The sequence below is a fragment of the Nomascus leucogenys genome, chromosome 12 (genome assembly GCF_006542625.1).
Source record: "Nomascus leucogenys isolate Asia chromosome 12, Asia_NLE_v1, whole genome shotgun sequence".
NCBI lineage: Eukaryota > Metazoa > Chordata > Mammalia > Primates > Hylobatidae > Nomascus > Nomascus leucogenys.
Window position 1 is genome coordinate 42661029 of NC_044392.1, and position 126908 is coordinate 42787936.

Below are 126908 nucleotides of genomic sequence, written 5' to 3' on the forward strand. Positions count from 1 at the left end.
AAAAATAAAGTTTTTTTTTTCAGATAACTGTATTCACTTTAACTTCACTTCAGATCCTCTAAGATTATTTATCCCTTAACTTTATTTGAAAATTTACTTATTACTCAAGTTTGTAATTCTCTAATAAAAAAATAGAACTCTTTTCCAACTTTTTCTTTAAATAATCTGTCTGTAACAAACCCTAGTGTCTCCTGTAACCTCTCAGCACCAATTTATATAGCATAGCATGCAGTTTTTATTCATTTTATTTTATTTATTTTACTTTAAGTTATGGGACACATGTGCAGAACATGCAGGTTTGTTACATAGGAATACATGTGCCACGGTGGTTTGCTGCACCTAGCAACCCATCATCTAGGTTTTAAGCCCCGCATGCATTAGGTATTTGTCCTAATGCTCTCCCTCCCCTTGCCCCTCACCCCACAACAGGCCCCAATGTGTGATGTTTCCCTTCCTGGGTACATGTGTTCTCTTTGTTCAGCTCCCACTTGTGAGTGAGAACATGCAGTGTTTGGTTTTCTGTTTCTTTTAGTTTGCTGAGGATGATGATTTCCAGCTTCATCCACATTCCTGCAAAGGACATGAACTCATTCTTTTTTATGGCTGTATAGTATTCCATGGTGTATATGTGCCACGTTTTCTTTATCCAGTCTATCATTGATGGGCATTTGGGGCATGCAGTTTTATAGATTGTACTTCCTTTTATACTTCCATGGTATTTGCCATTCATTTTTTCTTTCCTGAGTCCTTTTAAATAAGGGTCTCTATGTGATCAGAGCCAATGAATATTCTCAGGAGATTGTAGAAGTAGAAGAAGAAAGTCAGAGGTCCAAGTGTTAAACCACCAAGGTATAAGACTTTTTCATCATTCCCTTCCTTCTATCTCAGTGAATGCCTTGTTATGTGGACTAATAATCATAAACAATGCTTAGAGACTGGAGAATCAATGCTAGTTTCAAGGGACTTTGAGTGCAGGCTGGGACTGAATTTTAAGTCACTAAATGCCAGAGTAGCAGCCAGAGTACTGTCAGAGCAAACTTTACCATGAATCTCTGCTGCCTACAATGACGGAAAACTCAAGGAACTCACCAGTTTTTATGTATCAAAACTTTCCCCTGAATGTCTCCTGCGTACTTCCATATTGTAGTTTTGCTCTAAAGACTATGATTCTGGCCAGGTGCGGTGGCTCACTCCTATAATCCCAGCACTTTGGGAGGCCGAGGCAGATGGATCACCTGAGGTCAGGAGTTCGAAACCAGCCTGGACAACATGATGAAACCCTGTCTCTACTAAAAGTACAAAATTAGCCGGGTATGGTGGTGCATGCCTGTAATCCCAGCTACTAAGGGGGCTGAGTCAGGAGGATCACTTGAATCTGGGAGGCGGAGGTTGCGGTGAAGTAACCACTGCACTCCAGCCTGGGCAACAGAGTGAGACTCCATCTCAAAAAAAAAAAAAAAAAAAACCAACCAACCAACCAAACAAACAAAAAAAAACTATGATTCTTATACACTTTTTTTTCTAATGTGGTGAGAAACTTAACATGAGATCTATCCTCTTAACACATTTTGAAGTGTACAATACTGTATTGTTAACACTTATGTGACATGTTGTACAGCACAGCTCTAGAATTCAATCATCTTTCACGGATAAAACTTCATACCTACTTAATACCTATTTTTCCTTCCCTCAGCCTCTGACAAGCACTATTTACTCTGTTTCTATGAGTTGGACTATTTTATATCCTTCATATAAGTAGTATCATGTAGTATTTGTCCTTCTGCGACTGGCTTATTTCACTTAGCATAATTTCATCAAGGTTCACTCGTGTTGTCATATGTGACAGGATTCCATTTGTTATTATGACTGAATTATTTCAATTGTATGTACATGCCACTTTCATCAGTCATAGACATTTCCATTGTTTCCATTTCTTGGCTTTTGTTAATAGTGCTGCGATAAACATAAAAGTGCAAAAGTGCAAATACCTCCTTACAATCCTGATTTTAATTCTTTTGGCTGTATACCCAGAAGTGGGACTGCTAGATTGTATGATGGTTCTATTTTTAGTTTTTAGGAAATGCTACACTGTTTTCCACAGTGGCTGTACCATTTTACATTTCTATCAGCAGTGTACAATTGTTCCAACTTCTTCACATTTTCAGCAATACTTATTTTTCTATTCCTTTGAGAATAGCCTTCCTAACAGATGTGAGATAGTATCTCGGTATCGCTTTGATTTGCATTTCCCTGATAATTAGTGATGTTGAGCATGTTTTCTTATACCTGTTAGCCAATTGTATATCTTCTTTGGAAAATCATCTGTTCAAGTCCTTTGCTCATTTTTTAATTTTCAATTTTGTTATAGATTTGAAGAAGCTCCTTGTATATTTTGGATTTTAACCTCTTGTTAGATGTATGCAAATATTTTCTTCCATTCCATAAGAGAACTTTTTTTTGTTGTTTATTGTTTTCTTTGCTGTGCAGAAGATGTTTGGTTTGATGTAGTCCAATTTGTCTATTTTTGCTTGTGTTGCCTTTGTTTCTGGTACCGTATCCAAGAAGTACTTGGCAAGACCAAACAGATCACTTTGCTCTGATGCCTGAGCAGTGGCTGAGGCAAGCTGTTCAGTGCTGATTAAACTACTATGTAAAGTACAAACCCTCCCTGAGGTGATAACCATGGCCAGATACAACAGCCCTCCAAATTATCCCCACCCTTTTAAAACTGTATAAAATACTAAATATATAATTCTTACTATATATGATAAAAGTCATGAAGCTTTTTCCTTGTTTTTTTTTTTTCAGGAGTTTTACAGTTTCAGGTTGTAATTTAAGTCTTTAATCCCATTTGAGTTGATTTTTGTACATAACATAAGGGTCCAATTTCATTTTTTTATGTGAATATGCAATTTTTCCAACACATATGTTGAAAAGACACTTTTATTTCCTTGTGATCAGTTCTACTGATTGGGCTATGCTATTTCTTTTTTTTAAATAAACATTATAGAATTAGTAAGCATTTTTACTTTCTTTTTATTGTGATGATTATACTTTAGTTCTGGGACACATATGCAGAACATGCAGGTTTGTTACATAGGTATACACATGCCATGGTGGTTTGCTGCACCCATCAACCCATCATCTACATTAGATATTTCTCCTAATGCTATCCCTCCCCTAGCCCACCACCCCCGCAACAGGCTTCAGGGTGTGATGTTCCCCTCCCTGTGTCCATATATTCTCATTGTTCAACTCTCACTTATGAGTGAAAACATGTGGTGTTTGGTTTTCTGTCCTTATGATAGTTTGCTGTGAATGATGGTTTTCAGCTTCATCCATATCCCTGCAAAGGACATGAACTCATCTTTTTATGGCTGTATAGTATTCCATGTTGTATGGGTACCCTATTTTCTTTATCCAGTCTTTCATTGGTAGGCATTCAGGTTGGTTCCAAGGGGCTAATATCCAGAATCTACAAGGAACTTAAACAAATTTACAAGAAAAAAACAAATGACCCCATCAAAAAGTGGGCAAAGGATATGAATAGACACTTCTCAAAAGAAGATATTTATGCAGCCAGCAAACATATGAAAAAAAGCTCATCGTCACTGGTCATTAGAGAAATGCAAATCAAAACCACAATGAGATACCATCTCACGCCAGTTAGAATGGCGGTCATTAAAAAGTCAGGAAACAGCAGATGCTGGAGACAATGTGGAGAAATAGGAATGCTTTTACACTGTTGGTGGGAGTGTAAGTTAGTTCAACCATTGTGGAAGACAGTATGGCAATTCCTCAAGGACCTAGAACCAGAAATACCATTTGACCCAGCGATCCTATTACTGGGTATATACCCAAAGGATTATAAATCATTCTACTATAAAGACACATGCACACATATGTTTATTGTGGCACTATTCACAATGGGCCATACTATTTCTTTGGTCACAATGTTATCACATGTTTGGCATTGTTGCTAAGATGATTCTGGAACAGGGAAACAGAACAAATAACATTGATGGACTAAGAGAAGATTCACTTAAAAAATGAGGAGCAGAGTGCCATGATAGTCATATTGATATGGATTTGACTATTTAAATACTTTCAAACCAAATAACCATAGAATGAAACTTTGTTTTTTAGGGACTGTTTTCTCATATAGAAATGGGTGTGATAATACCTGCCTCACAGAATTTTTAAAGATTAGAAATTAATGTAAATTGATCATGTTTATATATAAATATTTCATAGATGTTGGTTCTTTTCTCTTAAAGATAAAATTATTTCCTCTCCTTATCCCAACTTCAGACAAATGCTCCTCAGTGCATGTGTTATAATGCAGTCTCTAAAATTACGTTCCTGCCTTTACTACTACATTTGACTTGAATATAATGAAACTATATGGAAAAGTAAAGTAATCCAGACTTTCAAGAAGAGAATGTAAAGACTCTCAGGTTTTCTATGTGAGATCCAAGAACAGGGGAAACCATAAATGTAGAATCAAAATCTTCTCTTGTAGATCATAGAAGTTAGATTATTCAAGCTGTATTTACACTGGAATGAAGTTTGGCATGGATAGCCCCACTGTCTTGTAGAAAGGTCTAAGAGCACCCCACTATTTTCTTTTTGCTTGTTTGTATCATTTTTGTAAGTTAGTCTAAAATAACTATGCCTATGGAAAAAGTCTACCTCCTTTTGTTCTCCATTAAAATTAATACATACAGCAGGATGATTTATACCATATATATTAGAAGTCAGCCATATTTTCAACTTTTTTGTGACATCATTAGTTTGTCAAATAAGGCATCCTAATTTTTGTTTTACAAAATATTAATGAACACATCATATAACTTTTTTTGTTCCTTCCATTTAAATCATTAAGAGTACAACTAAATCAGATTTTAAAGACCAAATTGATGAGGTTAGAAATAAAATCTTATTTTGTGAAAGACTCTATAGAAAAAGCCAGGATAATTCGTTGACTTAAAGACTGTGAAAAATCTGCAGTTGAGTTGGATGAAGTTGTTGAGCTGTATTTCCTAGAAATATATGGGTTTTTTTTAAAATTTTTCATCTAAAATCCTTACTTTCATTTTTTAAGTCTTATTGAGTCACTTTGAAAGCCAGAGCCTCCCAAAGCTGCTGAGTCACCCAGTATCTGTAAAAGTTAGCAGTTGCCTCAATTGAGTATGTCTTCTAAAGATAATGTCGATTGTGTATGGCTGATGGGATTCTAGGACCAAGCAAGAGGTTTTTTTTTTTTCCCCACATACTTAAAGTTTCTGTATTTCTATTTGAATTCGACTAGACAGTTCCATTTGAATTATTTCTCTCTCTCTCTCTCTCTCTCTGACACATTTTATCTTGCCAGGTTCTAAACCTTTACGAAAAATGGAGCAATTCCCAAAGGAAACCGTGAGTACATATTTCTCTTCCGTGCAATTTGTCACTAATATTATTAGGAAAGATGTCTCCTTTAAACTTTCTATACTATCTTTCCCAGGAACATTAATAATTATTTTGGCTTTTAACAAGTAGATAATTTTAATTTTAACTATTTTTTGTGAACAATAACCTTGAGCTTATGTCTGTGCAGCACCAAGACCCAGTAATGACTTAAGTCGGTTCCCATACAGAATAAGTAGGGAGCTTGAAGCAAAATAACACCTAGTAACAACGTAAGTCTCCATGGAATGATCTAATTCTATAGCCATGCCAGTAATGGCAATTCACAGAGTAGCAATTATACTTAGGAGGAATAATGGGAGATTAAAATTTAAACTCTATATTAAACATTTTGGCTGAGGTAAGCTAGGGAAAATGGTATCCATATCCAGATGAATGAAGGTGAACCCTATGGTGATTTTGCTGGATATTGTCACAAACAGGTTGGCTCCCTCTCTGGGAAAATGATACTTATCTATTGTTTTACAGTAAAAGGTTTTATATTTCAAAAATCAATTGCAGACATGCTAATAATTTGAAATTTGTGATAATTGGGCAGAAGATAGCTGAACTTTTGATTTATAGTGTTTGTGAGTAAAGCAAGTAAAGAGTAAATATATTGAGATTTATTTTTAAGTATGAAGAAAACAAAATTTTCAAACTGTTGCATATATCATTAACTATATTAATTGCAAGCCATTCTTAATTATTTATTAAATTAAGTTAAAAATAATAAGCACTTCTCAACACCTTCTTAGCTCTTGAAAGCAGTAACATTACATTTCTTTTTATCTGTCTGAAATTATGTGATTTTGCTAATTTAAACTTGCTCCATGATCAGTCCAATTTAATTCTATCTATAGAACTTAAATGCTAGCATAAATTTATGTAAAAAGTGGGGAGAGTCTTCTGGATAATCAAGAATTTTTAACCTAAACAGTAGCTATGTCTGGTTAAAAATTACGTAAATATACTACAGCTCTTCTGACAATAGTCCCTACAGACTTCAGGATATCTGAATATAGGTCCAACACGAGTAAACACCTTGACACATATAAGCGGGGCAACACATTAAATATTTAAGAACTAGCAATTAACGGAATCTTTTTAACTTGCAGGTTGTGGAGAGCAGTGGGCCAAAGGTTTTGGAAACAGCAGAAGAGATCCAGGAGAGGCGTCAGGAAGTGTTGACTCGGTATCAAAGGTTCAAGGAGCGGGTCGCTGAGAGGGGTCAGAAGCTTGAGGATTCCTATCACTTACAAGTTTTCAAGCGAGATGCAGATGATCTGGGGAAGTGGATCATGGAGAAAGTCAATATTTTAACCGATAAGAGCTATGAAGACCCAACTAATATACAGGTCATTTAGTTCTCTTGATTGCCCCAGAGCAGACCTTAAGATCTCTAGAGAAGGAAATAGGTTTTTCTTTATGTTAATGTTAATGGGTATGTGTGGGTACAATTAGATTCCATTTAGAAACAAAAATAAGTCAGTGGAGTGGGAAGTTAAAGAAATGAATTAATAGAAAATCTAAAAGTGCATTTTCCCTTATGAAGTTGGAGAGGTGAGACTGAGAAAATAAGAATCAAACAAAAAGCGGCACTTTTTCAGTTATTGAAAGCACAGAACTGTTTCTTACAATGAACTTCCATTCAGAATATACATTTTTTAATCATTAACCAAGGATATTGTTTATTGATAAGGGCATAGGATACTTTACATGTTTTCATGGTGAAGCATTCACCAATGCCAAAAGTAAAAAATTACATCAATTTTTTTTCAGATCCAGCACAGACAGTATGGTAATGTAAGTGTATATCTGGTTAACTGTAGTGGGAGTGATGTAATGGAAAAATTAGACTGTCTTTTAGAAACAGTAATTCTGCCTCTAAATAGTCCATGTCTTCAGCTTCATAAACATCGGGGTGTTATTTGCAAAGGAGATTTATTCCATATAGAATTTGATGGTTACAATACTCATCTGAAATTGATCTACAGGCAAAACAGCAACTGCAAATTCAAGAAATTTCTGACAAAACGTGATTTTTCATATTTTGGGACATTAAGAAGGGAAATGGGGTGAAGAGTCATCAATGCTTCTGAAGCAACTGTTCTCCACTCTTCTCAGAAAGATGAGTTAACCAGGTTAACTAAAATCCAATTTAGTTAACCTGGTTAACTCAATTGCTATATGTTATTCATGGGTCTCAAGTTCTAATGAGAGGTTTCAGTAGAAGTTTGGTGAAAGCTCCTACCCGTTTCTGATCACCTAAAATTATAGCATGTGATACCTGTTCTCTACTCTTCTCAGAAAGATGAGTTAACCAGAGATTTTTTTCCCCCTAAATTGCTATTCATGGCTCTTAACTTCAAAAGAGAGGTTTCAGTAGAAGAAATTTGGTGAAAGCGCCTACCCCTTTCTGTTCACCTAAAATTATAGCATGTGGTGTTGTCATAATCAGAAGCAATTGATGTTGGACAGGAAACACCTAGAACAAGAGCAAAATAATGTGCTATATTGAATGGATCAATTTATAGGTTACAAGAACAGGCACAGCATGCAAAAAAAAACTCAATTTTTTTTAAAAAACCATTATTATAACTATCATCTTTCTCATTGTGCTCTACTTCCAAAAAAATCAGTTATTCCTCTTTTCTGATGAGGAAGGATACTGTGTGTTACACTCTTTTATTCCTATGGCAGTCTATTGAGCCTTTAAAATAAGGCTCGGCATAGATCATAAGGCTCAACATAGCTCAGGATAGTATTTACTGAAAACTTCCTAAAGCCAGTGGGGACGAGAAAATACTCTTTATGGCCTCTGAGTCTGGGACCCTTTGAGAACCTGTGTTTGGTGGCTCTACATAGAGTGAACATGGAGACTGTGCTTCATTAGCCAAAAACTCTGATTTCTAAACTTTAGGGGAAATATCAGAAGCATCAGTCCTTTGAAGCAGAGGTGCAAACAAAATCAAGACTCATGTCTGAACTGGAAAAAACAAGGGAAGAACGATTTACTATGGGTCATTCTGCCCACGAAGAAACGAAGGTATATGTATGGGCCCTTGAGGAAGTTTCCAATTATTGATTATGTTATCAGGGTTTTAATTGATTATATGAGATATAAACCTTGAGGTGGCTGGCTTGTACCCAGGACTCCTGCCTCTTATCTTCCCCTGGGGTTGAGGCAGAAAAAATGATGGGATATCTTTGTGTTTCTTGGGGTGAAGAGAGCTGTGATATTAAAGCTGTCATTAAATGGCATAAAATTCCTCCTATAACAGTGCAGGATAATTTGGCTCAAGATCAAGCCCACTTAAACCTGTTCCACATTACCCAGATCAATTAATTTTTTCCAATGTTCTTTCTAATTATTTCCTCTAACCTCAATGGCCTTGTCTCTTAACTTCTCCAAACAAGGAGTGCTTTCTTATTTGAATGTTTTCCAAAATATTTTTCCTTTGTCTATGATGCCTCTTTCTTTTCATACACCATACCCTATGACTACAATTGCACCTCTCCAAACTGTCCCTTCTTATCACTTCTAAAAACTCCTAAATGTCATGTATTCAGAAAATTTTCTCTGAACTTCTAGAAGTGAAGATCATCACTATTTCAATAAGCATTCATACTCTGTAACCTATTATTAATGTAACAGCTATTTTTGGACTTAATCTATGAACTCTTCCAAATGTTTGTGCTAATATTGTCAATTCAGTTTTTTTGTGAGTGAACTTTTTACTGTTTATGTATTTTTTAAATTCTCAAAACAAATTTGCATTATATATCTTAAAACTGGGTCTGGCCTTTCTATATATAGCATAAAAATTCTAGCCCATTCTGTCATCAAAATATGGTCAAGGAACACAGATTTTAGCCAGAATAGTATCTTATTTTAAAGAAGAACCCATAAAAGGAAAATTTCAAAGCTTGTTTATTTGTATAAAGTATAACTAACTTTTGTATTATGCACAGTTTTGCATGTAACCGGCATCTACATTAATTAAAATATTTGAGAAACGTTTGAAACATCTTCATTTCTGTCAGAATCACTGGGGCTATAGCAAATGGTACCATTGCAGGGTTTGAAGACTTATGTGGTCCACATGCTACCCAGAGCAATGGAGTAGTTGAAAAATATAAGATTCTTGAAGATATGACATAGGTGGCAATTTCAGTTATATAAAACAGGTAATACATAATGATCTGAGTTAATCGGGCATTCAAAGCCCTCTGTAGAGTCTCAAACTGTATAGTCCCAAAACACAGTTATTGTTTGGTGCCAATGATTTCCTTATAACTTATAAAAATTATAGCTCTCACACTTTCTGGCAGACAATTCATGCGAAGTTTCTCCTATGCCTTTGCTATTGCTGTTTGCTCTTCTTAGGACATGCTATGGTTATCACTGACCTGTCAAAAATCTTTCTGCTCCATAAGGCTCAGTTCAAATGAACACTTTTCCATTCTTTCTTCTTCCTTCCCATCTTATTGTTTGTAATTATTCCATCCTTTAAAACTGCAAAGCATTTTTACAAAATGTTCTCTTACGTAAGATCACATTTGGCTTGGCTTATTAGCTATTTCCATATATCTATCCCATTTCATCTTTTAAATATTTGTTGAGCAACTAATGCATGAGTAACTGAGAGAAGAATTTTTATCCAGGTCTCTTTCTGCACAAGCCTCTGAGTGTTTCTCTGCTCCCAATGTCTGTGGCTCAGTGGTTCTGCCCCTCTTTCCTAAAGGCCCATATAGAGGAGCTACGCCGCCTGTGGGACCTGCTGTTAGAGCTGACCCTGGAGAAGGGTGCCCTGCTGCTGCGGGCCCTGAAGTTCCAGCAGTACGTACAGGAGTGTGCTGACATCTTAGAGTGGATTGGAGACAAGGTATCGAACTTAAAACAGCAATCACATCGGGCCTCCCACTCCTCTGTTCCAGGTACCCCATAGCAAATTACTGCAGACTTTGTTCTTTGGAACAAGAGGAAATTGGGGCCAAAATTTAGGGGTGTCTGGAGGTTAACATTGTATGGAAGTAAGTTTGAACATATGGATCTGAATATGAAAAAGGCAAGACTTACACAAAGACCATGCATTGAAAGATAATTAGGCTCATCCTTCTTCCACTTCCATGATTTTTAACTCCTTCTCCTATGTTTTTGCTCTTACTCTGGGGTCTGGCCAAGAGTATTAACAGCTCTTTCTCTAATCCTTTGTGTCTCAGTGCCTATAATGATGGAGGGTTTTATCTTTCTAAATACTTAAGGAATAATTTAATAGTTAGGACTAAAGATTTAGATAAGCAAATGCCTAACAAAATACTTTCGTAGATACTGAGTTTGTTGAATTGAGTAGAAACAGGATGAATTTATCCCTCATGTTTCAAAACACAAAAGGGTACTTTCAGGGTCTCTTGCCAATAATGCCACAGACTTGCTAAAGAAATGCCCGAAAGAGCACTTTGCCTTGTGCCAAGGTGCTACCTTAACAAATATACTTCTGCTACTGGCCTTTCCCAGGATAGCTTCTCCCAGTCTCCCCCAGTATCTCCATTTGAGTTATCCTGGGAATGCAAGCAGTTTTGCGTTTTTGACCTACAGAAACTCCTAAATGTTTGCTGGCAACTGAATAAACTTATGTGTCTACAGGAGGCTATAGCAACATCAGTGGAGCTAGGTGAAGACTGGGAGCGCACAGAAGTTCTGCATAAGAAATTTGAAGACTTCCAAGTGGAGCTGGTAGCTAAAGAAGGGAGAATTGATGAAGTGAACCAATATGCCAATGAGTGTGCCGAGGTGAGGTGGGAGCAAAATATTCACTCCGTGCAAAGGGTTCTGATCCTTAAGAATAACTTCTGGCCATTAGTAGATGGATATGAAGGAGATGGGGCATTGTGAGAAAATCGAGGCTGGCATGTCCCTGGAGTAACATACTCTGAGCAGTTTCCTCTCCCCTCTGGACCCACCCCTTACAAGTCTATTGAAATGGAGGGTTGAGAGAGAAAGAGAGAGTGTGGTTTTGTGTGTTTGGAGGAATTAAATACACAATGGGCAGTGAAGCTACTGCCATTTATAATAACTCCTGTACCATGCAGTACACTGATTACTCATGTTAATGGGGCACTCTTTCTTCGTGAAAAAACACAAAAATAAAGCAGCAGAGCATATAAAATAATGTTGAGCTATCATTATTTATACATATATATGCATATGTAATATCATTATACAAGATTGTTTTGGAGGATTGAGGAAGGAAAGGAAGCAGTTTTACTTTTATTAAGAAAATACTTAGGCGGGGCACGGTGGCTCACGCTTGTAATCCCAGCACTTTGGGAGGCTGAGGCGGGCGGATCATGAGGTCAGGAGATCGAGACCACGGTGAAACCCCGTCTTTACTAAAAATACAAAAAAAAAATTAGCCGGGCGTGGTGGCGGGCGCCTGTAGTCCCAGCTACTCGGAGAGGCTGAGGCAGGAGAATGGCGTGAACCCGGGAGGCGGAGCTTGCAGTGAGCCAAGATTGCGCCACTGCACTACAGCCTGGGCGACAGAGCGAGACTCTGTCTCAAAAAAAAAAAAAAAAAAAAAAAGAAAATACTTGTTTGTGATGTATATATATATATAAGTTTACATATATATATATATATATATATAAGTTTACATGTATATGTAGGTATATATATGTAAAATAAATAAACTCCAACAGTTGTCTATATTTTGCTTTTCCATTTACAGTTTCATTATGATTGCAGCTCTATAGTGAGAATGATTGTCCTGACTTAATAAAAAGAAGACTTCAGAATGAATGAGTGCTGGAGTAGGAAAAATAACCTATGTTTTCCTATTTTTCTTTCAGGCCATATTTCCAGTAGTTTCTAAGTTTTCTATCTCTATCACTTTTCTCTTGCTGTGGAAGTTTTTCATTTATCTATTACTGTGTAACTAATCAAGAAACTTAACATCTTACTTGTTAATGACTCTGTGAGTCCGATGATTGAGCTGCTCTGCTGGGCTGTTTTCCTGATCTTATCTGGCATTTTTATGTGTCTGAAGTTATCGGGTGGCTCAGCTGGGGTGAAGGACCTAAGGTGGGCTCAATCCCACATCTGAGGCCCTGGTGAAGATGATTTGGGAGGATTGAGGAGAACTCTGGGTGACCTCTCATCATGCAGGAGACCATGCTTCTTACATACCAGTGTTGCAAGAGTGTGAGAATAGAAAATGAAAGTTTTCTTGAGGCCTAGGTGCTGGAACTCATAGAAAATTACTTCCGCTACTTTCTATCAGTAAGTAAGTTAAAGACCATCCAAGATCCAAGACTTGAGGAAACATACTCCACCTTTTGAAGGGATGAGCAGCAAAACAGCATGCCAGTTTTTCCAATCTGTCACAGAAAGAATAAATCCAACACAGCTGGATTATATTCTGTGCTCTTGAGTGGGGCCTGTACTGCTGTAATAGAAAGAACCATGTACTTGAGAAGGAGAATATAGAAAATTCTGTCTGGAGAGACTTGGGAATGGGAATGAAAATGGAGAGAAACAGGGACAGGAAGAGTAAGGAAACTTAGGCATATGGGAATGCCTCAAAATTGCAAAGTATCAAAACAGACTGATGCTTCTAGCTTAATCTTGTATTCACAGATCTCACTACTTTGGGTGGTTTGCAAAAATGCCTGAAATTTTATGCAAAATCATAAGTGAAAGCATGTGTCTATAATTCTGCGAAGAGAAAAATAGCTTTTATTGGATTCTCAAAGGTGTGAGGACCACAAAAAAGTTAAGACCCACAGTACTAGTCTTTGAGAAAATTAAGTCATATTTCATAAAAAGGAATTTCCTCTTCTTTTCCTTGGTTTCCAGGATTTCAAGGAGATTTCAAGCATTGACAAGGTAGAGCTCTAAAAATAACATCAGGGCTGGGCAACCTGTGCTAATAGGCTAGTCCACTGCTATGGGCACAGATGCAACATCTGGAAGGTGGTTTTTCTAGGTTTTGGTAATGTACATCAAGCTGGAGCTAGGGAGCAGGGCTATGATGAAGTTCAGTGACTGGCTACAATGGTCAGTTTTCACTTCTGAAAAAGTATGAACCAATGTAAAATGAAAAGTGTTTGAATAATTTTTTAAATATAATCTCTTCTCTGTATAACTCCAGTGTTGTTTTCCTTCAACAGGAAAACCATCCTGACCTACCCTTGATTCAGTTTAAGCAAGATGAGGTGAATGCTGCCTGGGAGCGCCTTCGTGGTCTGGCTCTCCAGAGACAGAAAGCTCTGTACGATGCTGCAGACTTACAGCGATTCAAAAGGTATGGATCTGGCCACTGCTTTATAGAAAACTTTGAAGTGCTTTATAAAAACTGTGTCTTTGTATTAGGCTCTTTCTACTTCTGTTAGCAATTAGTGGTCAACACTTCAAACAAAAGTGGATCATGTACTTGCCTTTGAGACAGCAAAGGAGAAGGTAAAGAAACCTGTGACCCACTCTATGGCCAAGGATGTAGAGATTGGAGATCAAAATAACTAAAAAAGTAGCACTGGTGATTTAGGAATGGAAGCACTGCAGAGGGAAGGGAAGCAGGTTAATAATTAAATGGAAGGTGGAGTTAGGAAGAAGAAATGCATTCGTAAAGAGCTGACCCAGATATGGAACATATCTCTAGAGGCTCAGCTGTCAAGAAGCCCAGGACCTTAACATCTCAATAGAAATAACCATTAAGCAAGAACATTTTATATTACTTTTTGCTAGTATGTAGGAAGAAAGGGTAATTGCTCCTGGGTCAACTAGGATGGTCCTTGCTGTGAGTTCTGTTGGACCGTTTGCCCTGTAATGCCTGCTATCTTCTTTGGTTGGAGCTCTTGTTAATGTCTGCAGGGATGTGACTGAAGCCATCCAGTGGATCAAGGAGAAGGAACCTGTACTCACCTCTGAGGACTATGGCAAAGACCTTGTTGCCTCTGAAGGACTGTTTCACAGTCACAAGGGACTTGAGAGAAATCTTGCAGTCATGAGTGACAAGGTAAGGCGCTGTTAGAGAAATGGCTAGCCCGTTGAGCTAGAAGAGGCAATTTTTGATTATCTTGCCTATTACTATGCCTCCAGAGGGCACAATAAGTTCACTGTTTTCAATGAAGAAGAAATTGTGTGCACTTGAATAGCTTCTTCATTCTAGTTCATAACTCATACATGGATACTGGATATACCTTATTTTCATTTTAATTATTTTTATTTAAATATACACATATGTTTTATATTCTCTTGTGTTTTCCTAACTTATTTCACAATTTAAAAACAAAAAAACATATACCTCCAAGATTGATTCCTAATCTCACTGAGTAAAATACACCGTGGCCAGACTCTACCCTTTCATCTAACCACATTTTGTTCTGTTGCAGCTGAATCCTGATTCTTTTTGTACTCAGTAGATCAGAAAAACATTTTCTTCCCCTTTTAAAATAAACTTCAAGACACTTAATGCTAAACCTACCTTTAGGTTTCCTTTTAAAACCTGGAAAACTTCAGGCACACTAGAACTTAGAACAAGCCTATTTTCTTAAATGATTTCCATCCTTTATTTCTTCCCCCTCACAAGTGTAGCCAGAACATAAACCAATTATCACTGAGAGTGCACAGGGGAGTCAGGCCACAGAAAGATCCACATTTGCTGTAATTTAATTTTAGGCCTATCCCTGTGTCCAGTTTCTGCAAACTTCCACCATTCTACTTTTTCTTTCATTCTTCCTTTTTGTTGTTGTTTTTGGTCTTTTTCCCTAATAATGAATAATAAAACCCATAATTTGACAAATAATGGTATTGAAATTCCAATCCCTAGACATCATCTGATTATAATTGAGTATAATGAAAGGGCTAATAACATGTGAAAAGCCACTCATATCCACATTTTGTCCTAGTAACCCTGCTCCTCAGAGGTTGTGCTGAAAATGATCCAGCATTACTGACATTTTCTTGGCCTTGTGGACAGAAATGTCTTTCTGCCTCCCACAGTAATATTTAGGGAAATGGTATAGAGGGGTGGGGAAGGAAAAACTTAGTTTGGAACCTTGTTTCTGACATTTTCTAGCTGAATGATCTTAAGCAAATAAAATACTTAATCTCTCAGTTTTCACAAAAAAGAAAAAAAAGAATAATTGCTACCTCATGGTATTATTAAATCAATAATATAAAATGAGAACATTCATATAAAGTACTTAGCATAATGAGAGACTGAAAAGTACTTAGTGAATTGTAATTATCAATATACTACATTAGTATATTAATAGAAATCTATTCATATGTCTATTTCTAAATTATTATTATTCACATGATTTTTTATACCTCTCCCACAAAGCTTTGCCAAGGGGAGTCAGAGTACTTGGATTTCCTACTAGGTTTCTTTTTCATCCCAAAGGTGAAGGAGTTATGTGCTAAAGCAGAGAAGCTGACACTTTCCCATCCTTCAGATGCACCTCAGATCCAGGAGATGAAAGAAGATCTGGTCTCCAACTGGGAGCACATTCGTGCCCTGGCCACCAGCAGATATGAAAAACTGCAGGCTACTTATTGGTGGGAAATCCCTCCCCTTTATTGCTCTACCTATCTCCACAGGGCCCAGATGTAATAGCAAGAGCAGAAATAAGAGCAAAGGGAGTCAAATAATGAGAGAATCAGCTCTCCTGCCTGCTCAGTAGAGACAAAAGATTTAAGTTGCCAAAGGAAGTCCTTTGTGACTGATATAATATAGTAGTATCCCCTTATCTGTGGTTTCAGTTACCAGCAGTCAACCACAGTTTGAAAATATTAAATGGAAAATTCCAGGAATAAATAACTTATAAGTTTTAAATTGCTTATTATTCTAAGAGGCATGATAAAATTTCTGGCTGGTCCACTTTGTCCCACCGGAAGACGAATCATTCCTTTGTCCAGCATATCCGTGCTGTATATCTACTCACTCGCTAGTCACTTAGTAGCAGTCTAAGTTATGGATTGACTGTCTTAGTATCACAGTGCTTATGTTTAAGTAATTATTATTTTATTTAATTGTTCTATTTTATCATTAGTTATTGTTGTTAATCTCTTGCTGTACCTAATTGATAAATCAAACTCTACTATAGGCATATAGGTATAAGAAAAAACATAGTGTATAGGGTGTTTGGTACTATCTGCAGTTTCTGGCATCTGCTGGGCATATTGAAATGTATCTCCCACAAATAAAGGAAGCCTACTGTGATCAGCATCACACCTCCACTCATCTGCAAATTTCCATCTTCCCCTGCTTGTATTATTGTGGGATGCTATCAAGTGGCTCAAGAAGCTGGAAAAGCAACTGAAGAAACATTTCAAAATTCTGGCTCTAGATAAGGAACTGAAGGACATGCAATACAAGCTGAAGAGCATCAAAATAACTTCAGTATTATTTACTGAATGTGGGTTATAAGCTTACAAAAACCCCTAATAACCAGGCATCATTTCAGTGTTAATTCTTATGGTTAGTCCTTAAATAACCAGAGGACAGTGCTTGTCATATGGTTATGATTTCAAAACAAAAGATGAGCATTTAACTTTTTAAAATAGGTAACTGTTTTGCAGCTCTTGTTTCTTATTAACAGGGTTAAAGATGAGCTAGATACATGAGGAATCCTAATGCTAATTCTAGTTCTTCCTTCCCACAAGGTGATTCTTATTTATATAACAACATGTATTGTTTATTGGTTGCATTGTGAGCACCTTACTCCATTTTAAGTACCTCTAGGGTAGGTGTGACCTTGAGGTGGTGGAGGTGTAATGCTCATGGGTCACATCCCACAGTGACATACCTACCCTAGAAACATAATACCTGGGGTGAGGGACTTACAACCTGCACCACTAATCTCTGACTGTAAATAACAGGAAATAATCAGGAAAAAGGGAACCTAGGATTAGAGTTAGGAGCATCTCATACATCTTACCTCACCCCAAACCTAAATCTTTGTTCAATGTCCTTTCACATCTGGTTTCTCCTTCCTGTCTTTTACCTCACTTTTCCCACAGGTATCATCGATTCTCATCTGACTTTGATGAACTCTCAGGCTGGATGAAGGAGAAGACTGCTGCGATCAATGCTGATGAGCTGCCAACAGATGTGGCTGGTGGAGAAGTTCTGCTGGACAGGCATCAGCAGCATAAGGTAGAGAAGAAAGGCTCCCCAGTAGGAGGAGGGGGCAGGTTATTTGGCTGAACGCCAGGAATGCCAGAAATGCCAGGTTTCTTGCTGCATTTTGAGACATTTTGTTTTGTGGCCACAGCATGAGATTGACTCTTACGAAGACCGATTTCAATCTGCTGCTGAGACTGGTAAAGACCTTCTGGATGCCAATCATGAAGCCTCCGATGAAGTTCAGGAAAAGGTAATCTAGTTTAATAAAGTTTGTCAAATTCCAATTATATATGTAATCATTACGTAATCTCACAATAATATGATAATCTCTGAATGGGTAAAGGATAGAAGTCATTTAAACGTGTGAATAATATGAATCAAACTTTTACACTGCTTCTTTTCATATACAGTTGTCACTTATTATCCATGGGGCATTGGTTCCAGGACCTCCCTTAGGTGCCAAAATCTGCAGATGCTCAAGAAACGGCATAATATTTGCGTACGATGCATGTACATTCTCCTGTACACTTTAAATTATCTTCAGATTACTTATAATACTTCATACAATGTAAATGCTATGTAAATAATTGTTATACTCTATTATTTAGGGAATAAGCAAAAAGTCTGTACATGTTCAGTACAGGTGGAATTTTTAAAAAATATTTTATACCCATGGTTGGTTAAATCTACAGGTGTGGAACCTACAGATATGGGGAGTTAACTCTACTGTTTTGCTAAATTGAGTCACTTGAAATTTTCAAGACATGATGTGTGCTTCCTCATCTCCGAGCCTTTATTTCATCAACCCTCTGACTTCTACCTAATTTGAAACCTCCATTCCATTTTGCCTCCTGACATATGCCCAGTTTCGTGACCTTCCCATGCTCATCTCTAGACTGTAAACTCCAGGAGGACTGCACCTTATTCATCTCTGGGTCCCCCACAGTGCCTAGTACAGCATCTGGCATGGCTGACATCTGTGCATGTTCTTCTTTCCTCTATACAACCTCAAATTAAGCTGACATTCCTGCATCTGTGATTTTCAAATTTACATTAAATAACAGGGCAATCTTAAACACCCAGCATTCCACAGAATGAAGAAATCAGTTTTACCATCATCCTAACCGCCTACATCACATGGCTTCACCTTTGCACCTTGACCCAGAGACATTTTGCACCAGTGGCAGAGTCTAGGCACACCTTGGAATGATAGTTACAGTAAGATCCGCATGCCTCTTTGCATCTCACTAGATTCCAAGCACAACCTCTAGCACTGTGCAGTGGATGAGGTTGAGACAACCAAGTTTTGAATTCTCGCAGAACTCTGTGGGGACATTATAATATAGTTTTTTTTTTTTTTTTAACAAGGCTCTGTCAAAGAAAAAGCAGAACTCAAAGTCCTTAAAAACGTAACAGTTATCCTGGGATTCTGATAGTTTATTCTGCTTTTTTGTTGTTGTTGACAGAGTATCACTCTGTTGCCCAGGCTGGAGTGCAGTGGCCAATCTCAGTTCACTGCAGCCTCTGCCTCCCGAGTTCCAGTGATTCTCCTGCCTCAGCCTCCTGAATAGCTGGGACTAGAGGTGTGCACCACCACATGCAGCCAATTTTTGTATTTTTATTTTATTTTACTTTTTTTTTTTTTTTTTGTAGAAACCGGCTTTCACAGTGTTGGCCAGGCTGATTTTGAACTCCTGACCTCAAGTGATCCAGCCACCTTGGCCTCCCAAAGTGCTGAGATTACAGGCGTGAATCACCACAGCTGGCCCTATTCTGCTTTTTTGGTGGAGATAATACAGCTGCAGGTGTAACAAGTTGGAAATTCTTGGGCATATGCTTGACCAGAAACAAAGGCTTTTTCATGTGTTTGAGAATGTCTCTTCTCTCTTTCCCTGATGGTTTTGATTTGTTTTGGGAATAAAATGCAAACTTCTCAGTGTGATGTTTTATGTGCTCTATGAACTTGGATTTCATCGACTGTCTACACTTTTTTAGACACTGCACTTTTCTCTAGCTCACATTACATTACCTAACAATTACTTGCAGTTCATTTGCTTATGGCATTAAGTCCTGATACCCATTCCCTACCTTTTAAATCTCTGTTTGGTATGAGATTTTCCATGCTTTCCCATACTTCTACTTCCTGGCTCTCTTAATTAGAATTAGTCTTTTTCATTTACTTATACATATAGTGTTTTACCTCTTTTATGGAATTTATCCCATTCTTCCTATAGTACAATCATTTGCTTAAATGTTGGAATCTTAAAAGCCCATTTGCTGTTTATTTTTGTATCCTTAAATGGCTTTGCATTTATTATATGCTCAATAAATATAGAATAAAATAAATTAATTATCTTCCATATACATTATCTCCTTCTTTCCAAAGATGGAAATACTTGCCAACAACTGGATTGCCCTGCTAGAACTGTGGGGCAAGCGTCATCATCAGTATGAGCAGTGCTTGGACTTTCATCTCTTCTACCGAGACAGTGAGCAAGTGGACAGTTGGATGAGTAGACAAGAGGTAACGGGAGGGGTCCATACCATCTTTAGAAGTCATTTCTCTCACCCTTCATTTGCCACCATGACTACCGTGAGTTCCCTCACAACCACTCCTGTGAGTCAAAGCTTGTCTTGGGAACTAGAGGGTGATCCACAAGAAAAAGAAAAGATGGGCCCTTTCTATAAGGCTCCTACAATTCCCTCATCAACAAAAGCATATATACTTAAATACATAGCAGAGAGGCTTTAACTACAATTGAAATAAGGCAAAATAAATATCAAATTGGTAAAGGGTCAGGAAGAGAAAACTGATGAGTCAGGCAGGGTACATCAGAGTGGAGGTGAGTAGGCCACTTGAGGCAGTTTTGAGAGCTCAGAATAATGTCTAGACTGGTTGAGGAATTCCATGTGGACAGACCCAGAAACATAGGTGAGAAAATTGTATGAGAGTATCAGGAAGGAGGCCTGAAGCTCCCACTGTTTAAAGTTAATCTTTACCCATTATCATAATGTGTGCTAATTCCCACCTTGTTCTCTCCTGCCTTAGTCCTTGTCTCAGAGATAGGCCAAGAGGAATGTTTCTTACCGGTCAGACACAGCTTAGGCGTGTCTTTCTGTCTTCTACAGGCCTTCCTGGAAAACGAGGATCTGGGAAACTCACTGGGCAGTGCAGAAGCCCTTCTTCAGAAGCATGATGACTTTGAGGAAGCCTTTACTGCCCAGGAAGAGAAGATCACAGTAAGAAATGGGCCCTAGTTTGGGCATTGGCTCCCTCTCTGTATACATAATTTTACACAATACCTGTCCCTAGACAACATTGCTCCTGTAACTACCAGACATAGCGAGGATTATCCATAATCAAGTTGCATCTCTTCTTTCGTTGTTGGTGTGTTTATTTGTGTGTTTTTCAAACTCTTTAATTTTATAAACATAAAATGTTTATATAGTGAGAAAGCCAAAACTTAATACTAATCTTTAGAAAAAAAGTGACAATAGCCAAAAAATACTCATACCAATTTTTATCACACAATTCTTGTTCTGCAAAGCATATTTGGAAAGTTTTTCTAGATGGTAGGCCATGTTTTTTTTTTCTGATGAAGTGTATGATTTTGTTTTATATTTTCTGCAGTGTAAATAGAAATTATGGAATTCTTATTCAGTATAGAATCATTACTTATAAATTTTATTTTTTTTCATTTCTTCCTCTCTAGCAATATCTTAATATAATTTTCTCTTCCTTGGTAACATCTAGATATCTAAGTACTGTCTACGCTTTTCCTTTACAGCATATTTTTCCTTTATAGTATATCTTTATCTATGTTTTTCATCAAATATGACTACAGAGTTTTCCTGTGAGCCTTAAGTTACAATGTCCCAGAAAGCTGGTGAATGGCAGGACTCAGAGAAGTGAAAGGAAGGCTTCATGGGTCCAATACATTGTATGTCTCTGGCTGTTCCTAGGATGATGCTGACTTTAACACCACCCTTGCCACATACACATACATACCACTACCTCCACCACCAGCAGCAGCAACAACAAAAATAACAGGCAAATTCCTAGTCTTCTCTGTTAATCTTAAATCAATATGGTGAAGAGGTGGAAGTCCAATTAATATCAAGTCCCTCATTAATTGATATGTATGTCCTTTTTGTTGATTCTCATTGGTCAAAGCTAACAGTGTAAAATAATTTATTGTTTATAAAGTGTTATCATTTATTTTAGATCATTTTCTTATTCCAATCAATTAATTCTGAGCTCTAGTAATTTGGGGGATTTCTGGTTAAACAAGGGTGAAAACTTACCTCTACAATTTCTGACTCTTCTCCTATGTAACTGAAGATAGAGATAGAGATATAGCTAGAGCTGGAGATAGAAGGAGATAGAGATAGAGGTGGAGATGAGATAGAGATAGAGATATATTTGAGAGATGAATACATGGATAGATAGATGGATGGACAGACTGGCCATAGACGTGGCTATATCATTGGTAGTGCTTCCTCTTGAAGACAAGAATAAATCAGTCATCTCATAGCGACATCTGCATTCATTTACTGTAACCTGTATTTAAAAAACATTGTGGTACAGAAAATGTAATTGACATGCCCTGAGGTATATATTTTGAAATACAATTTATAACAGAAACCTGAATAAGGACTTACATCTGCTGGCCTTCAAACTTCTCCTCCCACATTGCTATGCTTCATCTTTAAACAGCTACCCAAACTGTGGCCACTTACTCAGTGGTCACTGACGGAATAGCATTCATTTTTATTTTTATTTTTTCAGACTGTAGACAAGACTGCAACCAAATTGATTGATGATGACCATTATGATTCAAAGAACATCGCTGCTATCCGTGATGGGGTATGTCCAAGGGCCTAGAGCTTCTGTGTGCCTATGCACCAGAATCAAGAAGAGTTTTTGTGGGCATGGTGACCAGGGTGGTCAGCGAATCTCACGTGTCCATATTTGGTTTTGCTGACAGTAAGTTTACTCGTGGTTTTTGCAGCTGTTAGCCCGGCGGGATGCCCTACGTGAAAAGGCTGGCACTAGACGTAAATTGCTGATGGATTCATTGCTTCTGCAAAAACTGTATCAGGACTCAGATGACCTAAAGAACTGGATCAACAAGAAGAAAAAGTTGGCAGATGATGATTACAAGGTAGGCAGAGTTTTCAGGAGCTGGATGTAGTTATCAGGAGTTCCTTTCATTGGAAGTACAGTCTTGGAGTAAAATGAACTTTAGCGTTCAGCTGGTGATCCTCATTTTACAGATGACAAAACAGAGGCTCAGAAAAGGGCAATGACTCCCTGAAGGCTATTCATACAGTTAAATATCAAGGATCTAGATTTTGGTTTTCCTGTACTCTGATGTTCTTCACCTCTTTCCTCTGGCACAATTTCTGGTGATTCTTAGCCAAATGGGGAAAGGTAGGGAATGTTCCTTACTGAGCTGCTTGTTGCCCTTTTCTCAGCTTTTCTGCTCCCCTCTGCATCCCTATAGTAGGTAAATGTTGTGTCTAATCCCACCAATACATTTAAAGTTTGTGAAAACTACTAGGAACTCAAAAGTAACCTAACTATTTGGTATAATATAAACTTATAAAATGTTGTAGCTGGAAGAGAACAGCCCCTTATTTTATAGTTAAAGAAACTAGGAGCTAAGTTGGGAAGTGAGTTGCCCAGTTATTTAGAAGGTGGTTTAACAAAAAGTTAGAAGCATGAACTCTGGAGCAGGTAAACTTGGGCTTGGATTTTTGCTTTAGTTTGTTTATGGAAATTCCTGAATTATCTCTGTGCCATAGATTCCTCTTCCTTAGGGTTGTACTAACACATATATTGCACTCAAAAATGTTATATAATATAAACTATTATGTACACACTTGTATGTTTACAAACCTTCACATTTACCATCAGGACGAGAATTAGGCTTTTGATTTCTAGGCCAGTATCTACTGAAAGTATTTATTTTCCTGATATTATTTAGTCTTAAATGTATACTTCTGATCCTTTTGTTCTTATATCTTGATAGAGCTATGAACATCTTATCCTTGCATTTCATTTTGTGAAGCTTGTTTGTATGTGTTTGCATTCACTAGATGAGTTATGGATCCAGTATATGTTTTATAAACAGATCTCTATATGGGTCAAATGGATGGAAGGTTCATGTATGCGGTGAGGAATGGAAGATAATTTTCACCTTTCATGACAGCTCTGATTGTTAGTGCTTGAATGGGGTGTCATATTCAAAATGATCTTCAAAGCATATCTAAGTCCAGCAAAAAAAATTGCCAGATCAGTTTGCCATGTCTGCCACATGTAGAAAGAGGGATTCGTTGCATGAATTTCTCAAACGTTGGACTAGGAAAGTTTCTCCTTTTATCTTCTTGTTAGCATCATTAGATTTATAGTGAGAAATAACCTCTTATTCTCAAAATTTCTGTCCCTCATTCTTCAAGTAATGTTTTTTTTTTTTTTTTTTTCATCTTATCTCAGGACACGCAGAACTTGAAGAGCAGGGTTCAAAAGCAGCAAGTCTTTGAAAATGAATTGGCAGTTAATGAGACCCTGCTGAAAAACATACAGAAAACTGGCCAAGAGATGATTGAGGGTGGTCACTATGCCTCTGACAATGTGACCACTCGTCTGAGTGAAGTTACCAGCCTCTGGGAGGAGTTGCTGGAGGCTACAAAACAGAAAGGTAAAAAGCAGAGGTTTTGGTGAAAGGTCATCTTCTAAATTCTGAAATCTACTACATCTTTACCACTGTACATTTATCTGGTGGCCTCTGTGAGAAGGTATACTACTCATTTGCTTCCATGTGTCTTTCTTTTATTGGTAAAATTTTAAAAATCCAACCTGAATTTATAACAGTATATATTAACACAATTTTATGTTTCCTTCAAGTGTGTAGGGTTTTTAAAAAAAATTTTTTTGGCAGTGGCAGGTGAGCTGAAATTGCTTTTGTTTTCCACACTTTTTTCCTACTTTGTTGTTTTTCTTTCCCTTGAACAAGTATTTTTGAACCATGAGTTTTACATATTTTGGTTCTATAAGCTGGACAAGATATTATGACTCAGGTTATTACATTAGACATTAAAAAATTGTTGATGTCACACGTGATTTTCCTACATTTTATTCTTATAGAGCCTGATGACTTGTTGATCTTTTTTTTTTTTTTGAGACGGAGTCTCACGCTGTCGCCCAGGCTGGAGTGCAGTGGCGCAATCTCCGCTCACTGCAAGCTCCGCCTCCCAGGTTCACGCCATTCTCCTGCCTCAGCCTCTCCGAGTAGCTGGGACTACAGGCGCCCGCCACCACGCCCGGCTAATTTTTTGTATTTTTAGTAGAGACGGGGTTTCACCATGGTCTCGATCTCCTGACCTCGTGATCCGCCCGCCTCGGCCTTCCAAAGTGCTGGGATTACAAGCGTGAGCCACCGCGCCCGGCCATTGTTGATCTTTTTAAACCTATTTGAAAGTGTTTAGGCTCTGCTATAAGCTCTTAAAACAATCCCACATGTCTTCTTGGAGAGTCTTCACTTATATTTTACCCCTTACTTTGGAAAATTAATCAATTTTTAGTAATTAACACAAATAATGAGTTTTCTATTCGTGTGCCCCTTGTTATAAACATCATGTATAAACATAACTTTTCCTTGATTACAGAATAAATATGTCATACAGATTTTTTTTGGATACCATCCTTATTTTTCGTTTAGAAAAACAAAATCAAACTTGGTATGACAATATATCACTGCTACTCTTCACCATCAGGAGACAAAGCAATTCCTTTGCAGAAATAATGCAAATAATTGCAATAAGATCATAGTACAGAATCGATCTGAGCAGAGTGTGAATGAAGACATTTTCTGGAAGATAAAATTGTGGGGAACAGTTGGTGATGAAAGACAGGCACTAAGGGGGGGAAGCAAAGTTCAGTGAAATAATTTTATAAAAAGAAACTTACAAATTTCAAACTGAACCAACCTCATTATGCTTCTCCTAGAAAATATAGTGTTTGGATTTGAATTTCTTTGAAAAAGAGGTCTGGATAGAGAGTAAAAATCACATAAGGAAACACCCAAGATGGTTAAAATCTGACACAGCAGAACTATATCTTATCAGGCGATATAACTTCTTACTTGTTTTTGCTTTGAGAACATTACTATATTCAGAAACAAATATTATCAGAATTCTACAAATTTAAGATGACTTTTTGTGAGACATGTGAGACAGTTATATTTCCCTCTTTGCAATATTAAAATATTATATTGATCCTTCAACTGGAGGAAGGTATATTGTAGTGTAAAGAGGAATAGTTATGGTACCTAATGTCTTCTACCCGATGTCTTCTCCCAGGGACCCAGTTGTATGAGGCCAACCAGCAGCTGCAATTTGAAAATAATGCAGAAGATTTGCAGCGCTGGCTGGAGGAGGTGGAGTGGCAAGTCACCTCTGAGGATTATGGGAAAGGCCTGGCCGATGTGCAGAATCGACTCAGGAAACACAGCCTCCTGGAGTCGGCTGTGGCTGCTCGTCAGGTTTGTTGTTAGCTCTTTGGCCAGCCATAAGCAATGGGTGTATATGCTCTGAGCACACTCATTATTAAGTAATAAGTAATTATTACTTATTAATTGCTTAAAAAGTAATAATAAGCAATGGGTGTATATGCTCTGAGCACACTCATTATTAAGTAATAAGTAATTATTATTATTCAGAGAGCAAAAGAGCAAAGAACCAAAGGTAAAAATTCAAAATTTTTAGTAAACTAATTGCCTTTTCCCAAAATCTCCTCCAATCTAGCCAGGTGTGCTGGGTGCTCAGTGCCTTTGGTCAGAACCTCATGGTTGGTGTAAGGCTTTATTGACTTTTCTAAACATAAACTCTTCTCTCAATCTAGAAATCTGGGTTGTATATACATCCTTGTGGCTTACTAGTTACGTGATCTTTGATAGGTCATTTCACTTTTTGCATCTCAGTATCCTCACTGTCCTCACCTATAAAATAAGGGGTTGGGATAAAGTTGTCTTTTCCTGTTCAGGTATTCTGTGATTCAAAGCTTAAAAATATTTTAAATCCTACCTTTTTTTTTTTAATAAGGAAAATTGAAACCAATAGAAGTAAAGTGACTTTCCCAATGTCACAGCGAAAATTAACAACAAAGCCAGAACTAGGAACTGATGTCGAGGTTGCTAGTTTCAGAGATATTTTCTCCAACATCATACCAGACTCTTATTTAAAATGAATTTATTCCAAAAGTTCCTAGGTTGTGGACATTCTATGTGAGGTTTGGGAGATTTCAGTGGAAATCCACTTCCAGCTAACTCAATTTCTCATCCCAGGAATCCTAGTTTGTATTTAAAAATGATTCCGCCATTCCCTAGAAGATCCCACTAATCTGCCTTTTAAAAATACACTTTCATGATGCCTACTCTATGGTCACACTGAGTTAAATGGAAAAAAACAGAAGAATCTACAGAAAACAGGAAAAAAGTCATTCGTATACCTTTAGAGATGGCTCTCTGGGGCTTTAAATAAAGTAAAAGATTGGAGTAGGAAAAATCATACAAATATAGCTTTGAAATCTACCCCGAGAACAGAGTTTCAAAGGATGGAAGGGTATAATTTGTTTAATTTGTTTTTTTGTTTAAAAGCAAACAAAAAAGGACATCTTGAAGAAGATAAACTGTATGTGTAAGAGCTTAAGAAATAGGAGTGTGTGACACCATTTGGGAAAGTTAGGGTGGCTGGTCACCAGGAATTGGAACTCCTAATGTGGGTAGAGACAAAGAAATGATACTTGCAAGGGAAATTTTAGATATAGAATGTTAAAGTTGAAAAAGATCTTCAATATCTTCTAGCCCAAAGTTTTCATTATATAGTTTAAGAAACTAAGATCAAAACAGGTGAAAGAACTTTCCCCAAGATCAAATGGCAATGGACTGGCAGCCAAGTATATGAGCCAGATATCCTCTCTCCCTCGCCTGGTGCATCTTGCACTACATTAGAGGTTTTCAAAGAGTACCGTGGATCTATAGTGATGATGATAATGATTATGTTTGAAAATCCTTCCATTATGTTCTGATTTGCAAAAATGTCCTAAGAAATGAGAACAGTTGGCTACTGGGGGATTTTAATTTTATTTCCTTATAAGTTATCTGATTTTTGGTTTTAACTTATTTTACTTTAAGTTCTGGGATACATGGGCAGAAAGTGCAGGTTTGTTACATAGGTATACATGTACCATGGTGGTTTGCTGCACCTATCAACCCGTCATCTAGATTTTAAGCCCTGCATGCATTAGGTATTTAAGCCCTCGACAGGCCCCGGTGTGTGATGTTCCCCTCCCTGTGTCCATGTGTTCTCATTGTTCAACTCCTACTTATGAGTGAGAACATGCGGTGTTTGGTTTTCCAGTCCTGTGTTAGTCTGCTGAGAATGATGGCTTCCAGCTTCATCCATGTCCCTGCAAAGGACATGAACACGTTCTTTTTTATGGCTGCATAGTATTCTATGTTGTATATGTGCCACATTTTCTTTATCCAGTCTATCATAGATGGGCATCTGAGCTGCTTTTAAGTCTTTGCTATTGTAAGTAGTGTTACAGTAAACATACATGTGCATGTGTCTTTATAGTAGAATGATTTATAATCCTTTGGGTGTATACCCAGTAATGGGATTGCTGGGTCAAATGATATTTCTGGTTCTAGATCCTTGAGGAATCACCAAACTGTCTTCCACAATGGTTGAACTAATTTACACTCCTACCCACAGTGTAAAAATGTAAGGCCTCTAATTTTTTATGGAGAAGTGAGTATGTGCTTTAAGAAGTTACTGATAGTCCGTATTTTTAAACTTTTTTCCAAATTGAGGAGCCATAGATAAAACCCTTTATAGATTGAGCACTGAATGGCAAAATAGCTAAAATAAAACAAAATGCCAGATGTTTCTCTGTATCTTGAAGAACTTCTTTTTTTATTATTATACTTTAAGTTCTGGGATACATGTGCAGAATGCGCAGGTTTGTTACAGAGGCAAGTTTGCTGCACCCATCAACCTGTCATCTAGGTTTTAAGCCCTGCATGCATTAGGTGTTTGTCCTAATGCTACCTCTTACTTGTTTATGTGCCATTCTTATACCCAATGAACAAACGAGAAAAACAAGCAAAAAAAATCCTGGGTACTGTGTCTGCCAGGCCAGGTATAGTTTACCTCACTAATAAAAATGTAGTGTACCTATTGTATCTATTTCACCATATAGGTATACAACTAAAATTTGATTTCTAGGAAGAGCCTTCAAAATCCTGTTTCTGTATCCCTCCTTTCTCAGATATGGCTCAAAGGAGGACAGCTAGCTGGTGGCAAGGCATTCCGTTAAATTTATCTTTCTGAGCTTCTGACAATTTTTTATAACATCACATTTCATCTCATAGGTATTGTTTCTGCTATGCAACAAACTTAAGCCTGAGGAGTTTCCATTTATTTGCAGTTATAGCTCATTTTAAAGAGAGAGAAAGAATACAGAAGGTGAACTGAGATAGAAAAACACTTCCAGTTTTTTCCTTGGGGCCCAGTTTATCAATACTCTTAAACAATCAAACTCTGCAGTTCTAATTTTTCTGATTTCCTTGAAGCATTCTATAAATATTTTGATGTTTCTAAAGTATGTTTTGAGAGCTACTTTCATATGAATAGCCCTCACCTGATGTGGTGGTCCCCAATGTAGCAACCCCTCCAACTCCATTTCACTGATTTAATTAGAGATCAGAACACAGTGCATAAGGAAACTGATTTTCCCATGACCCCATTTCCACCATGACAAACTCCTATTGCTTCCTACTAAATGATGGGATTTCTTGGCATTCATTCTATTTCTCCCTTAGGATCAGGTGGATACCCTTACAGACCTGGCTGCATATTTTGAAGAAATAGGCCATCCTGATTCTAAGGACATAAGGGCAAGGCAGGAGTCCTTGGTATGCCGATTTGAAGCTCTGAAAGAGCCACTGGCCACCCGAAAGAAGAAGCTCTTAGACCTTCTCCGTCTGCAGCGGATTTGTAGAGACACAGAGGATGAGGAGGCCTGGATCGAAGAGACTGAACCCTCAGCTACTTCCACCTACCTTGGTTAGTACAGCCTGAGCAGGCTGAGCCATTAGGAAAGGACCAAGGTCTATAGATTGAGAGAGGTCTGGGGTACAGTAGTTGGAGTCTAGAAAGCTTGCTCTTAGCTGTTTCTTCTCACACTCATGAAAATGTGTCCAGTCCTTCATAAAAAGATTTTTAAAAATTATACTAAAAAATTACACCTCCTAAAACTAGACATGAGCAATGCCATGAATTTAGGGCCCCCGGGAAGAGCTAGAGTGCTCAGCATTTTGTTGCTTGCTCTAAAACTGTGAGGGTCTTTGAATAGTCGTGGTTAATGTCTGATATACTAAGTGTTTGTGTTTAGGTTGTAGCTAGCCCCTTCTTATAAATTGTATGAGCTTTTTCTTCTGACAATAGCAGGGGTGAAGTAGCAGATAAAGCACATGTCCTTTCCTTCAGAAGCTGCTAGTTCACCAATGTCAAAGCCAGTACACTTCTACTGAGGCAGAGAAAAAGGTGTACACAAATACAGTGCAACTTAGTATGCATGTTTTGGAAACATCTATGAAAGGCTGGACAATGAGGACAATGAAAGGGTTAGTCTGGAAAACTTCCTGGAAGATAAAAGCCTGAGGCTTATTGGAAAGGCATAGAAAGTTTCTAGAGAGTATATTTTGAATGGAAAGTAGTAAGAAAGAAAGTTTAGAGGGAAAAGAGATAAAGCACGGTTAGGATACAGGGAACATAAAGCAGACAGCAGGATTTCGGGATCTTAGAAGATGAAGGAAATTCACAGTAAGTAGTATTTATAGTTTGCTTGTTAATCCTATGCAATCAATGAGGCACTTTTTGTAAGTTATTTCTAATGATTACAAATAGATCTTGAAACCAGTTACACTCTGCCTTTTTCATGATGAGAAAACTTGCGCATAGAAGATTTAAAAACTTTCTGAAGTCCACAGAAATTAGCAAGTAGAAGTTCCTTCCTTGTACATTACAATATGCTGAAAGACAATTGTGTGCATAATATTGGACATTTGAACTTAGAAGTTACTTGCCTTCGTACCTATCTTTCAACAAAAATAATGATGTTTTCATTATCTGTTGTATAACAGTGAATTGAAATTTATTAATAAAAAGAGGCCAAGGGAAGAACAAAGATAAGTAGAGTGAATTCAGACAGATGATATAAATTTAAAGAATCTTACTCAATGGTTAGAACTTCAAAGGGAAGAACCTGTGGGTCCAAGAGTTCTAAAAAAGTGAGGTATGCTACTTCCATACACCAGGATAATCCGAAACTTTGAAATTCCTTTCCTCTGCAGGAAAGGACCTGATTGCTTCCAAAAAGCTTCTGAACAGGCACAGAGTCATCCTGGAGAACATTGCCAGCCATGAACCACGCATTCAAGAGATAACAGAAAGGGGAAACAAAATGATAGAGGAAGGTATGTATGATTGAGATTCAGTTGGCCAAAACATCACCAGGGTAGACTTCTAGGAAGAAGTTTGTACTACCCTAGGGTTTCAAGGGAATTTAAAAATATCTGACTCATTTTCCCACTTAATTCTCTTTTGTCATTTCTGACAAATGGGCATATGGTTTTGTTTGTATATTTCAATAACAGGAATATTCCAATCCTGTGAACCACTATTTGTAAAACAAAAATTATTAAAGTAAAATATCTTTATCCTAATCATTAATATGCTTCTCTGTAGAAGTTCCAGAATTCAGAATCTAATTTACAAAGCCCTATGAATTAAATCAGGTCTCTTTTCCATATGGGAGCTTCCAGATCTGTGAAGGCAGATCTTAGTTATGCAGTGTTGAACTATTTTTATAGTAAACTGTTCCATTTCTTTAGCTTCCCACTTCATACAGTTTCAATACCTCTGTTCATTCTTTTCATCCAATTCAGAAATTCCTGATGCTTAAGTATGATGTTCAGTTCTGAACACCATAAGCCAGGTATGGTATAAGCAGTGCAGATTACACTGGGATTTTCCCTCTGTTGATTGAAGAATCAGTTGATGCCAACCAATATCTAGTTTTCAAAAGCATAGGTTAAAATTCAGTTTGCTGAGCAAAACTTCAGATCCCAACTGAGTAATTCAAACCAACAACTGTAGAAATTCGCCTGTTTTTTAAATCTTCAACTATACTTGTGGATTTTATCTTCTTCTCTTTGCAGTTCTATCAGTTTTTGTTTCATATATTTTGAAGCTCTGTTATTACATGCATATACATTTAGTATTGTTACATCTTTTTGATGAAGTAAATCTTCACATTATGAAATATCAATCTTTATCCCTGGTGAAATTCTTTGTTCTGAAGCCTTTAGTAAACTTTAATAAAAGCCACATGAGCTATCTTTTGATTAGTTTTTGCATCGTGCATATTTCTCCATCTTTTTGCTTGTACTTTGTTTCTTATATTTAAAGTGGGATTCTTATAAATAGCATATAATCAGGCCTTGGTTTTATTCTATTCAATCTGGTAATTTTTATTTTTTAATTGTGATATTTAGACAATTTACACTTAGTGCAATGATCAATATGGTTTATTTTAAATCTGGCAAGTTGCTATATTTTTTCTTTTTATCTATCACTTTATCTCCTTTAGATCAATTTTGTATTTATTGTGATTCCATCTTATATTCAAATTGGCCTGTTAGCTACAATTGCTGTTTTGTGTTTGTGTGTGTATGTTTATTATAGCACAGTGATTTTGCCATTGTGATTTGGAGTCCTTTTACGGTCTCTGGCACACTTTTAGTGGATTCACAAAGTTAAAATATTTTCATAATAATGCTAAGCTATTATTTTCTTTTACAGACTTATTCTTTTATAAGCATAGAATGGAGTTTTCCAGAGCCTACAGATGGGTGATGATGTCACTGTTCTGTCTAATGGAGTATATACTTGTACATTCTTTTCTTTCAAAGCTTCTTGTTTTGATTTCTGATATGGGAACTATTAATCAGTCTAACTATATAAGCAAAAGATATTTTGCATCCTTAGTAATTTTTAAAATTGCAAAGGGATCCCAAAAGCACAATTTCAAATAATATTATGCATTTCATGTTTAATATAAGATTCTTAAATTGATACTTCCATTTGTTTTCACCCTTGTGCTATTGGTGTCACATATTTTAAATTTTTACATGTTATAAACCCTATAATTCAACATCATTATTTTTGCTTTGGTAGTCAACCGGTTTTGAATGAGATTATTAAATGAGAAAAAATTCACCCTCATATTTCCCATTTCCAGTGTTCTTCATTTCTTTCTTTAGGTTAATTTTTTCATTTGTATTATTTTTCTTCTGCTTGAAGAACTTCATCTAACATTCCTTATACTGCAGGTCTTCTATCCATACATTCTCTAGACTTTTGTTCATCTAAAGGTCTTCATTCTACCTTCCTTTTTGAAATATATTTTCACTACATATGAAATTCTCGGTTGACAACTTCTTTCTCCCAGTATTTTAAAGATGTACTGCCTTGTCTTCTGACTTTGCAAGCTTCTGATAAGAAGTCTGCTGTCATCATGATCTTTGCTCCTCTGTATGTAATATGTCTTTTTCTCCCCCTCTAATTGTTTTAAAGCTTTTCTCTTTATCACTGGTATTAAACAATTTGATTATGTTATAACTTGATGGGGTTTTCCTTGTTTCTTCAGCTCGGTGATTGTTGAGCTTCTTGGATCTGTTTTGTTGTGGTACTCCTGGGGCAGGGTTTATTTGGGGACTGATTTAGAGACGAGCATAATATTGAGATATGTTACTCTTCTGAGGACCCTATCTCATATATTACAATATTTTTCCACTTTGATGGGTGGAATGTTAACTATTTTCATTCTTAATTGAGGCCTAGAAGTTGTTTGGCCACTGCTTTTAAGTCACTCTTTTGTCACCCTCCAGGATTTCCTTATACATGTGTGCATATGAGCAATCAGACAAATACTCTAGGGAACTTCTCTGAAAAGTTCTATCTCTCTGTAACACCCTTGTCTTTGACACTCAACCTCACAAGTTCTAGTTCTCTTGTCTTTCCCAAATGTTGATCTCTGTGTCCTCAATTCAGTGTGACTGGTGGTTCTATTTGGGTTAGTTCCCCAGGCCTATAGCCCAGAAACCTCCTGAGGCATAAGCTTGGCAATTATAGAACATATCTCATTTATTTCCCTTCTCTCAGGAATCACAGTCCTCTCTCCATTGTCTGAAAATCATTTTATCTTACAGCTTTTCCTGTTTTCTAGTTGTTTAGGGTGGAAGAGCAACTCTCATAATAATAACTCCTTTATGGGAAGAAATGGAAATCAGCTGATTTTTCTGCTTCATGTAAAGAAGACATGATTTTGGAACTCTCAATCACCCACACATTAGTATTCTGTTTTCAAGTCTGTATTTGTCAGACAATACCAACCCATTCACCACCACATGCATATCTCCCATTAGTACCTTTTGTTACTTAATCTCACTTAGGATATTTCAATTCCCAGGTAACTCAAGAAAAATATAACGTTGACTAAATAAGATACCATTTTTATCACTTCCTTTCTCTTTTCCAAGGTACCAAAAGGATTAGAGTATGGTAAACACTCATGAGGATCATACTCATCTTTTCTATAATTACTCCATAGGACACTTTGCTGCAGAAGATGTGGCCTCTAGGGTCAAGAGTTTGAACCAGAATATGGAGTCTCTCCGTGCTCGAGCTGCTAGGCGACAAAATGATCTTGAAGCCAATGTCCAGTTCCAGCAGTACCTGGCTGACCTGCATGAAGCAGAAACATGGATCAAAGAGAAGGAGCCTATCGTAGATAATACTAACTATGGGGTTGATGAAGAAGTAGCTGGGGTAAGGTGGGGGTGGGTTTAACATTGTGAATCCTCAACAAATGCAACCAAATTATCAATTTAGGGTTTGCTTAGGTTGTGGGACAGCTACAGATTCTGCCAGATTATTTGGGGTTTCCAGAGTGGTCGCCTTTGGCCTTCATCTGCTGAGACTCCCTCAGAGTTGACAGGAATCCCAAAAGATGTGCTACATTTTTCTCATCTCATAGAGATTCATATATTCTTTAGAGATTATCTAAATCAAGAAAGTGTGATCAGAGTCATAGTCATAATCTCATCCTAAACTTTCCAGAGTAACCTTGAGCATATATAAATTAATCATGGTTTTAAGATAGAGACACCTTAATTACTTGATTAAAATAAAATTGGACAGATATGTTGGGGCAAGAAGAACCGCAAAGGTTATAATCACACTTTTTATCCATTTATTTGTTTTGCACATTGTCCTATAGGAAGCTGGTATAGTATTTCACAAACCTTTGGCACTAGAAATAATTGGTATGCATATTTTAAGTTACGCTAATATTTATCCTATAAAGTAACAGTATCAACAGCATCCTCTTTTCATCCCCTTTTTCAGTGTTGATAAAAACACTTTTGCAAGTTTGAATTAATTTTGATTTTAGTAAACATATTGAAATTATAATTTATTAACTCCTATTTCCTTCATGCTTGCAAATTTAGGATTAAAAAGAACTTTATAATAGATGGAAAGTAGCTTTTACCAGGATTTAAGACAAATGGCATAACCCAAAATAATAGTAGTTGAAATAATAGTGTTCCTCCTATATTCATTCTGACGATCTTCCATCAATAAATGCAGGCTCTTCTAAAGAAGCATGAGGCCTTTCTATTAGATCTCAATTCATTTGGAGACAGTATGAAAGCTCTACGGAATCAGGCAAATGCCTGCCAGGTAAGACTAACTTAGTGATGACAGGATTCACACTTCCCACCAAAGAGAAAAAGAAATTGTCTTTATTGCTGATTTTTTACTTTCTACAGCCCCAAAAACAATGACAAAGAAAACGCTAAGTTCTATGACCCTTGTATGCAGGAAATGTAGCATCCACAATTTAGTCCAAAGGAGACTTTGTCCAAAAGAAGTTTTTGATAAATGGTATCATGTCTTCACTGATGTATTTTTGGCTTTCCTCTTTCCTTCCTTTTATATTTCTACCCTTCTTTCTTTCTTACTTTTCTTCATTTATATCTCTCTTTCTTATCTTTCTTCTTTATTCCCTTCTTTTGTTTCTTAATTTTTAATGCCAAAACTTATTAAATGTCTACTATATGTAAGTATGAATAAAAAATCCTGATTTGCAGGAAAATTACAGTCTATTAGGAGGCCAGATGTTTAACAGTAAGTGCATATAATAGATGTATGAACAGGACAAAGAGTCTCAAAGAAAGAACTCTTGTGTTATCTTGAAATAACAGTACTGGAAAATAGGAAAATTTTCGTAAGCTAAGGGAAACCACCGGATCTGAATTATTAAGGAAAGACAGATGGGTAGTTTACTGTGCAGAGAAAGAGGATAAGGGTTTTTCTAGTCAATAAACCACTAGAGCAAATGCACTGAGGCACAAAACAATCAAGTTTTGTGGAAAATGCAATTGGTTAAGAATGTGAGAATGGAAGATGCAATTGGTTGAGAATATGAGAATGGCTCAGGTACAAGGCAAAACTGGGTGTCATGAAGATTAATTGAACTGGAATCAAATAAATGTTATAACAATGTCTACTGTATGTAGCGGTAGAAAAAAAGAGACACACTTCTTGCCTTCAAGGAATTCTTTCTAATGAGAGGTTGTTAATCCACACATTCAGAGTAAACAAAAGACATAGACTCAGTCTGTCAAATCAGTGTACATTTACAGAACTCCTATACTGTGCCTTCACCAGGCTCTGCACAGTGGGTGCCTAAACAAGAAAAGAAGGATTTATACATTGTGTGGTACGAGGAAACATGTTACCTAAAGGAGATGACATCAGAGGGCTCTATCGGCAGAGGTGCATATTCAACTCCAACCTGAGGAAGGGGTGGGTCATTCCTTAGGAAGAGGGGTATGTTTTGCTTGATTTCTCAGAGACATGAAATTGGCAGAAAGTAAAAATCAGAGAAAATTCTACCTTAGAATGCAGGCTGCTTACTAAACAGAGACACAAGCTATTTTTAATGATCTCAGTTAATGTTCTCAATGTTTAAAATTCTGTGGCCTTTCCTGTGCTATTGATCACTCATATCTCAAATAGAAGGTCCGGAGCTGCTGATATAGTAACTTGAAGGCCAGAAAGTGTGGGAAGAGTTATCACTGGAGGTGATGACAGACAGCGGGTCTTTTCACTTTCTCAAACAATTTTCTGAAATGTTGATGTGTATAATCCTTTTGGACCTTCTTAAGGGAGTACAATTCTTAAAATGTACTCCTCCCATTTTAAGAACTGATAGCTTAGAGCATTTAATACGTTTCTGACAAATTATGTATTTGCTTCCTTGCTTTGGGTTTATAGTTCCCAACCTGCCTGTCCCCGATAAGTGTCAGAATGGAGCAGTCTCTCTGAAGACCACATACTTTAATCTCTGCAGCCAAGTAAGAGGTTCCAGCCAGAGGCTCTTTTCTCCTGGGAAGCCTAAAGGACTGCTCACCCCTGGTAAGCTGTACAGGGAGATATTTCCAGTGTGCAACTGACACCTGCTTCCTGTTTTTGTTCAGCAACAACAGGCTGCACCAGTGGAGGGAGCTGCTGGAGAACAAAGAGTCATGGCTTTATATGACTTCCAGGCCCGCAGCCCCCGAGAAGTCACCATGAAGAAAGGTGATGTCTTAACGCTGCTCAGTTCCATCAATAAGGTGACTTTTCCTTCTAATCTTTCCATCAAAAAGTGGCTCTTTCAGAACCATCTCTCCCAATCCTGCCAGATGTTCATATTTTTACCATCTAACATTTATTTTATTATTTTATTTCTTGGATAACTATAACTGATTAAGCAGTATTTTTCCTGTAGATATTTTACAGGACCCTACACATATCTTTTGGAATTATAATCCCAGTGTTGCAGTTAAAATCATAAAGAATTGAAGTTATATAATTAGCCCAAAGATATAGAAAGTATGAGTGGAAATTCTATAATATATTTAAAGGGCTAAGCTGTCTCTTTCTTTCTTCCTCTTTGCTTGTTCCTCTTCTGTGCCAATATTTCTAGTGATAAAATAACAATGTCTGGGGTTAGAAGGAGCCTACTAAAAGATGAGTCTTTTGTCGACTTGATTTTCTTTAGATCTTGTGCCTGGGAGAACAGTGATAAAATATTGGTTGAGATTTTTAAATATATTTTTCATAAAAACTGAAGTAATTTTTTATACTCTGATACCTAATTCATCTACAAAAATTCTTAAGAAGAAAAGAAAATAGTTTGGGCTATAGTTATTCCAAAGGCAAGTAAATGTTTGGAGCGGCAGATGTTTCATTATCAAATAATGTGTGCCAGTCCCTTTTTTCTTTGTCTAGGCTCTTCATTATTTTTTGAGGAAATTAACCTCAGAGTTTTGGTAGATGTGGCAACAGTTCAAAAATAAAGAAATAAAATAACACTCAGGTATATGAATGTCAGAGCAATTCACATTTTTCAGACCTCTGCAAGAAGAGTAGGAGAGAAGACATTTTTGTGCAATATCCTCTTACACAGACGCTCCGCTACCAAGAAATCCAGCTAGATCCTGGCTCTATGTGTTTTTTGTAAATTCCTCATGAACAAAGTGCCCCATCATTAAAAGAGCTGTCTTGGGTGTTTGAAAACCTCTCCGAAGTTAAGGGTCTAACATCAGGTATCAAATTACTTGATTTCAGGGGCTTGTCTATGCAATTCTTCGTTTCATTTCTTGGTCATATATGAAAATTATGTGCCACTCATTAGACATGGTTAGCTTGTCTTTGCCATTAACCTGTGCCTGGGTCAAGAGACTTAGTGTTGAAGTCTCTCCCGTTTGTTGCTTTTCCAAGAATTAATGAAGGAGTGGGGATCTGCTCTCCCTTCAGGACTGGTGGAAGGTGGAAGCTGATGATCATCAGGGCTTTGTCCCAGCTGTCTATGTCAGAAGACTGGCCCACGATGAGTTCCCGATGCTCCCACAGCGGCGACGAGAAGAGCCAGGCAACATCACCCAGCGCCAGGAGCAGATTGAGAACCAGTAAGTTCTGGAGCCTGGAGAACTGAACAGTATTTGGCCAGACATTTTTGGCAGAAGACATTTCTTCTCATGACCCTGCATCTGTTAAATTTGAGATGCCACAGAAAATTTGAAGATTTTAAGAATTGAAAGTAAACCTAGAATCTTTTAAATGTTTCAGTTTCTTTTTGAGGAAAGGCAACCCCAGAATCATTTCATCAATTTCCTGAGGTCAGACACTGCACAGAGCCCTTCTGATTCTCTGCCCCACATTCTTTCAAGGTTATTAAAGTCTCCTGACATCTATATGAACTTTGTTTACTATGCCAGGCTTTTCATATTTAGTTGTCAGTTACCATGTAAAAATGTCACTTTTATGAAATAGGAAAGGAGTGTTGCCAGTCATCCCATTGGGTCACTGGCATTTTTACTATTTTTAAATGCAATACTATGTGTTTATCTTCTTGCCCCCAAGGCTGTTTTCCTTCTATGTTTATTTCCTCCTCTCTTCTACTATTCTTTTGCTTTTGATTTGTTTTCCCTTTCATTTTTGTTCCTTTTTTCTCTATGTTTGTCACTCAGCCTCTACTCTTCTGTATTTTCTCCTTCTTTTATTCCACTTTTCCCAATTCTCCATCCAGATACCGCTCCCTCTTGGATCGGGCAGAAGAACGCAGACGTCGTCTATTGCAACGTTATAACGAATTTTTATTGGCCTATGAGGCAGGAGACATGCTCGAATGGATTCAAGAGAAAAAGGCAGAAAACACTGGAGTGGAACTAGATGATGTTTGGGAGCTGCAGAAGAAGTTTGATGAGTTCCAAAAGGTGAGAAAGAGGAACCTTCTCCAGACACCTTTTTGAAGGTTGCCATTGTTTCCTTTTATCCCACAGCGTATCCTACATGATCTTTTAATTTATTTCACACTTGTTAAATATTCTCCCCAAAGCTATTGGCGACTCTGTGGCTGAGATTTCCATCTAGGTATTGTAGTTGTTAATAATTGGAAGGGAAATGCAGAGAAAACTAGTTACCCTAACTGCAGCCTTCAGTGCCTGCCACTCCAAAATCCTCCCTGGAGTGCTGGTCTTCCTGAATTCTTCACAACTTGCCCTATTCTATACTTTGTTTCCAGTGCCCAGGTTGGGATAAGGTATTGTTGTACCATGTGTAAAGTTTAATTATGGGGCAGAGTTTGGGGTGGAAAAAGGAAGAACCTGACTTGACAAACAATTTCTAATTTTTTGCCTACCTAAAACCCTTTCAACATTCTTTCTTCCCTTAGATTTTTTCCATTATCTTAACTAGCAGTGAGTGTACATTCCTTCTTTTCTTTCTTTTTCTTTTCATATCTTCCACACGGGATTTAACACATACACATACACACACACACACATACACAGAGAGAGAGAGAGAGAGAGAGAGCACTCGCTAGAGCTGTTTCTTACAATATCTCATAATATAGGCAGATAATAACTCAATTAAAGAAATCTTTAAAGCTGGAGTTTGTACTGGTAGAAAAGGGTGTTACACAGCTCAGGTATCAATCCCTCTAATGGTGTAACTTAATCCAGGGGAGATTTTAAGAAATCTAGAAAAATGGCTATGCTTCATACTGCAGATAAATAATAGTTATCTTGACAAATTTTGGACAGCCACTAGTTGTCAAGATCTTTAAGGATACTCTTCTCAGTGGTGGATTGCAGGAGAGGAGCCTGGTGTGTATTACGGTGATGTTAGCAATGTTTTGCTATTTAGCCAAGTAGGGGCAGAGATGGACAGGTAAGTATGGTAGATTCTTGATGAGGGGATTTACACTGCTTGGGATGAATTTTCCCATTCAGGATTTGAAGACCAATGAGCCTCGGCTAAGGGATATCAACAAGGTAGCTGATGATCTACTATTTGAAGGACTTCTAACACCAGAAGGAGCTCAAATCCGTCAGGTAACTAAGGCTCCCTCCATTCCTCCTCACTACCAAGTTGGGCTTTGGGAATCCTCATTTCACTTCAACATGGAACTTTATAGTCCGCAGATCCACTAGAACATGCAGAAGGTAACAGCAGTATGGAATTAGCTACAGGAAAGGCCAAAGACAATAGCCCAAATAGTCCCTGTATTTTTGTTGTCTAAATTAACTTAATTAAAGCAGGCTCATTTGTTAACATATATTGAGTGTCCTCCATGCCCTCACATATGTCATTTCCTGGATGGGGTGGGAAAGGAGACAAAAGTATTGGTAGGAGAAATTAAGATGTAGCTTTAAGAGGCAGAATTAGGAGGTTTAGATAATATTACACTGGACATTAGGTAAATTAGATTTATGTCATAGCTGTAGTCTTGTCTGACTGTGTGTCCTCAGACAAGTCTCTTCATTTCCAAAAACCTCAGTTTCTATATCTGAAAAGCAAATATTGGATAGCACAATATCGAAATTACAATATTCAAACCTCCTCTTAATCTTCTGTACCAGGCTATACCAAATTAAATGTAAAGTTTTTTCCTTACATGTCCACCCAGTAATATAATTGAATTTGAATTGCAATTTTGGAATATATACATTTGAACTGACCTAAAATTCTTAAATTACAACACATACTCACCTCCCTTTCACTGTCACACACACAAGAAATTCTCAATTACATGAATGCAAAGACAGTGCAGATAAAGAAGCTATGATAGTGGGAAGAGGTTGATCAAGAAAGTTTACTGGAAGACACAGGTTCTGATCAACGTGCTGAAGAAGGAGAATATAGGTCAGTAGAGATAGAGGAGAGGCCATTCTTGACCTTATTCAGATCTGGATCTATGATTCCATAAAAGATCTAATGAACATTAATAAATGTTCAGTCTAGTTCTCTGGATTGCCATAAGTCAGTGAGGATGAGTTTTCTGCCTGTTTTTGTAGTGGTTGTTATGGGATAAGAAGGTGAAGAAATACGAAAGGGAACAATGTACTTACCCCCTATAGAAAGTAGGGCTTTAAGAGGCTACCTGGTTTATTCAGTTCAGGATACAGAATTGTTTGTCTTAGAGAAATGTGATCACTTCTAACTACCAAGGCAACACTTTCCACTCATTTTTTGGAGTTTACAGTGTAGTCTTTGTAATAGCAAGTACTTATTACTGCTCCAGAGTTGATGGTTTCACCCTTTAACACCAGTTTGGGAAGAAATCACTTTCTCTGCTGCACTGGCAAAAATGAGGCCAAAGCTCAAGCTGTCCAAGAAAGAAGCAAAGCTATGCAATTTCTGAAGAAAATAACATAAAAACAACTATGGTTTAAATCTTGTCTGGTCTTCAGACGCCACTGAGCCATGTGAGTTACTTCTCTGTCTCAAGTCCGATGTTTTTGCCCTTTTAGGAATTGAATGCCCGCTGGGGTTCCTTGCAGAGGCTTGCAGATGAACAGCGGCAGCTGCTGGGCAGTGCCCATGCTGTTGAAGTGTTTCACAGGTAATAATTATAACTCTGAAAAGCAGTGCTGCTTTAAAACCCACTCACTAAACTTCTAAGTCTATTACTATGGTGGAACCATGGTATAATCTTTCTTCCTGAGATGGAGACAATGTGCCAATAGAAAATTAGGGTTTTTAGTAGTATAATTCTCACTTCGCAAACAGGATACTCCCAGACAACTAGCTTCAATTTTCTAAAGCCTAGGCTTGGGCCTTGGAACATAATTAGTAGTCTATATATGTTTCCGTGAAAATGAATAAAACTTAGGCTGAGTGCAGTGGCTCACAGCTGTAATCCCAGCACTTTGGGTGGCCGAGGCAGGAGAATTGCTTTAGGCCGAGAGTTGTAGACCAACCTGGGCAACAAAGCAAGACATTGTCTCTACAAAAAAATAAAAAATGAAAAATTAGCCCAGTGTGGTGGCACAGACCTATGGTCCCAACTACTTGGGAGGTTGAGCTGGGAGGATCACTTGAGCCAGGAGGCCGAGGCTACAGTGAGCCTTGATCACGCCATTGCACTCCAGCCTATTGTTGCAACAGAGTGAGACCCCTATCTTTAAAATCAAAACAGAAAGAAAGAAACTTGAAGTTGAAACAAGAGGTTTAAGTAATTACATTTCTGAACTAGAAGCCGACAGTACAGGGCAACAGACATCACATTGACTATCAGCTCATTCAACATTTTTCTTGTTTGATTTTCAAACTAAGAAACACAAAGACACATACAAACAAGTAAACGAACAAACAAAACAGAAACCAAACACCTTCATTGTGTATAAATGCATTTTTGATGATGCAGGGAAGGGAAAACAGACTCAGACAGGTCTGTGTGTGTAGAACGCTTAAGATAGAAAGCTATGGAAATATGATGGTTAAGCATGTGACTGCCGTCAGAAGGCCCGGTTCAAGCTTAGGCTCCACCATTCAGCAGTGGTATAATCTTGAGAAAATACTTATCCTCTTTAGTCCTCAGTTTTCTGATCTATATAATGGGAATAGTAATAGTAACTATGTTTCTTGGAGTTGTGAAGATTAAATGAGCCCAAGTTTCTAGCACATAAAAAACGATGATAATTGTTTGGGATGGGGGTGTTGGGAGGGTGGTGAGTGGTAGTGATGATAACTTTCTTGTGATCCCCACTAGACTGCCTCTGGAACATATCCTTACTTTTGAACTCTCTACTCTCTTGTGTACCAGAGATGCAGATGACACGAAGGAGCAGATTGAGAAGAAATGCCAGGCCCTCAGTGCTGCAGACCCTGGCTCAGATCTGTTCAGTGTTCAGGCTCTTCAGCGACGGCATGAGGGCTTTGAAAGGGACCTCATACCCCTGGGAGATAAGGTGAGACAGGTCCTTCAAAGCTTTTCCAACACTTTCCACCTTATATTTAGCCCTATACCAATGCCCTCTTCTTTGGTTCTCTTTTTCAGTCTTTTATTCTTATATTTCTCTTTGTCCTGTGCCATATTTATTCTTGTACACTGTCCCTAAGGCAAGACCATGAAAAGGATATGCCCCATGACCATTAACATGGGGAAAAAACTTGTTAAACTCCTGCTGTCTGAGTGAGCACCCTATATCCCCTTGCCTCTTTGGTGGGTTACAAGTGACCAGATCTTGTGGCAGCTAGGGGGAGGCCAGTAGCCCAGGAGAAATAGCAAATGTCCATACCCAGGATAATCAGGCCAATATCTGAGTATGGTGCATGTTTTTCTTAGCAAGGAATTGAATGAGTTGTTTAATTCTGTTTCAACCCAAAAGTGTACTCTGGAGCTTGTCAGATACTCTCAAGGCTTGGCATTATCATGCAGAGCAAAAAGAAGCTCCTCGCATGAAGAATCAAGACCCTTGGGGTTCCTAATTGAGGTTGCCACTAACCAGCAGAGTCACTTAACCACTCTTCCCCACAACCCTCTTATTTTTAAAAAGAAGTATGGTAATGCCGATTGTAACTACCTTAGGGAGTTATGTGGACTAAAAGGTTGATATTATTCTGTAAAGTGTTATGACATACTTGTACATCACTGATGTCTATTTGAGGAGCTGAATACTGGGACTCAGGATTCTCCTTTTGCTAAGATTCAGGTGTGTCTCTAGGCTGACTATCAGAGGTATTGTACCTCCCCAGGTGATCATACTGGGGGAGACAGCAGAGCGGCTCAGTGAGTCCCATCCAGATGCCACTGAGGACCTGCAGAGACAAAAAATGGAGCTGAATGAGGCCTGGGAAGACCTGCAGGGGCGTACAAAGGATCGTAAGGAGAGCCTAAATGAGGCCCAGAAATTCTATCTGTTCCTCAGCAAGGCCAGGTAGAGTGGGGTGGGTAATTTCCATGTCTGGCCTCTAAGTAAACTGTCTAGGAGCAGTCTGGGTACAGATGCTGTTCACTGCTGGTTTTGGAGAGCACCACTAAGTTCAAGTCTCACCTCTTGCAAGGCATAAAAAATTTCAGGTTTGAAACTAGAAGCAATAAAATACAAAGTTTGAAAGAGTATGAAGCCATCTAGGCCAATTAAGTAAGCTTCTATAATGTAGAAGCTTTTTTGTTCTACTGAAGAGACATTACTATTCAGTCTTCTACTGTATTCAGTATTCAGTCTTCTACTGTATTCAGTATTCTGTTGAATACAAATAACTATGGTAGAACATCATGAGGCCCAAAACACACATTGTAACAAACAGCAGTGCGAATTCAGAGTTGGGTAGAATAGATGATGCACTGCAGATAAAGTAACATTTTATTACACCTTATCAGTCAAACTTTTAACAGAAGAGAAAACAATTCATGTAGACTGAACTGTGCAAACAAAGACATAATCATGAGAAAGGAAGAATAAGCATAAGAACATGTTTGGGGAGGGGGTAGTAAGGAGAAGTAGTAAGAGATAAACTTAAAAATATTGGGACCAAATTCCAGAGAACTGTGAATATCTTACTAAAGTCTAGACATTATCACAATCCAAAATTCAACTCTCAAACATAGTTTGTGGAACAGTTCCCACGTTCGGCTCTATCACATCAGTCCGCTGGGAGGAGCATCAGAGTTTAGGGTCCAGGAAGTTGTAGCTCTCAGTGCAATGCTTTTCAAGAAAAAAGGAGGCAAATTTTGGCAAATGACTGTAGTTCCTCTTGGAAATCCCCTCCCCAGTTCAGCACTGGAAAGCTATAGTTTTTGACACAGTTTAAATAAATAGCACCCACACCCATTCCAATGGTGCTTCCTTCCCTTTATGAAGCTGTACTCCTCAGTATTTCAAAGTAGTGTTCCCACCCCTGAGCAACATTAATATCTTATTTTACCCCATATGATACTTTTGCTTTCAGTTTTGTTTTTTAATAGCTATTAGTGCCTATGCTCTGTTTTTTGTTTGTTTTTTGTTTTGTTTTGTTTTTTTTGCATTCTTAACCTAAAGTATGAGTTCCTAGAAGGCACAGATATGCCTTTTTCACAATGTTTGTAACTTAGTAAGCACCGAATAAAACTTAGTTGCTTGAATAAATAAATTTACAAAAGAAAAGACCTCTCTTTCCTAGAGCTAAGGGTTCCTATTGAGCAAACAAGAGTAATGACATTCTTTATGAGATGCTTAATTTATCCACCATATATGCTTTAAAGTTAATGCATGGTTAAAATTTGCCTTTTAAGAAGATAGACCTTAGTTTTGCTTGTCTAACTTCTTGACTACTAAAAGGGTAGGGAAATAGACCTTGATTTAATCAACAGTGTGGAGGCCTGTGTGTGTATGTGTATGTTGGCCAAAATATGTGCTAGATTCTCTTGAGAATAAAAGTAAGAGGAAAGACATGATTTCTTTGAGACCCTGTAATAAGATGTATCTTCAAACCCTAGAAACCACTTAAAAGGAACAGTAACCAACAGAAGTAATGAAATATATAACAGTCAAGGATTCCAGAGGTCTAGGTTCTATTGAAGATGTCTGCTTTTAGTTATATCACATAGGCAAATTAATTATCTTTTCTAAGTTGACTTCTTTATCTCCATAATGAAAACAAAAAATTCCCAGAATCTCTGCAGGATTACTGCAAGAATTGAAAAATATAATAAAAGTGAAGAGGCTTTCAAATACAAGGGATTGTTATCATTAGGTGATATAATAAAAACAGCAAACCTAAGATCTGTAAAGCATATAAAGCCAGATGAAAAATGTTATTCTGGAAATGTTTTCTAGAGAATGGAAAACTGTAGGACAAACAGCACTGTAGCAAGTTGCAAGATTTTCTTGTCAATTCCAATGTGTCTATTTATCTAGGGATCTGCAGAATTGGATCAGCAGCATTGGTGGCATGGTATCATCACAGGAGCTGGCTGAAGACTTAACTGGCATAGAGATCTTGCTGGAGAGACATCAGGTAAAACTACAAAAGCCATAGCCACTGATCACTTGACCTGAAACCTCTACTAATTTTAAAATTTCCAATGGAGTTGGCCTCGCTGATTTCCTCCCCCTTTTTCCCACAGGAGCACCGTGCTGACATGGAGGCAGAGGCTCCCACCTTCCAGGCCTTAGAGGACTTCGGTGCAGAACTTATAGATAGTGGGCACTATGCTAGCCCTGAAATTGACAAAAAGCTTCAAGCTGTCAGGCTAGAGAGAGATGATTTGGAGAAGGCTTGGGAACAACGCAAGAAGATCCTAGACCAGTGCCTGGAGTTGCAGGTACAGCAAATTTCCCAATTGTTAGGCAGGTTCAGTAGTCTGTTTCTTCTATGCAATTTTATATGGTCATTACAGGCTCAGTTCACTAGACTTTCCATGTTATAAACACAAAGGGAGCTCATCTCTTAATTACCTAGCATTGTACTATGCTTTCTATACCGATCATTGTCATATTCTCTGCTCTTTCCTGTTAGAAGAGCCAAACAAGATGGTGATCAGTCCTGAGCATGAGGTGGGTTGATTATCATTTGTTGATTGATTGAGGAATTGATTGGCTGATTTTTGTTGAGACTCTACTCTGTGGAGGCTCGGAGTGCCATGAAGATTAGTAAGATAGTTTCCTATTTCTTAAATAGTGAAATTAGACATATAGGTGGATTTTACTAGTACAGTGAGGTGATTATTAATAAAACAAAATGTACGAGTGCTTTGAGGCTAAAGAACAAGAAGTGATTAAAGCTTCTGGGGGAAGTCAGCAGTTGTGTCACAGGCTACCCTGCAGGATAACATTTCACAGAGTCTTAAGGAAATGACCAGCCAGTATTAACAAGGTTTAAGAAATAGGAAATAGCACCCCAGGAATTGGAGGTAGCTTATACATAAACATAAAGTACATGTTTGGAAAAGAGGAAAAATTCCAGTACAGCTAAGATTTGTCACATGACTGTTTCTTGGAAGATGGTAAGTACTCCTTGCAAAACTCTTTGTGTCACGATCATGAAAGAGGTGTAACATCATTTCTTCCATGCCACCTGGACTATACCATACCCCTCTCATTTAATTCCTCATAGATGTTCCAAGGGAACTGTGATCAAGTTGAGAGCTGGATGGTGGCACGTGAGAATTCCCTGAGGTCAGATGACAAAGGTTCCTTAGACAGTCTGGAGGCCTTAATGAAGAAACGGGATGATTTGGACAAAGCAATCACTGCCCAGGTAATAATGACTAGTAAAGGAGTTAAAATAATAATCCATAGTAATAATAACAGAAATCCTATACATTTGTCTGGTTTTATAATTTACAAACATTTTGATTTACTTTTTTTTTTTTTTTTTGAGATGGAGTCTCATTCTGTCACCCAGGCTGGAGTGCAGTGGCGTGATCTTGGCTGACTGCGAACTCTGCCTCCCGGGTTCAAGTGATTCTCCTGCCTCAGCCTCCTGAGTAGCTGGGATTACAGACACTCACCACCAGGCCCAGCTAATTTTTGTACTTTTAGCAGAAACGGGATTTCACCATGTTAGCCAGGCTGGTCTCGAACTCCTGACCTCAAGTGATCTACCCACCTCGGCCTCCCAAAGTGCTGAGATTACAGGAGTGAGCCACTGTGCCCAGCCCTGATTCTTGTTTGCTTCTTACAGAAAAACTGAGGCAGGCAGGGCAGCCTGACACTTGACATTGTTTCACCCAAGTCACAGGCAGAAGTGGACTCTCTTACTTTAAATCCAGCATTCTAAACTCTGACTTTTAGGATTGATGAAATAGTCATTTCATCATCTCACTCAATACAGGATTCACCCTCTACAATGGTCATGAGAAGTGTCTGTTCTTTAGGGAACTCAGTACCACACAAGTAGCCCATTATTAGATGTTTCTTCTCCTATTAAGTTGAAACCCGCCTCCCTGTAAGGCATTTATTGTTTGACCCTGAGTATATCTTCTGATTCCACAAAGAATACCTTTATTCTTTTCTAGGAGGGAGTCTGGGATTGCACCAAGGGCCTAATCTCCAGGCATCTGGGCTCTTTCCTTTTCCTTTATTTAGGAAGGGAAGATCACTGACCTAAAACATTTTGCTGAGCGCCTCATTGCCGATGAACACTATGCCAAAGAAGAGATTGCTACTCGGCTCCAACGTGTATTAGACAGGTCAGGCCTGAGTGATTGTTTTATGTGCTACAGGAAGATGTAGCAAACTGACCTCTTTGCTAGCACTGAGATGCGGGAATACTCTGACTTCCTGTCATTTCTAGGTGCCTGAAACTATCTTGACACCTATGCAGACTTTCTTAGATTTATAGAATGAAAGACATGAAAGATGAAAGATATCTTAGAAATTAACTGGCTTTAGCACTGCATTTTATAATGAAAATAATAAGACTATATGAGAAGAAAAGAGGCATGTTGGCAAATGGGAAGATTTATGGATATGGCATCAGAGCATGGGAAGGGTGGAGGAGGGCATAGAGTGATCTGGCTCCATCCTCTAGGTGGAAGGCTCTCAAAGCACAACTGATTGCTGAGCGGACAAAGCTTGGAGACTATGCCGACCTAAAACAATTCTACCGAGACCTTGAGGAGCTGGAAGAATGGATCAGCGAGATGCTGCCCACAGCCTGTGATGAATCCTACAAAGATCCCACTAACATTCAGGCAAGTCCAAAATAGGAACCTTGGAAAATTTCACCATTCTGAGCTTGTTGGTTGGATAGTCATCACCCTTGATACTTCAGCACTTTCTCACTGTTGAGGCTACCATGCCTGCTCTCAGAGGCTTCAGAGTCTGATGTGGAGCAGGTTCTTCAGAAGTCACCATCACCTCAGTTATGATAGAAATATTAGCCCTTCCTTTTAAATATAATTTATGTAATCTTGTCTCCATAAATAAAAAGATAATATAATTTCTGTTTTGTTTTCCCTTCAGAGGAAATACCTGAAACACCAGACCTTTGCAAATGAAGTCTATGGCCGAGCTGACCAGGTGGATGGCGTCATCAACCTGGGGAACTCCCTGATTGAGCGTAGCGCTTGTGATGGCAATGAAGAGGCCATGAGGGTAAAGCTCAGGATGAGTTTTGGGTTACAAAGGCACATAAAGAGGAATCATTTACTCTTTCAATGTTCCATGAGTAGAAATATAAAATATGTTCTGTGACCATATCACAGAAAAACAGTCTTCCCTCTGATTGTTGCACAAAGAAGGAGAAAAGGAGTGATGCCCAGACCTTATCACTCCCATCATACTCAGTACCTGGAACTCTTAAGAAAGCTTTAGGCTTAATTCCAAAGTCTTACTATGCTTGTTTTACATTTTCTATCCCTTCTGCCAATAGTTTTTTGGCATTTGTGTGTCAGTCTCTTTACTCAACACAGGACCCTTTTTTCAAACTTTCTCTTTTGTCCAACAACTCCTATTGTTTTCCCAGATTAAGTATAACTGGTTTGAAATGTATGATATTCAAGTATCAGCAAATTCTGGCTAGTTCCTACCTTCACAACCTTCCTACATTATTAAGTAGTCACAGGGCCCAGGATCCTAAAGACTGTAATGGCTCCTCACTATCCTTGGGTTAGGAGCAACTGGAACAGCTGAAGGAACGTTGGGATCATCTGCTTGAGAGAACAACTGACAAAGGGCAGAAGCTCAATGAGGCCAGTCGTCAACAGAGGTTCAACACAAGCATCCGGGACTTTGAGTTCTGGCTCTCAGAGGTAATTGCACCTGGAAACAGTAGAGGCACAAGAGTTTAATACACACTTGTCAGACAAATGAATTTATACATGGGCAATTTCCTTGAACCTTCCTGGGAAAAGGTTGGGGACATAGCTGCTGATCTTATTCTCCTTAAAGGCAGTTTCACCTTGCAGCTTTATTGCTTATTTCTCTATTTCCAGGCAGAGACATTGCTGGCCATGAAAGATCAGGCCAGGGACTTGGCTTCAGCAGGAAACCTACTCAAGAAGCATCAGCTATTGGAGACTGAGATGCTGGCTCGAGAGGTAAGTAGTGCTGGCATCCCTCTCCTCTGGGCAGAATAGAAATATTTCTGGCTTTTCTCCCTCCCATCTTAGGAGACCATTTGAAAACATAGCCTTGCAAAATTGTTCTTAGTGTTCTCAACCAGCAGTCATTTTAACTAGGTAAAATTAACGGGCTGTGAAGACATTAAAACTGTCACTGATAATCAATTATCACTAAACTATAGACTCTAAGATTCCAGAAAGTGGACCCTAAAACCTATCTTTTTTATCTTTTACTGATGCATACATATAAGCCAATTATCTTTAAGCTATATATTTGATCCGGTATTTGAAAGAAAGTGGAAGTTTACTTTAAAGAATTACAAACAAAAAATCAGATGGGGGCATGTGAAATGAAGTTGAACCACACATACACTTTGGAAATCCTGTCAAGGATTCCAGTTGCATCCTAATAGCAACCAAAAATTTGTCCTGAGAGCAGTGATAAAAATGCTGACAGTTGTTAATTTTATACTAAAGAATTTTATAATTATCATTTTACTTGATAATACAGATACACATAGAAAAGGCAGGAAGTCAAAGGCCTTGGGACTTGGTGATGTTTCCTGTGACATCACTAAGGGGCTGGGTTAGAATAGGAGTAGACACAGAAGAGATAGGCGTGTTCAATGAGCAGCTAAGGATGTTGCCCGTAGAGTAGTTCTTGTTGAATATTGAATCAATCAATCTGTGGCTGCCAAAGTTTGTACTATCAAATCAATCAATCTGTGGCTGTCAAAGTCAGTATAAGACAGTCTTGTATGGGAACAAATGATTGCCCACCAAGATTTTCCTTTTGTTTTTTTGGTACTGGTTCAAGCAATTCTCCTGCCTTAGCCTCCCGAGTAGCTGGGATTACAGGCACATGCCAGTATGCCCAGCTAATTTTTGTATTTTTAGTACAGACGGGGTTTCACCATGTTGGCCATGGTGGTCTTGAACTCCTGACCTCTTGATCCACCCGCCTTGGCCTCCCAAAGTGCTGGGATTGCAGGCATGAGCCACCACACCTGGCTGATTTTCTTTTTTAGTTGGGGAGAGCAGGCAAATACTGAAAACATCAGAAGGAGAAACGGGACACAGGCTAAACGTACAGTTTGAGTAATGTAGTCATGCTACCTCTGTTGTTCCCACATATGGCCCTTCTCCAACCTGAACATATGTGAACGTGTATAACACATAATTAAACTCCATATCTTTAAAAGCAATCCATTTGGCCCTATCTTTGAGCCAGACCAGCTGTTGTTAGTGTGGGATCTGAGTAATGCCTGTACTATGCTATTCACTGAGTATCTTGAGACTTTCTAGGATGCACTCAAGGACCTGAATACATTGGCTGCAGATTTGCTCTCCAGCGGGACTTTCAACGTTGATCAGATTATGGAGAAAAAAGATAGTGTCAACGAGCGTTTCCTGAATGTCCAAGACTTGGCAGCTGCACACCATGAAAAACTGAAAGAGGCCTATGCCTTGTTCCAGTTCTTCCAGGATCTAGATGATGAAGAATCCTGGATAGAGTATGTGCCACCAGCTCAATATGTGTGGATAATCCAAGCGAGTAGATAATCCACCAAACTTGTTCCAATTTATGCTGAAATGAAATGTGTAATTGTTTCTTGAAGACAGCATTACTTCATGTTTGCCTCAGCTTAAAATTAACATTGTTTTTATTTTTCCCAAATTCCCTTACTGGATGCAAGCCAGAGAAAGACAGGTGTGGAGGAAGTGAGGAGCAGTTAACATACATGAAAGGAACAAAACTAAGAAGCCATCTGCATTTGCTCTATAGTTCATAGAATGATATGCCATACTCACAGGGACACCTGGGCATTTACACAGCTGATCAGATCCTTGTCATTCTATACCCAGTATATCTTATATGACACTGAATTGGACACTCAGTAGCGAATATTACAAAGTATCTGCCATGGTTTCATTACTGATTCTATTTTTGTTGTAAAATATGATTGGGAAAATCTTAGCAAATTACAGTATTTTGCCTACTTCCCATTTAACCTGCCTCATCATGCTTCTCTTCTACAAAGCTGCTTGATTATTATGAGTAATCAATAAATTAGAGGGAAGCACAGTGCATACGGCAACAAATAACATGTTTTAAAAACCTTTTTGGATAAGACCATAAAATAGAATAATCTTGTCCATGTAGTCTTCGACTGTGCTTCATGGTGATGCTCAGACATTTTACACTTGGAAGCATCCCAACTGCCATGACTCCTATGAAATCAGCTCTTCATACCCATTCTAGCTGAATTTATTATTGACGTTAATAAATGAAAATAACAAAAGCCATGGAGGTCATATATAATTTTCACATTTTTTTGAAATAGGAAACATTAGTGTATATTCTTGAGCAAAAAAGAGAAAATACACAGGTGGACAGGCAAAGCGACTAATGGAAAGACTGTTACAGTTGTGCCTATGGTGGAGATCAGTATGTTACTTTAATTTGTATTGGCTCAGTCAGAAGTTTTGCTGCAAGCCTCTTCCACTAATTATATTTTTGGTCATTGGCAACAGGGTATTACAGAATTTACAACCACCCTCACCACTAGCCACACACATAGTCATAGAAAGCTATTGCTGTAGGATGACCTTAGATATCTAGACTCCAAACTTCCTGTTTTCTTCCTTGATTTTAGGGAGAAGTTGATACGAGTGAGCTCCCAGGACTATGGGAGAGATCTTCAGGGCGTTCAGAACTTGCTGAAGAAGCACAAACGCCTAGAGGGGGAGCTGGTGGCGCATGAGCCTGCCATCCAGGTAGGAATAGAATACCGGATCTGAAAATATAGAAATCATCTTATAGCAACCCCTCGTGTTACAGATAAATAAGAGGGTGCTACAAAATGTGAAAGTAGGATGTCAAGGTCAGAGAGAGTTAGTGAAAAAGTTTACAAATATTCTTTTCTCTTCCACATTTAGTCTCCTATAAGTAGAAGAGTTCTGAACAAAAACCCATGCTCTTCCCTGGAAGAAGCACTTTTAACACTCCTGGGGAGTGATAGACAATTGGGATGCAGGTTGGGACATCTGGGAAAACTGTACTTGAGCCAACTGGGAAGAAGGCAACTCTGGGTCTGACTTGGGAGCAGGGTCACTCTGTGACCGTGAATAGACCAAAAAGCAGATTATGGAGAGTAGACTAGTGCAAGTACTGATATATTTGCAAAATACTTGGGAAAGCTTAGCATAGCAAATCTTCTTGCAGGTTTCATCATTCTCCCTGGACTTTCAGGACCCTCACAAAGTCCCGTGGAGTTTATAAATAATCTGGAGGGTAGGATGGGCTAGATACTTTGCTCAGGAACTATGGCTAAATGGGGAGAGATTGTGGGGTAATGGAACATGAATCGGGGTTGTTCTTCAGAATGTGCTGGATATGGCAGAGAAGCTGAAAGACAAGGCTGCTGTGGGGCAAGAGGAGATCCAGTTGCGGCTGGCTCAGTTTGTTGAACACTGGGAGAAGCTCAAAGAGTTGGCCAAGGCCCGGTGAGTGGGGTACAGGAGGCCAAGTTCCCTTCCTGGATTTTGGATATTGGGCAGGTGTTGGGAGGATACTTAAGTGCCTGCTCAGCATTGTCTACTAACCCCAACTACCTATCTCCTTAAGTCCCTTCTCAAATGCCAAGTCTACCACAAAGCTTTCCTCCATATACTCCAGGCATAATGATCCCTGCCTCTGTTCTAAATCTACCTCTCCTTCTGCATTTACATGCAGCTGTCTTTTATTATTGTTTTCCTACATGTGTTATCCTTCATATCAGGTTATTAGCCAGACATCTGTTTTGCTTTATCTCCCAGTTTTCATATTATATGCAGCCCTTAGTAATGTAAGGATGAATAATTATTTTTCCCTATAGCCATATAGCCAATTTGAAGCACATACCCAATGTATCAGTCAGTTCTCACATTGATATAAAGAACTACCTGAGACTGGGTATTTATGAAGAAAAGAAGTTTAATTCACTCACAGTTTCATAGGCTGTACAGGAAGCATGATTGGGAGGCCTCAGGAAACTTACAGTCATGGCAGAACGCAAAGAAAGAAGCACATCTTAGCAAGGCAGGGAGCGGGCGGGGGCAGGGAGAGTGCTAAACACTTTTAAACCATCAGATCTTGCAAGAACTCACTCACTATCATGAAAACAGCAAGGAGGAAATCTGCCCCCATGATCCAATCACCTCCCACCAGGCCCCTCCCCTGATTCATAGGGATTATAGTTCAAGATGAGATTTGGGTGGGGAAACGGAGCCAAACCATATCACACACATAGCCAAATATAACAATTTCTGTCTGTAATTCCATTTTTCCTGGGGGGCTAAAAGGGAGATTCTGGCACTTTGTGGTGTCTTCATCATATACAAAAGAAGGCAGTGCTCAGAGTAGAAAGAGACATTGTGTCACTGCTGATATTCTCCAACACTGAAGTCATCATTTCCCTTTTTTTGGCTAGGGTGGGTTTCCTGCCTCCAACAAAGTTTCTTAAGACAGTAGATGGTGCCACAAAATGAACTTCTAAAGCAGGCGTCTCCTCTATTTCACAGCAGATCTTCACCACTCAGCAGTAGGCATGTATTATATTGTGTTGAGGCTGTGGCTGCCTTGTGAGAATAAGCTGGTCTGCCTGAATGAGATTGTGCCACCCCACTGTACTCCCACTGCTTACCAGTTTGTTCTTATTCTCACTGGGGCTTGTCACCTTGTTATAGAGGACTTAAGTTGGAAGAATCCCTAGAATACTTGCAATTCATGCAGAATGCTGAGGAAGAGGAAGCTTGGATCAATGAAAAGAATGCTATGGCTGTCCGAGGAGATTCTGGAGATACATTAGCTGCTACTCAGGTGAGGAACAGGAAGAATGAATCAATTTTCTTCTCTTCAATTTGGTTATTTTCTTGGGTAGTCAATGTTTTTACCTGTAATATTAGGACATTTTTCTGGTGAAAGAAGATGAAGGAAATACGAATAATCCTGACAGTTTTAAATACGAAAAATTAAAGTCCAAGCATGTAAGTGACTTGCCCAAGATTATGGAACCAATCAGGCATGAAGGCAGGACTCAAATCTTAATTCCATAATCTGTGATCTATGAGTCAAAGAAATAATGGTTAAAGACCTTTCCTTACGTTAGATTCCTTGTAGATTGTAGATTTTGAAAGGATTCCCTTAAATTTTCATGTTACATTGATTTGGAAAAAAATCTTCTTATGTCTGGACATTGGCTGCAGTTTCAACAAAATATAATTTTAAGAAGAAGGGCTTACTGGACAAAATAGTTCCACATTTTATAGACACCCTTTTAAATGCAGGATTGGGTTTCTCTATAAAGAAATGAACAAGTAATCAGTGTGATCTTGAGTTAGTGTAAATTTTGACAGCTTTTGAGAGTGATTACAAAACAATAATGTATTAGGAGTTTGGAAACTGTGCCTAGTAACCCTAAAAATTGGGAATTTACCAAGAACTCTTTGTAGAGATTAATTCACTTTAATGTGATGACATAAGGAAAGGCTTAGACTTGCAAAAGATAGCTTAAACCTATACAACATATAATTCAAATTATCAGCTCCTCTTGTGTGTAAGTCTTTAGGATCATGCATGTGCACCCCACTGCACATGTTCAAGCATTTTAAGGCTTCCTATCAAATGCTCTCAAAGACTTCCCTTTCTTTAAAACAGAACTTTTTCTTTTTTCTTTTCTTTTTTTTTTTTTCAGACGGAGTCTCACTCTGTCTCCCAGCCTGGAGTGCAGTGGCGTGATCTTGGCTCACTGCAAGCTCTGCCTCCCGGGTTCATGCCATTCTCCTGCCTCAGCCTCCAGAGTAGCTGGGACTACAGGTGCCTGCCACCACGCCAGGCTAATTTTTTTGTATTTTTAGTAAAGAAGGGGTTTCACCACGTTAGCCACGATGGTTTCGATCTCCTGACCTCATGATCCACCCACTTCGGCCTCCCAAAGTGCTGGGATTACAGGCATTAAAACAGAACTTTTTATTTTGAGAATTATAGATTCACATGCAGTTATAAGAAATAATACAGACAGATCTCATGTCCTTTACCAAGTTTTCTCTAATGGAAACATCCAGAAAAGCAGTATATCATAAATGGGATATTGACATTGTCAAGATTCAGTTAAGATTCAGAAAGCTACCATCATCACAAGGATCGCTGTTGTTGCTTTTTTATAGCCACCTCCTCTTCCTGCTTCTTCAAACTGTGGCAACCACTAATCTGTTCTACATTTCTATAAGTTTGTCATTTCCACGCTGCTGTACAAATGAAATCATATAGTATGTAACTTTTGAAGATTGACCTTTTCACTCAGCACCATACTCTGGTGATTAATTCTGTTTATTATGTATAACAATAGTTCATTCCTTCTTATTGCTGAGTAGTGTCGTGGTATAAGTATATCACAGTTGAACCACTCACCTGTTGAGGGGTATCTGGGCTGTTTCCACTTTTTCATGACTATGAGAAAAGCCACTATAAATATTCATGCACAGATTTTAATGCAAACATAAGTCTATTTCTCTGGGATAGATGTACAGGACCCCAATCACTGAACCACATGGTAACTGCCTATTTAGTTTTGGACCAAAAAAAAAAAAAAAAAAAAAAAAAAAGCCAAATTGCTTTCCTGTTTGTATGGCTGTAACATTTTACACTCTTAACAACAATACATACATGATGCAGTTTCTCTATATTCCTGCTAGTATTCTGTGTTGTCACTACTTTTATTTTAGCCATTCACATAGGTATATAATGATATCTCATTGTAGTTCATATGTGCATTTTCCTTAGTGGGTAATGATGTTTTACATTTTTTGTCATGTGTTTATTTGACATCTGTATATTTTCTTCAGTGAAATGTCTCTATTTTCTAATTGAATTGTTAGTTTGTTCATTTTGATTTGTTTTATTGTGACAAGACACTGAACATGAGATCTACTCTCTTAATACATTTATATGTGTATGACATATTATTGTTGACTATAGGTACAATGTTGTGGCTGTATAGAAATGCTCTCGAGTGTTTTCATCTTGCTTGACTGTAATTTATGCCTTATGATTAGTATAACTTCAATTTTTTTCTCAGCCTCTGGTAATTAGCATTCCACTCTTTGATTTTATGAATTTGTCTACCTCATATAGGTGGAATCATATAGCATGTATCTTTCTATAACTGGCTTATTTTGCTTAGCGTAATGTCCTCAAGGTTCATCTATGTTGTCATATGTTGCATAACTTTCTTATTTTTTAAGAATAAATGGTATTTTATTGCATGAATATACCACTTTTTTTCATCCATTCATCTGTTGATGGACATTTAGGTTGTGTCCATATCTTGGCTATTGTTAATAATGCTGCAATGAACATATGGATGCTAATATCTTATTGAAATCACTATTTCCTTATCCTTTTGGATAAATACCCAGAAATAGAATTGCTGGACCATAGGTAGTTTTATTTTAAATGTTCTGAAGAATATTCATGTTGTTTTCCATAACAGCTGTGCCATTTTGCATTCCCGCTAACAATGTGAAAGGGTTTCAATTTCTGCATATCCTCACTAACACTGGCCTTTTATGTTTTGTTAATAGCCATCCTGACAGGTGTGAAGTGATATCTCATTGTGGTTTTATTTGCATTTTCCTAATGGTTAATAACGTGAAGTATCTTTTCATATACCTGAGGGGCATTTACATGCCTTTTTAGGGAAATTTCTATTAAATTTCTTAGCTCATTTTTATTATTTTTAAATTTATTTATTTCAATACTTTTTTAGGTACAGGTGGTTTTGGTTATATGGATAAGTTCTTTAGTGGTGATATCTAAATTTCTGGTACACCTGTCACCTGAGCAGTGTACACTATATGCAATATGTAGTCTTTTATCCCTGACCCCTTTCCCACCCTTTCCCTCAAGTCCTCTAAGTCCATTATATCATTTTAATACCTTTTCATCCTCATAGGTTAGCTCCTATTTATAAATGAGAACGTAAGACATTTGGTTTTCCATTCCCGAGTTACCTCACTTAGAGTGGCCCCCCAAGTCCATCCAGGTCACTGCAAACGCCATTATTTTGTTTTGTTTCATGGCTGAGTACTATTCCATGATGTATATATACCACATTTTCTCTATCCACTCATTAGTTGGGCAAAAAGTTGGTTGGTCATTTTTGCAATTGCAAATTATACTGCTATAAACACAAGTATGCATGTGTCTTTTTCATAAATGATTTCTTTTCCTTTGGGTAGATACCCAGTAGTGGGATTGCTGAATTGAATGGTAGTTCTTTAAGGAATCTCCATACTGTTTTTCATAGTGGTTGTACTAGTTTACATTTTCACCAGCAGTGTAAGAGTGTCCCCTGTTTACCACATCCACACCAATATCTATTATTTTTTGACTTTTTAATATGGCCATTCTTTCAGGAGTAAGGTGATATCTCATTGTGGCTTTAATTTGCATGTCCCTGATAATTAGTGATATTGAACCTTTTTTCATGTTTGTTTTTAGCCCATTTTTAAATCAAGTTATTAGGGGTTTTTTACTTTTATTTTTATTTCTTATTTACTTTTTCGTATTGAGTTATATTAGTTCCTTATATATTTTAGAGATTAACCCCTTATTAGAGAAATCATTTATAAGTATTAACTCTCATTCAGTGGGTTGCCTTTTCACTCTGTTGATTGTTGCTGTTGCTGTGCAGAAGTTTTAGCTTTATATACTCCCATTTGTTTATTTTTTCTTTTTGTTGCCTGTGCTTTTAGTGTCATATCTATATAATCATTGCCAAGACCAGCATCATGAAGATTTTACCCTATGTTTTCTTTCAGGAGTTCTATAGTTTCAAGACTTACGTTTAAGTCTTTAAACAATTTTGAGTTGATTCTTGGGTATGGCATAAGGGTCTTATTTCATTATTCTGCAAGTGAAAAGCAGTTTTCCAAGCACTATTTGTTAAAGAAGCTGTCTATTCTCCATTGTATATTTTTGGCACCCTTGCCAAAGAACAGTTAACTACATATACATGAGTTTATTTCTGGACTCTCTATTCTGTTTCATTCATCTATGTCTGTTTTTATGCCAGTACCATACTCTTAATTATTGTAGCTTTTTAATGTATTTTAAAGTCAGGAAGTGTGATTCCTTCAGCTTTGTTCTTCTTTGTCAAGATTGATTTGTCTATTTGTGGTCTTTTCTGATTCCACATAAATTTTAGAATTGATTTTTCTATTTCTGTAAAAAATGTCATTGGGATTTTAATAGAGATTTCACTGACTTTGTACGTCACTTTGGGTAGTATTCACATTTTAACAATATTAAATCTTCTAATCCATGAACACAGAATGTTTTTCCATTTGTTTGTGGCTTCTTTAATTTCTTTTTATCAATGTTTTGTAGTTTTCAGTGTATGAGATCTCACCTCCTTGGTTACATTTATTTTTATATATTTTATTATTTTTGATGTGATTGTAAAAGGAATTATTTTCTTAATTTCTTTTTCAGATAGTTTATTGTTTACAATTTCTAAACCGACTTTTATGTTTTGAGTTTTATTCTGTAACTTTGCTGACTGGTTTACTAGTTCTAACAGTTTTTTATGGAGTGTTCAGAGTTCTCTGTATTTAAGATTATGTCACTTGCAAACAAAGAAAATTTTACTTCTTCCTTTCTTATTTAGATGCCTTTTACTAGGACTTCCAGTACTATCTTGAATAGAAATAGTGAGAGTGAGCATCTTTGCCTTGTTCATAAACCTAAAGGAAAAGCTTTTAGTTTCACCATTAAATATGATGTTAGCTGTGGGCTTTTCATACATGTACTTTATCACGTTGAAGTAATATCCTTCTGTTCTTAGTTTGTTGATGTTTTTTTATCATGAAAGAGTGCTGAATTCTGTCCATTTTTTTTTCAGAATCTACTGAGATGATGATTTGGTTCTATCTTTTATTGTGTCAATGTGTTGTATCACGTTTATTGATCTGCATATGTTGAACCATCCTTGCATCCCAGGGATATATTCCGCTTGTTTGTGGTATATAATCATTTTAATGTGCTGCTGGATTCAATATGCTAGTATTTTGTTGAGGAGTTTTGCATCTATATTCAATAAGGATATTAAGGATATTAGGCCCTCTATATTCAGATAGATAGATAAATAGATAGATAGATAGATAGATAGATAGATAGATATGAATATCTATCTATCTATCTATCTATCTATCATCTATCATCTATCTATCTATCTATCTGAATATCTATCTATCTATCTATCTGAAAATAGAAGGTGATAGATATAATATCTATCTATCTATCTGAAAATAGAAGGTGAAGGTGAAGATGTTAAAGATACTTTATTTCATGCAGTATACATATATAAAAACGTGATTCATTCAGGCATTCAGATGGATAGATATGAATATCTATCTATCTATCTATCTGTCTATCTATCTATCGAGAGAATTATTGCCTGGCTTTGGTATCAGGGTAATGCTGACTTTGCGAAGGTGTTTAGAAATGTTCCCTCCTCTTAAATTTTTTGAAACAGTTTGAGAAGAATTGGTATTAATTATTTAAATGTTTGATTTAATTCATCAGTGAAGCCATCTGGTCTTGGGATTTTCTTTGTTGAGAGGTTTATTTCTGATTCAGTCTCCACAGTAGTTATATGTCTGTTTGGACTTTCTTCATGATTTAGTCTTGGCAAGTTGTCTGTTTCTAGGAATTTATCTATTTTCTCTAGATATTCTAGTTTATTGGCATATAATTGTTTGTAATCATTTCTTGTGATCTCTTTTATTTCTTTGACATCAGTTCTAATGTTTCTTCTTTTATTTTTGAATTTATTATTTGAAAATAGAAGGTGAAGGTGAAGATGTTAAAGATACTTTATTTCATGCAGTATACATATATAAAAACGTGATTCATTCAGGCATTCAGTCACACAAAGTCAATCACCTTTCCAGTTTTCATTTACCATTTCTTCAAAAAATGAAATGTAATACAGTCATAATATATAATGTAGTCCATCTTGTTTTACAATGAGTAACCATCTTCTTTTAGTGCCTCAACACCATGAACTGAAAGTTCTTTTATCTTCAAAAGGGATTTTGGAAAAGTATAATAGTCATAGAAATTCTGTTTCTTCCTTTAACCTGAGTTACTACATTGTATAGGAAAAAAAATTGACAGAGTGCTCTTATGACAAGAGGGAGGTGAAGGCAGTAGTGGGAGCAGTGGCAGTGGTGGGTGGTCATGATGGTGGTGATTATGGGCTTATATAGATATTTCTCTGGAAGGTACAACAGAAGACAAAGTACCACTCTTCATGCTTCAGCCTCACTTCTCTTTTCATTCTGCCAGCTACACAGACATCATGTTTCCAGAAAGCAGAGAACTATTGGAGTAATTGTCCATGGCAGCTCCATGTTCCCCTTAACTTCTCTTTAGGATCAGGGCTTAGTTTAGGATGTTCTTGATACTAAATTTTTTTCTGCTAGACACATTGTTTCATTGAATTAGATAAATATCAATATGGAGGAATCTTTGTATATGACCCCAGTCAAAACCCTCATTCCAAAATCAAAATAAGATTAGTCACATAATAAATTAGAAAGAGTGTCACTTGTATATCTTTGACTCTTTTTTCCAGTAAGTTGCACTCAGTGACAAGTGAGAATTTGAGAAAGCAATTGAGTATAGTTGTTCCAGAAAAAGTGGGCATTCACCCAGTCTGCCAATTTCATTGCATCAACCCTAGGGAATAGTATCACAGTGAGTCTGAATATGAGTGAATATAGATTTTCCAGCTTTGGATATCTTGATTCTCACCGACTCATTTATGCAGAGCTTGCTAACGAAGCATGAAGCTTTGGAAAACGACTTTGCTGTCCATGAGACCCGAGTACAAAATGTGTGTGCACAAGGAGAAGACATCCTAAATAAGGTGAGCTAGTTCAGGAATTCCAGCTCAAAATTCCATTCTCCGAAAGGGACTGGCCCAAATGTAGAAATGCTAAGATCATATGCAGAGAGCAGTGCTAAGATCATATGCAGAACTTTAACAATCTCTTCTAAACTGCCTTTTGTTGTTGTTGTGGTTAGCAAATAATTATCTACTCAATTGTTGTAATTCTTTTTTCAAGTTCTTATACATACACATTTCAGTTTTCCTTAAATCCTTTGTTGACATCTTGTTGTCCTGTACAGAACATGGTGTTTATAAAAGTCTTATCACTAGCTTTGGCCATAGAATATTATAAGAATTTGAAGAAATTGCTTTCTAAGCCTCTAAGAGGAAAACAACACTGAAACCTCTTTTAAATTTGAGAATCATTTCTTTTTTTAAACGTAGTTTTTAATAAATCCTCATTGATCTAACTGCTATATAAAGACCATTAAACAGAGATGGGTCCCTACCTCCTAGAAACTTACACAAACTAAGAAGGTCACACTTACATAGACAAACATGAGAAGATCATCCAAATGCTGGAATGGAAATGACCTTCTTGGACATGAATGAATAATAAAATAATTACACTAGACCAGAGGACTGTGGTTATATATTTGAAATGAGAGAGATGAGTGCTTTCTATTGGTACTAATGGATTCACATTTCTAGCCCTGCACATTTATAAATATATTTGTCTCTCCCCTTCTCACAGGTGTTGCAGGAGGAAAGTCAGAACAAAGAGATTTCTTCGAAGATAGAGGCTCTGAATGAAAAGACCCCTTCTCTGGCCAAGGCAATAGCTGCTTGGAAGTTGCAATTGGAAGATGATTATGCCTTTCAGGAATTCAACTGGAAGGCTGATGTGGTAGAGGCTTGGATAGGTATGATGTGGCAGGTTCAGGGTCCCTTGGGTTTGAGAAATCCTAATAAATCCCATCCATGTGTAGAATGGTCTCTGGGACTTTTACTGTATGAAAAGAGGTGTTTCCATCACTACTCATTCCTATCCTTTCTGGACAGAATTACACTCACATTTGCACACGCACACACACACACACACACACACACACATAAACACACATACAAAAATTGAGAAAGAGATAGATATGATGATGCAGTTAATTATGTACCGTAACTCCAGAGAACACATTTTTGGGGATCTGGAGGTTTTGTGTGTGACATTCAGAAAGGGAAAGCCATAGCAAAATGTTCTAAGAAACAATCTAAAATGTTTGTTTGATTTACTTACAATTCATATCTAATCTACAATTTCTCTTTTTTTTTCTATGAAGTACTCAAAAGCTCTCATGACCCTAGCTCTGTTTCATTAAGTTTTATCCTGCCTAGGTAGAAAAATGATCCATTGGTCCCACTGCTCACATATTCCAATGAATCATCAACTTTGAGAGTCAAGAAGCTTTCTTGTTGTGTATTGTAAATATTCCTTTTCTGCTTCCCAGGACTCAAACAAGACCAAATGTCTTTCTCTTCTTAATTATTTTTGCCTTTTAGCTGATAAGGAAACAAGCCTAAAGACCAATGGCAATGGTGCAGACCTTGGTGACTTCCTCACTCTCCTGGCAAAACAGGTGAGATTGATAGATGTTAGGTAAGCCCAAGACTTAATTCACACAGAAGCTCATCCTCCATGATTATTTATTTCTGAATTTTGGGATTTTATTGTCTGTAGCCTCTGTAAGATTTTCCCTTCTTAATATTAATAATTTCCTAATTATTATTTTTTCCCTCTCTCTCATGAATCTTGCTACTGGGTTTTCATCAATTTTTTTTTTAGAGAACCAACATTCAGCTTTTTAATTTTTCTCTCAGTTTTTTTTTTGTGTATTCTATTCCATTAAAAGATTTTTATATTATTATCTTTTTTTACTTTATTTGGAATTACTTTAATGTTTTCTTTTAATTTCTTGAGTTGTACAATTAGATTATCAAAATTTTAGCCTTTCATCTTTTCTAACATATTGATTTTAAATATGTAAGTTTTTCCCAAAGCAAAGCTTTAGCTGCATTCTGCAAATTTTGTCATTTCTTCTATCATTCAGTTAATTTTTTTTTGAAATTTCTTATTTGGTTTATTCTATTATCTATTTATTATTTGGTAGTGTATTATTTAATTTCAAATATTTGGGACTTTTCTCATTATCTTTTTGATATTTGTATCTAGTTTAATTCCACTATATTTTACAAATATATTCTATATTTTTCAGAAAGTTGATTTATATCTAACCACAGTCTATTTATTGTATATTGTACGTACATTTGAAAAGAATGTGTATTTTGCAGTGGTTTGTATTACCAACCAGATTTTCATTTTTAATCATGTTGTTTAAATACTTCATTATTTTTATAAATTTTGAGGATAGGCTAAAAGTTGTGTTGACATTTTGAATTGTGAAATCATCTTGATAAACTGATACTTTTAATTATAAAATGTTCCTCTTTATCTTGAATTACATTTCTTGATTTAAAGTCTACTTTTTCAGATACCAGTATACTGCACCAACATTTTTTTAGTGTCTGCAGAAATATCTATTTCCACTTTTTAGGGCTTTTTAAAACATTTTTATCTCCATATTTTGTATGTGTCTTTTGTAAATATTATATAGTTGAGTATTACTTTACTTAATTTGATAATTTTAAGGAAAAAGTGAGTCTGTTTATATTTAAAGTATTATAATTAACTCATGAACTTTGGTTTAAAGCTATAACTAAACACCCTCTGCCATCCAACCCCTACTTTTTGGTCAGGGATTGAAATGATCCAGGACATAATTTCAGTTTCTTTGAAGACTCATCTTTTTCACTTTGCCCCTGTGGCCTTTCAGGCATTTCAGTGGAAGCCCTTTAACCAGGGCTGCTCCTACCTGATGGGTCCTGAAGTCAGCACTGTGTCACTACTGAAAATTCTAGTTAGGATTTTACATTTTTAGCTACCATTTCTGCTTGGCTTCTAGACTTGTGTCCTATACAGTTTTGGCATCTAAAATGCTTTGAGGGGAAAATACAATGTTGACTACTTTTCTGTAGTTTCCTTATTATAGCCCCTCAAATCCTGGCTGCCACAGTTACCCATTATGCCAAGTTATGTCTCTTTAGCTCCATGAAGTTGTCAAATGCTCTGAGCAATTCTTACTCCTCACCCTCTAATGCTTCCATGTATAAGAACTTGTACAGCTTATACTTTAAAGGGAAATGTGGAGAGACTATTATTTTGACTTCAGTGATGTTCCCTTCTGTCTGGAATTTTAGTCCCTTGAGTTGCAGCTACCTATGTTTCATTCTGATCCATTTCAAGCAGCTGATTTTTTTGTACCTTTATCTAGCTATTAATAAAGTTGTCCAATTAGCCAAATACAAGCCACTCTATCAAAACTGAAAGGGGAACTTCCCAAATTTTGTGTGATTTTGATACCAATATTTCTGCAAAAAAATGTATTTGTATAATTGGCACATGTAGGATATCTTTTGTTAGTGTACTTCCAAGGCCCCTACTAGTGCATTGCTATTAATTAGAACAAAGAATATAATAAGTAATATAAGACAGTCTTGGAAAGGGTGTGCTGTAGGAAATATTTAGTTTTCATTGTGAAAATTTAGAATGTCATATCATACTCCAATATTTCCTTAATATTAATGTATTAGTCCATTCTCAAGCTGCTAATGAAGACATATCCAAGACTGGGTAATTTATAAAGAATAGAGGTTTAATTGACTCACAGTTCAGAATGGCTGGAGAGGCCTCAGGAAAATTACAATCATGGCAGAAGGGGAAACAAACACATCTTTCTTCACATGGTGGTAGGAAGGAGAAGTGCCAGCCCAAAGGTGGAAAAGCACATTATAAAACCACTAGATCTCTTGAGAACTCACTATCATAAGAAAAGCATGAGGATAACTGCCCTCGTGATTAAATTATCTTCCACTGAGTTCCTCCTGTGATGTGTGGGGACTATGGGAACTACATTTTAAGATGAGATTTGGGTGGGGACACAGCCAAACCATATCATTCAACCCCTGGCCCCTCCAAAATCTCATGTCCTCACATTTAAAATCACAATTATGCCCTTCCAACAGTCTCCCAAAGTCTTAACTCATTCCAGCATTAACTGAAAAGTCTAAGTCCAAAGTCTCATCTGAGATAAGGCAAGTCCCTTCTGTCCATGAGTCTGTAAAATCAAAAACAAGTTAGTTACTTCCTAAATACCATGAGAGTACAGGCTTTGGGTAAATATACTAATTCCAAATGGGATAAATTGGCCAAAAGAAAGGGCTACAGGCCTCATACAAGTCTGAAATCCAATAGGACAGTCATTAAACATTAAATTTCCAAAATGATCTGTTTTGACTCCATGTCCCACATCCAGGGCACACTGGTGTAAGGAGTGGGCTCCCATGGCCTTGGGCAGCTCCAACCCTGTGGCTTTGCTGGGTACAGCCTCCCTCCTAGGTGCTTTCATGGGCTAGCATTGATTGCAGCTTTTCCAGGTCCATGTTGCAAGCTGTTGGTGGATCTACCATTCTGGAGTCTGGAGGACACTAGGCAGTACCCCAGTGAGGGCTCTGTCAGGGGCAGGTGTTCCAATCCCACATTTCCCTTCTGTGCTGCCCTAGCAGAGGTTCTCCATGAGGACTCTGCCCCTGCAGTAGACTTCTACCTGGTCTGCCCCTGCAGTAGACTTCTACCTGGACATGTAGGTGTTTCCATACATCCTCTGAAATCTATAAAGCTCCCAAACCTCAATTCTTGACTTCTGTGTACATGGAGGCTCAATGGCACATGGAAGCTGCCAAGGCTTGGGGCTTGCACCCTCTGAAGCCATGATCTGAGTTGTACCTTGGCCCCTTTTGGCTATGGTTAGAACAGCTGAATGCACAGCACCAAGTCACTAGGCTGCACAAATCAGGGAGCCCTGGTCCCAGCCCAGGAAACCATTTTCCCTCCTTAGCCTTCTGGCCTGTGATGGGAGGGGCTGCCATGAAGGTCTCTGACATGCCCTGGAGACATTCCTCCCCCCTACCCTTTGTCTTGGTGATTAACATTCAGCTACTTGTTACTTATGCAAATATCTGCAGCTGGCTTGAATTTCTCCCCAGTAAAGGGGTTTTGCTTTTCTATTGCATAATCAGGCTGCAAAATTTCCAAACTTTTATGCTCTGCTTCCTCTTGAATGCTTTGCTATTTAGAAATTTCTTCTGCCAGATACCCTAAATAATCTCACTCAAGTTCAAAGTTCCACAGATCTCTAGGGCAGGGGCAAAATGCTTCCAATCTCTTTGCTAAAGCCTAGCGGGAAAGTCCTTTATTCCAGTTCCCAACAAGTTCCTCAAATTCCATCTGAGACCACCACAGCCTGGATTTCATTGTCCATATCAGTATCAGCAATTTGGTCAAAGCCATTCAACAAGTCACTAGGAAGTTCCAAATTTTCCCACATCTCTTTGTCTTCTGAGCCCTCCATGTCGCTAGGAAGTTCCAAACCTTCACACATGTTTCTGTCTTCCTCTGAGCCCACCAAACTGTTCCAACCTCTACCTGTTACCCAGTTCCAAAGTCGCTTCCACATTTTCAGGTATCTTTATAGTAGCACTCCAGTCTCTGCTGTACCAATGTACTGTATTAGTTTGTTCTCACACTGCTAATAAAGACATACCCAAGACTGGGTAATTTATAAAGAATAGAGGTTTAATTGACACATTTTAGCATGGCTGGGGAGGCCTCAGGAAACATAATCACGGCGGAAGGGGAAACAAACACATCCTTCTTCATAAGGCAGCAGAAAGAAGTGCTGCACAAAAGGGGGAAAAGCCCCTTATAAAACCATCAGATCTTGTGAGACCTCACTCACTATCACAAGAACAGCATGAGAGTAACTGCCCACATGATTCAGTTACCTCCCACTGGCTCCCTCCCACCACATGTGGGGACTATGGGAACTACAATTTAACATGAGATTTGGGTGGGGACACAGTCAAACCAAACCATATCAATTAATTTTATATCTAACATAAAATCTAATTGTAAAATATACATAAACTTGAGCTTTCAGGCCCAAATGTTTGCTTACATCTCTAAGTTATATTTCCTTTTTCTTAATCATCATCTTAATTCTTGCCTAGCTTATCTATGATTAAAATCTGGTGGAACCCAGATGTGAATGACCCTTGCACCATTTTCCTGTTCATGGCCTCTCTCCTGATCTTTCTCAGGACACTCTGGATGCCAGTCTGCAGAGTTTCCAGCAAGAGAGACTTCCCGAGATCACTGACCTGAAGGACCAACTGATTGCTGCTCAACACAGCCAGTCTAAAGCCATTGAAGAGCGTTATGCTGCCCTGCTGAAGCGCTGGGAACAGTTGCTGGAAGCCTCGGCAGTTCACAGACAGAAATTGCTGGAAAAACAGCTGCCTCTACAGAAGGTTTAAAAAAATTATGAGGCATGATCAGTTCTCTGTTACCTGTATATGAGCCATGAAATTTGGAAACAGATATTGGAAACTCAGTTTGGATAATACAAAAACCTTTTATTGCATTGAAAGATGTCAGGAAGACATTCTTACTGAGCAAAAAGTAGATTGAAAAGAAGCTTTAAAAAAATTTTTTAGATTGATTGATTAGTTGCATAACTAACTTGAGATGGAAGCCAGGCAAATATAGTGGAAGAGGTAGATGGAACAAGAGGATGCGAGGTCTTTGTGTATGATAGAATTAAAACTGTCAGGCAAAAGTCAAAGTTGTCCCTGTGCTTTTCCTAACCCAAATAAAAGGAGCACTGGACAAGTTGTCATAAAACATGTTCTCACCTTATAGCAAGCTTTCCTAGGTTGAAGACCTTATAAAAGTCACTTAATATCTCTAAACCTTGATATCCCCATTTAGAAAATAGAGTAGCATCACCTTTCTTTTCTGCCTTTCTGTTATTACTATTAAAAAAGACAATGAATCTAAAAGTGTAATATAAACCCCTAAATTCCATATAAATATGTAATCAAAATGTTCCTTCAAATGTTGGCTGCTAAGGCATTGGATATTGATCATAAAAATATCAATAATCGAAGGAGGCCAGGCGCAGTGGCTCACGCCTATAATCCCAGCACTTTGGGAGGGCAAGGTGGGCAGATCACTAGATCAGAAGATTGAGATCATCGTGGCTAACACGGTGAAACCCCATCTCTACTAAAAATACAAAAAATTAGCCGGGCATGGTGGTGGGCGCCTGTAGTCCCAGCTACATGGGAGGCTGAGGCAGGAGAATGGCATGAACCTGTGAGACGGAGCTTGCAGTGAGCCCAGATCACGGCCACTGTACTCCAGCCTAGGTGACAGAACAAGACTCCTTCTCAAAAAATAAATAAAAGGAAATCAGAATGGTCAGTGGAATTACTGAGCACTCCTAGACCCTAAGAATCATTGTACTTGATAACTAATTAAGTCAAGGAGTTAGGGAATTTAGGAAATAACACATGAGTAAAAGTCAAGTTCTATTCTTAGTTAATTTCTACACTTTTGAAAAACATGGAGCCTACATCAAATAAATCTTAGGTGAAAAATTAAATCAATTAAGTGGGCAACTTTACACATATATGTGCATTCTACATAGGAAGCTCCTTCATATTTTTAATCTTCTTTTTAAAAAAATTTCAAACTGCAACGAATTTTGTTATTTTATTTTCTGATTACAAAATATTTCTAAAATATTCACTCAATCTATAATATTATGAAAAAGATATTAAATATTTTATAGGTTTCTGTGTCCTTTCTGTGTAGAGGTCATGTTAATTTTCTCTGCATTGATCTATTTTGGCATATAGATTGCTGAAATGAGTACAGGGTCAGATGTAATGGTTTAATACCTTTGAAATCCTCCCTCCATTTGGGCCAGTTTTCTTCTTTTTAATTCTTGTATTTGGGAATGAAAAATTCATTTTTATGTTTGCTCAAGACAAACCTCTTTAGAAGTACAATCTGCTGACCCAAAATCTGTGATGTATTTTAAGTATAAAATTATCGTTGATCACTTGCTGTTTGAAAAAATTCAGGCTTTTTCTGTCATTCAGTAATACAGAAAATTCAGAGCTATTCAGAGCACTTGGATAACGCCAGACAGTAATACAACTATACATATATTTGTGCTAAGGATACAGGTTAGAGGGTAGAAAATAACTTTAAGCAGTGGTTTGAAAAGCTTTGGACATTAAATGAGGCCTGAACAAGGTTTAAAAGGAAGGTAGGAAAATGACGTAGCCTTGTCAAAGAGAAGTCAGTTGGGTGTGGTCTATAGAAGCTTGTCGGATAATAAGATAAAGGAGATAACAGATTTTCTTGGTTTGTTTATTCAATCATTATTTCATCCATTCATTCAATGCCTTTTTTTTCATGTTTACTACCTGCCAGGTAGAACTGGAGCATAGACTTCAGAATAAGAAATCACATAATTGAAACCTACCTTTGCTACTTTTGGAATTTTAAAACTGAAATAATTTTAGAAATAATTTGACATCCCTCATTTGTAAATGGTGGAAGACTTAAACAATTTCACACAATGAGAAAGTGCCAGAACCAGGGTTCATACCGCTAACTCACATGTTCAACCATCAGAGTACACAGTCCCTACTGGTTTTAGTTCTGCCCTTTTAGATTGGTGGCCCTGCAGATATTTAAAGATAGGCATTATTTTTATCCTCAATCTTCTCTTCTGCTGAGAGGCTTTATCAGGAAAGATGGTAGTGTCTTTTTTTTCTCTCTGCAGGCTGAGGACCTGTTCATGGAATTTGCACATAAGGCTTCAGCTTTCAACAACTGGTGTGAAAAGGCGGAAGAAAACTTGTCAGAGCCTGTGCACTGTGTCTCCCTGAATGAAATTCGGCAGCTGCAGAAAGACCATGAGGACTTCTTGGCCTCCTTGGCTGGGGTTCAAGCAGACTTTAAATGTTTACTGGAGCTAGACCAGCAGATTAAGGCCTTAGGTGTGCCTTCTAGCCCTTATACCTGGTTAACAGTGGAGGTGCTGGAAAGGACCTGGAAGCACCTATCTGACATCATTGAGGTAACCTGGAACACGGCAGAAAATTCCTTTCGCTACAGTGAACATAACCACTTTATTATCCAAGTAAATAGACTTTTGAGATAGAAGGAACACTATTAATAATTATACTGGGACAGCAGTCGTGAAACATGACTGTCTAAGAAAAACTGGAAAATATGTTTATAATAGGTATACCCTATGCCCCATAATTTGGGCAGTTTCCTGTTTCTGAGTATTGAACAATGATTCTGAGAAGCAAAAAGAAGCCCCAAGACGTGGTTCTAATGATGAGCTATGAATAGTTCATGAGGCTTATACATGTATTCATTGTCTGCGTATCCCCCTCATTCAAGGCATTTTCTTTTTTATATACACCTCCAAAAGTGCCTTGCTTTGTATGTATTTTTAACTTTTGTCTGTGTTAATAATGTTCATTATTGAAACTATGAAACATAAAATAGTGCAATAGAAAACTAACCACAATGTCACCATTTTTAGATAGTAACTATTGTTTCTAAGGGTAGCAAGCCCTTTAAGGCTGCTTTTGTGTTCATTTAAATTAAATTTCCCCAAAAGAAATTATAAAGAGGGGAGGTTTGCTTTTATTACTAGCTTACTTGTTATGGGACTTGGTCTTAGAGGACCCTGCAAGTACTCTTGGGAAATATACAAGCTATCTTTACATTTTAGAGGTGAGAGAGGTTGACTGCATGAAATGTGAGCACACAGGCACATACCTGTGGAAGATAGGTTAGACTTGAGAGAGGAAAGATATGCAGCTGAGCCTAGAAACCAATTCTCTTATGGCAAAGAAAGGCCTTCAATGTCAGTCACGTTGTCTGTGATTTGGGGTTTTAGGAACGGGAGCAGGAGCTGCAAAAGGAAGAGGCAAGACAGGTCAAGAACTTTGAGATGTGTCAGGAGTTTGAACAGAATGCCAGTACCTTCCTTCAGTGGATCCTGGAAACCAGGTGTGCTATGCTACATCCCAAACCATGACCCCTATGCCACCACCATTTGCCATAGGGATGAAATACATGTTTGAAGGGAAGAGGAGAGACTCCGACAGCATGTATTCTGCCCTAAAATCACCATATCTTGCCTATGCTTTATATTTGGAGTTGACTGTTTTCTGAATCAATTCTTGGAAAACCAAGAAATGACAATTTCATCTTCCTGCTTATTATGTACACTTCTATATTCTCTCCTTGATACTCTCACCTTTCTTTCTGTTGCCTGTAATTTCAGTCCAAAATAATAACAATTTCTTATGTTTGCATGCCACATTGCACTTTACAGAGTACTTCCATATCCATTACCTCACTTAACTGTCAGAGCAACCTTGAAAAGCATACAGAGCAGCTCTTATTAGCTCTGTTTCCAAGTGTGGAAAGTTCAAGTAGATAAATTTCCTTGCTCAAGGTCACATATGTATTTACTGGCACAACCAGAAGCAGAATCTTCTATGAATACCTCATATGAAGCTATTCTGTTGTGTACCTACTAAAGTTCTAATGAGAATCAAGTGAGATAATTATGTTAATTGTGCTTATTAATAGCAAACTGTTCTGTACTGGAAGATAACATATGTCACATCTTCTGGGGTAAATGACCTAGAAAAAGGAGACTTAGAAGATGTAATATGTTAGAATACATGGTCAAAGTTGTATCCAGTAGGTGGGTCAAAACTGTGGTGTTTTGAGGGTTATTGTGGTGGTTTAGACAATTCATGATATATACTTTTCTACATACTCACTGACAACGATAAATGAACAAAAAGAAATCCTATACCATGTCTAAACCATCTGACAGAAGGTAGAGAAGACACAGAACACCCTTCTCTTCCTCTTTTCTTGGTGACTTCATCACATCCTGGCGGTGTGTGTCCAACACCAAGCATATTCCTTGACATTGGTGCTCCTTGTCCTGAAGCAAGGAGCTTTATGGGAGACTCTGATCTTCTCAGAATGGGAGAGGCCTTGGGAACCAGTGGGTGGACAGATTCATGTTTTGCGGCAACAAAAGATTTAAAATGTTTCATAAGTCTGAGGAAATGAGATCTTTAAAGTAATCCGTTTTAACATATCATCTCCCTTTTCTCTCATGTGATTCCTGTTCCGGACCTCCATGTCCAGGGCTTACTTTCTGGATGGGTCAGTATTTTATGTTATCATCATGTTTGTTTTATTATATTATTCTGGAAGAATTTGTTAAGAAAGACTTAGTGCTGAGGCATCTTCATTCCATTGTAATCTGGTAGTATGTAAATAAAAATGTGGAGTGAGAAGGAAAAGCTCATCATATTTCATTCGGCCCTTATACTTCACTAGATGGAATCTTGCCTACATTGCTTAAGTGTGTATTTAAGAAGAATAATCAAGAGGGGTACATGAAAGCCTTCTCCTAGTCAGAGAAGAACTGGGGAAAGTCTTCCCTTCTCATCAGTCTGGCAAGGTTGTGAAAATTTGGCTCTGTGAAATTTTGCTTCATGGAAGCCACCTAACCTTGAGAAGCTGAAACAGAGGAGCTTCGAGTTGGTATGCATGTGTGAAATATTGACATGTGATGTGATGCATAATGATTTCCTTCGGTTCTTAACTAGATCATTGCTCAAAGAAACAGGAACTCTGGAATCCCAGCTGGAAGCAAATAAAGTAAGTATTGTTTTTTCATTAGCTGAAGATATTGCCAAAATTATAAGGAGTGTAAAAATAATCACTAAAGGGAAACCCAGGTGATACTTTTAGGTATGTATCACCTAAAGTCCATTTTAACCATAGGCCATCACATATGAATATAAACCTCAGTCTACTTAAATCTCTGAATTTCAATTTCTGCATCTTCACAATAGAGTTAGTACCCATTGTAGAGTCGCTGTTTGCCCTGAAGAAAGAATTTCATGGGAGACTCTGATCTGCCCAGAGTGGGAGAGGCTTTGGGAACAGTGGGTGAGTGGTTTCATGTTTTGTGGCTACAAAGGATTTAGAACCTGATGATGAAGTAAAGGAGCAAATGTAAAAGTGCCTAACACTGGCAAATTTCTGTTATTATATGATGTAGTAAGATGAAACAATTGAATCTAATCATCTCTTGACAATTGAGCGAAGTAATGGGTTAGAACAGTGTTTCTCAACTTTTTTTTTTACTATTATTCTTGCAGGAGAAAAAAATTAAGTAATTACATTTAATTTTTTTCTAACAAAAAAATGAAATACTAAAGAATACGATGTCGGGTAGTTTTGACTGTCATCTCACTTGAGTTAAAGTGGCTTTTATCAAAAAAACAAGGAATAATGGATGCTGGTGAAGATGTAGAGAAAGTGGAAATAGTACAGCCACTATGGAAACCAGTATGGAAATTCCTCAAAAAATTAAAAGGAGAAAGACCATGTGATTCAGCAATCCCATTACTGGGTATATATCTAAAAGAAGGGAAATTAATATATCAAAGAAATATCTGCACTCCCATGTTTATGACAGGAGGTAACAGGGAAACTATTCACAATAGCCAAAATATGGAATCAACCTAACTGCTCATCAATGGATTAATTGATAAAGAAATCATGGTATACACAATGGAATATTATTTGTCCATTAAAAAATGAAATTCTGACATTTTCAGTAACATGGATGGAAATGAATGTCATTATAATAAGTGAAATAAACCAAGCACAGTAAGGCAAATATTGCATGTTCTCACTCGTAGGTGGGAGCAAAATAAAATGGATCTCATGAAGATGGAGAGTATATTGGAGGTTACTAGAGGATAGGAATGGTAGGGGGAGATAGAGGAATGAAGAGAGGTTGATTATTGGGTATAAATATACAGTTTGATAGAAGAAATAAGACTAGTAATTGATAGATCAGTAGGGTGACCATAGTTTACAATAATATCTTGTATATTTTAAAATAGCTGGAAGAAAATACTGTGAATGTTTCTAGCATGAAGAAAAGACAAATATTTAAGGTAATAGACATCCCACATATACTGATTTGATCTTTACAAATTATATGAATGTATTAAATTGTCTTGTATACCCTGAAATATGTACATCTATTATATATAAATAAAACTTAAAAAAAGATGTCAGGCAAATTTGACGTTTGAAGGGCTACAAGCTTTGTTATATACCACGTTTTTTTCACTGCACTCCACAATCATCAGAATCAATTCACACTTACCCTTATGAGCAATATTCCCTCACTGAGAAAGCATGGGCAAGATGCAGAAATTTGGCATAAAACACGTCTGCGTGGCAGGAGCAGCACATGAACATCATCCCAAGTTGATGAAAGCGGCCCAGGAGTGAACACTGTGGAGCTTCAGTGAGCCTGAGAACTCAGCCACAATCAGTGTTGCAGATAAGTCCTAGTGCAGATCACTGTGAGCCAATGATGATGCATGGACTCTGGAAATTTTATTTTTATTTATTGGCTCTCTTGACAGATGACAGATGATAGACAGACAGACAGATAGATGATAGATAGAAAGAATATATAGATATAGATGTATGTGTGTGTGTGTATAACTACTAACTCTTAGATTTATATATTAAAGAATACCAGAATGACAAGTTTTATTCACCTAAACTTCCCATTATTTTATAAATGAGGACTACAGAAGTGAAGTGGTTTTCCCGAGTAGTTCATCTTTTCACAGAGAACAAGAAGATCCCTGAAAATAAAATCAGCCTGTTACCTCCTCTTCCACTTCTAGGTTTTGAGCTGGTAACCTGGGCGACTGACTGTCTCTCTTCTCTGTCATTTTTCCAGAGAAAACAGAAGGAGATCCAGGCGATGAAGCGTCAACTAACCAAGATTGAGGACCTGGGGGACAACTTGGAAGATGCTCTCATCCTTGATATCAAATACAGCACCATTGGATTAGCCCAGCAATGGGACCAGCTCTACCAGCTTGGGTTGCGGATGCAACACAACCTGGAGCAACAGATCCAGGCCAAGTATTGAGGGCGTGCGGCCAGAGCAGGGAGGGGTGCAGGTGGTGTTAGGTGATAGGACCTTAACTAAGAGCGAGAGTTTGGTGCACTAGATAAAAGAGTTGCTTCAGAGAACCAATATTCTGGGTCTTTACTGCCCCACGGAATGACTATTTCTCTTTATACTGAAATCCATCATGAAATAAAAGACAGTGCGCTCCATCCACCTGAGCCTACTCATCACCCATTTGGACAACAACTGACTTTTATACCCAATTTCTCAGAGTTCTTTCACCATCTTATGTGATCTCTTAGGAAACCATTCCCTTTCATAGAATTTTATCTAAAATATAATGTCTAAAATAAAAGAAACATTTAAAGTGTGGCCAAATAGAGCAGAAGGGCAGAAACTCATTTTCTAGATAAATTCACTATATCAAAGCAGCTCTAGGTCTCAATGGCATTTTGGCAACATTTTTATCTAGATTAGGATTGGCAAACTTTTTCTGTAAATGGTCTGATAATAAATAATTTAACTTTGTAAGGCACATATATTTTCTGCTGTAACTCCTTGATTCTGCTGTTGTAGTGAAAAAAGCAGCTATGATAAGTGAATGACCATGGCCATGTTCCAATAAATCTTTATATATGGACATTGAAATTTAAATTTTATGTAATTTTCATGTTTCAAAAAATTTTCTTTTGATTATCTTCAACCATATGAAAATGTAAAATCTACTCTGGGCTCATGGACTGTACAAAAGCAGGTGGCAGCCTAGATTTGGCCTATGGACTATAGTTTGCCAGCTCTTGAACTAGATGACTCAAATAGCAAATTGTCCATTAAAATTCCTCTCTCTTCCATGTGGCTTTTGTTCTGCTAACCTGTGTTTTATTTACAGGGTAAATTCATGTTTTTTTTTTTTTCTTTCAGGGACACCATAGGTGTGAGTGAAGAGACTCTAAAGGAGTTTAGCACAATCTATAAGTGAGTATAATTTCATAGTTAACTGCTTCTTTGTTTTTCAGACTATTCAGAATGAGTCTACAAATAATGTTTCTCTCACTCTATGAGGCTTGGTGGAATCTTAAATGAAGATCTAGATATGCTCATTAGCTCCAGTCATGGCTTTCTGTGAGATTTTCAGACTTCAAAAATTACATTTCTTCATTCTCAGTGATTTATGCTTTTCTCTCTATCCATTAGGTTAAAAAAAATGTACATGACACAGACAGGCTTTCTATTCAGTCCTCTGATAGTTTTATGACAGGTCAATAAAGCTTCAGCTGGCACAATAAGACATATTCCTTTCTGTTCTCACTTGGTTTTTCTATTGAACTTGACAATTTTTTTTCTTTTTTTATTCTTTAGACACTTTGATGAGAATTTGACAGGGCGCCTGACTCACAAAGAGTTCCGGTCCTGCCTGAGAGGACTCAATTACTACTTGCCCATGGTGGAGGAGGATGAACGTGAGCCCAAGTTTGAGAAGTTCCTGGATGCTGTGGATCCAGGGAGGTAGGAACAAGACTAAGGGTCAGACCGCAGCAGGGATGGGAGTTTGGAGGGAGAAGCACAGAGAGTAAAATGATCCATAAAACATGAAATTAACTCATCTGAAAATAGGAAGAAATAGGCAACCATAAATGAATTAGGCAGCTCTTGGTGCCCTTTCAAGATTAGCTCAGCAGTGAATGGTGCTAACTTAAACTCATAGCTTTACAATTTCTCCAATTCATGATTTATGTTCAATCTATGAATTTCAGCTACTTCTGAGGATGAGACTAGAGAGAAGAATCCCTTCATGTATGTGAGATTTTAAGGAGACATAGGTGATTCAGAGACCAACACATGGGGTTGGGGTTGTTATGTGCTTATGGGAGTGTGTTAGAATCATCAAGAGATTAAGTTACTGTTAGGGAATAATTCTTGCTAATACTAAAAACCAAAGAAGACCAGAAATTATTTGAGGACTGGTGCTGATGGGAAATTTCAAAATTCACCGAGAATCAGGCTGAATGACCCATGTTGAAACAGTCTGGAGCTTAGTAATATTTAGTAATATTTGGCTTAGTAATGTTTGTCTGTAAGAGGGTGATGAAGGGGAGCCAAAATGGAGAGCATAACCCATCTCATCCCAGAAAGCTTAGTTGGAAGAGGCACTTGGAGAATCTGGCTTTCCTCTGTTTCTGAGACACTGAATAGGATAAAAAAGGGGCCTTCCTTCTCTGCCTTGAGAAGGCTCAGCTCCTGATCCATTTCTCCCACAGGAAGGGCTATGTCTCACTGGAGGACTATACCGCTTTCCTGATTGACAAGGAGTCAGAAAACATCAAGTCCAGTGATGAAATAGAGAATGCCTTCCAAGCCCTGGCAGAGGGCAAATCATATATTACCAAAGAAGACATGAAGCAGGTCCGATTCTGGTTGCTTCCCCTACTACACTGTCATTCTAATTTGAATTTTGGTCATCTCAGGCCCAGTGGCCTACTTTGAAAAAACCCACTCACTTTTTTTTTTTCAGACCTCCCCTTTCACAAAATGTCATTTGCTTTGGTAACCACTTCATTTTGTCTTGACCCAACTCAAAAACGTACTGTGGTACTCTATTGAATGTGAGAATCAGTTCAAAATCTGCAACTCAGTTTTTAAGGCTACTTCTTTTTTTTTTCTCATTAATTCAAAGAGCATTTATTGAGTGCTTACTATGTTCCAGGCACGAGGAGTGCAAACTTTAGTAAGACACAATCCCTAAATTCAGGTGTAGTGGAGAAGACAGAACTTTACAAGTTAAAAACACTGTAACAGAAGCAAACACATCTGTCATGGGAACAAAGATGTGGGGAATTTTATTACAACCAGAAGTAATCTCTCTTCTCTCTGATTCCAAGAGCTTTCTTCATTCCTCTCCTTAAAATACTTGCATCAGGGAAGGTATCATCTATGATTAACACAGGGTGAGTGTTGAAGGACGTGTAGGAACTCATCAAGTCACCAAAGGAGAGCCCAAGTGTTTCAGGCAAAGTCAAGTGTGTGTGCAAAGGAACTTGAAAAAACAGATTTTCCTAATACCTAAAGCATAAAGTAAGAAGATAGTAACAGGAAGTGAAAGGGAAAACAATTAAGCAGAAACCAGATTACAAAGGGTCGCATACATGATGGTATCATTTTGCACAAACTCATCCAGTTGTCTAAACTCATCAAACTGTATATGTTAAAGGTGCAATTCTTTATCAATCATACCTCAACAAAGCTGTTACAAAAAGAAAATGATGTGGTCTTCCAGACACTATCTGGAGCCCACCATCCACCCACCCACATGCTCTTATTGGATTCTTTAGGGATCCACTTGGTAGTCAAACAGCACAGTGAATAGAGGAACTCTTTGGCTTAAGAGGATCATAGGTTCAAGTCCCAGCTCTGCCACTTTCTGGCAGTGTGACCACTGGTGAGTTATTCTACCGTCTTGAGTATTTTACCTTACTCATAAAACATGCTAGTCCCCACATCTCAAAGCAGCCAGGAAGATGAACTAGATCAAGTGGACAACAAATGTTGTTAGGCATATAATTCCTTCTATTTAATAAAACAACTTTAGGGAATGAGATTTACAGAATAATCAAAGTGAGTAAGCTCTCTTTTTCAAGAAAGGGCTGAGATTAAAAGTTAAGTTACTCATTAGAAATTATAAATTTATGAGAAAAAAATTGTGTGTAATAGAAATAGGGCTTGCGTCTTCCAGAGACTATCCATTTCCTGCATTTAAGGCGTAATATGGAGAGCCCCAAGGAACCAGCTATTCTGAATCCCTATAACTGTATTTTTCTCTTTTTATACTTTTCAGGCCCTTACCCCAGAGCAAGTGTCATTCTGTGCCACACATATGCAGCAATATATGGACCCACGGGGTCGAAGCCATCTCTCTGGCTATGACTATGTTGGCTTCACCAATTCCTACTTCGGCAACTAATAAGCAGCTCCTCGTGGATCATAGAATATCTTAGTGTCGTGGGAAATTTACTGAGGGGTAAAGAGTAAAGGCAAATGTGGAAGATAAAGATGGCCTCGTGTGTGTGTGTGTGTGTGCGTGTGTGTGTGTGCTTGTGTTTGTGTGCATATTACATTTATTGTAGGATCTTAAAAAATCTCAAGGGTGGGAGATAGAAAGGTTAATAGAGTTGGAGGAGTGGAAGCTATTTTGTATGCAACTAGTCACTGCTGATGGGTGTCAAAGTTTCTGTTTTTATTTTTTCTGTTTTGCATGTCTTTATCATTTGGCTTTATTCCGATTACAGAATAAAGTAATTCTTTTTAAAAATATTTTTTTGGGCAAAGTTAAGTAAAATGTTTAGCTTCTATATTTCTGAGAACTGTACTTATATAAGAGTGGGCAAATTTTACTGTAAAGAAGGGCCATGGTTTTGTAGATAAATAAAATCCAAGGCAATTTTCAAACAATTTTTTTAAACTTTGGAATGTGTTTAAATTTAAATTTGAAAATAAAGATATTTGATTTTCTGGGAAACATGAATATTTTAGTTTGTACAATGAAACAACACACAGATCAGCATAACACCTGTTTTCTTCTTGTTTTTTTTCCATACTTCAAAATTATTGTAGATGTTATTACTCTCAGAATGACAAAATTCCAGCATAGCAGGGCTTTCTCTTGTCCTCCAAGCTCCCGTATTTTCTCTTAAGTTTTAATGTAATAAAAATAATACTTCAATATCCTATTAAAGTAACAGTTAATAGAATTATTTATAAAATTAAGAATTATTTTTAAAAAAATAAGAGGTGATACTATCTTCAAAAATTTTCAGGCCAGGTTTATTCTGAACAGGTTTACATGCTGACATTCTGATTTGATTTATAAAAGGTAATGGTGTCATTTGCTGGTGAGAATTCTTAGATCTCTTAATTGCTGTGTATAAAACTGCCAGCATTCTGCACAAATAGTCCCCACTTACCAATCCATTCGTGTTGCCACTCGATTACCATCTTAAGTCCCAGTCCCTTCCTCTGCATAGAAATGAATCTGTGCAGGACAAATCCTGTCATAGGAGCCTTTTTTAAACAAAAAATTGGTTAAAGCTAAAAAGTTATCATTGATACTAACAACATACAGGTATTTTAGTGATTCTTTTCTTAAATAGTCAAATACTATAGAATATAACAAGCAGAAAGTATTTTCAAAATTAATGTTCACAAATGTCTAAATTGTCTGATTATAAGTTACCAAAAATAGTACAGTTAGGAAAGATATAGGCCATCGAAAATTAGCATTGTTTAATATCACACTTACCACGTATGGATAGTCTAAAACTATTTGTGCTGAAAATAATCACAAGCAAAGGTGGATGTGATTCCATTCCCCTAATGCTAACCCTGCCAAAAATTTTCAAGGCCTAAATCAAATTATTAGTCATTTAGTGGGTTTAGAAGAGTTTGCCCTTTTTAAGCACATAGTCACATACTTAATCAAGAGAGGAAATTTGAATCACCAAATGAGATTTTGAAGACTATTATGTTGTCCCTATCCCAAATCAATTGTTTCAAGGTAGAAACAAATAGAGATAGATTCCAGAAACACCTATTTGGAAAAATCCCTCCAAGTGATTTTATACCCTTCCATACTTAAGACTACTACATGTGGAAGTTAGACCTTTAAGTATTACTTAGCAATACTTGAAACGTCTTTACTAACCATTGGTCACTGGGCATTTAGGCAATGTTATTCTGGGCAGACTGAATGAATTGGTGAAATGAATTTGCTCACATGGCCTCAGTTCAATGAGGGATTACTTCTCCCAATATTGAGAACTCTAGAGTAGATGGCCTTTCTCCCCTGATGAGGCCCTTTTGGCTATCTGACTAACTCATCTACTTGTCTTCATCCTGTTCTCTGAGCTCTAGCTTCCTTCCTCTCAAATTCAGTTTTCATCAAATTCCAATTAGAGGATGTGTTTTTTTCCTGAGAGCATGAAAAAATGTGGATTTCTGTCTGAAAAATATCTTCTTGGCCTAAGGTCTTTCCTTGTCTCTCAAGCCATGCCCCACTTCTATCTCACTGCCAAATCCTATGAATTCTACCTTCTCAAAATCTCATGTTTGTGATTTCCTTCAGTCTCTGAATGTCACTATCCATATTCAAGCCTCTTTGCCTTTCTTTAAGCTGATATCCATGGGTTTCTTGCTGATCTCCTTGCCTCTGGTTTCTCTCTGCTGAAATCATCATCCCCTTTGCTGCTGGATTAATCTTCCTGAATCCCTTCCCAGATGCCTCTCTCTGTTCAACGTTTTACTGTGCCTTATCTCCTATAGACAAAAGGACCATGTCTGAGGCAAGGTATTCAAATTCTTTCAACAAGTAAGTCTTGACTCAAACTAACTTCTCAGCATCATTTGTGAGGTGTTTCCAGCCCCTCTGAATAACTCACACACTCTGAAACAGGCCTATGTTGTCTTACCATCAAGCCTTTGGCTATTACGTTCTCTCTTCTGAGAATGTACTTTCTCCCCAGTCACCCATCCTTTAGGAACAAGTTCAAATACTATTTAAGATATGAAGTCTTCTCTGATCCTCCACCTACAGTAAACTCTACCTAAACTAAAAGCCAGTATCTTTTTCCTTCACACATTTTAATAGCAACTGGAATTTATTGGAAGATCACTATGATCCAAGGGTTGTGCTAAATTCTTTGTATGCATGATCCTGTTTAGTCACCAACACAAAACTGAAGTTACAACCACTGTAAAAATAAGAATTCGGAAGCTGAAAAAATGTTAAATAACTTACCTAGAGTCACACAGCTAGTAAGTTGAAGAGTTTGGATTCAAACTCCTGCCTGACGGTCTTGTGAGTTCATTACACTTTCTCTAATAATGTCTGCCACTATATATAACCACATTATATGTGGAAAGTGAAATAGGCAGAATAGATAGTTCTGCAATAGATTCAAAAGAACAGTATCCAGTTTGGTGAGTGACCTAAATGAGAAGGGTCTTTGACACTCAAGATTCTGAAGTTACCAGAGAACATTAACAATTATAAAAAAAAAAAGGAAGTAAATATATTTTCTGAAATAGAATCCACCCAGCTTGGAAAATCAATTAAAACAAAAAGGGCAAAGTAACAGAGTCAGAGATAGTGAGGACAACTATATAAAACGATGATTCCATGTTTTTGCTACTGTCAATAGCACAGTGAGGAACCTATAAGCACATGTGCCCCACTGTATATGAAATAAAAGTTGAAATTAAAAAAATAATAAAAACATAAAAAGATGAAAGACACCCAGTGGGAATAAAAATGACCCACCTGTTCATTTAACAAAGCTTTAAACTAACCTGTCAAGCTGATATTCCCCAGGTGTCAAATCTTGGAAGAACATTACAGGTCAAATAGTCTAATTATGTAATGATTTTGGAAATCTCTACAGTATCCCTGATGGGCTCCTGCCAGCCCTGCCTTGAACTTGAACACTCCAAACTTCCCTCATTTTGTTCAGCTCAATTAAAAAATTCTTGATTATCTTAATTAAATTTTTAATTCTTAATGGGTTTCAGTAACTAGGGGTGGCATCTAGGAGGCTGAAAGTTAAAATTCAGATTTTGGGCTCATTTTGAGTTGTGCACAGTGAGCAGAGCAGGAAGCCCCACCTCCGAATTCCAAGCAGTAGGGGGTGAGGGGGGAAGGGCAAAAGGCAGGATAAGACTCTTCCAGAAGACTGGGGGTAGGACAGCTTTGGCCTGAGGCCTTGAATACCTGGCCCTTTGGCTTGGGTTCTTGGTCTATGCCCAGCCTACACAGAAGAAAGTGTCCTATTGGGGTAACCTTCATCCTTTACCCAGCAATCTACCTCTGAAAGCATTCCTCAGAGCTGTCTGTACAGCCCTATTCCTTAGACTATAAACAATGGGGTTAAGGAGGGGGGTCACTACAATATAGGTCATGGCAATAAGCTGATCTCTCTCAAGAGAGTAGCTGGCTTTCGGCCTCAGGTACATGAAGGAGGCACAGCCGTAATGAATAATAACCACTGTGAGGTGTGAGGCACAAGTGGAGAAGGCCTTCTTCTGCCCCTCAGCAGAGGGGATCCTCAGTATCACTGCCAAGATGTAGGCGTAGGAGATGGTGATGAAGAAGAAGGAGACCAAGAGGACCAAAAGACTGAGGATAATGATCCTCAGCTCACTGGGGCCTGTATCCCCACAGGCTAGGCTCAGCACTGGCGGCATGTCACAAAAAAAGTGCTGGATTTCATGGGAGCTGCAGAATGAGAGGTGGAAAATAACTAGTGTCATTCCCAGTCCAAAGAGGTATCCAATCAGGAAGGAAGTAACAACCAACTGGGCACAGAGGGTAGGATTCATGCGGCTGGCATAATGCAGTGGAGCACAGATGGCCACATATCTGTCAAAGCCCATGGCAGCCAGAAGGAAGCAGTTAGTACAGGCCCATGAGGCAGAAAAGAACATCTGAGCAGCACAGCCCACATAGGAGATAGCCTGGTCCCCCATAGCTAGGCCAGAGAGCATCCTAGGGATGATGCCCAAAGTGTAGCAGGTCTCAGAGAAGGATAGAAAGGAAAGGAAGAGGTACATGGGGGTGTGCAGATGGCTATCCAGCCTGATGGCTATGATAATGAAGGCATTGCTGGTCAGAGTGACGAGATACAGAGAGAGGAACAAGACAAAGAGAAGGAGTTGCAACTCCCCAAAACTGGAGAAGCCCAGGAAGACAAAATCCCTCCAGGAGGTTACATTGGTCTGCCCCATTCTGAGAGATATATCCCTGATAGATTTGTTGATTTCTTCCAGCTTGCCAGTAGATGCCTAGCTTCTTTAAAAGGTGAATGATATGGATTCCTTTTCTCTTGTTCCTGTTGTAACTTAAAAAGGAAGCTCTGATTTAGAGTCTACTCAAACTTCAAAAAAGTATTTGTTAAATTAGACACAAATGTATGGGTCCATTCTCATTTGACTGTATGTTCATATACACATACACAGATGCAAAATCACAGACATTCATATGCACATACTTGCACACGAACATATATATGACTACATACATGCAGGTGTATATATGCTTTATAGCATTCACACATAATTATGCATATCTTACACATTCAAAACTATAAATTGTACATTTGCTAGTAACGGCCATATGCACAAATATATCAGGCATGCACATACATTACAAACACATATGTATTTAGATAGCATGCAAATTCGTAGATACATCACATATAAAGATACACACACCACATATACGTTTATATTGTCTCTATACATACGCAATCACATAAGAATACACATATGGACACACTCATATTGCTTGTTAGAACTTTGGGGGGAGGTAGGGAAACTTGATCTTGACGGATTTTGTTTTATAGATCAGGTAACAAAGATCAAGAGAGGTGAAGTGACTTTCTTGAAGTCACACAGAACCAGGATTAGAGAACAAGTATGGTGAGTCTTAATCTATCCTTATTTTCCCCTTACAATGATGACTCTCTTTAGAGACTATGGAACACACGATAATATGAATATGAAATAAGAAATAGTTTGTTCAACAATAATCTCTATATCTATACAACCCCTCTTCCAAGCCATTTTACCCTTTCCAAATTCCTTCGGCAGAGTAGGGCAGGCTCCTTTTACCTGTGAATCTATGTTCAGCACTGAAGAAAAAGCCAGGGCTCAAGGCAGGTTGTGCAGCAGGCATCTCTCAGACCAAAATCAGGTACTGCTGCCTCCAAAAACTCTACTCGAAGCCAAAGCATAAGTCAAGGGAGGATTCTCCACTCACCTGAACAGACTCACACTGACCTGAAGAGGCTCAAAAAGCAAGTCCTGCCTTTTAGCTCCCATGCACTAGACTGCCTCCCAGCAGGCTAGCCCACAGGAGAAAGACCTGAGATGCATCTTGAAATCTCCCATTCTGAGCAGTGTGATGTCTCCAAATGATACCAAGAAACCGTCTTCCACACCCCTAGTTCCAGGTGGTAAATAATATCTTCTTCCATCCAAACAGCTTCTTTCTCAGAGGATTCTCTAGTCCCAATGGGTGCTGTCTCAGGAAGCACGTCTAATTGTGTTTTTTTTGTCATTAGTTGGGAATATCCTTTTGGGGAAAGCAGAAAGGGGAATGTGAACAAGAGATACTAGAATCATGATTTAAATAATAAGTATGGTATCAGGTGCTAAGTATTACATTAATTTTTTTCACAAGATAAATCTCTTAAAATTTACAGCAGCCGAGTGAGAGAGTGTTAATAGTTACACTTTATAGAAGTGTAACTGAGCCTAATAGACTTTAAATAACTGGTCCAAAATTATAGAACTAAGGACTTATGCTTATAAATTTATACCATAAGATGTATAATTTAAAAATGAAACAAGAATTCAGCTGTTCCCCACTGTTGTCTCAAGAGCTTGATATAACTACTTTGGATATGTGTCTGGTTTCAAAGTCATTCTGAAGAAAATTCTGATCTCTTTCAGGGTTAATTTATTCCTGCATCCTCATTTGTCTATTCCATTTTTTTCTCAGATGCATCATTTTAAAAGCAACTTTACCTTATTTTCGTCCTCTTCCTTTGCTTCAACAATGCTGCAATATCTGCATCCAGACATGTGATATACTTTTCACCTTCAGAATGTTCTGAAACCTTAAAATATCCCAAAAGTCTACCTACAACTAGGTTAATCTGACTTGTCACTCTTAAAATGCATGTCTCTCTGATATACTAATGGTGTGAATAGTTGCACCTTCAACATACATCTTCACTCATTGACTGATTTAATAGAAAGAACAATGATAATTGGCAACATGTATTCATCAACATAGATCGACTAATTTCATTATATAAATTTAATAAAATATGTTAGTATTATTATTATTATTCCTATTTTTCCGATAAGAACACTGAGGCATGAAAAATATTAAATAACTTACCCAAGATAACACAGTCAATTGGTGATGCAGGAGCAAGTAGACTTAAGAAGCCTTTCTTTTGTTTACCACACTATTCCCAGGACCCTGCTTTGGGGTTAGGAAGATCCAAAAGATGAGTTAGATGTTGGAACAAAATAACAATTGATTTTATAACTATTTTTCTTGCAATGTTGTTTTAGATGTTGATCTAGCAATTACAGCATGTATTTTTAACATAATCTACTTAAACTTAACGTTGAATTATTTCCAGTTAAATGTAGAAAATTTGCAATGTCTTAGTCCCAATTATGTAAATCTACTAACACGTTGTCATAATTTTTGAACAGGCATATGCTATTATAAAGAAATCAAGAGAAAATTACGTTTGTGCATAATCTTTTATATTTAACCAATGTTTATCATTTTCAGTGCTCTTCATTCTTTCTTGTATAATCAGATTTTATGTTCCTTCATCCTTAAGGATTTCTCTTAGTATTTCTTATGGTGTAGTTTTGCTAGCAATACATTATCTACATTTTTATTTATTTGAAAATATCTTCACTTTTTCTTTCTTTGTGAAATGTATTTTTACTGGATATAAAATTACTAGTCATCAGGGATTTTTTCTTTCATCTTTCTATGCCATTTTCAATGTCTCTGTCTTCAAAAGTTTCTATTGAGAATGCTACCATTAATTGTATCATTTTTCCACTCTTATATAATGTGTCATTTTTCTCCTGTTGCTTTAATATTTTCTCTTTACTATAAGAAATTTAACTAAAATTTACTTGAATGTACCTTATGTGTTTCTCTTACTTGTGGCTTCTTGAACATCTTGAACTAGTGAATTAGCATTTTCCATCAAATTTGAGAAGTTTTCAGCTATTATTTCTTCAATATTTTTCTTTATTTTTTTCTTTTTTGTTTGTATGAATGTATAGGGTACATGAGATATTTTGTTATATGTACATAATGCATAGTAATCAAGTCAGGGTATTCAGGGCTTCTGTCACCCTAGTACAATACATTTTTGTTAAGTATAGTCACCCTATTCTGATATCAAACATTACTCCATCTCATTGTATATTGGCACTGGGTGATGGTTATTATTGTGTCAACTTGATTGGATTGAAGGATGCAAAGTATTGTTCCTGGGTGTCTCTGTGAGGGAGCTGCCAAAGGAGATTAACATTTGAGTCAGTAGACTAGAAGAGGCAGACCCAGCCTCAATGTGGGTGGGCACAATCTAATCAGATGCCATTGCGGGTAGGATAAAGGCAGAAGGGTGTGGAATGACTAGACTGGCTGTCTTCTGGCCACCATCTTTCTCCCATGCTGGATGCTTTCTGACCTCGAACATCGGACTCCAGGTTCTCCAGCTTTTGGGCTCTTGGGCCTGCACCATTAGTTTGCCAGGGGCTCTCAGGCCTTCAGCCACAGACTGAAAGCTGCACTGTCAGCTTCCCTACTTTTGAGGTTTTGGGACCCGGACTGGCTTCCTTGCTCCTCAGCTTGCAGATGACCTACTTGGGTCTTCACCTTGTGATTGTGTGAGTCAATACTTCTTAATAAACTCCCTTTCATATATGCATCTAGCCTATTAGTCCTGTCCCCCTAGAGAACCCTGACTAACACTATTTAACAGAATTATCTTCATGCAACCGTTCATCCTGACCCTTCCCAGTATTTTTAATTTATCTTTCCACTATCTACTTCCATGGAATCAAATTTTTTAGCTCCCACATGGAAGTGAGAACATGCAATATTTACTTTTTGTGTATCTGGTTTATTTTACTTAAGATAATCATCTCCAGTTCCATCCATGTTGCTGCACATGGCATGATTTCATCCATTTATGCCTGAATATTATTTCAATGTGTATATCTACCACATTTTTGTTTTTTATGCATTCATCCATCTATGCACACTTAGATTGATTGCATATCTTTGCTGTTGTATATAGTACTACAATAAACATGTGAGTGTAGTAGTTATCCCTTTGACATATCCATTTCTTTTCCTTTATGTAGGTATCTAGTAGTGAGATAGCTGGATAAAATAGCTGAGAACTCTCCATACTGTTTTCATAGTGACTGTACTTGTTTACATTCCCACTAGCAAATGTGTGAAAATTTCTCCACATCCTCACCAACATGTTATTTTTAATGATAGCCATTCTGACTGAAGTAAGATGATATCTCATTGTGCTTTTGATTTGCATTTATCTGATGATTTTTGGTGTTGACCATTTTTTCATATACTTGTTAGCCGTTTGTATGTCTTCTTTTGAAAAATGTTTATTCATGTTCTTTGCCCACTTTCTAATGGGATTATTTGGGGTTTTTTTCCTGCTGAGTTGTTTGAGTTTCTTGTATATTCTGGATATAATTTCCCTGCACGACAAATATTTTGCAAATATTTTCTCCCATTCAAAAGATTGCTCTCTGCTTTTTTGATTGTTTCCTTTACTGTGCAGAAGCTTTTTAGTTTAATGTGGTCCCTTTTTTTGTTGTTGTTGTCACCTGTTCTTTTGATGTCCTACTCATAAATTATTTGCCTAAACCAATGTCCAGGAAATAGTTCTCTAGGTTTTGTTGTAATGTTTTATCATTTAAGGTCTTATGTTTAAGTCCTTAATCAATTTTGAGTTTATGGTGAGAAATAAGGGTCTAATTTCATTCTTCTGCATGTGGCTATCCAATTTTTCCAGCACCATAAATTGAAGAACATGTCCTGTCTTCAATGTAAGTTCTCATTGGCTTTGTTGAAGATCATTTGGCTCTAAGTATGTGGCTTTCTTTCTGGAATTTCTATTCTATTCCATGGGTTTTTGTGTCTGTTTTTCTACAACAGCATGCTGTATTGGGTACTATATCCTTGTTATACATTTTGAAGTCAAATAATGTGATGCCTCCAGCTTTGTTCTTTTTGCCCTGAATTGCATTAGCTATTCAGGCTTGTTTGGGGCTTATGTAAATTTTAGTATTTTTTTTCTTGTTCTTTGCTATTATTTCTTCCCATCCATGAGCACGGGATGTTTTTTCATTTGTGTCATCTTCAATTTCTTTCATCAATGTTTTATAGTTTTCCTTGTGGAGACCTTTTACCTCCTTGGTTATATTTATTCCTCTGTATTTTTTGGAGGAGGGTAGCTATTATAAAAGTTATTGCCTTTTGATTTCTGTATCGGCTAGATAATTATTGATATATGGAAATGCTACTGAATTTTCTACATTGATTTTGTACCCTGCAACTTTACTGCATTTAAATCTAGTAGTTTTTGGTGGACCCTTTAGATTTTGCTATATATAAGATTATATCAACAGCAGAGAGGGACAATTTGACTTCCTCTTTTCCAATTTGGATGCCTTGGTTTTTCTCTTTCCTGATTTCTCTGGCTGAAACTTCCAGTATCACGTTGAATAGTTTTGGGGAAAGTGGGCATCCTTGTTTCATATCTTAGAACAAAGGTTTTCACATTTTCTTCATTCATATGATGTTAGCTGTGGGTTTATCAGATATAGCCTTTATTATTTTGAGATATGTTGCTCCTATGCCTACTTTGTTGAAAGTTTTTATCATAAAGCAATGTTGAATTTTAGCAAATGCTTTTTCTACATCTATTGAGATGATCATATGGTTTTTATGCTTCATTCCATTAATGTGAAGTATCATGTTTATTGATTTGCATATGATGAACTATCCTTCCACGCCCAGTATAAATATGTTGATCATCGTATATATATTTCTTATGAGCTCCAAGATTCCATTTGCTAGTATTTTGTTGCGGATTTATGCATTTGTGTTCATCAGGATATTGGCCTATTGTGTGCTGTTGTTGTTGTTGTGTCCTTATCTGGTTGTAATATCAAGGCGATGCTGGCCTCATGGATGAGTTAGAAAAAAATTTCGTACTCTTTAATTTTTTAGAATAGTTTCAAAAGAATTGGTATTAGTTATTTGTACATTTAGTAGAATATACATGTGAATACATGTGCTCCTGGGCTTATCTCTGTTGTGAGACATTTTATAACCAATTCAACTTCCCTACTTGATATTGGGCAGTTCAGGTTTTCTATTTCTTCCTGACTCAACCTTGAGAGGTTGCATATTTCCAGAAATTTATCCATTTCCTTTAGGTTTTCCAGTTTGTCAGCATATATGTCAGCATAGTGTGTGACGATCTTTTGAATTTCTGTCGTACCAGTTGAAATGTCTTCTTTTTAATGTCCAATTTTGTTTGAGTCTTCTGTCTTCTTTTCTTTATTATTTGAACTAGTGGTTTAACAATTTTGTTTGTCTCTATAGAGAACTAACTTTTCATTTTGTTGACCCTTGTAATTTTTTAGTCTCTATTTCATTTACTTTTGCTCTGATCTTTATTCCTTCTTTTTTTCTGCTAAATTTAAATTTGAATTGTTCTTGCCTTTCAAGTTCCTTGAGGTGCATTGTTAGACTGTTAAGTTATCTTTCTATTTTTATTTTGATGTAGGCATTTATTGCTATAAAATTCCTTCCTAGCACTACTTTTGCTGTATCCCACTGGTTTTGGTGTGTTGTGCTTCCATTTTCACTTGTTTCATGATTTAAAAAAAAATTCTTAAGTTTTTCCTTAAGGCCAGTTTTTTCTAAGCAGCATATAGTTTGATCATGTTTTTTTAAATCCATTCACCCATTCTATATTTTTAAATAGAAAATTCAATCCATTTACATTCAAGGTTATTAGTAATTGTGAGGCTGTCATATCATTAGTTGTTTTCTGTTTGTTTTCTATATTCTTTGTTGCTTTCTTTTTCCTGTATTGACTACCTTTGTGATTTGGTGGATTTCTGTAGTGGTATCATTTGAGTCTTTTCTCTTTATCTTTTGTGCCATTACTTTACCAGTGAGTTTCATACCTTCATGTGTTTCCATGATGTTGCTTCCAGGTTTAGGACTTCCTTGAGCATTTCTTTTAGGGTCAGTTCAATGGCAATGAATTTCCTCAGCATTTGCTTATCTGGGAAAGACTTTATTTCATCTTCATTTATGAAAGATAATTTTGCTTGACATAGTATTATTTGTTGTTAGCTTTTTTTTTTCCTTTCCACACTTTGAAAATATCCTATTCTTTTCTGGCCTATAAGGTTTCTACTGAGAAATACACTCTTCATCTAATGGATTTTCCTTTATAGATTACTCAATGCTTTTCTCTTCCAATTTTTAGAATTCACCTTTTTTCTTTGACTTTAGAAAATATGACTATAATGTGCCATGGGGAAGCACTTTTCCCATTATATCTTGCTAGGAATCACTGAGCCTTTTATATCTGAATGTCTACATATCTTGCTAAAGTAGAAAAGATTTTATCTATCATTTGTTAAAATAGGTTTTTTAATTATTTTATTGCCTCTTTGCCTTAGAAGACACTGATAATTTGAATATTTGATTGCTCTATATTATCTCAAATGTTACAAAGTCTTTGCTCATTTTTTTATTATTTGTTTATTTTTGTCTGGCTGGATTATTTTTAAAAGACCTGTCTTCAAGTTCTGAGGTTCTTTCTTCTGCCTGATCTAGTCTATTGTCGACATTTGTAAATGTATTTTGTATTTCCTTCGATGAATTCTTCAGTTCTGGAGTTTCTAATTGGTTTATTTTTAAACAACCTATCTATTTCTTATTTACAGCCTTTATTATTTTTGTAGCTTTTTATATTGTTGTTCACACTTTTCTTGGTCTCACTGAGCTTTTTGAAAATAAATATTTTTAATTCTTTTTCCTGAATTTTGAATTTTAAAAAATTTTTAACATTTTTTTAAAATTTAAGATCTATTGCTGGAGATTTAACATGTTTCTTTAGAAGTGTTATATTTCCTTGATTTTTCATATTTTTTATGTCTTACATTTATATCTGCTCATCTGATATAACCATCACTTCTTTCAATTTTTAATTTACTTTTGTAGGGGAGGAATTTTCCTGAAGATGTATCTATGGTGTTGGCTGGGTAGGGTACTTTGGCTTTGAATCTAGGTGTGTGCATTAGTGTAGTCTTTGTATGATTTCTTTGCCTACAAATAGGGTTAGTGGCATCTGTGATTTCCTTGGTGGATTAAGGTGTGGTTATTAAAGGAGGCTGTGCTAAATGGTGCTGCAGTCTAGGGTGCCAGTTGGGCTAGTCGTCAGGCCCCAGTGGTGGCAGCTGTGGAATGAGAGTGCCTATCTTTATGCACCAGGGTGGTATATACTGACACCTGTGTTAGCAGTTACTGGCGAGCCAATTATTTGGCCTCCGTGTGACTTATTTGGATTCAGCAGTGGCAGTAGTAGACTAGGTGAGTGGTGAGGTTCTCAGGACACAGGGACGCTGGCATGGTGTGAGTGATGGCAATAGCTGTGGTTTGATGATTCTCTGGGTCCTGTATGGTATGTGTTGATGTTGGCACTGAATGTGATGGGCTTGGTGGGCCAGTCTTCAGGCCTTCAGGTAGGTGCCATCTGAGGTGCTGGATATGGTTTGGCTGTGTCCCCATCAAAATCTCATCTTGAATGGTAGCTCTCATAATCAGCATTTGTCATGGGAGGGACCCAGGAGGAGGTAATTGAATCATGGAGACAGTTTATTCTCATGCTGTTTTCATGATAGTGAATAAGTCTCATGAGATCTAATGGTTTTTTATACAGGGCAGTTCCCCTGCACATGTTCTCTTGCCTGCTGCCATGTAAGATGTGACTTTGCTCCTCCTTCACCTTCCACCATGATTGTGAGTCCTCCCCAGCCATGTGGAACTGTGAGTTCATTAAGCCTTTTTCTTTATGAATTACCCAGACTTGGGTATTTCTTCATAGCAGTATGAAAATGAATACAGGTGGTAACAGCTAGAAGTTTATACCAAAACTTGGGCACCCAGGAGTGCTCAGGTGTCCAACATGGTGGATTGGATTGGGCAATTTCCAGGACTTCAGGAGATGTGCTCTTGGGGTGGGGGGCAAAACCAGGTTTGGTCACGCAGTGCTCCAGCCCCACCAATGATGACAGCAGGCACTAGCCTGCTGGGAGAGGCAATCATCAGGCCCCAGGTGGAGTGTTCAGTGAGGGGTAGTACCATCCATGTTGAGGCCCTGCTAGTGGAGAGGGTTGGGCCATCCTCAGTGACCACTGCCAAGGCCAGCGAAGAGTGTCCCTCTCATTCCCCTGTCTCAACAAGGCTTGCTTCCCAGGCTTAGTGGTGATAGCCCATGACTAGCTCACACTCCTGCTCCTGCTACAGGAGCCCCAACCAGCTAGTGACCAAGTTTCAGTGGCAACTTGTGCCCCACTCAGATTCCCATCTCTGTCCTGGTAGCACTTGCTTCCTGGCACTGGCAGCTGTATCCCACACCTTGTTCACTTCTTAGCTCCAGTGTTGGGAGTACCCCCAGCTCATTATTCCATTCCAGAAGTGATAGCTTGAATTTCTGAAATACCTCAGTCCCAGCATTTCTGGGACCCAGGAAAGCATGGGAGTCTGCCAAAGATTAGTTTTGAAGCTGGCATTTTACTGTAGCCAATTATGTCTCAGACAGGGTGTGAGACTCATCATGAGTTCCCTTTCTGGAGCAGTTCCATCCCACAGTCTCCCAGGAGCTCCCTATGTTCATTTTAGGAGTTGGGAGGATCAACGAATTCTCTTGTGGCCAGGTTTGTATGATTCCATTGTACAAATGTGGGCTGCTAGAAGTCTCTCACTTACCCTTTGCCCATGATGGGAGGTCACTCCTGGCTCCCAGTTGAACTTGGCCAGGCACACTACCACTCTCCCTTCTGTTTCTCTGCTTTTGATGTTTCCTGTTGCTTCTCTGTTGAATTCCAGTGTTCCCTCTTGGATAATGCATGTGCAGTGTGACTGTCTACGTGCTATTTTGGTTCTTCTAAATGAAGGATACAGGCCTGAAATTATTCTAGTCAGCCATCTTGAAGTCTTCTTTCTTTTTGTCTTTTTCTGAGATTTCAATTACACATATGTTGGATCATTTAATATTGTCTCAAAAGTCTAAAAGAGGCTGGGCATGGTGGCTCACACCTGTAATTCCATCAGTTTGGGAAGTTGAGGTAGGAGAATGCTTGATTCCAAAAATTTGAGACCAGCCTTGACAACATAGTGAAACTCTGTCTCTACAAATAATCAAAAAATTAGCTAGGCATGGTGGCACATGTCTGTAGTCCCAGCTACTAAGAAGGCTTAGGCAAGAGGATTGCTTGAGCCCAGAAAGTCAAGGATGCAGTGAGTTATGATCACACTTTGGCCTGGGTAACAGAGTGAGACCCTGTAAAAAAGAAAAAGTCTGATTTGTTTATTTTATTTATATTTTCTCTTCTGTATTTTTTCAGATTAGATAATTGCTATTAAAATTGCTTCAGATTCACTTATTCTTTTTTCTACTATCTCTAATCTGTTGTTGAGGCCATTTCACACACTTTGCAGTTCAGCTATTGTTGGACTTGTAAGCTCCAGATATCCAATTGGTTTCTTTTTATAATTTCCACTGCTCTACTAATAATCTACATGTTTACTCTTATTGGCATATTTTCCTTTTATTCTTTGAGCATATTTCTCAAAAACGTGAATGTGAATACTGCAAAATGCAAATTGTGAGTTCACTTGAAATCAATGTCTATAGGCTACATTTTTTCTTGTGTATAAGTAGTTTACAAAGTCTTTGTATTAGTAAATATTTTTGGTTGAAAACTGAACATTTTAAAAAGAAATTGTAGCAATTCTAAAATCTGATTTTTTGGGAGTTACTCTTTTTTTGTGTCTAACAGGCAGTTCATTTTTCTGGACCAATGAAAAATATTTATTACCAACTTCTTGCAGCAATTTGTGTATTTTTTCATGTTGTTTGGCTTCAAGATGCTGCTTTATTTCTTTTATCTTTCTTTTCTAGTCTGGCCTCCTGATTATCTCCACTGAATGTAGAGTTTAGCTATCTGCATATAGCTTAGCTGGCAGCAAATATTTGTACAGAATCTATCCTCAGATCTTGAGACTCTTTCTCTCTGTATTTTCCTAGATCTGTAGTTCCTTTAACACTTCTGAATTCTGCTGTCTAACAACTTAAGCCAATATGGTGTCCACTTGCAGCCTTCAAATCTATATGATACCAGAGGAATACACTCAGGCAATGCTTATAAACTATCAAACTCGCAAATATTACCAAAAGTCATTCAGTCTTTCAAGAGTATATTCCTTTTTCCTTGTCTATGTATTTTATCTTCCACTGAGCTTCCCGTGATAAGTCAGGGCTTTTGCAGAGATAATAGTCAGATTTGGTATTTTAGCTCTTCTGTAGCTCTCTCATTTACAAAATGGCCCTTCTAAATTTCCAGTTTTGTGTCTGCTTCAAACTCTATAATCTGCCCTCTTAGGGGTTGCATAGGGTATGCTGGAGACCATTCCTAAACAATAAAGCTTCAAACCCACAGTTCTTACTGATAATATAAAATATCAATATTTTAATATTAACTGCTCCTCAAGTTCATGACTGCCTTTGTTTTTTCTAATGACTTCAAATCATTGTTTCTAATGCTTTTGTCCATGTTTCATAATTTTTACCTATGGGAGGAATAACTGGACCTTTTCACTCCATTCTTACTATCTCTATTTTATTTCATATACAACATCCCTATTCCCCATATTTATTGCTTAATATCCTTTTCTCTCAACCCATGTCTCAATCTAGGAGGGCCACCTAATATTAACTGGGCCAATCTGAGTACATAAGTCTCTGGATGCAGTAATTGGTACAAGTGGTGGGCAAATGAAGAAAGCCAGGCTAATAACTATCTCTCTCTCTTTTTTTTTTTTACATAGTTTATGGCCAAAAAGTAATACACAAGTTCAATAAGGAAACATTTCTACCTCGATAATAAAAACAAAAATTGTTTTGTTTATGAAATGCACCTAAAAATTGCTTAAGGGAAAATTTATAGTTTAAATTTTTTTGTTAATTTCAACTTTTATTTTAAATAGAGGGGGGTATATGTGCAAGTTTGTTACATGAGTGTATTGCACCCAGATAGTGAGTATAGTACCCAATAAGTAGTTTTTCAACCCATGCTGCCATCATTTCCTTCCTCCTCTGATAGTCCACAGTTTTCTATTGTTCCCATGTTTATGTCCATGTGTACTCAATGTTTAGCTCCACTTATAAGTGAGAACATGCAGTATTTGGCTTTCTGTTTCTGCATTAATTCACTTAGGGCTATGGCCTCTAGTTCCATCCATGTTCCTACGAAGGACAAAATTTTGTTCTTTTTTATGGCTGCTTGGTATTGCATAGTGTATATGTACCACAGTTTCTTTAGCCAATCCACCATTGATGGGAACCTAGGTTAATTCCATGTCTTTGCTACTGTGAATAGCATGATGATGAACATATGAGTGCATGTGTCTTTTTGGTATAATGATCTATATTCCTTTGGGTATATATCCAGTAATAAGATTGCTGAATTGAATGGTAGCTCTGTTTTAAGTTCTTTGAAAAATCTCTAAACTGCTTTCCATACTGGCTGAACTAATTTACATTCCAACCAACAGTATATAAACATTACCTATTCTTCTTTTTAATAATAGCCGTTCTGACTTTTGGGAGATGGTATCTCATTATGGTTTTGATTTGCATTTCTTGGATGATTAGTGATGCTGAGCGTTTTTTCATATGTTAATTGACAAATCGTATGTCTTCTTTTGAGAAGTATCTGTTCATGTTCTTTGCTCATTTTTAATACAATTATATGTTTTCTGCTTATTGACTTGTTTAAGTTCCTTATAGATTTTTAGATAGTTGGCCTTTGTCTGATGCATAGTTTGTGAATATTTTCTCCCATGCAGCAGGTCTCAGTAGGTTATCTGTCTACTCTATTTATAGTGTTTTTTATTTTATTTTTATTTTTGGCTGTGCAGAAACTCTAGTTTAATTAGGCCCATTTGTCCATTTTTGTTTTCATTGAAATTGCTTTTGGTGACTTAGCCAAAAATTATTTGCCAAGGTCAATATCAAGAGGGTTATTTCCTAGATTTTTTACTAGGATTTTTATAATTTGGGTCTTACCTTTAAATCCTTAATTCATCTTTAGTTGATTTTTATATGTGGTGAAAAGTAAGAGTCCAGTATCAATTTTCTGCATACGGCTAGCTAGTTATCCCAGCACCATTTGTTTAATAGGGAGTCCGTTCCCCGTTGCTTGTTTTTGTTAGTGTTGTCAAAGGTCAGATGGTTGTAGGTGTGAGGCTGTTATATTCATCTATGTGTCTGCTTTTGTACCAGCACCATGCTTCTTTGGTTACTAGATTCTTAAAGTCTTAACAGTTTTATAGTATAGTTTGAGGTTTGGTGTTGTAATTCCTCCAGATTTGTCTTTTTACTTCAAATTGCTTTGACTATTTGTGATCTTTTTTTGGTTCCACGTGAATTTTAGAATACCTTTTTTCTAATTCTGTGAAGAATGATGTGGTAGTTTGGTAGGAATAGCACTAAAATTATTTATCTGCTCTAGTGGACTTTTGGTGGAGTCTTTAGTGTTTTCTAGATATAGAATCATATTGTCAGTGAAGAGAGATGGTTTTAAATTCTGATATTAGTAAAGAAGATAGTAATAAAATAATAATCTAGGCTTAAAATTAAGAATGTAAAAGAAAAAGTAAATTTAACCCAAAAATAAGGAGAAGGAAGAAAATGAGGATGTGAAAAGTAAACAATTAAAAAAGAGCAAAAAGAAAATCAGCAATATCACAGTTTTTGCAGTTCTTAGAGAAATTGATAAATCCCTAAGAAGACTGAGCAGGAATAAAAAGAAAGAAATTACAAAAGCAGTGATGAAAGAGAGAATATTAATTCAGGTCCTACAAATATTGGGAACCAGTTACTGTCAATAAATGAGAAAACTTAGATTTTAACAAATTCTCTTAAAACCATAGCCTACCAAAAATAGAAAATATGTCTAAACAATTGATTTTAAACTATAAAACTTCCCAGGATGAAAACTCTAGTCCAAGGTTGTTTTATTACTTAAGAAAAAAGATAAAACAAGCTTACACAAATTCTTTCAGGAAATAAAATGTTGGAGAATCATTAATATCTTATTTTATGAAACCAGAATAGCACTAAAACTGAAACCCAAGGAGCATATTATCAAAAACAAAATTAGAGACCACTATAATATATTAAAATACTTTCAAAAATGTTTCTAACAAAATAATAGAAAACATATTACATCAATATATATAAAAGATAATATTCCATGTCGAAGGGGATTTATTCTAAGAGTGCAGGACTGATTTACTTTTTGAAAATACATTAATATAATTCACTACACTAACTGAACAAAAGGTGAAACATTAATCTATTCACCTCAATATTTGCGAAAAAATGTATTTGTAAAAATCAATATTTATTCTTGGTAAATACTTTGTTTCTATGAAAAATATAAAGCTAGCATCACACTTCATTGCAAAATATTGAACTCCTTCTCCTAAGATGTCCATTGTTGCCAACTATGTACAATGTCTTATTAAAAGCCCAAACCAGTGCACTAATGCAAGAAAAAGATATAAAAGATACAATTACTTGGAGGGAATAATTAAACTTTATTTGCGGATGATGTAACTGAGTACCTAGAAAATATCACTACATCTACAAAAATAGCTACTAGAACTAATAAGTTCATTTAGCAAGATCTCAGGTTATGATAGATTGATAGGTAAATAAATAGATGACAGACCAAATCAATTTTTTATATTAGTAACAGAAATAAGAAATGAACTTGTAAAATGTCAATTTTAGTAGCATCAAAAATATAAAACAATTAGAAATAAATTTAACAAAAATGATAAAGTATCCTATACTTAAAACTATAAAATTAATGGGTAAAAGTTAAGTTAAACCCAAAAAAATGGAAATACATGCAATATTAATTTATTTAAAAACTTGATATTGTAAACATATGAATCCCTCAAACTTATCCATATATTTGATGCCTTCTTAATCAAAATGCCAACAAACTTTGCTATAGAAATTCATAGGCTAATTCTAAACTCATACATATATTCCAATTTAAATTCCACAAATGTGCCTGTGCAATGAAATGAAGAAAGGAAAATCTTTCCAACAGATGGTACTGAAATAACCGCATTTTGGTATAAGAAAAACAAAACCAAACCCCTAATTCCTATTTTGTTTTATATACACAAGTTGTACAAAATGGAGCACAGGCCCAAATGAAGAAACAAAAATATAAAGTGTCTACAATACAACATAGGGGAATATCTTCATTATTGTAGGGTAGGAAAAGATTTTTTAGCCAGAATATAAAACACATAGACTTAGAAAATTAATAAATGGAACTATGAAAATTAAAAACTGCTCATCAAGGAGCAGAAAGGCAGAGGAAATTATATAACTACTTTATAAGAAACACCCATTTCTATTTAGCTAAACATAGATGAGTATATATATTTCCACATAGTTGTAGAAATAAGTTTTAGTGTTTAATTCATAATAATGAAAAACTAGAAATAGCCCAATGTTTATAAGCAAGTAAATAAATAGGTTGTGGAATATTCGTACAATGAAATAATACCTAGCAATTAAAAAGAATCAATATGCAACAGCATGGATAAATCTGAAAAACATGTTGAGTGAAAGAAGAGAGAAGCAACAGAGTACATATACAATGTGAATCCATGTGTGAGTTTACAGAACAAGAAAATGTTATAATGGTTACAGAAATCAGCTCAGTGATTATCTCTGGCATTTTGATTGGAAAGGAACATGAGGGATCTCTCTGGAGTAATAAAAATGTTCTGGATCTTGCATTCAGATTTGATTTCCTGTGCACATGAGTTTGTCAACACTCACTCTACATTCGTGATCTGTGCATCCTACTGTATTAAATAATATCTCAGTTTTAAAATATATTGTCTTCTTGATGTGAATTGCAGATACAAAAGCTTGACAAGGTCACCTTGGAAAATGATTCTTTTTTTAAAGTCTTAATTTAGTTTACTTCAATCATTACATTTTTCATAATTATAAGACAATAAGAAAACCAGGAAATTGATATTGGAATATGAGTATATTTTTATGTTACTTTATGGCATGCGTAGGTTTATTTAACCATCACCAAAATCAAGATGTATTCCATCTCTCCTGTGCTACTTCTTTATAGTCACACTCACCACCTACCCTCACCATTAATGACCCCTGACAAACACTAATTTGTTTTCATTCTTTATAATTGCTATTTTCAGAATTTTATATAAATAGAATCATAAAGTATGTGACTTTTTACAATTTTTTTCCTCAACGTAATACACTTGAGACTCATCTAAATCAGTATCAATAGTTCATTTACTTTTAATGCTGAGAAATATGCCATGATATGGATATACCACAGTTTGTTTTACCATTCATCTATTGAGGGACATCTTTTAATTTCCAATTTTGGGCTATTACAAATAAAGCTGTTGTTAACATTTGAATACAGGGTTTTGTATAGATGTAAATTTTTATCTCCCTGAGAGAAAAGCCCAAAATAATTATAAGGTGGTATGGTAAGTATATGTTTCGTTTAAAAAGGAACTGACAAACTATTTTTCCAAAGTAGCTGCACCATTTTGCATTCTCACCAGCAGTTTATGGGAGATTCTGTGTCTTCACAGCCTTGTCAGCATGTGGTATTGTCGCTAATTTTTTTTAGGTTTTTTGCTGTTGTTTGCTTACAGTCCAACTTTTATTTTAGGTTCAAGGGGTATATGTGCAATTTTTTTACATGAGTAAATTGGGTTTCACAGGGGTTTGATGTACAGATAATTTTGTAACCTAGGTAATCAGCATAATACCTGATAATTTTCCAATCCTCACCCTCCTGCCACCTTTCACCCTCAGTTAGGCCCTGGTGTCTATTTTTTCCTTCTTTGTGTCTATGTGTATTCAGTGTTTAGCTCCCACTTACAAATGAGAACATTCAGTATTTGGTTTTCTGTTACTATGTTAGTTCGCTTAGAATAATGGCCTACAGCTTCATCCATGTTGCTACAAAGGACACGATCTCATTCTTTTTTAAGGCTGTGTAGTATTCCGTGGTGTACATGTATCATATTTTCCTTATCCACTCTACCATTGATGAACATCTGGATTGACTCCATGTCTTTCATATTGTGAATAGTACTGTGATGAACAGACATATGATTGTGTCTTTATGGTAGAATTATTTATATTTCTTTGGGTATATACCCAGTAATGGTATTGCTGGGTCAAATTTCTGCCTCTAGGTGTTTGAGAAATTTCCAGGCTACTTCCCACAGTGCCTGAACTAATTTACATTCCCACCAGCAGTGTATAAGCATTTGCTTTTCTCCACGACTTTGCAAACATCTGTTATTTTTTGACTTTTTAATAGCCAGGGAAACAATTTTCCATTGAAGACAGAATCAATAAATATTTGCAGTTTAGAGAAAAGATACATTGTAAAATTATGTTGGTTTATGATGCTTTTTAAAATGAAATGTGATGTTCACTTTTGGATGAGTCAACTCTGTTTTTATGACTGTCATAAACCTAACTCTTATTTCCATTAAAAGTAAATATGTGAATTTGTGTTTAAGTTAAATAAAATACTATATATGTTAGTTCCTAAAAAAGACGTATGTTCTTTGAGACAAGTAAACTGCATTATAACTATACCTCAATGTGTCTCACTTATGAGTTGGTATTCTTTTTGATGCTAAAAGCGTGAAATGAGATGATTGTCAGAGTTAGACCATTTGTATCTGATATTCAGACAATTAAATGATATTAAGCTGGAGCTGTTGGCTAAACTGATAATTTAGTTTTCCGTTAAGGGCTCATGCTTTAAGGGAATACTGAAAACACATATCACTCACCAACTGCCAAAAATATTCACTTCTTTGCTAAACATGTTTTTCCCTGTAGGTAAAATGTCACTTTTTCTTGCTAATTTCAAGATATTTTCGTCTTTAGTGTTTTGGAAGTTCGACTATGATGTGTCTTGGTATAGAATTATTTGGTTTTATCCTGTTTAGTATTTGCTCAACAACAACAACAGAAAAAGTAAATGGAAATTTTCTTGGTTTTTAGCATGATGAGCTATTTTCTATTGGAAACTGGGTATTTGAGTTATTTTGTTATGACACTTTGGATCTCATTTAAACCTTCTGGTTTTTGTTGTTGTTGTTGTTGTTTTTAATTTTTTTTTTTTTTTTTTGGAGACAGAGTCTCACTCAGTCTCCCAGGCTGGAGTGCAGTGGCACGATCTCAACTCACTGCAACCTCTGCCTCCCAGGTGTGAACCATTCTCCTGCCTCAGCCTCCCGAGTAGCTGGGACTACAGGCACCTGCCACTATGCCTGGCTAATTTTTTTTCATATTTTTAGCAAAGACAGGGTTTCACCGTGTTAGCCAGGATGGTCTCGATCTCCTGACCTCGTGATCCACCTGTCTCGGCCTGCCAAAGTGCTAGGATTACAGGTGTGAGCCATCGCGCCCGGCCTAAACCTTCTGTTTTACCTGGCTTCTTCTAACACTGCTCCAACAGGGGAAAGTGGGAGTGCTGATGTTTACTACTAGATTAGGCTAGAAGTCCAGATTCTCCATTCAGCCTTTGTTGACTTCAGGGACAGTGACAGAATCCTCCTTACTGCTGGGCTGGGTGGGATTTCCAGCTCCCCACTCTCTTTGGCTTACCCTACCTAGACCATCTCGAAGGGGTACCCCTTTAGGGCTCCCTTAGCCTCCACTGACATCACTGAGGATTATGTTGGGAATGGGTATTCGGTGTCATAAGAATTGACACTGAGACAAAGGATCTCTCAGCAAGGCTAATTTACTTTCTGCAGAAAGGGTGCCACTTGCTAGCAGTCTTGCCAAGAGAGCACACACGAACAAAGGAGACAGGGTCATTTATAACCTGGTGCATCCACCCTACGGCTGTGTCCAGGTTCCATCAGCTGGAACAAGACCTTACATTCTACCCTTGTCCCGACTGGCTAGCAACTTAGAACTTTCCCAAAGAGGTGAAAGCAGAGGAGAACAAAGGACAAGAGGAAGTAACTTGTGGAATACTGAGAAAGGCAAAAACACCTCCAAATAAGGAAGAGGAACAGGCTATGACCTAATGCTTGCTTGGACCTGTTTAGGCATGCCAGAGCAGATATCTTAGGCTAAAATGTAGGAGCTAAAAACACAAAGTATTTTGATTTCTTTATTATGGCTAGCAGATATTTAAGAATATTAGCACAGGTATTTGAGTAAATTTTGCTTCTCAGAGAGGTTACTATTTATTCTCAATTTGACTGGGAGGAAAGTCCCTTTGAAGAGGAGCTTCTACTTCACTTTTATTACCTCTGGGAAGTGGTGAAAGTCCTGACTCTGCAGTAGGTGTCTTTGACACCACGGAGTGCCTTGCTTCTTCCAAGTAAGGGTGGAAATCCCAGGTTCCTACATGGTCTCCACAAACACCTCCATGGGAGATGGGGTGAATAGAAGAGTATAAATAGCTAAAGCATATTGTAGGCTAAAAGGATTTTACCAAAATGTCTATGAACCAAGGTGATTGAAATCAATAGTATTTTCATTTCTCCCAAACTTCTGGACATAAAACATTAAACAAAGTGTTCAGAAGAAAGAGCTGAACAATCATACCTAACAATCATTTGATAATAACTGGAAAACTTATGACAAATTACTCAGAAACTGAAAGAAAACTGAATGTTAATGAAAAACAGTGAATACCTTTTTTTACAGGTCAAGTAGAGTCCTTATTATTTTGGGAACATAGAAAAAGGAACTGATAAATTATCCTCCAATTAAATTATTAAATTGAACTTTAAGTGATAGATCATTAATCTATGAATGGTATATAACTTGGATGGAATTCAAAGAATCAAGTAGCATTACTATTAAAAAAATAAATTCATTAAAGCTCCTTTAATGACTTTCTTCATGTTACCATAAATAATCATTTCCAGTGTTTCTATCTGTAAAAATAAAACATTTTGCAATAAAATTGATTCTGATCTGTTTTGTTTTTATAAAAATAAATACTAGTCATGGATATATGAAGTAGTTTTAAAGCAGTATTTTTATTCAGGGATAATTTTACTTTAAAATTTTAACTATCACACTTAATATTTTCTCTTTTATATAATGTATAATAAAAACTTATTTTACAATCAACCAATAAACATTTTGTTATAGAGAAGTATAAGGCAGTCAACCAAAGATGTATATACACACATATATATATATATATGTGTGTGTGTGTGTGTGCGTATTAGAAATGTTCAAAACTATAAGTAAATGTTGAAAAGTATAAGTAAAGGTATAAGGCAGTCAACCGAAGATGTATACACATAAAACATATATGTATTTTGTGTGTGTGTGTGTGTGTGTGTGTATTAGAAATGTTCAAAAAGAAAAATAAGATATATTTTCATGGAAGACGTAAAACAACAAATTACTGTTGCGTTTAAATTGCGTTGAATACATTTTTTTAAATGAGCTTAAACAGTAATATATATAATATATGATAGATAGGTATTTATCTCCATATGTAAATAAATATTTAGCAGTCCCCAATATAAAGGGAACTTCCCAAGCAGATCTGAAGTAACTTGAGATATTACTTATTATATTTTTCATTTCTGTAATCCCATTTTGTTATTGCTTTTATAATTTTTATTTTTTCATATGTTTCAAGGAAATTTGTAATAACTTATTGAATCAATCTTATGGAGGCTACTTTAAAATCATTTTCAATTCTACTATCTGGTTCACTTGGTACTGGCATCAATTGGTTGTCTTTACTGACTTGAGATTTTATTGGTTCTTGGTATCAGGGATGATTTTCAGTTGAATCTTGGCATGTTCAATATTATGGTAAGGTCTCCATATTTAGGCTTAGTGTGTAGGTTCTAGAAACCATCCTGGGCCTTGTTGACATAGACTCTGGAGCCAAAGAGCTCACCACCTATCAACACTGGGCCAAGAGACAAGTTGAGCTTCCCAGGTTTTTCTGGCAATGATCATCCTGCTACTGTCAGCTTGTGTGAGGCAGAGGATAGATTGCTCTTCTAGGCACTGCTGGCCATGCAACTATGGGCAGATGAGGTCTAAATAGCTGGTGCAAGATGGAGATTGAATTAGGATTCAAGCGTTCTTGTTATTGTAGCTACAAACAGATTAGAGTTCTCATTGCCATTGGTGATGAGTGTCCCTATGAAGCCTCTGTTGGGCTTCATTTTTCTTTTCCTTTGACCAAAGACAATGGATTTTACCTTTCCTGTCTTTGTTTTTGTCTATGCCTGTTGCCAGTTCAAGGTTTTGAGCTGTAGGGCTTTCCACATCCCAATCTGGAATGAGATATAAAATAAATGAGAGATAAAATAAATCCTACGGAGCTTACTGTGGTGTTGTTCTTCAAGTCCTGAGGTATGTGGTCAGTCCACCTTCTCTTTCTTTTTCACCTTTTAGAGTCATTTTATAATTGTTTATTGAATTATTTCCAGGTTATTTGGTTGTATTTAGAGAAGGACAGAAAAATAGCGAATACACGTCATCTTGTCTGGGAACCTGAATAGATTAAACTTTTCAAGAGATTGACAAATTATTTTTCAAAATTCCAGACTATTTTATCACTTACACATCTCTAAGAATAGTGTATGAGTTACAGTTCTTTCAAATCCTCACCAATATTGGTATGGTCAATCTTTTTTTTCTTAATTTTAAGTACTTGAACACTTATGTAGTAGAATCATATTGTGTTTTTAATTTGTATTGTCTAATAAATGATAAAAAGATAAGGCTGAGTATCTTTTCAAGTACTTATTTCCCATCTAATTAAGTCTTTGTACTGAACTGCCACAAGATAGTACAACTTATAGTACAACAGAAACTGGAATTTCAACTCTAGTTTATTTATTATTTTATTTATTTTTAGAGATGGGATCTCACTATGTTATACAGGCTTGTATCAAACTCCTGGCCTAAGGCAATCCTCCCCATCTTAGCCTCCTGAGTCACTGGGATTACAGGCATGAGCAAATACCACCGACTTGCTGCTTATTTTTAGAAGTGTTTCCTAACACCCCTACTCTGTATGTCTTTCTGACAACCTGGTCCAATTGTTTTTATCTTACCTCATCTAATCATTGCTGTAGTTCTCAGCTTACTACAGTGCTGCTTAATACAATACACTTTTCGTAGGCACAACCTTCTTTCCTCCAAAGAAGTATAAACCTCTTGTAAGAAGATATCATTTCTTGTATTTTTCTGAGTTCTCCTGAAATGCTTGGAGCAGTCTTTTATACACTGTAGATCTTTCTTAAGTACCCAGAAAGGGAGTCAGTGATGAAAGGGAAATAGTGAGTATATTTGTGATGAGTGGTGTCAATGAAATCCAGAACTATGCAGTAGTTAAGATAGCAAAATATATTTTATTCAGGAGCTATTGTAATAGAGAAAAACAGACGTTCATTTAATACTGGGCTCAGTTTTGAATACATTGTGGAAAAGTGGGGATCCATAGCCAAAGGATGGGTAGTGGAGTCAGTGAACAGGACTCCACTTCAGGAGTAAGGGGGAATTCTCACTGAACTGATGTAACAGGACACTTGCTGAAGACAGGCCAGGATGATTAGATATTACCCAGAGGATGGTGGAGGATGAGGAATTTTATTAGATGTTGAGGGTGACTGAATATCAAGGGTAAGGGATTCTCTCCAAACTGACTTAGCAAAGTTCTTGCTGCAACTAGGTGGTACAGATTCAACAAGGATGGACAGTTTGAAGCCCAGCTGAGAAGAGAGCTTAAAGGAGTGTGACTAAAGTCTGGTCCAGGCGAGCATTTTTGTCAGCGAAAGAATGAATCGAATAAGCATTAGGGTTGCAAATTTTATTCACTCTCCCTTCCAAAACAAAACTTATAAAGTAGCAGAAAGCATTGTTTATGGGCAGGATATAAACTCTGCAAGTTTAAAATCTCCAGAGACTCCCAAAAGAGTTTTACAAGTCACATGTTACACAAAGCACTGTAACTAATGAGAGCAAATTACAAAGTTGGGTGAGGAAGTTATCTGCTTTCTTTGATGAAAGAGAGAGGAATCCCTTAGGATCTCCTAACCAAAACCAAACCTCTAGAGCTCAGGAATCTCAAGCACTTATAATAATCAAACTACACCTCTAAATCAGTAGAAAGGAATGTTCTAAACCACTGTAATTTAGTGGGCAGTGGGGGTTGATTACATCACGTATGGCCTAACCTCACAACTCATGTCACAGAACTCTAGAGCCATGGAATATTAAAGCTTGCATAAACTCTGTACCTTTTTTCTTACTTCCCATCTGGGGAAACTCAAATCCAGAAGATGCAGCAGCTTTCCCAATGTCACTAAGCTAGCACCAGTGTTTTTCATATTAAATCAATCTCTGTCTCTTTTGAGTGGTGAAAAAAGTATGCTTCCAGCAATATTGTGAAGATTATCTTTTGAAATATAATCGTGACAGTGAATTGGCTTTGGAGCCTGATAAAATAAACAAGGTAGGAAACTATTCTAGATGGTTTTACTCTCTTCTCCTCATAACTAATTGTCACTACAAAAAGAAAGAGTCATTGGGATAAAATTACGTATCTTTTCCATATCACCATTTCTCTTTGGAAAGTGTGTGTGTGTATGTGTGAGTATGTGTGTGTATGTATATATGTATGTTATATGTATGTCATATATGACATATATATATGTCAGTGGATTCATAACCCAAATTAAATTTGACACAGGTGGATTTACGGACAACTTCAGAGATAGATGAGGTAGGATGGGACATAATATCCTCACAACACACACACACACACACACACACACACACAGAATCACGCACACATTTAGAATATACCGGAAGTAGAGATTCTGACATTTATACTCTACTACTGATGATTCACCAAGGAAATATTTAGCACACAGTCAAGTAAGGACTAGACAAGGAAAGACCTATCTTGGAATTTGTATTGGTGATTATTTGCATTTTCAAAATGCTTATGAATTTAACGGTGACTTTAAAAACAGCACCTCTTCCAACCCCCTCGCTGCCCCCTAGTCCCTGCCTCAAATCCCAGGTCTGTGTTGGAAGAGGTAGAACACATGTAAAATCAGACTTTTTTTTCTGGTAGTATGTTAGAAAAACCTTGGGTTTTGTACCAAGGACATCAAGTACTAAAATAACTTATTGTTTTGCTAATCTATTTCATATTTACCCTTTGCTATATTTAATCCTTTAGTTCTAGAATCCACATAATTTCCTTTCTTACAGAGTTACTGTGAAGGGTCAAGAGTGCTTGGGAGCCTTGGTGTATGAAGCGCTCTACTGATAAGAGGAATTTTTTGCAGTGGTTTAGGAATAAGCAGAAGGAACCTATTGAAGCCTAATATTTCTGGAAGGAAAAAGATGGCTCTGAAATAGTTGAAAATGTAGCAGAATGCTGATCATAGAAAAAAGTGCAACAATCATCTGCAAGTAGATTTGGAAACCAAAGATACTCACACTGAATGTGGTTACTAAAGAGGCTCACACCAAAAGGCCTCAAGAGGAAGCCCCGGGTTATAATAGACATGATCCTCTATAATATTCCCTTAGGTAAGAGAACAGAAAAATGGTCTTCTTATTGGGAAATGACTGCTCACTAACAAGAGTAGATACAGTGAGTGAAAGGGAAACAGAATGGAGAAAGAGTTGGTAGGAGATAAGAAAAGATTAAGTCATGTGATTCATGTATGACTGTCAGAGAGTAAGAATCTTGTAAGGTCTAAGAAGACAAAGAACCAAAGGGACCTTTAAAGTAGAGTCCAAAGAGTTGTGGATTATTTCAGGAACCACTTATAATTCAGATCATTTTTCTACTGTGTCTTCTGACTGTCAGTGATAAGTTAGACTCTGCCATGAAAATGTTTAATTTTAGCCTAAACAAAACCTAATTAGAGTGGAAAGTCTATTAACCTCCATGCTCAAAAATCAAATGCTATACAATGCTGAATAACAAAGGAAAACAAAGATCATTTATATACTAAGCACTTTTTTGATGATTAACTCATCCATCTAACATTCACCAGGAATTATTACCTTCTTAAAGTGCTCCATGTCATTACCCTGAAAAATACAAAAATATAAGACTTATGGTCTCTGTCTTGAAGCACTGAGCATTGATAAATGAAAAGAATATACAATTCAAGTCAAAACTCTTTGCTTCTAGTCACAAATATGCCACTTCCGAGACATAATTTTATTTCTAAAATAAGTAATCACTCTTGTCCTACCCATTTCACAGCTCTCCCATGCACTTTATATTTATGCTGTGAAGAGTAAAATCAATAAACATTTGAAATAATTTGGAAAAATATAAACCCCATAAATGCTAGTTATTAAATATGTTGACATAAGGGACAGGGAAAACAGTAGCTCAATATACTACAGGGCTGAAACAATGTGTTAAATATAGGGACAAACAACATGCTATAGAAATCAGAGGACTATGAGATTAAATCAGATGTCGCATTATTGAAAAATTTATACAATTATTAAATGCCACTTATTTTCTTTGAATGCTGAGCTTGGAATTAACAAAATAGACACAATTTCAATTGCCACCTGCACTATGCTTGTATAGTCTGCTTATCAAAACCATCCACAGATTTAATTAATTACTATTAATCCTAAGAGGCCTAGGCTACCCTGTCTTCTTTCCCTCTTCTCAAAGCAGAAATAATGACACATGTTTTTTTAACTTTCTTTTAAAATTCTAGGACCTAAATATATTCTCCAAGAAGGGTTAATGACTTTGGGTTTCTCCAACAATTGCAAGTGATTGTCCAAGTTTTGTCCTAAAATTACTTGGAAATCAATTCTTGATATTTACGCAGTAAATATTTATAGACCATACATTGTGTGGAAGTTTCTGTGTTGGACCCTGACTCTATTAGCCACTTAACAGTTTTCTCTGAGTTTAGAGAAGCTCATCCAAATAAAGCTCACCTAATGCATCTGAACCTCCTTTATCTGAGCATCAACCAGAGTGTTTCCTCCCGTATTATATCACCTGCTCATAAAATCCTTTTAAAAATAGGCCAGAGAAAGCCTTCTTGTCATATACATAGTGATGTCATATACTAAGTCATCACTAATTAGCTGCTGAATAAAGGAAAAAATGAATGGATGAAAATGAGAAAAACACATTACCTACATATACATAGTTTTGCTAAACTACATGAAAAAGCAGCTGGTAATTGTAATTCTGATGATTTATCTTAGTCATCACAATTTTCCTTTGATGGTATCAAAAGATAATGGAGTTGAATGTTTATTGTTGTTTCTTTCAAATTTCAGCCATTCAAACGATGAAGATCAACCAGACAATCCTGAAGGAATTCATTCTTGTTGGTTTTCCTGTGTACCCACATGTTCAGACATTTCTTTTTGTGGTCTTCTTTTGTCTCTACCTTCACACCCTTGCAGGTAATCTGACCATCATGGGTCTAACTTGGGTGGACAGGTCCCTCCACACCCCTATGTATCTCTTCCTTAGTGCACTCTCCTTCTCTGAGACCTGCTATACACTGACCATTGTCCCCAAGATGCTGGAAGATCTACTGGCCAAGGACAGAAGCATTTCAGTCATAGGTTGTAGCTTACAGATGTGCTTCTTCTCGGGACTTGGTGGCACAAACTGTATCATTCTCACTTTGATGGGATATGACCGCTTCCTGGCCATCTGTAACCCTCTAAGATATCCACTGCTTATGACCAACATTGTATGTGGACAACTTGCGGCCTCTGCTTGCACTGCAGGCTTCTTTGTCTCTCTTAAAGAGACTGCACAGGCTCTTTCTGCAGACCCAACCTTGTCAAACACTTCTTCTGCCATATGCGGGCAGTTATTAGGCTGTCCTGTATAGAGAGTAACCTCACAGAATTCATTGTAACACTGATCTCAGTGTCTGGCTTGCTGGGTACCCTTCTGCTCATCATCCTGACTTATGTCTTCATTATTTCGACTGTCCTCAGGATCCCTTCGGCTGAGGGCAAGCAGAAGGCCTTCTCCACCTGTGCCTCCCACCTCACAGTGGTTATAATCCACTTTGGTTTTGCATCTATTGTTTATTTGAAGCCAGAAGCCTCAGGAGATGATACACTCATAGCAGTCCCTTATACTGTCATAACCCCCTTCCTCAGCCCCATCATATTCAGCCTGAGGAACAAGGACATGAAAAATGCATTTAGAAGAATGATAGGAAACACAGTTGCCTTGAAAAAATAATCTTGGGTTGTTGCTGCTTGTTTGAAGAATGGCTCAGTGTCCCCAGAATTCAACAGGGGAATTTTTCCTGTGACCCCTGGAGAAACCTATACCATTTGCCTTGTTCCAGAGGTTGGGATATAAGAAGCAAGTGACTCAGACTGGGAACTAAGTCACCACAGGCATCTACTTAGCTTGTTAGGGAAGCTGTCCAACCCTTCTACTATCCAGTATCAGAAGAAGAATGTCCCTGCAGATATAAGATTCTGATAATCAACTTCCGGGTGTCCTGCACTATTCATGAATTGAGTAAAAAGTGTAGAAGGAAAAAACAGCATATAAATCCACTGCACTGAGAGATGTTTTAAATATCTAAAGATGTCAACCGTGGCTCAGGCTTGTAATCCCAGCACTTTGGGAGGCCGAGGTGGACAGATCACTTGAGGCCAGGAGTTTGAGAACAGTCTGGCCAACATGGTAAAACCCCATCTCTACTAAAAATACAAAAATTAGCTGGGCGTGGTGGTGGGTGCCTGTAATCCCAGCTACTCAGGAGGCTGAGGCAGGAGAATAGCTTGAACCCAGGAGGCATAATGAGCAGAGACCATTCCGTTGCACTCCAGCCCTGGTGACAAGAGCAAAACTCCATCTCAAATAATAATAATAACAATAATAATAATAATAATAAAAGATGTAAAAGTTAAGGATTTTTTTAGGCAAATATTACGAAGCACTGAAATGCACCTACCATGAGACAAATCTTTTTTGATAAGAGATGTAAGAGCACTGATGTAATTTTGAGTTCTGTTACTTATGGGAATGTTATGAAATAAATGAAATAATGGATAAATTTATTAATGCACATTAACTGATTAAGTTTACCCTGGACCATGACACTCTTTCTTTGTGATTATTTTCATGACACAAATGCAGACAAAAATCTCTGCTACCTTCAATCTGCAGCCATTACTTAGTGGCAAGCGTTTTCTTTTACTTTGGTTCCACTCCTGACAATTGGTTATTCAATCTAGGGAAGCTAAAAGTCTCAAAAATAAATACTATTTACTCCCTTATTATGGATGCAGAGGATGTTACGTCAAGTCTAGACTCAAGATCCTGAACCTAAATTTGGACCAATTAGCCTGCTTGTGCCTGATATAGTGACTGTGGTGGGGATTGCTAGTTGCCAGAAATAAGTAAGTAAATGGAAGCTGAAAATACCCAAAGACTCATGCCCATATGGGCACTTGCTTTATGACAAGCAAAGCATTTCAGTACAGTGAGAAAATGATAGACTTTCAATATAACTGGTGTTAGGAAAATAGCATATCCATATGGGAAAAACAAAATCTGAAAAAAAAATCAATTTCTGGAAATCAAAAACTGAATTTGAAAAGTGAAGCAATAAAACTTTTAAAAGGTAATTAAGAAGATATCTTCACCAACTTGGGATAGAAAATACTGTTTAAACTGTATGTAAAATTTTTAACTAAAATGAAAAAGGCTGATTAAATCAAAATTGAGACATTTTATTCATCAAAAAGACACTATTGAGAGAGTGGAAAAGAAAGCCAAATCACATAGCTATAAAGAAATTTCAGAGAGTGATAAGTATGAAATTTAGGATCATAATTACTTTTAGAAGGAGGGTCTGTGATTGGGCAGGACGAGGGGCACATGAAAAACTCCTGATGGGCAAAGTTCTTTTCCTTGGCCTAGGTAGTAATTGCAAAGGTTTTTGCCCGTGAAAGATTCACTAAGCTATGTATTTGTTCAGATAATTTTCTATGTTTACATTTTATTTTATAATGTAAGGATTAAACAAAGCAATGAACAGAAAGATAAAAAAGTCTGCAACATGTAACTGGCAAAGGCCCTCATTTGGTATATACAGTCATGCGTCACTTAACAATGAAGATATATTCTGAGAAATGTGTCATTTTGTGATTTTGTCAATGTGTAAACGTCACAGAATGTACTTACACAAACCTACAGTGCACATAGACTGTATGATGTAGCCTAACATTCCTAGGCTACAAATGTGTACAGTGTGTTACTGTACTGAATACTGTGGGGAGTTCTAACGCAGTAGTGTTTAGGTATCTAAACATATCTAAGCATAGAAAAGGTACAGTAGAAATACGGTTTTATACTCTTGTGAAACCATCATTGTCTTTGTGGTCTCTCATTGACCAAAACATTATTGTGTGGTATATGGCTGTATAAATAATTTCTAAAAGAAATAAAATTCTCAAAAAATAAATTAAAAGACAATAGAAAAGTTTCTAAGAGATGCAAATAGATCCTTTATAAAAGAGAATATCCAAATGTTCAATAAATACCTTAAAAGGTGCTTGGTCTCATTAGTAAGCATGAAAGTGAACATTAAAACCCCAATGAGGTACTACCACATACTCATTTGAATGGCTAAAATTAAAAGGCTAGATTAACGAGTGTCAAAAAAGAAACATGAAGCAACGAGAACTCTTCAGTGCTCCTTTTTTTTTTTTTGGGAGGGGGATGAGTCTTGCTCTGTCACCCAGGCTGGAGTGCAATGGTGCGATCTCGGCTCACTGCAACCTCCACCTCCCAGGTTCAAGTGATTCTCCTGCCTCAGCCTCCCGAGTAACTGGGATTACAGGCGCCTGCCACCAAACCTGGCTAATTTTTGTATTTTTAGTAGAGACAGGGTTTCACCATGTTGGCCGGGCTGGTCTTGAACTCCTGACCTCAGGTGATCCACCCACCTCGGCCTCCCAAAGTGCTGGGATTACAGGCGTGAGCCCCCACATCCGGCCTTCAGTGCTCTTAATAAGAGTGTATACTTTTCCATCATTTTAGAAAACAGTTGTATTATAAACTTATTTTGGATATTCTCATACTCTGTGGTTAAACTTTTCTACTCTTATGTGTATGCCCTAAAGAATAGTCTGCACATGTGTATCATAAGACATACATAGATGTCCTTAGACACAATATTTGCAAAATGGCAAAAGCCAAAAATTACTCAGCTAATATACTACAGAATTGATAGAAAAACTATGGCATATTAATGTATGTATCAGCATGCAGTAATAAAAATGAATAAACTATAGCTACATACTTCAGCATACATGTGAAACTCTTTTTTTCCTTTTTATATCATGTCTTTCTTCTGTAATCTAAGATATTATTATGATTCAAGACTTTGTCTCTGACCCAATTTCTCATTAGGGTTTTCTAAATTTTTATACCCAAGAAATTTCTTTAATGGGAAGAAATGAAAATATTCTCTCTCTCCTGTCAATAAGCAATATAGTAAGACATTACTGAAGAATCAAAATAGGAGATAAATTACTTCTGTTCCACATCTAAATGTAGATTGCTTTTTGTGAAAAAAGTCCATTTGTCTCATCTATATATATGAATAACTCATTCTGTTCAAGGCACTACACTAACCATGAGGGAAACAAAAACATACAAGATATATTTTTTCTCTCAAAAAACTTACATTCTACTAGTGGGGAGGCTAAGAAATTATGATGCAATATGAGTTAAGGTTTATACAGATTTATGGGAGCACTCAGGAGATACAGTACCCACATAAGATCACTATAGAATTTACCCATATTTTTGGCCAACATCCTAACATCCTCAGAATAGACTGTTCCACCTGAATATCATTTAATACATCCTCTAAACAGGAAAAAGAAAGAGCCAGGAGGAACCCTCTTTGGGTAATAACAAATCGCAAACACTGACCTCAGTAATCATTCCTTCAAAGAAGTCTGAATTTTATTGGATTACTCAGTAAAGAAATTTATGTTCTAGGGCATTTTGTAAACAATGGAGCAATCAGCAGGTAATTATTAGATTAAAAGCTGGATGTAGTCAGGAAAAAGGATAACATAAGCTCTGCCAAAATTATTGTCATCCCAAGGTGACTAGGCATACGTGTGTCCTCTGAAAAGCAACATCAAAGACTTAACACAGCAGAAGCATAGGGGAGGATAGACTTTACAAAAATAATCCAGCCAGTAACTGAACAAGTAAACAAGCAAATAATGAAAACAAGACCTAGTGGGGAGAGAAGGGAGAAAGACCAGTAACCAGAGTTTCTATAGTATATTATACAAAATTCCACTTTCCCATATAAACTATAAACTATGCAAAGAAAGAGAAAAATATGACCCATACTGAAAAAAAGAAAATCAGACAACAAAAACTGCTGGTGAGAGTGTGACTAGATGCCATATCTAAAAGACGGACTTCAAAGTAACCATTGTAAATATATTTAAAGATCTAAAGAAAATCATGATTAAAGAAGTAAAGGAAGATAAATGACAATATCACATCAAATACAGAATACCAACAGAGACAGAAATTATAAATAAAAAACAAATTAAAACTCTGGAATTGAAAGTATAACCACTGAAGAGAAAAGCTTACAAGAGTACTCAACAATAAATTAGAACTAACAGGAAAAGAAAATAATGAACTTGAAGTTAGAGTGATAAAGATTGTGCAGCTCAAAGGAAAACAAGAAAAAGAAAACATGAAAAAAATAGAGGCTTAGAGAAGTCTGGGATACAATCAAACACACCAAAACTGGTGTAATGAGAGTACCAGGAAGAAAGAGCAAAGGGAAAGGAGAAGAAAAAAATATTTGAGGAAATACTGGCAGAATACTTTCCAAATTTATTGAAAAACATAAAGCTACACATCTAGGAAGCTGAACAAATTTCACATAGGATAAATGCAAAGAGGTACACAAAAAGACACATCATAGTAAAAATGCTGAAAGTCAAAGACAATGAGCAAATTTTGAAAGCATCAAATGAAAAATGGCTGATTATTTACTAGTTAGCCCCAATAAGTTTAACAGATGACTTTTTAGCAGAAACAATGAAGACCAAAAAGTGGGATAACATACTCAGTGTTCAAAAAACAAAACAAAACTTGTCAACTAAGAATTCAATCTCAGGGATTTTAAAATTGTCTTCATTTAAAATAATAAAAAACTGGAGGCCAGACGTGGTGGCTCAAGCCTGTAATCCCAGCACTTTGGGAGGCTAGGGAGGTGGATCACCTGAGGTCTGGCGTTCAAGACCAGCCTGACTAGCATGGTGAAACACCGTCTCTACTAAAAATACAAAATTAGCCAGGCATGGTGGCACACACCTGTAATCCCAGCTACTCAGGAGGCTGAGACAGGCGAATCACTTGAACCCAGGAGGCAGAGGTTGCAGTGACCCAGGATCACACAATTGCACACTAGCCTGGGCAACAAGAATGAAACTGCATCACACACACACACACACACACACACAAATTGGAAACCACCAAAATTTTCTTCAAGAAGAAACTACTTAAACTGTAATATATCTATATCTTGAAATATTACTCAACAATGAAAAGGGACAAACTGTTGATAGAAACACACAATATAAATCAATCTCTAGACAATTACACCAAATGAAAAATATCATTAAACATACATACTATAAATAAATATAAATAAGAACCAAATGAAAACTCTAGAGTTGGAAGTATAATCACTGAAGAGAAAAATTCACAAGAGCACTAAAAAATATATGTATGTACCTTTATAAATGTATACATGTATATTTATAAATCCATACAGCTATGTATATACATATATATTTATAAATATATACTATATTATATGTATACTATATTTATAAATATATAAATATTTACATTTCAGTTTAATTTCTGTCTTTGTCACATACTAGGTTTGTGATTCTGTCATATATATACATACACACAGAGATATGTGTGTGTGTGTTTGTGTATAGCATCTTTCAAATGAAAAATTGAAAATAGATTAGTGGTTGCCAAGCTGCTAACAGTTAAGAATGTGGGTGAGAGAAAAGTTAATGTGCCTATAAAAGAGCAACAGAATGGAATCGTGTGGTGATTGACATGTTCTGTACCTTCACTGTAATAATGTCAACATCCTAGCTGTCACAGCATGGTATAGTTTTGTAAGATATTACTCTTGAGGATAATTGGGTAAAGGATACATGAGATCTTTCTATATTATTTCTCATAATTGCATATGAATCTACAGTCATCTAAAAATAAGCTCAGAATCAATATGATCTGAGTTTAATTTCTGTCTTTGCCATATACTAAGTGTGTGATTCTGTGATAATCACTTACTTTTTTAAGCATCATTTTTACCTCTTTAACAGGATCATAATTTCTTGTATCTGAAACTGCCAGTGATAATATATATTCTTGCTACAAGCTTAGTAATAGAACTCTCTGGAATTTTAGCTAAGTACACAGATGGCCAGTTAGTTACTAAATTTACTAGCTTTCTTTGTGGCCAGGTTTGACTATTAAGTGACCAAGTTTTTAATCAATGAGATATAAGTGGAAATGATGGGTGAAACTTCTATATATCTCTCTGAAGATCAGTTTCTCTCTTTCTGCTTTCCTGATGGCGAGGACATGGAAAAACAGAACAGTGCCTTGGACTTCCAATAGAAGCCTTCTGTTGAGTCTGGGAGGACCAACCATCTGCCTGTGCTTTTTACAATCTTGTGAAGTCAAGCTGTTCCACAGGCCCTACCAACTATGGACCACTCATCACTGTAGGGCTATATGAAAGAGAAATAAATTCTATCTTATTTAAGCAGTTGTATTTTTGTACCAATCTAAACTTGGTAGTTTAGATTATAGCTACACTGTATTGCTAAGATAATTAAATAAAATATGTATAAAGTTTTTAGCAAAATGTCCAGTATACAGTGATTGTTCGGTGAATGGCAATTGTGTGTTTTTTGCACCAATAGGAAAAAGTGTAAAAACAGCTTCCTCTCTTTTTTATTTTAATACTTTTTCTTGTTTTATCACCACCCTCACCTTCCTGAAATTGTCTAGTCCCTTAACTTCCAGAAAACACTGTACTCTTACAATTCCTTTCTTGGACAATTTTTGGTCTTTTTCCTTCTTTGGTCTGCATTTCTCAAGCATTTCCTTTCCATCTTTCTCTTTGTTTTTGTTCTCAACTCTGTTCCTCTGGTAACATTTATCAAGTGTGATTTTACATATTTATTAATGCTGACTCCCAAGTTTATAAACTAAAACAGACTTAAGATCCAAGCCAATATTTCTGATTTATTGCTGCATATATCTGCCTTTCCCTTGAGCTTAATATGTCAAGACTGAACTCATCCCTGGCTTTCTCATGTTGTTCTGCCTTCTGTGTTTTCTGAAAGTCACCATCTCCTTACCACTTTGAGCTAAAATCTCGGCAATAACTGCATTTCTCCAACTCCTTATAGCATCATTTAATCTTTTGCAAAGTATTTACTTATAACTCCATTGTTCTGCAGTAACAACAAATTGTCATTATTGCCAAGAGAAGAGAGCCATCATTTTTACTGCAGGCACTTCCTCTCCAACATTGCATCCTAAACAGGTCATCTGGGCTCTGCTTGAACACTTTCAGTGGCAGGCTGCTTAGCGCATACCCCACGAGGTACCCTACTCCATTTGCTACAGTTCAGTAGACCAAGAAGCAAAGAAGCAACCTGGGTATGAATGACAGTCAGGAAAACCAGAGTGGTAAGAGAAAGAAAACCCCATTATTTTCAGAAACAGACTCAGATCTGAGGCAGGACTCAGGAATTCACAAGCACTCCTCTACACGTCTTCCCACCAGTTATCCTGAGATCTTCCCCGTGCACCAAGTTTTATTTACAAAGGGTTGTAAAGAAGGGCAAGCAGCAAACAGGCTTTCCTCATGGAGCTTGTAGACTTATGGAAGACAGATAAAGCATCTCTCCCTCATACATAAGCACAAACAAGTAATAAGAGGCAACGGTGAACAGAGTTTAACAAATAAACATCTTCTCAGAAAATGTAGTAGTCTAAATAACCTATCAGGATTAATTTGTCCGTAACTCTTACTTTATTGTGTTATTTCCTCAACAGAATTTAGTCTTGAATTATCATTATATCTAGACGCCTCTTAGGCACTTCTGAAAATAGGGTTTGTGGAAGCATCACATGGATGACACTCAGGCAATGAACCCGATGACTTTACTCCACTTCAGTGCACACCCGTGTCCCTCTGGACAATGCCTTTTCATTGTATCACCTATGCCCTAGAACAAATGGTCCCTGAGGCGACTTGGACACAGTCTTGTTGGGGAGAGGTAGGTCACCATGACAATGCACACTAAGGAGCTATGTCCCTGATGAGAATAAAATAAGGGAAATGTAATAAGGGCTGGCTACTGCTGCCTCTGTTTGCTTCAGGGCCCCATCTGCAAAACCTCAGCCCTACCATGCCACAAACAACTTAGATACCAGCATGAAGTATCAACTTTATTGAAGAGTTTCTAGGGCAAACCCTACCTGCCCAGAGGCAAAAGTTAAGCAGCCTATTGACAAATATCAAAAGGCAGGGTATGTGTGTGAATGTGGAAGACAGGCAAGCAAAGAAGTAGGTGAACTTGTGTGACAAATTTTGTCCTTATTCAGGTTAGACACCCTCAAATCCTTCATCCATTCCCTACGATTTTCAATTCCTTATAATCCTGAAAATTGCTTGAATTTCTCAAGATACACGATGTGCTTAAAATTTGAAAAAACTTAATCATTCTAACATCTCAGAGTGAGTACCCTGTCATTTTAATCTTTTGTTCATGTGTTTATGATTCTAGAGATAGCACCTGAAAAATGCATCTGAAATGTTCACAAGGGTGAGAGATTTTTTTTAAGTGGCGATGAGGTAAAATGTTAGAGATTTGTAAAGGCATTGATCAGGGCAGGAAAATATGTGTGGGAAAGGGGAACCCAGAAAGCAGAAAGCCATGATAAGAGAGGCAGAAGCCAATCTTTGTGTGTTTAGGCTGTAACACTTCCCTTGCCCTAAGGCAAGACCCAAAGAAATACCTATCATATTAAGTCTATATCTACGAATTCGAACGAGATTAAAAAAAAAAACTATTGAATGAATTTGACTGCCATACACAGAGAAGACAAACAAACAAACAAAAACTCTTTGTTGTTATATAAATGAGTCCACTTGGCTATACCCATGGACATTTACTTATTTCCATGGAAGATGTACAGGATAGAGGTTAAATTTCCCACTATGCCTTCATAGCGAGATTATCAAAGTTTATTCCACTTCTACAATTTTCAAGATGTATGATCTTGAGGGAAAAAATCACTCATCTTTCTGTGTCATTTACAAATAGAAACAATGGTGCTTAAATTCACTGGGCTGTTGTGAGAATTAAGTTAGCATATAAAAAATACTCACTACCCTGCACAGAGTAATCAATTATTATTGTATCTTCTTTATATGCCTTGTAGATAGATAGAGACAAAGACAGTAATTATAATAATTTCAGACAGTCCTTAGTTGTTAATTCACCAGTTTTTTGGTAGGTGCATTAAGATTCTTCAATTTGTGATGATAAATGAGGAATTCAAGGGAAACAAAGAAAAACAAAACAGGCAGTTTTCTCTGGGAGTGGGATATGCCTATGCACGGGGCTCTGCCCAATGTGTCTCCAGATGAAGATTTGTGTTGCTTCCCATAGAGCACCACTGAACACCAGGCAATCTACTACTAACCTTCACTTTTGTAACATCTAGAAGGTAGGGGTTAAACAGGAATCCAGGCAAATGTGCTGGTGTGAATAGCTAATTTGGATGATCCAAGTGATATCTATATGGTTTCAGGCCCACAGAGCTATGGCATCACCAATGTGCTTTACAATAATAACTTGTTTCATATTATGTGCAAATAATTCTCAGGTAATTATCTCTTTTAATGTGATATAGCCTAATGAAGTAGGAATGATAAATATTACCAGCAGCGGCAGCGGCAGAACTATTACACAAATAATAAAACAGGTTTGACATTCTACCCCTGAAACGACATTCTACCTTTTAGGTTTCCAAGTTCTTAAAGTATTACCTTATTTATTTCTTAACTAATTTGATAAATATGCATTGGTTATGTAATATGGCCAAAATGATGAACTTAACTAGAGTAGAGCAATGAGTGAGATCTCTGCTACCAGGGAGGAAAAATCCAGGAAGAGACATAGCTACGCCATAGATATAGATCTATGGGGTAATAGAGTTATGGGCATAATAGCAGCTGTGAGTGTGAAGGACCTTTTGGACAAAGTCCTCACAGAGGCACTGTTGTTTATTATGTTTATTCACGTGCAAAAGACCAGAGGTAAAATAACAGAGTGGCGTCTTGAAGAACTCTGATGTGACTAGAGGAATAAATAAGAGGAATGGAAAACAGGAGTAAAGGGGAGGGTAATGTTGAAGGGGAGCATTCAAAGGCAAATAAAAAATAAAGTGTATAATAGCATCAATATCATCTAGTCTTGAGAAGACCAACCCATAAAGAGCTGTTTTTGGTTCTGAGGGAAAATGCAATGGGAGAAATCTTCAAGCTGTTCCTCATTAATTATTACTTGGAATCTAAGTTGCCAAATGAGAAGCTTATGTTTAAAGAGATCATCACTGCGTGACTGTTAACATTGCAGGCTAAGCTGTACTCTGCTGCCCTGATGGTAGAATCCTCCCCGATATAAAAATTTTGTAGCGCTAATAGAGGGAGAAGGGCTCCCAGACTGATGATGGAGAAGACACACCTAGAAGTTAAGGCAAGTAAGAAACAAAAAAAAAAAGAACAAATACAAGAAGAATTCAGTGGGCACAGTGCCGTGATATATACTCAGAACTACAGAAGGGATCTGAGTACTACGATTCAGAAGTAGTCTATCGAAAAGGGCCTCTTCAAAAAGGGAGGGCAGACTGGGAGCAGGAAAAGACTAAAAGAACAGACCATTTCTGGTGGACAACAGGGGCTGAAGTTGCCTTGGTTGGAGAAGAAAGTTCTTGGCAGTAGCAGGCCAGGTGGAATAGCAAAAAGGGTTCAGTTTTCAGCAACTGAGCTTGAAACTCATGAAGAGGATGACATAATACTGCTGAGGACTGGGCAGGAGGTAGGGGTATAGGCACCTCTGGGCACAAGGGGACCAACTTGCAGTCTTGTCTTTGAATCAGCAGACAATCTAAGCCACAGTAGGCTACAGAGCAAGATTGGCTTCCAACAAACTTGTGAAAAGTCAGTAAATTTCTAAGGCTCCTTCCCACCCTTCACTCCATTTTCCAACAACTTCTCTCCCACATCCCTCAGGACTGACGCTGGTAAGTTGGAGTTTCAACCAATTTTATGCAGTGCAATAACTGGAAAAGAACCCTAGTTTTCCTTTAGTTCAATTATCTATATTTTCAAAGTATAATATGAATCTGAATGATGTAAATTCAAGACTATACAAATCAAGACTGAAACTCATTCCACTAATATTTATTGAGTGCCTACTATGTTTTGCTACTGCTCTGTTACACTGATAATAGAGGGGTGCGGACAAGTCCCTCTTCAGATGTTCTGTCGTTGTTCAATCTGCCTTAGAATCTCAATTCCCTTACCTTGTCTCTTGAGAGTTTCCAGCCATCATTTTCAAATTTTTCCCATCCTCTGTTATTACCTACTCCTGAGGCATGTTGGGCTTCCTTCCTATCCTGTCCCTAACCTTACCACGCATACCTTCTCTTTAAACTCTCACTCAGAAAAGTATCTGATGCATTAAAGTCACTCTTTCCAAACTGGACTTTTTGGACACTTGAGGGTATAAAAATAAAAATAAAAATCTTCCAATGTCCAGGCAAGAATAGTTCCAAAGGACTGATTCTCTCATCTTCAACTCCTTTAAGAGCTCTTAAAATTGATCTGCTAGAGAAAGTGTCTTTTCCTTTCCCACTTCTCTTTTCTTTTTTTTAACAAGGAAAGGCATAGCAAAATCTTGCCATATGGAAGTGTCCAAGAGTGTAAGTTAATGCCAGTGCCAATGTCAGTGTTGAGAAAATAAAGGGCTAATAACCGGGTATCAAATCCTTTTGCAGGTCAGTGGTTTGCAATCTGTTTCTTTCAACGCAATTGAAATAGAAGCTAATCAAGTTGTCAGCTAATAGATGAATGAAAATAATTTTGATGATATGTTACTGAATATTTTCTGGCACACAACTAATAAAAAGTTTAAATAATCTAGTGTTATTTCTGTAACAAAACAAACTTTCATTCATGGAGCTATGGTACATCAATATCACTTATATGTGAACTAGTTTTCTTAGTGTTTACACCTCCAAAATGAAAATTCAGAATAGAATCAATGCTAAAATATTTCTCATTGTGATAATAAGTCTTACAATACACACAAACATTGGACAAAAGCATAATATACATTATTATGAGATAGTTTTCCAGTAAAATTAAAAATTTTTGTCCAATATATTTTTAGGTGTTTATTTATATTTATATTTATATTGCTTTAGGTAAATGTATGCTAATTATATAACAACTAGAGAAAATCTTCTATAAAGCACTCATAGTCTTAAAAGTACAGGAAACAATAAACATGTAGGTAGATACAGAGAAATCAATAAAAGACTTGCAATTATAAATATATTACAATACCATGAATTGTGACTTTGGTGAAATAAATGATTTAAAATTTCCAGTTTTAAAAAGATATGCTCATTTGTGTACTTGTTCAAACAAGTTTCAGTGGATATCATTACCATAGCACTGATATTTAGATTTCATTAGATTTCATTGAACACATAAAGAAGTAATCTAATAGTTTCATTTAAAAGTTCAATTCTCATAATGCAGTAAAAAATTAGACTCCCTGTGGCTACATAAATGTCTGATAAAAAATAGATGTTGTGCCTGTAGTCCGAGCTACACAGGAGGCTGAAGTGAAAGGATTCCTTGAGCCCAGGAGTTTGAGTCCAGCCTGAAGAACACAGCAAGGACTCATCCTTTAAAAAAAAAAAAAATTGATGTCAAGTTAAAACTATGCAAATTAGTATATCATTTTTAAAGTTTCTTGGAGGAAAATAATGTTTAAAGACAGGTACTTAAATCACACCAAAAATAAAAATGCTTAATGACATTGTCACCCAATCTCAAGTCAGACTTGTAATTTTACCAGGGTCTCCCTGGAGATGTCAGGTCACTGGCAATGTTAATAGAAGACTGGAAAAGCACAGAAGAATGGTTGGGAAAATGACTTCCTCTTTCATTTTCCTGCCTCACCAGTTGCATCAGTTTCCCATGGCTGCTGTAACAAACTGCCACAAATATGGTGGGTTTTAACAACCGAGAGTTATTTTCTCACAATTCTGGAGGCCAGAAATCCAAAATCAGTATCACTTGGCTCAATTCAAGGCATAGGCAGAGCCGCACTCCCTCTGGAGGCTCTTGAGAAATTCTTCTTGCCTCTTTTAGCTTCTGATGGCTGTGGGCATTCATTCAAGATAAAGATCTTGTGGCCAAATCACTGCAGTCTCCAAGGCCAGCATCCTTAAATCTCTCTCTGCTTCATCTTTACATTGCCTTCTCCTGTGTGTGTGTGTTTCAAATTTCACTCTATCTCTGTCTTGTAAAGCCCTTTTTCATTGTATTTAAGGCCCACCTAGAAAACCCAGGATAAGCCCTCCATCTCAAAGTCCTTAATTTAATCACATTTGCAAAATATTTGCCATATGATGTAACATTTATAGATTCCAGGAATTAAGACATGTACAACTTTCAGAAGTTCAATTTTTTAACCTATTATACCTCCTAGAAATAAGACTGTCTAATTCTAGCACTACAAATGTATTCAAAAATATATGTAAGGTGAATGGAAAAATAACTATTCTCTGGAGCAGAGCTTCATTATCTCCTTTGTATTGAATTGTCTCTCTATTTGGAAATGAATATTTTTCAAACCAATCTTCATACTGCCATGTTGCCTTGCATTATAGTTCAAGCAATCTCCTTGAGTTATTACTTCCCCTTAGTACAATTTCCCTTGAGAAATAAGCTTGTAGGCCCTAGCTTGAGGTCACAGATTCTTTTATTCACTCATTCAACAGATACTGAGTAAAGGTGCTGTGGGCTTAGGAATTTATTGTTGTTTCTAAGGGACGTAAAGGAAGAGCATGTCCTGGACAAGAAAACAAGAATCAAAATGCCAAG

General features: G+C 37.1%; 3 protein-coding genes across 3 annotated transcripts; 2 read left to right on the top strand and 1 right to left on the bottom strand.

Annotated features, from left to right (window-relative positions):
* The first annotated feature begins 5192 nt into the window (after nucleotides 1–5192).
* Nucleotides 5193–81086, top strand: SPTA1 (spectrin alpha, erythrocytic 1). Its single transcript, XM_003258671.4, has 52 exons — nucleotides 5193–5418; nucleotides 6567–6806; nucleotides 8372–8497; nucleotides 10197–10337; nucleotides 11099–11245; nucleotides 13624–13757; nucleotides 14324–14468; nucleotides 15858–16012; nucleotides 17477–17612; nucleotides 17731–17832; nucleotides 19969–20106; nucleotides 20712–20822; nucleotides 22372–22449; nucleotides 22595–22747; nucleotides 24082–24286; nucleotides 25947–26128; nucleotides 29471–29714; nucleotides 31004–31126; nucleotides 34324–34541; nucleotides 35364–35456; nucleotides 37259–37396; nucleotides 38583–38734; nucleotides 39355–39541; nucleotides 40559–40660; nucleotides 42080–42171; nucleotides 43375–43519; nucleotides 44307–44488; nucleotides 46451–46550; nucleotides 46660–46857; nucleotides 47649–47792; nucleotides 48623–48726; nucleotides 49068–49230; nucleotides 49502–49633; nucleotides 50152–50289; nucleotides 50473–50577; nucleotides 51907–52115; nucleotides 53259–53379; nucleotides 53987–54108; nucleotides 55330–55462; nucleotides 62478–62576; nucleotides 63295–63463; nucleotides 64095–64171; nucleotides 68808–69017; nucleotides 71348–71644; nucleotides 72482–72594; nucleotides 73759–73776; nucleotides 74226–74277; nucleotides 76397–76584; nucleotides 77495–77548; nucleotides 77933–78079; nucleotides 78832–78976; nucleotides 80406–81086. Exons 1-52 carry the CDS (start codon nucleotides 5395–5397, stop codon nucleotides 80529–80531), a joined length of 7257 nt encoding a protein of 2418 aa, XP_003258719.2. The 5' UTR covers nucleotides 5193–5394; the 3' UTR covers nucleotides 80532–81086.
* Nucleotides 81087–84400: 3314 nt separating this feature from the next.
* Nucleotides 84401–85342, bottom strand: LOC100605842 (olfactory receptor 10Z1). The gene has a single exon (XM_003258672.2). It carries the CDS (start codon nucleotides 85340–85342, stop codon nucleotides 84401–84403), a length of 942 nt encoding a protein of 313 aa, XP_003258720.2.
* Nucleotides 85343–111875: 26533 nt separating this feature from the next.
* LOC100605168 (olfactory receptor 10X1) lies at nucleotides 111876–112846 on the top strand. The gene is given in 2 exon segments (XM_012511104.2): nucleotides 111876–112404; nucleotides 112407–112846. Coding segments are annotated over 2 exon segments (969 nt in total).
* Nucleotides 112847–126908: the final 14062 nt, after the last annotated feature.

Bases quoted from the DNA above. Each gene is read 5' to 3' on its own strand.
- SPTA1 (XM_003258671.4), top strand. From the start codon at position 5,395: ATGGAGCAATTCCCAAAGGAAACC. The intron at 34,542-35,363 runs GTAAGGTGGGGG...CAATAAATGCAG, and splicing joins TTGATGAAGAAGTAGCTGGG to GCTCTTCTAAAGAAGCATGA. The intron at 39,542-40,558 runs GTGAGAAAGAGG...TTTCCCATTCAG, and splicing joins AGTTTGATGAGTTCCAAAAG to GATTTGAAGACCAATGAGCC.
- LOC100605842 (XM_003258672.2), bottom strand. From the start codon at position 85,342: ATGGGGCAGACCAATGTAACCTCCTGGAGGGATTTTGTCTTCCTGGGC.